Here is a 144,179-nt window from a genome sequence, read left to right as displayed (position 1 = left end):
GAACATGGGCTATAGCCCCTACCGTACGGCATACTATAGCACGCCGTTTTTCATCATTTTTGAGGATTTGAAGAAAATTCAAAATTTCAAAAAACATGGGTTATAGCCCATCGTTTTTGAATTTTTGAAAAAAGATGTTATCCTCATTTTTCATCATTTTTGAACATGGGCTATAGCCCCTACCGTACGGCATACTATAGCACGCCGTTTTTCATCATTTTTGAGGATTTGAAGAAAATTCAAAATTTCAAAAAACATGGGTTATAGCCCATCGTTTTTTGAATTTTTGAAAAAAATGTTATCCTCATTTTTCACCATTTTTGAACATGGGCTATAGCCCCTACCGTACGGCATACTATAGCACGCCGTTTTTCATCATTTTTGAGGATTTGAAGAAAATTCAAAATTTCAAAAAACATGGGTTATAGCCCATCGTTTTTTGAATTTTTGAAAAAAAAATTATCCTCATTTTTTTTCATCATTTTTGAACATGGGCTATAGCTCCTACCGTACGGCATACTATAGCACGCTGTTTTTCATCATTTTTGAGGATTTGAAGAAAATTCAAAATTTCAAAAAACATGGGTTATAGCCCATCGTTTTTTGAATTTTTGAAAAAAATGTTATCCTCATTTTTCATCATTTTTGAACATGGGCTATAGCTCCTACCGTACGGCATACTATAGCACGCCGTTTTTCATCATTTTTGAGGATTTGAAGAAAATTCAAAATTTCAAAAAACATGGGTTATAGCCCATCGTTTTTTGAATTTTTGAAAAAAATGTTATCCTCATTTTTCATCATTTTTGAACATGGACTATAGCTCCTACCGTACGGCATACTATAGCACGCCGTTTTTCATCATTTTTGAGGATTTGAAGAAAATTCAAAATTTCAAAAAACATGGGTTATAGCCCATCGTTTTTTGAATTTTTGAAAAAAATGTTATCCTCATTTTTCATCATTTTTGAACATGGGCTATAGCCCCTACCGTACGGCATACTATAGCACGCCGTTTTTCATCATTTTTGAGGATTTGAAGAAAATTCAAAATTTCAAAAAACATGGGTTATAGCCCATCGTTTTTGAATTTTTGAAAAAAATGTTATCCTCATTTTTCATCATTTTTGAACATGGGCTATAGCCCCTACCGTACGGCATACTATAGCACGCCGTTTTTCATCATTTTTGAGGATTTGAAGAAAATTCAAAATTTCAAAAAACATGGGTTATAGCCCATCCTTTTTTGAATTTTTGAAAAAAATGTTATCCTCATTTTTCATCATTTTTGAACATGGGCTATAGCTCCTACCGTACGGCATACTATAGCACGCCGTTTTTCATCATTTTTGAGGATTTGAAGAAAATTCAAAATTTCAAAAAACATGGGTTATAGCCCATCGTTTTTTGAATTTTTGAAAAAAATGTTATCCTCATTTTTTTTTCATCATTTTTGAACATGGGCTATAGCTCCTACCGTACGGCATACTATAGCACGCCGTTTTTCATCATTTTTGAGGATTTGAAGAAAATTCAAAATTTCAAAAAACATGGGTTATAGCCCATCGTTTTTTGAATTTTTGAAAAAAATGTTATCCTCATTTTTCATCATTTTTGAACATGGGCTATAGCTCCTACCGTACGGCATACTATAGCACGCCGTTTTTCATCATTTTTGAGGATTTGAAGAAAATTCAAAATTTCAAAAAACATGGGTTATAGCCCATCGTTTTTGAATTTTTGAAAAAAATGTTATCCTCATTTTTCATCATTTTTGAACATGGGCTATAGCCCCTACCGTACGGCATACTATAGCACGCCGTTTTTCATCATTTTTGAGGATTTGAAGAAAATTCAAAATTTCAAAAAACATGGGTTATAGCCCATCGTTTTTGAATTTTTGAAAAAAATGTTATCCTCATTTTTCATCATTTTTGAACATGGGCTATAGCCCCTACCGTACGGCATACTATAGCACGCCGTTTTTCATCATTTTTGAGGATTTGAAGAAAATTCAAAATTTCAAAAAACATGGGTTATAGCCCATCGTTTTTTGAATTTTTGAAAAAAATGTTATCCTCATTTTTTTTCATCATTTTTGAACATGGGCTATAGCTCCTACCGTACGACATACTATAGCACGCTGTTTTTCATCATTTTTGAGGATTTGAAGAAAATTCAAAATTTCAAAAAACATGGGTTATAGCCCATCGTTTTTTGAATTTTTGAAAAAAATGTTATCCTCATTTTTTATCATTTTTGAACATGGGCTATAGCTCCTACCGTACGGCATACTATAGCACGCCGTTTTTCATCATTTTTGAGGATTTGAAGAAAATTCAAAATTTCAAAAAACATGGGTTATAGCCCATCGTTTTTTGAATTTTTGAAAAAAATGTTATCCTCATTTTTCATCATTTTTGAACATGGACTATAGCTCCTACCGTACGGCATACTATAGCACGCCGTTTTTCATCATTTTTGAGGATTTGAAGAAAATTCAAAATTTCAAAAAACATGGGTTATAGCCCATCGTTTTTTGAAATTTTGAAAAAAATGTTATCCTCATTTTTCATCATTTTTGAACATGGGCTATAGCCCCTACCGTACGGCATACTATAGCACGCCGTTTTTCATCATTTTTGAGGATTTGAAGAAAATTCAAAATTTCAAAAAACATGGGTTATAGCCCATCGTTTTTGAATTTTTGAAAAAAAAATTATCCTCATTTTTCATCATTTTTGAACATGGGCTATAGCCCCTACCGTACGGCATACTATAGCACGCCGTTTTTCATCATTTTTGAGGATTTGAAGAAAATTCAAAATTTAAAAAAACATGGGTTATAGCCCATCCTTTTTTGAATTTTTGAAAAAAATGTTATCCTCATTTTTCATCATTTTTGAACATGGGCTATAGCTCCTACCGTACGGCATACTATAGCACGCCGTTTTTCATCATTTTTGAGGATTTGAAGAAAATTCAAAATTTCAAAAAACATGGGTTATAGCCCATCGTTTTTTTAATTTTTGAAAAAAATGTTATCCTCATTTTTTTTTCATCATTTTTGAACATGGGCTATAGCTCCTACCGTACGGCATACTATAGCACGCCGTTTTTCATCATTTTTGAGGATTTGAAGAAAATTCAAAATTTCAAAAAACATGGGTTATAGCCCATCGTTTTTTGAATTTTTGAAAAAAATGTTATCCTCATTTTTCATCATTTTTGAACATGGGCTATAGCCCCTACCGTACGGCATACTATAGCACGCCGTTTTTCATCATTTTTGAGGATTTGAAGAAAATTCAAAATTTAAAAAAACATGGGTTATAGCCCATCCTTTTTTGAATTTTTGAAAAAAATGTTATCCTCATTTTTCATCATTTTTGAACATGGGCTATAGCTCCTACCGTACGGCATACTATAGCACGCCGTTTTTCATCATTTTTGAGGATTTGAAGAAAATTCAAAATTTCAAAAAACATGGGTTATAGCCCATCGTTTTTTTAATTTTTGAAAAAAATGTTATCCTCATTTTTTTTTCATCATTTTTGAACATGGGCTATAGCTCCTACCGTACGGCATACTATAGCACGCCGTTTTTCATCATTTTTGAGGATTTGAAGAAAATTCAAAATTTCAAAAAACATGGGTTATAGCCCATCGTTTTTTGAATTTTTGAAAAAAATGTTATCCTCATTTTTCATCATTTTTGAACATGGGCTATAGCTCCTACCGTACGGCATACTATAGCACGCTGTTTTTCATCATTTTTGAGGATTTGAAGAAAATTCAAAATTTCAAAAAACATGGGTTATAGCCCATCGTTTTTGAATTTTTGAAAAAAATGTTATCCTCATTTTTCATCATTTTTGAACATGGGCTATAGCCCCTACCGTACGGCATACTATAGCACGCCGTTTTTCATCATTTTTGAGGATTTGAAGAAAATTCAAAATTTCAAAAAACATGGGTTATAGCCCATCCTTTTTTGAATTTTTGAAAAAAATGTTATCCTCATTTTTCATCATTTTTGAACATGGGCTATAGCTCCTACCGTACGGCATACTATAGCACGCCGTTTTTCATCATTTTTGAGGATTTGAAGAAAATTCAAAATTTCAAAAAACATGGGTTATAGCCCATCGTTTTTTGAATTTTTGAAAAAAATGTTATCCTCATTTTTTTTCATCATTTTTGAACATGGGCTATAGCTCCTACCGTACGGCATACTATAGCACGCCGTTTTTCATCATTTTTGAGGATTTGAAGAAAATTCAAAATTTCAAAAAACATGGGTTATAGCCCATCGTTTTTTGAATTTTTGAAAAAAATGTTATCCTCATTTTTCATCATTTTTGAACATGGGCTATAGCTCCTACCGTACGGCATACTATAGCACGCCGTTTTTCATCATTTTTGAGGATTTGAAGAAAATTCAAAATTTCAAAAAACATGGGTTATAGCCCATCGTTTTTTGAATTTTTGAAAAAAATGTTATCCTCATTTTCCTCATTTTTGAACATGGGCTATAGCTCCTACCGTACGGCATACTATAGCACGCCGTGCTATAGTACGGCGTGAGGATTTGAAGAAAATTCAAAATTTCAAAAAACATGGGTTATAGCCAACGTTTTTTGAATTTTTGAAAAAAATGTTATCCTCATTTTTCATCATTTTTGAACATGGGCTATAGCCCCTACCGTACGGCATACTATAGCACGCCGTTTTTCATCATTTTTGAGGATTTGAAGAAAATTCAAAATTTCAAAAAACATGGGTTATAGCCCATCGTTTTTTGAATTTTTGAAAAAAATGTTATCCTCATTTTTCATCATTTTTGAACATGGGCTATAGCCCCTACCGTACGGCATACTATAGCACGCCGTTTTTCATCATTTTTGAGGATTTGAAGAAAATTCTAAATTTCAAAAAACATGGGTTATAGCCCATCGTTTTTTGAATTTTTGAAAAAAATGTTATCCTCATTTTTCATCATTTTTGAACATGGGCTATAGCCCCTACCGTACGGCATACTATAGCACGCCGTTTTTCATCATTTTTGAGGATTTGAAGAAATTTCTAAATTTCTAAAAACATGGGTTATAGCCCATTGTTTTTTGAATTTTTGAAAAAAATGTTATCCTCATTTTTCATCATTTTTGAACATGGGCTATAGCCCCTACCGTACGGCATACTATAGCACGCCGTTTTTCATCATTTTTGAGGATTTGAAGAAAATTCAAATTTTCAAAAAACATGGGTTATAGCGGCTATAACCCATGTTTTTTTAAATTGAAAATTGAAAAAAAACGGCGTGCTATAGTATGCCGTACGGTAGGGGCTATAGCCCATGTTCAAAAATGATGAAAAATGAGGATAACATTTTTTTCAAAAATTCAAAAAACGATGGGCTATAACCCATGTTTTTTGAAATTTTGAATTTTCTTCAAATCCTCAAAAATGATGAAAAACGGCGTGCTATAGTATGCCGTACGGTAGGGGCTATAGCCCATGTTCAAAAATGATGAAAAATGAGGATAACATTTTTTTCAAAAATTCAAAAAACAATGGGCTATAACCCATGTTTTTTGAAATTTTGAAATTTCTTCAAATCCTCAAAAATGATGAAAAACGGCGTGCTATAGTATGCCGTACGGTAGGGGCTATAGCCCATGTTCAAAAATGATGAAAAATGAGGATAACATTTTTTTCAAAAATTCAAAAAACGATGGGCTATAACCATAGACTGTAAAAAATATGGACAAAGCGTTCCGCGGGTCTAACATGAACGTAAAATGAAGCCTGTCAGTCCTTGCAATGGAAGTCGCCATCTTTCTAGATCCGTTTGGGCCCAGCTGGCCATTGGCTGGCCCAGACAACGAGGCGGGACTTCCCCCCTTCTTCTTCGTTGGTTTTTATTTTGACTCGAGTGGGTGGGGGATCCCGTTCATAGACTGTAACGGTAGCCACGCCCCTCAGAACATGCGCGACTTTATGGTCATTTTTTTTATAAATGGGACCATAATTTTCCTAAAAGAATATTATGACATTAGAAATGAGACTTTAAACTAGTGACTGGAAGAAGAAAGTATTCATGACCATGTTTATTAAGGTAATACAGTCTAGGTGAAGTTGGGCCCAAATACATGGACTTCTATGGGGCTATGGGTTTTTTTGAGCCCAATGACAGCGCCACAACAGGCCATTATATGAACTTTCATTTCCTTAGTGGCTTCACAAAATATCTGTCTGACTGCCCCCCTGGCTATAACCCATGTTTTTTGAAATTTTGAATTTTCTTCAAATCCTCAAAAATGATGAAAAACGGCGTGCTATAGTATGCCGTACGGTAGGGGCTATAGCCCATGTTCAAAAATGATGAAAAATGAGGATAACATTTTTTTCAAAAATTCAAAAAACGATGGGCTATAACCCATGTTTTTTGAAATTTTGAATTTTCTTCAAATCCTCAAAAATGATGAAAAACGGCGTGCTATAGTATGCCGTACGGTAGGGGCTATAGCCCATGTTCAAAAATGATGAAAAATGAGGATAATTTTTTTTTCAAAAATTAAAAAAACGATGGGCTATAACCCATGTTTTTTGAAATTTTGAATTTTCTTCAAATCCTCAAAAATGATGAAAAACGGCGTGCTATAGTATGCCGTACGGTAGGGGCTATAGCCCATGTTCAAAAATGATGAAAAATGAGGATAACATTTTTTTCAAAAATTCAAAAAACGATGGGCTATAACCCATGTTTTTTGAAATTTTGAATTTTCTTCAAATCCTCAAAAATGATGAAAAACGGCGTGCTATAGTATGCCGTACGGTAGGGGCTATAGCCCATGTTCAAAAATGATGAAAAATGAGGATAACATTTTTTTTTTAAATTAAAAAAACGATGGGCTATAACCCATGTTTTTTGAAATTTTGAATTTTCTTCAAATCCTCAAAAATGATGAAAAACGGCGTGCTATAGTATGCCGTACGGTAGGGGCTATAGCCCATGTTCAAAAATGATGAAAAATGAGGATAACATTTTTTTCAAAAATTCAAAAAACGATGGGCTATAACCCATGTTTTTTGAAATTTTGAATTTTCTTCAAATCCTCAAAAATGATGAAAAACGGCGTGCTATAGTATGCCGTACGGTAGGGGCTATAGCCCATGTTCAAAAATGATGAAAAATGAGGATAACATTTTTTTCAAAATTCAAAAAACGATGGGCTATAACCCATGTTTTTTGAAATTTTGAATTTTCTTCAAATCCTCAAAAATGATGAAAAACTGCGTGCTATAGTATGCCGTACGGTAGGGGCTATAGCCCATGTTCAAAAATGATGAAAAATGAGGATAACATTTTTTTCAAAAATTCAAAAAACGATGGGCTATAACCCATGTTTTTTGAAATTTTGAATTTTCTTCAAATCCTCAAAAATGATGAAAAACGGCGTGCTATAGTATGCCGTACGGTAGGGGCTATAGCCCATGTTCAAAAATGATGAAAAATGAGGATAACATTTTTTTCAAAAATTCAAAAAACGATGGGCTATAACCCATGTTTTTGAAATTTTGAATTTTCTTCAAATCCTCAAAAATGATGAAAAACGGCATGCTATAGTATGCCGTACGGTAGGGGCTATAGCCCATGTTCAAAAATGATGAAAAATGAGGATAACATTTTTTTCAAAAATTCAAAAAACGATGGGCTATAACCCATGTTTTTTGAAATTTTGAATTTTCTTCAAATCCTCAAAAATGATGAAAAACGGCGTGCTATAGTATGCCGTACGGTAGGGGCTATAGCCCATGTTCAAAAATGATGAAAAATGAGGATAACATTTTTTTCAAAAATTCAAAAAACGATGGGCTATAACCCATGTTTTTGAAATTTTGAATTTTCTTCAAATCCTCAAAAATGATGAAAAACGGCGTGCTATAGTATGCCGTACGGTAGGGGCTATAGCCCATGTTCAAAAATGATGAAAAATGAGGATAATTTTTTTTTCAAAAATTCAAAAAACGATGGGCTATAACCCATGTTTTTTGAAATTTTGAATTTTCTTCAAATCCTCAAAAATGATGAAAAACGGCGTGCTATAGTATGGCATGAATTGAACAAAGGGCATTGTTCAATTCATCAAAACATTTAGAGACAAACAAATAGACACTTATATGTAGTTAAAGCAACAGAGTTAAGCAACAGAAACAAAAAAACAATGGATTCTACAGTGTAAAGACAACAATTTAATTATAAATGTCAATAAAGTTGAATATCTAATAATATCAATTTAAAATGTATTATCCAATACAAATTTCCTTACCATTTTTAATGTTTTAGTTTTGTATTGCTATTTTTATTTGCTAATTGTAGATTGACCTACTTTTTGTTTCTGGCATTCCGCTGCTTGTTATTTTTTATTTTATTTTCATGTGAAGTACTTTGAGTTGCATTTTATGTATGACATGTGCTATATAAATAAAGTTTAATATGTGAAGTACTTTAGTTGTCAAGGATGCAGACAGAGTTGAACCCAGGAGCAAAGTCACAACAAACTAGAGTATAATAATAAAGTATTTAATAAAGAATTACGAGATATCTTACACAGGGGAATGCAGGTAGGAATCAGGCATGAATCAGAATGACATCAAAGTCAACACATGAACAGGCAGGACATCTGTGACACAGGTTATGAACTGACAATGAGTGTTTGTACTGAGTCCAGTTTTATAGTGAGCAGGTTGATTGGAGAAGTGTTCACTGCTGGGCTGATTAGGTAGTTGACAGGTGTGTAAATGGAACTGGGTGTGCTGGAATGGGATATGGGAGGCCAGTGTGGAGACTGAGGGAGAGACAGAATGTGACAGAGTTGCATTTTATGTATGAAATGTGCTATATAAATAAAGTTTACACCACTGACTGTCCCTCCATATAAAATAAAGGCGAAAGTCACAAAAGAAAATTGATCAGTTACAATTCCAGACTATGAAGAATCATTTAATAAAGGAATACTTCCAGATTCAGTTAAAGATTAGCTACAATAATTGTGATATTAAAAGTTAAATGCTAGTCATATGACATAACAGAGAGGAATGGGCCGGACCCTGAATGCAAAGTGTCACCGTAAAGAATGGGGTGGGATTGGGCCCTTTATTTTTTTGTTTGAACCTGAGTGGGGTTTGAACCTACCATCTCCCGATCATGTGGCAGCGTTCTAACACACTGAGCCACTGGCTCCAGACAATTCACACTCCTTTTTTGTTTCTTTTGTTCTTCTGTAAACTCATAAAGTTTCTCACTCCGTGAGATCAGCCAAAGAGTCAAAGGGTTTTCTGTACCTCATTTGAACTGCCTAAATCCAGGATTGAACCAGGGACTGACCTTTAAATCTTCAGCCTAACGCTCTACAAACTGAGCTATTTCAGCTTGTACGTGCCAGATCCAGAATGTATTTTTCAATTGATTGTTATTTCCTGAACAAATAAAGTCATACAGTATTTCCCCCAGTGAGATCAGCCTGAGAGTCATAGGGTTGTCTGTACCTCATTTCAACTGCCGAAAGCCGGGATTGAACCAGGGACCTTTAGATCTTCAGTCTAACGCTCTCCCAACTGAGCTATTTCGGCTTGCAAGTGTCAAATCCAGCATTTATTTTTTACATTGACTGTTACTTGTTACTTCTTAAACAAAAAAACTCATAAAGTTTTTCACCCAGGGAGATCAGCCTAAGAGTCATAGGGTTTGCTGTACCTCATTTCAACTGGCGAAAGCCAGGATTGAACCAGGGACCTTCAGGTCTATCAGTCAAACGCTCTCCCAACTGAGCCATTTCGGCTTGCAAGTGTCAAATCCAGCATTTATTTTTACATGTTACTTGTTACTTCTTAAACAAAAAAAACTCATGTTTTTCACCCAGGGAGATCAGCCTAAGAGTCATAGGGTTTTCTGAAACTCATTTCAACTACTGAAAGCCGGGATTGAACCAGGGACCTTCAGATCTTCAGTCTAATGCTCTACCAACTGCGCTATTTCGGCTTGTAATAGAATATATTTTTCAATTGATTGTTAGTTCTTAAACAAATAAACTCATACAGTTTTCCCCCAGTGAGATCAGCCTGGGAGTCATACGGTTTTCTGTACCTCATTTGACCTGCTGAAATCCGGTTCCATTTGTACACTGTCAAAGTCACTAACTAATACTATCAACATCCATCTATTCTATATACCCTCTACAACAGTGGTTCCCAAACCCTTTCTTGTCAAGGATCCCCGAATTTACACTTTATTAGCCCGTGGAACCTAACCCTAACCCCAACCCTAACCCTAACCCGGCTATAATCCATGGTCAAAAATGATGAAGTGATTTTGTCTTTTTTACAAATCCCCGTTTTTCCAGGCCATTGGCTATAGTCCATGGTTTTGGAGTGATTTTCGTATTCTTTTCAAATCCTCAAAAATGATGAAAAATGGCATGCTAGTGTACCCTAACCCGGCTATAATCCATGGTCAAAAACGATGAAAAACGAGGATTTGAAAAAAAGACAAAATCACTTCCTGACCATGGGCTATAGTCCATGGTGTCGGAGTGATTTTCGTCATTTTTTTCAAATCCTCAAAAATGATGAAGAACGGCATGCTACAGTACCCTAACCCTTGATCGTAGGAGATAGTAATGTAGGACTCTACAGATCAAGTGCTATCCAGTCATAAAGTTTGAACACTTGAAGAAACTACTACAGAAAACTGGAAACACTGCATCCTATCTGTAGGAATGAACAATCGACAGCAGGGGACAACAGAAACAGGACGGAAGACAATGAGGGCGGACACAAGTGTGGCCTACATGGGTCACATATAATTCGCCCAGCTGGTACCCACTTAAGGCCCAATCAGATCCCAGTTCAAACCCATATAGGCAAACACAGGTGTTTCAGGGTTCTGAAATAAAATGGCCCATTTGGATACCACCTAAGACCCACTTAGAAACCTGCATAAGCCCATATGGGCTAACACGGGTGGGCCCTTTGTGAAAACTGGGTGCACGGCCCACTCGGAACCCATGCCCATAGCCCATGTCAAAACCCAAGTGGGGCCCAGATGGACATGTTAGCTGGGCACTTACCCTACCTTTTAAAGGAGAAGGAAGTCAGATCAGCCAGAAACGTGTCTAAATGCATCATGTCATGCATTCACAGATATGTCATAGAACGGTGTTTCCCCAAACACTGGGTCGGGAGTCGGAGTAGAGAGTGACATTTTGTCGGGATTCCCGTGGGTCACGTGATTCCCGCGGGAATCCTGTGGGATGGGATTCATTTTTTTATTAATCCCGTGATCGGGACGGGACGGGAATTAAAGTCAACGGGAGCGTGCAGGAGCGGGAATGCCATCTATCTAGAATCATAATGATCATTTTCAGGAAGGAAACAACGCTCGCCGCGGTGCTCAGGCTCACTGCTGGCTGCCTGCTGTAGCCAGGGGGGTGGAGCTGGGTGGACCGCAGTGTTTGTTTACAATAAAGTTTCAATAGTTGTCACTGTACAATACTTTAAAACAGTTGTCATGTTGCACACAATCAATTTGGTCATAGCAGCCGCTGAGCCGCCTGTAGCCTCTCCTCTCCAAGCAGCAGCCCACAGTGCCTGCACCGTGAGACCGCAGTGAGAACGCTATAGCATTGCAAGAAGCTAAGGCTTAGCTGCTAAGCTAACACAACACCAGCCATGGTGGTGGTGATGTTAGCTTAGCAGCGTAGCGTAGCTTGCTGCTGCTTGGCTGTTCAACTTCACTTCATCTCTGCCTATAATTTCTTATTGTTACCCTGACACCGGAGCTGCAAAAACAGACAGATCTACAAGCTCTACAATCTCAACTATCAAACTCCATCTAGTCCCACTCCTCTGAACTCCAGGCTGCATGAACAGTGCTCGAGCGCTCAGTTTTCTGCCCCCCTCAATGTCGCAAATCTTGCGCATTCACTTCAACTTCAATGGCTCTTCTGCACAGCGCAGCAATAGCTTTGCTTTGCGCTTGCGTTAGTCAAAACTAAAAGCGAGTGACAGTGAGACGAGCATGTCGACCGTAGCAATGAATGGAGACCTATTTGGAATGATTAAATCCATTATTGGCCTGGAGAAAGTTACAGCCGCTCCGCCTCCTCCTCCTCCCTGGCACGGTACAATTAGCCATGTGGTATATGACGTTTTGTTTACCCTGCGACAGGGACTGAGAGAAGGAAACAATGTCTTAAATAATAAAATAAAACATTAAATACCATGTTTGGGTTTATTCAACTAAGGTACTGACGTACTGTTACCATAGGCGTGGTGTGACCATTACATTTACCACGTTAACTGTTCCTGGTGCCACATTGTTTAATGGCATGAAACGATACTCTTTAAAAAAATAAGAACGCCATCCATTGCCTTAATGAGTAACTTACCATATTGTGCTGAATATAAGACTATTTATTTTGTTATCGGGGACGGGGACTAGACTAATTGAATTTCAATGTACTTTTTTCTCTAATTAGTCTTGGAAAATGGGGTTCATCTTATTATTGGAGTAGTCTATAATCGGCACAATGCAGTATTAAAAAAAAAAAAAAAAACAGGAGCGGGAGCGGGATGGGAGTGGGAGTCATCTCGAGTGGGAGCGGGATGGGATCAGGAGTCATTCTACAGGAGTGGGACAGGACAGGATTTTTATTTTTACCCTGGTCCAGGATTGGGACAGGACAGGATTTTTTCTGTGGGAGTGGGACAGGACAGGAGTGGAAATCCACTCCCGTGTCAGTCTCTAAGTCGGACCTTCTTCAACCAAACTGATGGTTTAGGATCGCTAAAGAAGGAAGTGCCAACCAAAAAAATAAATCAGCGATCCGGTTTTGATATCAATAATAAAGCTTATCAATCAAACTTTATTTATATAGCACATTTAAAACAACAAAAGCTGACCAAAGTGTTGTACAGGTTAAAAACAAACAGAACATCAACAGCGCCCCTCAGCGCTTATCAGACGGAACGTTACGCCAGAAGCAGTTGCCGGTTAGATTCCAACTGCAGGCGGAACCTTCCTTCAGAAGCAATACATTTGTTAAAAAGGACAATGAACAATACCTGCAATGATAAATATTTATATGAACCACAATGAAGATAGTGTAATGTCACCAGCCGAGTTGAGCTGTAGCAGGATACATATCCTTATGGAACATGCAGAACCGTGATATGTTGTCTGTTATGACCTTTGTCTGGTATGTTATGATCCCTAACTGTAAAGTACCTGATTTCTGTCCTGCCTGTGAAGTACTTTGAACTGCAACTCTGTAAGAAAGGTGCTATATAAATAAAGTTTATTATTATTATTATTATGGTGAAATAAGATGTTAATCTTTAATGAGTTGCTTTCTATCCTAGAGACTATATAGATTACAATCATTGTTCAAGTCATTGTTTGTCACCTGAACAGATCACCTCTATTCTGTTGATAGATGTACTATCCCACTTTAATATACACTCCCTCAGTGAAGCATCATGTGACTCACAAGAAGATCTGATCAACCATACAGGTTGAAGATCTCTAGAATTAATTTCTTTCTCTGAAACAAGAGAGCCACAGTTCAGCTGTCTACACACTGTGCCTGCTGTCTGCTGGTTCCACCGATAATCATCCACTGTTCTCCACTTTCCCTGGTGATGCAGCTCGAATATACCATTACAGCGACTGGTTCCCCCCACCAACCTGACATCAGTAGCTGTACAGAGAAAATTGAATAAGCGGTTAAAAAAATCATACTTTTATTGTAAACTAATAGTCCAAACCTCAAGTGTATTTTTTATGTATATTTTTTTTACCTGAGCAGGTGAGTCCAACAGTCTTGTCAGGTGAGCAGGTGTTTCTAGTTGAGTCTGAGGTTCTACAGTCCAGGAGACCAGACTCACTGCCTTCACACTGGAACTCTTTGGTCGACATTGGAGCCTTCCCTTCTCCATAGAGCGCCCCCTGGAGGACTGAAGGAGCACCACATTCAAGCTGCCTACAGACCACCTCTGCATCCTGCTGGTCAAAGTCACCTTCACACACTGGGACCCACGACTGAGTAGACTTCACCTCCACTCTGCCTGAACATGAACTAGACCCATTCACCAACCTTACAGAACCTGGAGAGAGAGAGAGAGAGAGAGAGAGAGAGAGAGAGAGAGAGAGAGAGAGAGAGAGAGATTTAGGAAGCGTTTAACTTCACAACCCCTAAGACTAACCACAAAATTCTATTCCAACCCGAATATTTTCCTAATTCTAAGCTATAAATTAACTCCCTTTCCCAGAACCTCCACAAATATTTCACTTGGGCCTGTCACAGCATCACCAGGAGGCCGATTCTTGCTATTAACATAATTATTTATTGATATTACTCAGACAGATTTTGTCCAAACGTCACGCTGATGATTGGGAAAAAATGCCTCAAATAATAGACACAGCTTCCGATTGCCGTGTACATTTGCACACATTATTCCCACTAGGCGAGTAAGTCATGCAACCCTTTTCAGTGTCATGTTATAGCGCCACTGGATGGCTGGAAATGGAAAATAAGAGTTTCCATAGGTTTATGTACATGCATCAACTTTCCTTAACGAATATATATGGTTTCAGTATTTAATTATGATGTATTTTATTTTTCTATTATTAGGTTATTGTAGCCATCAATTTGTATTGGGGTGGGGTGGGGTGGGGCGGGGGTTGCGATACATGGCCAAAGCATTTCCAGGCTGTTGTTGGTTACCTGAACAGATCACCTCTACTCTGCCGTCTTGTACTTCATCTGGCATATAGTATCCCTTACACTCCCTCAGTGAAGATTCAGATCCACCACAGGAAGATGATGACAGCCACCATACAGGTTGCTCTGGACGAGTAAACTTTTTTGTTGAAACAGGAGAGCCACAGTCCAGCTCCCTGCACAGTACAGTTGCGAACCTCATGTTCCAATAGTTCAAATCAATTGGTTTCCACTGTTCATTATTTTTCACCTCCACTGTGCCAGCACAGTGACTGGTTCCTCCCACCAACCTGACATCAGCTCCTGTAGTACAGAGACAAGAGCATAAGCAGTAGCATACACAATAAAATAAAATAAAATAAATGTTAAATTGGATGAATGTAAGATAATCCAATCACAGTTTGTCTTTTACCTGAGCAGGTGAGTCCAATGGTCTTGTCAGGTGAGCAGGTGTTTCTAGTTGAGTCTGAGGTTTTACAGTCCTGGAGATCAGATTCACTGCCTTCACACTGAAACTCTTTGGTCGACCTTGGAGCCCACCCTTCTCCATAGAGCGCCCCCTGGAGGACTGAAGGAACCCCACAGTCAAGCTGCCGACAGACAACCTCTGCATCCTGCTGGTCAAAATCACCTTCACACACTGGGACCCATGACTGATTAGACTTCACCTCCACTCTGCCTGAACACAAATTAGGCCCATGGACCAATTTTACAGACCCTGAAGAGAGATAGAGAGGGCGGGATACAATTTAGTCTATACAGAATTGAAATATTTACACTATCCACACACAAACTCATTTCCTGCCAATTTGTGTGGCTCTCGCTGCCGAAGATGACTTTTACCACTTGTTGGGGTTTTTATTCATTCAGAAAGAGATCGCTGATAGCCAACGTATATCAGCGTCCCCATCGCTAGGTAGCGCTCGGCTCGGCTTTAGTCGATTTAGCTTCCAGTTCAACGGACTACAGACTGAATCAATGCTGGCAGTACTTGTTTAAAAATCATCACAAATTATCATATTTTGACAGCGTCCACGCACTCATTAAGAACATACAGACGATCACTGTCATTTGTTGTTACCTGAACAGGTCAACTCCAGTGTGACCCGAGCAGAATTCCAAGTAAAACTTCCACAATGCCTCAGTAACGATTCAGATCCAGAACATGCCCAATTATTTACGAGCCACCATGCATCTTCATAATCAGATCCAGAAATCATTTTAGTTGAAACAGGAGTACCACAGCCCAGCTGTCTACACGCTACAGTGGATAACTTCTGCTCCCACCGACTAGGATTTAGTGGACACCACTCGTCCTCGTGTTTCACCTCCAATGTACCAGTACACTTTCTGCTTCCTCCCACCAACCTGAGATCATCAACCTCTGTACCGAGACAATACAATAGACAGCAACAAGAAAAGTATTATGTACTTTGATTAAAAACCGTTTAAGGCTACAATCTGATGTTTAGTTGTTTGAGAAGGTGTGTTTGTTCACCTGTTGTGTGGCGTGTTGGTTGAACATGGAGAGCTGAAGAGACAAAAGATTACATTAATTAGTTTCAGTGTATATGGATATATTCTCTAGCAGTACAAAGGATAGAGGATTAGTGTAAGAAAGAACGAAAGAAAGAAAGAAAGAAAGAAAGAAAGAAAGAAAGAAAGAAAGAAAGAAAGAAAATCAAGTAAAAAAGGTGTAGAAATACCGTAACATATAGAGTGTACACTGGTATTTTCTAAGGTACCGTACCGCACAGTAAAACGTAATACCATAGCCTACCATCAATACTTGTGATAGATAGGAGTAGAAGATAAAATAAGATTACTGTCATTGGTGAAGTGATTGTTTGTTACCTGAACAGACCACTTCCAGTTTGTGGTGAGTAGCAGACATATCAGGCAACAATATTCCACACTCCCTCAGTGAAGATTCAGATCCATCACAGTTCGATACCAACTTCCGTAAAGGCAAATTTCTGATTTCAGAACTCCTCCAAGTCCTTTGTGTTGAAACAGCAGAGCCACAGTTCAGCTGTCTACACACTACAATTGCTGACTCCAGTTTCCACCGATATCGATCATCCACTGGGCTCCACTCTCCCTGGTGTTTCATCTCCAGTGTACCATTACAGTTACTTGTTCCTCCCACCAACCTGATGTCTTCAGGCTCTGCACAGACAAGAGACAAACAGCACAAAAAAGTAATATGATGTTGATTCTAACATAATAAACCCAACCTAAAGTGTAGTTAGTTTTTTTTTTTTTTTACTTGAGCAGGAGAGTCCAACAGTCTTGTCAGGTGAGCAGGTGTTTCTAGTCGAGTCTGAGGTTCTACAGTCCAGGAGAGCAGACTCAATGCCTTCACACTGGAACTCTTTGGTTGACATTGGAGCCTTCACTTCTCCATAGAGCGCCCCCTGGATGACTGAAGGAGCCCCACAGCCAAGCTCCCTACAGACCACCTCTGCATCCTTCTGGTCGAAGTCACCTCCACACACTGAGACCCACGAATGAGTAGACTTCACTTCCACTCTGCCTGAACATGAACTAGACCCATTCACCAACCTTACAGACTCTGCAGGAGAGAGAGAGAGAGAGAGAGAGAGAGAGAGAGAGAGATGCAGGGAATAAGTGAACAAATTGACTTATAACACAATTAAGGCATTTAGGCAATTAGCAGACAATAAGCAAGAACAAAAACATAGCGATACATCATATACAAAAGATAGTTATCATGAATCACACCTATGCAAAGAACATAACAGTGGAATATCTATATAATTAAACTATAAATACAATACTATATAGTGCTATGTCTACATAAAATGTGACTAAGTTACGTAAGTTGGACCTTTGCATTCGCCTTGTAAGGTTGACTCGTCGGGAATATAGGGCAAGTGCTACAGCAAGTGCTACGGGCCAAGATGGAATCTGAAGAGGTGGGTTTTCAGACTACGGCGGAAGATTGGGAGTGAGTCTGCAGCTCTGATTGTAATGGGAAGTGCATTCCATAGTTTTGGAGCCAGAAGGGAGAAGAGTTCTGGATGTGTGGAGCGTTGTCCCGGCGTTTTTAATGAAGGTACTTCCAACTTCCATGGGTTGGCTGATCTGAGTGCATGGGAGGGTTTGTAGGGTTCTCGCAAATAAAGATGTCGGCACTCGGCATAATGTATAGTGGGTATAGTGGCCGCAAGATACCATTTACATATAATGGAAGCTCCTAATTGCGTAATTTACGGATAATAGTTAATGCTTGCGGGTAAGGCATGGTATACGATAGAGCCCTAAGAGTCTTTGCTAAATGTGTAAATTGTATATATAAGAGATGAAAAATATCACTGTCCTTGTTTTAGCCATTGTTCATTACCTGAACAGATCACCTCTAGTCTGTCTGTAGACCTCTCAAGCCTCTTTGTTCCACACTCGCTCAGTGAAGATTCAGAACCAACACAAGAAGGAATTATCTTCCATACAGCTTGGCTTGAACCAGAACTTGTTTCTATTGAAACAGCAGAGCCACAGTCCAGCTCTCTACACACTACAGATGCTGACTTCAAGTTCCACCACCTCATCTGCACTAGTCTCCACTCTCCCTCGTGTTTCGTCTCCACTCTACCAGCACAGCGACTGGTTCCTTCCACCAACCTGACAACAGGCTCTGTACAGAGAGAACAGAATAAGCAGTACAAAAACATAAAGTTTACATTGACTGTAAAATAACAATCCAAACCTGAAGTGTATTTCTTTCTTTTTTCTTACCTGAGCAGGTGAGTCCAACAGTCTTGTCAGGTGAGCAGGTGATTCTAGTTGAGTTGGAGGTTCTACAGTCGTGGAGAGCAGACTCATTACCTTCACACTGGAACTCTTTGGTCAACATTGGAGCCTTCCCTTCTCCATAGAGCGCCCCCTGGAGGACTGAAGGAGCCCCACAGCCAAGCTCCCTACAGATCACCTCTGCATCCTGCTGGTCAACGTCACCTTCACACACTGAGACCCACGACTGAGTAGACTTCACCTGCACTCTGCCTGAACATGAACTAGACCCATTGAACAACCTTACAGACTCTGCAGGAGAGAGAGAGAGAGAGAGAGAGAGAGGGGGGGGGGGGGGGGGGGGGTAAGTAAGGCTACTTACGTAGACACTCATTAAGAAAGATAAAGAACAAAATTGTCAAATTTACTCACTCCACACCACACACTCATGATAATCTTAAAGGAGATTATTGTCATTGTTGAAGACTAAGTCAGTTTGTTACCTGAACAGACCAGCTCCAGTCTCTCATAGGAAGTACTATGACGCTTGTCTCCTGCACACTTCCATCCCACACAATCAGAGACATAAATCGACCATAAAGGTTCAGTTTTAGCACCAGGACTCTGTTTTGCTGAAAGAACATTGCCACAGTCCAACTGTCGACACACTACAGATGATAACTTAATGTGCCATTTATAAGGATCGACTGCTCTCCACTCTCCTCCGTTTTTCAACTCCAGTTTACCAGCACAGTGACTGGTTCCTCCCACCAATCTGACATCACCATCTGTACAGAGACAATAGAATTAACAGAATATATATATATATATAGATGCATGACATAATCGGTAGCGTATCGAAATCATCCATAAAAAATGCCATATCAGTACCTTAGATTTTACATTTGTTCAGACCTCTATGGAGGCAGTGGGTGCTGCGGTCAGCACTGTGGGAAATGAAAGTTTGTATACATCTACGAGAGTCTAAATCTTTGGCTAGCCACATAGATGAATATAACATGATCATAGTAAATATACATTTACACAATCACAGAATCACCCATATAACAGAACTAGATACCACATTTCATAGTACAATCCATCACATTATAATCACAGAATCGCCCATTACAGAACTAAATGCCACATGGGGAGGAGGAGGAGGAGAGAATCTGAACACTGACATCTGAGTGAACAATGCACTGCTCTCTATACATGACAATGTGACATAACCTGCAATAAACTAACAATCTCTAAAAATACAAAAATGAAATACAAATTCATGAGCAGATCTCAGTTCCTGTCATATTTACTGGGGGCTGGGGGCTGGTGCCTAGGGTGAGTGACGGGGATTTCGAGTTAGGTGACAAAAACTCAAGGTTTCATAGTTATCTGCGACCTCCGGTCGCAAAAAGCAGTAGGGTATCGTAACTGTACAAAAATCCATATTGGTATGAATCGAACCGATCTCAAAACGATCCCCATTATTTTCACCGAACACAAAACATGTAAGGCAAACCAATCTATAATATGTTGAGTTGTTTGTTCATGTTTGCTTACCTGTTGGGCCTGTTGGTCGAACCCAGCGAGCTGAAGAGAGAAATGATAAATCAATGAGTTTCAGCGTAACTAGCACTAGTAACTAACTTTTCCTCCTTGTCCTTTTACACAAATTGTACAAATAAAGGCTTCTCCCCCAACCTTGTACCTGCATTTAGGACACAGAGGTCATGACCTCTGTATTATGTTGTGTTTCCAACAACATACAGATTAATTCAGACATTTTAATGATTCTGCTGAAACGAAACACTGGGTCAGTTTTCCATTCCTGACTTAAGGTGGCGCCATTTCTCTTTTTTGTAAAGATAGTCAGATGACTTTTACTATCCTTCGTGTGTGTGTGTGTGTGTGTGTGTGTGTGTGTGTGTGTGTGTGTGTGTGTGTGTGTGTGTGTGTGTGTGTGTGTGTGTGCGTGCGCGCGCGTGCGTGCGTGTGTGTGTGTGTGTGAGTGACAGATCAGGAGGAGTCAACTGGTTTTTATGTGAACTTTGGGCCTTATTGATTAATCCAGGACCTGAACAAGATCAATAACCTACAGTGTGTCTACAAACAAATTGTCATAGCTGGCTCTGGCAAAGATTGGGGCAGGAGACGAGGTAAATGTGTAACAAAATGGGATTGATTAATTTAGGCGTATACAAACAATAAACTAAAGGTTAAACTGAAGAGCAACAGAACAGAACGGCACGGATCCTGTGAGGTGTGGAGTCAGTAATGACTGGTGTAATGGTGGATGTGTCAAACAGTAGTATAGTGTGTGTGAGGATGGAAAGCATAGCATTAAACATAACAGGACATGGTATTGGAAGGAGTCTATTAGCCATTAGCGTAACGAGTCATAGTGTGTGTATGTGTGGGGCATAAAATACAAATTCAAGGCAACAACACATCTCCGTATCTATAGGAGATGAGGTTGATACTTCACTATCATCATAGCTGTTATAAATGAATATTCTCCAGAACAAGAGAGGTTATTAGTATACTAAGTATACTATCTAGAACCAGAAAGTGTAATGGTTCTATGTGCAGTGATGCAAAGTAACATGTAAGTAGAACATTTACTCAAGTAAGCTACTAAGTGTCCCTAAGTAGGTGTACAATTTTGACCATTACTTTTTACTTTACTTTAGTTTTCAATACTTTTATGTCTACTCCAGTACTCAATTGTACTCAGTCAATTGTACTTTTACTCCACTACAATTATCTGAAAACGTTACTAGTTGTGATTATTATTACAAAACATAAAATGCTCGCACACTGAGGGCTCCATTAATTGCGTGACAGATGCTTTAATGCACCACAACAAAAAAATAAAATAAAACTGTGCGAGGAATAGCTTTGAGGTGAAAATGTCACAGTATGTTGTGGAACAATAAAGAATCTGTCGCATTTGGAGCCCTCAGTGTGCGAGCGTTTATTATTCTCTACACTCTAAAACATGTGATCAGCGTGAGATGGTCCAGTCTCACCATGGTACCTCGGTATCAGGAGGTGAAGGATTACATCTACTTACAGTGCAGCTCCATGGTCAGGGAGGAAAGGAGGAGAGAGGTCACACTCAGCCACGTTACCATCTTCATCCTGCTGCCTGAAGACACCTTCACCCCCTGTCTGCTCCTGTGTCTGCTGAGGCTCCACAGATACCTTCACCCCCTGTCTGCTCCTGTGTCTGCTGAAGCTCCACAGATACCTTCACCCCCTGTCTGCTCCTGTGTCTGCTGAGGCTCCACAGATACCTTCACCCCCTGTCTGCTCCTGTGTCTGCTGAGGCTCCACAGATACCTTCACCCCCTGTCTGCTCCTGTGTCTGCTGAGGCTCCACAGATACCTTCACCCCCTGTCTGCTCCTGTGTCTGCTGAGGCTCCACAGATACCTTCACCCCCTGTCTGCTCCTGTGTCTGCTGAAGCTCCACAGATATGCCAGACACCCACTGTCTGGTCCACGCCCCCCCCCCCCCCCCCCCCATCCCCCCCCCCCCATAGCCTCCCCACAACCGGCGCTCGCACGTGCACATGAATGCACGCACTTTCCATGTAACAGTTCAGACTGACTGTTGACTTTGATGAGAATTGCTCAATATAATGATAGTGAAGGACGTTGACATTGGATTCATTTGAGGTTAGGTTCAAAGGGAAAACACATGATATACATTTTCAACTATTGTATACTATTGTATAGCACCTTCATGACATGCAATGCAACTCAAAGTGCTTTACAGAGCAATAGAGAATGAAAGAAAAGCAAAGGCATAAAACTGCATTAAAATAATAGCAGTGATGCAAAACAGTGAGGAGGACATGAATAACAAGGATTTCAACTAAAAGCAAGAGTATAGAGGTAGGTCTTCAGCTGTGCTTTATAAATGTCTACAGAGGCTGCCTGTCAAAGGTATAGTGGGAATTTGTTCCACTGCGTCGGCCCGCAGAAGCAGAAAGCTGCTTCACTTCAGTTGCCATTTTTTAGGCACTTCGTTTCCTGATCGGAAATCGGGGGCCGATGACCACATTTTCAAATAATCGGAATCGGATTGGGAGAAAAAAAAAAGTGATCGGGACATCCCTAGTATCAATATTATATCATGATATTAGACTGGATATTGCCTGTGATTTTGGATATTGTATCGTTTTGATTTGGCACAAATGTCATATCAAATATTGGATCAGTATTGCCAGGGACTGGTCCAATCCAGCGGTGCCTGGAAAGTGGATCGATGATGATGATGATGATAACATATACTCAAAATCAAATGATCGCTGGACCCAGAGTGAACTCAAGGACACAGGGTGAGGGAAAGCTGTTTCAGACTAGAGGCTCTCTCTGGCTCGGAGTTCCGCTGGACGGCTGGATCATTCTGTCAGGACCCGGGATGTGTTTAATTGGACCCAATTTGCTCATACTCATTTCAAAGTAGAATCAGGAAACCGAGGAGGACAGTTTAACGACAAGTTTACTTAGGTTAGGAAATAACCAACATTAATCACAACAGAAGTGCACCACACACTATACACAGTGACAGGGCGAAACTGTGAATGCACACAGGGACCCGGAAAAAAGCAACATGACGCTACAATGCTCCTGCACAGAGAGCAGTCACAGGCAGGTTTAAATAGTCTGATGGAGGCTCGTTGACAAACTAGGTACAGGTGAGTCCACTCTAGGAATCAGAGGCCCAGGAGGAGAGGAGAGGGGAGGGAGGACTTACAGGAGTAATCCACACTGGACAAAGTCAGAGGTAGCCGGGGCACCATTTCATGGGCGGGAGCGGATGATATCGTACAGGCAGGAACAACAGGCGGCAACTTCCTTTTCCCTTTTCCTCTCAATAAAAGCTACAGGCTACGAGAGCTTTTATTGAGGGAAAAGGAAGGAACCTTCCTTTTCCCTCAAAGCTGCCTGTCGACTACAAAACAATACTACAACATGACGTAACGATATCATCCGCTCCCGACAGGATCATACAGACTTTTGAAACAGATACCAGGCTTTCCTCCGACGTGGTGGAAAGCCTGGTGAGGCGAGGTTAAGTCAGAGGCAGGGCAGAGTGTGACACGTGAATAATAAAAACAGATTGGCTGAATGCTAGTGCACTAGCTCCAAGCAGGCATTCTTGAAAGCACAGGGTTTTGGATATTTGAAGCTACAGTATATACGCTTTTGCTGTCCAGCTTCATGAGGCTCTGAGGAAATGTTGCAAACACTCATTTGCATAGATACCATTCAAATGTTAAGCTAATCTTTTGCACCACACTGTCTATGTGAACAGGGCTTAACTAGCAATTTTTAAAACCTTTGTTTTTTGCTCATCGTGACTTTGATTTGCTCTCGTCTTCTGTGCCTCAATTAGCATTCTCACCTGCACTGTTTTCTGCAAGCCTGCCTGCCTCAGCCTGTTTTCCACGTCTGCGCCTCCCACCACACGTGTGTTTAAATAAAACAGGACGTTGACCTTTGTGTCATCTGCATTTCTGTCAGACTCTGCCAATTTTAACAAACCGTGACACTTGTTACAGATGTTGTTTGTGCTGTAATGTACTGACCTATCTTCCAGCCAGTACAAAAGGAAATCTTGTTTACCAAAGCAACCCTGACTGTTCTGATAAACCTGCCAGACACTTCTCTTTTAGGACTTTGGTTAGGCCTCCATAGCACACCATGGGGGCATATAGTTAAAACAACATACTTGCCAAAGAAGACCAACTGTATCCAGAAACTGAACTTCTCTGGACAATAATTTGGCACTGCTATTCAACTTGCTCATGGGCTTTCAGGGCCATAGTTTCACCTGCAGTCAAACATGCTTGCTGTGGAAGAACATTTGTTGGGGCCTGTATTTAATGTATGTAATAAAATATATGAAAATGTCCAGCTTAACATGATTTGGCTACTATAGGCCTGCTGTTCTTTAGCTGATTATAGTTTAACTTTTCTTAATAAGTTCAGAAACAATCTTTTCATTTTTGGGTCATGAGGTGTTCTTTGGTAACTTGTTGACACGACAAGGCTCCCTGCAGAAAGCTAAATATTTTACCAGATGTGCCTTTCTACATGACTGTGCTTTTGGAGGCACACACACACACACACACACACACACACACACACACACACACACACACACACACACACACACAGCATCAAGCGTAAGCAACACATTGTTATTTAACTTTGAATTAGTGTATGTATTTATTTTGTTCAAGCTATCATTTGTGGTTTTCAGGAAAGGGAATAACAACAGAGATAAAAAGAAAGAAAAAGGAAAACAGTTCAAAATATTCCTGATATGAGTTGCTAGGCAGGTTTCTGAACTATCCTTATTCCTTATAACACACCAAGAGACCAAGAGAAGACAGACATGAATCTTATAATGATCTTTATTGAGGGCCATTACAGAATGGAAGAGATACAGAATGCCAACGGCAGAGTTTAGCTGTAACAGGTTCCACATGATACCTAAGTATCTGCTATAGCCGTTGATCTTTGTGTGTTATGCTTTAGATCCTGGAGACTATACTGTAGATTTGTCATTGTTTGTCGCCTGAACAGATCACCTCTATTCTGGAGATAGATGTACTATCCCACTTTAATATACACTCCCTCAGCGAAGCATCATGTGACTCACAAGAAGATCTGATCAACCATACAGGTTGAAGATCTCCAGAATCAATTTCTTTCTCTGAAACAAGAGAGCCACAGTTCAGCTGTCTACACACTGTGCCTGCTGTCCGCTGGTTCCACTGATAATCATCCACTGTTCTCCACTTTCCCTGGTGATGCAGCTCGAATATACCATTACAGGGACTGGTTCCCCCCACCAACCTGACATCAGTAGCTGTACAGAGACAATAGAATAAGCAGTTGAAAATAATTCTTACTTTTATTGTAAAATAAGAATTCAAACCTAAAGTGTAGTTTGTAATTTACCTGAGCAGGTGAGTCCAACAGTCTTGTCAGGTGAGCAGGTGTTTCTAGTTGAGTCTGAGGTTCTACAGTCCAGGAGAGAAGACTCACTGCCTTCACACTGGAACTCTTTGGTCCACATTGGAGCCTTCCCTTCTCCATAGAGCACCCCCTGGAGGACTGAAGGAGCACCACATTCAAGCTGCCTACAGACCACCTCTGCATCCTGCTGGTCAAAGTCATCTTCACACACTGAGACCCACGACTGAGTAGACTTCACCTCCACTCTGCCTGAACACGAATTAGTACCATTCACCAACCTCACAGACTCTGGAGAGAGAGAGATAGAGACTCAGTGACCACCGCCTGCTACTTATGTAGAGTTCTTTACGAAGCATAACTTTTAACTTTACCACCCCTAAACGGTTCTTAAATAAAGATATAATTCCTCGTCCTTCTATGAGTGTGTGTGTGTGTGTGTGTGTGTGTGTGTGTGTGTGTGTGTGTGTGTGTGCGTGTGCGTGCGTGCATAGCGCCACTGCATGACGTTCCTTAACGATTATAATCTGGTTTAAGTACCGGTATTCTAATTATGATGTACTTTATTTTCTCTATTATTAAGGTTATTGTAGACTTCAATTTGTATTGGGGGGGGTTTCGCAAGACATGGCCAAAGCATTTCTGGGGGTCTCCAGCCAAAAAGGTTCAGGACCCCTGGTATAGATAATGTCATTGTTGAGGTCATTGTTGGTTACCTGAACAGATCACCTCTACTCTGCCTTCTGAGTACTGTACTTCATTTGGCCTATATGATCCCTTACACTCCCTCAGTGAAGATTCAGATCCACCACAGGAAGATGTCAGCCACCATACTGGTTGCTTTGAACTCGTAAACTTTTTTGTTGAAACAGGAGAGCCACAGTCCAGCTCGCTACACAGTACAGTTGCAAACCTCAGGTTCCAATAGTTCAAATCAATTGGTTCCCACTGTCCATTATTTTTCATCTCCACTGTGCCAGCACAGTGACTGGTTCCTCCCACCAACCTGACATCAGGGTCTGTAATACAAAGACAAGAGAATAAACATACAAAGAAGAAAGAAAAAAAGAAAAAAAAGTTTATGTTGAATGTAAAATTATTCAAAGCACAGTCTGTCTTTTACCCGAGCAGGTGAGTCCAACGGTCTTGTCAGGTGAGCAGGTGTTTCTAGTTGAGTCTGAGGTTCTACAGTCCAGGAGAGCAGACTCACTGCCTTCACATTGAAGCCATGTCGATGGCACATCAGAATGCCTTTGTGTTGAAACAGCAGAGCCACAGTTCAGCAGTCTACACAATAAATTTGCTGCCTCCGGTGTCCAGCCATAATGATCATCCTCTGGGCTCCACTCTCCCTGGTGTTTCATCTCCAGTGTACCAGTACATCTACTTGTTCCTCCCACCAACCTGATGTCTGCAGGCTCTGCACAGACAAGAGACAAACATTTGAAAAAGTAACATTACGTTGATTGTAACATAATTGCGACCGTTCGGTCACGCCTCCATATATGGTTGTCAGCCTGTTACACCTCATGACATCACGCCACCATATGGCCGTCGCCTTATATGAAGATCACAACACTGACCTCATCAAACCCTGGATAGCCATACATGGAGAAGACTGGATCATCACCTATGAATACCAGACGAGTCACCTCGGTACCAACTCGCCTCGGGTATACAGCCGGCGGAATGAACTGCGCGGCCTGGTATTCCTAAAGTAACTTAAGTAAATATTACTGACCTTAACCTCAATAAAAACCTAACCCTTTACCTAAGCCGGCTAGCAAATCTACATCTGGCCTCAAACCCTTAGATCTCTATATATAGAGCTGACCTGTTCTGACACATGTTCATCCTCCCCCACCCGTCCTTCCTCTTCGATGTCTCCCTTTTGACTGATAACTGTCCATTTAACATGCCCGGAAATTAAGGCCCAGCCCTACCTAGCCCCTCATCAGACCCTGTACAGCCAAGACACTGCCCCACCGCTGCCACCCTTAGATCTCCATATATGGAGCTGATCTGTTCTGACATCCCATATTTTGCTCTGACCTCATCACGCTCAATATATGGCTACTACAGAATTCATTCCATATTATGTTGATCTGACAGTCTGCCGTCACCCGGGCGGATGTGTGCGCACTCGTCCTCAGGGCGTCTTACCGGTAATCCAAACCTAAGGTGAAGTTTGTGTTTTACCTGAGCAGGTGAGTCCAACAGTCTTGTCAGGTGAGCAGGTGATTCTAGTTGAGTCTGAGGTTCTACAGTCCAGGAGAGCAGACTCACTGCCTTCACACTGGAACTCTTTGGTCAACATTGGAGCCTTCCCTTCTCCATAGATCGCCCCCTGGAGGACTGAAGGAGCCCCACAGCCAAGCTCCCTACAGACCACCTCGGCATCCTGCTGGTCAAAGTCACCTTCACACACTGGGACCCATGACTGAGTAGACTTCACCTCCACTCTGCCTGAACACGAACTAGACCCATTCACCAACCTTACAGACTCTGGAGAGAGAGAGAGAGAGAGAGAGAGAATGATATAATTATGTTATAGTTAGAAAACATACATAAAAATACATGCACGCCATACACATATTATTATTATTATTATTATTATTATTATTACCAACATTATTATTATTATATATTTCTATTAAACACTTGACATGTTGTTGGGAAATGTACCCAAAATACTGTGTGGTTTAATGTGGTAGACAATACATACATTTGTGCATAAACCTCATATAAAAACTGGTCATGATGATATAAGCGCATCATTGATTAAACCAGTATCTTCTTTTATTAGTAAACCAATTACCCACATTCTCAACCTATCACTGCAATCGGGGGAGGTTCCAAATGAATTAAAAATAGCCAAAGTTATTCCTTTACATAAATCTGGAGACCCAAGACTTTTTAATAATTATCGACCAATATCAGTGTTACCATGTTTTTCGAAGATTTTGGAGAAACTGGTCTACAATAGAATGTTTAACCATTTAAATGAACACAATATCTTATATGAGCATCAGTATGGTTTTAGGAAACGTCATTCCACCGATATGGCCCTTTTACAGCTGGTTGACAAAATCTATTCAGCCATTAATAACAATTAATTTGCTCTCGGCATATTCCTAGATCTTTCTAAGGCTTTTGATACTGTTGATTATACTATATTACTTGATAAACTACATAAATATGGATTTCATGATAGAACACTACAATGGCTGAATAGTTATGTTTCCAACCGTGAACAATATGTATATGCCAATGGTTGTTCTTCATCCAAAGTCAAGTTGTCTTGTGGGGTCCCTCAGGGGTCTATTCTTGGACCTTTATTATTTATTGTTTACATCAATGACCTGGCTGCTGTATCCTCATCTTTTACCCCAATTCTGTTTGCTGATGATACTAATTTGATTTTAACTCACAAGAATTTTGAATCTCTCATAAAGGAGGCCAATTCTGGCATAGCTATGCTATCCGAATGGTTTCTTGCAAATAAGTTATCCCTAAATGTAAATAAATCTAATTTTATAGTTTTTGTGAGCAAAAACAAAAAATACTGTCATCATAGAGCTAAGATCTCTATTGGTGGGATTGAAATGAGTCAAGTTTCATCCACCAAGTTCCTAGGAATCCTGGTGGATGAAAAATGGTCTTGGAAAGAACACATACATACAGTAACCAACAAAGTTTCAAGATCATTTGGTATCATCAGAAGAATTAGGGGCCTGGTTCATCAGGCTTGCCTTTTAACCCTCTATTACAGTTTGATTTATCCCTATCTCACTTATTGCAATACTGTTTGGGCAAGTACTTATCCATCCAATCTACAAAAAATATTAATTATTCAAAAGAAATTTGTAAGAATAGCTACCTCTTCTCACTATTTGGCTCCATCTGCTCCTTTGTTTAAAAATCTAAATGTACTGTCTATCTATGACATTAACATTGTACAATCCTGTTCTTTCATATATAAATGCACTTACCTTCCAAATATGCTTCCTACAACTTTCAAAGAATATTTTAAGACCAACTCTCAGGTTCATGATTATAATACTAGACAATCTGACAATATTCATCCTCCCTTCAGCCGTACCACTCTTAGCCAGTTCTCCATAAAAGTCAGAGGTTCTTTACTCTGGAATTCACACATACTTATTGCCAACTCCGCATCTTCACTCTGTAACTTTAAACATAGATTGAGGGCCAGCCTCTTGAAGTTACCCTCTCCAATTTAACATAATGTAGCGCATACACGCACGCACGCACGCACACACAGGCACACACACTTCACAAGTGTAAATAATGTATTTCTTGTTTTTGTTTTTGTTATTTTCCATACCTATGTTTGATTACTTTGTCTTAATATTTGTATATTACTTTTTGTTTAAATTGTATATTAACTTTGGTGAGAACCACTTATAAGCCCTCCTTGGGTTTCTTTTCTCACCTGCACACACTTCTTTTATTGATGTTACCTTTTTGTACTGTTTTTATTGTGACCGATGTAGAGCAGGGCTTACCATTTACTTTCACCAGAGAGAGAGAGAGACAGAGAGAGAGAGAGAGAGAGAGAGACATGTAAGGCTACAATCTATAATGTAGTTGTTTGTTCATGTTTGCTTACCTGTTGTGCTGTCTGTTGGTTGAACCTGGAGAGCTGAAGACAGAAATGATAAAATCAATCAATTTCAGTGTAACTATAGCGTCAGTACAGTAACTAACTTTTCCTCCTTGTCCTGGATTTCCAAGGAATGTGTGGCTTCTCCACATTATATTTAGCCTATAGTACATCAGAACACACACTAATAAAAATGTATGCAGGAATGAATATACAGTAAGACAATCAGTGGTTTGTCGTTGCAAGTAATCAGACTGGTTGTCATGGAGACTTATCCGTGCACACTGCAACCTTGTACAGTAGCTACATGTCATTAAGGACACAAAGGTCATGACCTCTGTATTACGTTGTGGGAGGCATTTGAATGTTTCTGCTGAAGCGAAACACTGGGTCAGTCTTCCAGTCCTGAATTAAGGTTGCGCCATTTCACTTTTTTACAAAGATAAGAAGATTACTTTTATTATAGTAAGACAGACAGACGGTGCATATAGGAGATAAAGGAACTTCTGACCCTTAATGAAAATGAAAATGAAAATAAACCTGAATTAATCATCTTTGGACAAAACTCACTCCCCATCGGCCCCCTCAGTGCCAACTTACACTTAACAGTAAGATGTGCTATTTGTTTAAAAGCCCTATGGGTTTGCCCCCATGAACATTTATAGTCCTGTATGTCCCAACCAAGGTCAGCTAACCATGCAGTTACTGTTGACTGACCTAAAAAACCAGAGGTGACCGGGCCTTTTGCAGCGGCTGGCCCCAGACTCTGGAACGGCATACCCTTCCATGTTTCCTCTACTCCCTCATTAGAGGCTTTTAAATCCCTACTAAAGACCCATTTCTTCACCGTGGCCTTCGACACTGCCTGATTACATAGCTTGTTTTAACTTAAATTATTTTAGCTCCGTCTATTTTTTTTATTTTGTTCCTTCATATAATTTGCTATGCATTTATGTTGTTTGCTTGCATTGATCTGTTTTTCTTGTGCCTGTATTGTTAACCTGTTCAGCACTTAGTAGTGAAGTTAGTCGACCATTGGTCCATTGGTCGTAATATGTGCTCTATAAGTTTGAGTTGAGTTGAGGATAAAAGCCAACTCATCATGTTTTATCATGTGAACTTTGGGCATTTACGATGAATCGAGGACCTGAACAAGATCAATTATCCGTAGTGTCTCCAAGCAAATTGTCATAGCTGGCTCTGGCTATGGCAAATTTTGGAGCAGGAGACGACGTAAAAGGGATTTATTAAATTAGGCGTATACAAACGCCTAATAAACCGAAGCGCAACAGAACAGAACGGCTCCTATGAGGTGTGGAGTCAGTAATCAGTGGTGTAATTGTGGATGTGTCAAACATAGTGTAGTGCGTGTGTGGACACAAACATTAAATCTCATTATTAACAATAAAGATAATTTAATGTTTGTATTGACACCGTTTGTTTTACCATCACCATTACATCACCTGATCAACATGAGTTAGCCTTTATATATTAGCGACCCTCACTTCACACATGTGTGATTCTTAATGTCTGTCTAGACAAGACAAACATTAAAAGCTGGTGGCAAGCTTTGCTCCCAACAACGCGTGTCTATACCTTGGACACTGGGAGGATAAACACATCCATGGCCCCTCCAAACCCCACCGGGACAATATCATCTGGTATACAGTTCCACAAGTATCTCAAGTTCTCAACACTACCAGTGACAGCATAGAACTGTCCATAGAACACAGTCAGACTGAAATCAATTTCCTGGACCTGAAAATCACAAAAACACCTTCAGGGGAGCTACACACAACCATATTCAGAAAGGACACGGATCGTAACACTATTCTACACGGCGACAGCTTTCATCCTTCTCACCTCATAAAAAATATCCCCTTCGGCCAATTTCAGCGTCTCAGACGCATATGTGATCAAGAAAATGACTCCAAAGCTGTTGACAAGAGATGGACAGAAAGAGCCTCTTGAGTTCCAAAAATAATGTTTTTTTCACATTCACGTTCAGCAAACAGTCGGCTCATATTCACAACATCATTAAGCGTAACTGGAGTCTGCTACACAGTGACCCAGGTATGAAGGAGATGTTCCCTGCACCACCCACCTTCATCAACAAGAGGGCGCCCACGCTACAGAACAAGCTAATGCGCAGTCATTTACCACCTAAATCTAGTTGGCTTCAGAAACCTGTTGGCAATTTCCCATGTGATGTGGTCACTGTACCCACTGTGACAATATTCCCAAAACAAATACATTCATTGATGTGTACACTAGTAACCATAATACAAAATCAATCATTTTGCAAATTGTAACACAACCTTCATTGTTTATCGCCTCGAATGTCCCAAAACGCAGATTCAAAGACAGGCTGGGAGAACATATAACGGCTATTCGCACAAATAACCCAAACTACCCGATGGCTGTCCACTATCACGAAAAAGGGCACGGGAGCCCCTCCTCTCTGAAAGCTACAGCAATAGAAGCTATTCAAAGCGACATCAGAGGTGGTGACAGACTCAACAAACTGCTCCAAAGAGAAACATATTGGATAGTTACTCTAAAAGCCACAACATTTCCTGTCCTTAATGATGAAGTTCATTTCCTGCCTTTCCTCTGATAGTCCTGCATTTATATATATATATTGTCATGAACGGACTTTACCATGACAAGAATGGGAGACGACACACAGGAGTAATTGCCAAAAAGTATAAGTATTTATTGTAAACTAGTCAAATAATGATAAATCATACTTAACAGGTGGAAGTGGGGTGTGAGTCATCAGTGAGATCAGTAGTGTATTGCATGTGTGGATGTCTGAAAGTGTGGTGTATGTGTAAGTGCAGCAACTTAGATCAAACCAAACATAAAGGAGCAAAAACCAGACATTGTTCCCTAGGCAGGGGAGAGAGACCAAAATGGCCATGACCAGCCTGCTTAAATAGGGTGAGCCCAAGTGGAGTCAGGTGTGCCTCCTCATCTGGGCACACCCCTGCAGGCTGGTCCCCTCCTCCTGCACATGAACAGAGAAACACCATTAACAGCAGACACAAACAGGATGGGTCATCACATCCCCCCCCATAAGAGCGGAGACCAAACAGGTACTCCGTAACTTTTAACTGTACAGTTATCCATCAATCATAGAAGATACCTGACCCATCCTTCCAATCACCACCTCTGTAAACATGATACCTGCAGAAGCATTTGTAAGAGGGGTGAATGACAGTAAATTGACATACAGGAACCAACCAGTTTTATACAGTTCAACTGTAAATAGATCCGAGCACTAACCTAGAATGCACGATAGGGCGTCAGCCATTACATTTTCATGGCCTTTTATACGCCGGATGTCCAACGGGTATGGGTGATAGGCACGATAAAAACGCTGTTTAATTGGCTTTGCATCTCCAATATCGTGCCCTATCAAAGGTGTCCGTGATCGTGTGTCTGAAAATAGCAAAGGATAGCTATTAATCATAGAGACCAACTCGTTCCTTTTTGTCTCATCCAATTGTCCAAGTACTTTGGGTAAAGCTTCAGAGTTGTTCAGGTGTACTTGTAACCCAGCCTCATCGGCCGGCCAATCTCCCCCTCGCTGAACCTCCCCCACTGAAGAACACCCAACCGTGCCTACGCACAATGAAGGCTCAACGCAAGGGACGTCACTGGAGTTTTGAGACGCCGACACCCGAGCACAGTATGGTTTCAACAGATTTCCATGACACAACCTAGAATTTCCTCTATGCCTCACAATCAAATAGTCCCGCTCAGAGACTTGCTTTTTCACTGTCAGTGGACCCATAACACGCCTCTGAAAAGGAGAACCCACCATCGGCAAAACCTCAGTTTCCCCCGGTTGGGTACTTGTGTAAGACCGTAATGGGACCTGGGTAACCACATTTGGAGATTTAGCGCCAGCCCACACTTCATCCCCAGCCAAATCATTTCCAAGGATTATATCCACCCCTTCCACTGGTAACTCAGGGCGCACTCCCACCACCACCTCCCCACTGACCAACCCACAGACAATGCTCATTCTATGTAGGGGTACTGGAATTACCTGCATACCCATACCTCGCATTAAAACGAAATCGCCTGTGTCTGAAATGGAGGAGAATGGAATTAAGTCGTGACGGACAAAAGTATGTAATGCACCCGTATCTCTCAAGATGTTAACTTTAACTGCCCTTCCACCAGGCAATGATACAAAACCCTCTGAAAGGAATGCTGTGTACTCGGCCATAGGGTCACCCCCAGTGGAACATATATCAGAAACACCTTCCATGTTAACCATTAGCTGCGGTGAATGAACTGCCGGTGCAGCCAACGCGGACGGTTTGATTGTTGCACCACTTAACATCTTCTCTTTAGCTTTAAAAGCCAAACAATTTGCTTTCCAATGTCCACTTTTATGGCAAAAATGACAAACATTAGGATCGTCCTGTTTTCCGGAACCATGTTCAGACTTGGAAGGACTTGAATCGCCCTGCCCCCAAAACCACTTTCCTGTACGAACTGAACCACCAGACTGAGGCATACAGTCACCAACTACACTTTTGTGTGTTAAACAGTATTCGTCAGCCAAAACGGCAGCTTCCTGGGGGGTTTTCACTTTCCTCTCGGTTATATACGTAGCAATATTAACTGGCACACAGTTTTTGAATTGTTCCAGAGTAACCAACTCACGAAGCCCATTCAAGGTTTTAACCTCTGATGCTACGCACCATCTGTTAAACTGGACTAACATTTCTCTCCCAAATTCCACATACGTTTGATTTTCCTCTTTCCTCCAATCCCTAAAACGTTGTCTGTAGGCTTCGGCCACCAGCTCGTATGCCCGTAATACCGCACCTTTAACAACCTCATATATTTTACTATCCAACACCGATAAAGAAGCATAGGCCTCCTGGGCCTTACCTGTGAGGACACATTGAAGGAGTAAAGTACGCTCAGCATCAGACCAACCCCTGGCTTCTGCCACACGTTCAAACAGGGAAAAGAACAAATCCGGATCTTTTTCTGAAAACTTGGGAAGTAACGTCAGGTTAGCACCAACATTAAACTGCTTTGATTCATGAATACTCCATTCCAACTTTTTCAATTCAGTTTTTTGCTTCATCCCTTCAATCTCTTTCTCATGTTCAAGTTTCATTTGAAGCAATTCCTTTTGTTGTTCAAAGGTTAATTGCCCTGAAGAAAAAGAAAAAGTTTTACCAGACCTCAATTCACCTGGGTCCTCATCCTCCGATGGGACCGCCTCCTCTGCCAATACAGCCTTTGCCACCAAACCGTCGATCAGAACTATCTTTACCCTAACCTTTGACTGTTTGGCACAAACAACGATGTTGTAGTGTTCTGCTAGTTTTAACAGCTGCTCTTTTTTGCATCTATCCAGCAGCTCCATAGACGGAGCCTGAACAAACTCTTCCACTACAGAACCCATTTTGTTTTTCCAAAAAAAAAAACCACTGTGCCAAGGCTTTAACCAAAAGTAACAAAAGACCCCAGAGCCCAACTCCCCTACCTAAACTGCCTAACCAAATCTGACTGACTGTCTCAACCCTAGACTTCAGTGGCCCTCCCGAGTCCCCCCCTCCAACAAGGGCCGCTCAGTGGTACCACCGCATTCCAGCTTTTGTGGAACACAGTCTAAACCCAGAAACAAAAAACAGTGAGCCCCATAGGGAGACCCACTGTTAAAAAGCTATCCGGGAGTTGGAACCCCAAGGACTAAAGCACTTTATACACTCAAAACCCTGCACAGAGAGAACACAAACAAACAAAAGGTTCCTACTGCTCTCTCCCTCCCCCCAAACAAAATACCAATTCCCATGTGTGTCCCCCAAACACTTTGTTCCATTTAAGAACAAACAAACAAACCAAGCCTAAGTTTATCAAACACTTGGTAGAAAAACTCCAACAGGAGGTAACAACCAATTCTACCAACAAACTAGACTAAAGTGACGAGCCCCCATCTTGTCATGAACGGACTTTACCATGACAAGAATGGGAGACGACACACAGGAGTAATTGCCAAAAAGTATAAGTATTTATTGTAAACTAGTCAAATAATGATAAATCATACTTAACAGGTGGAAGTGGGGTGTGAGTCATCAGTGAGATCAGTAGTGTATTGCATGTGTGGATGTCTGAAAGTGTGGTGTATGTGTAAGTGCAGCAACTTAGATCAAACCAAACATAAAGGAGCAAAAACCAGACATTGTTCCCTAGGCAGGGGAGAGAGACCAAAATGGCCATGACCAGCCTGCTTAAATAGGGTGAGCCCAAGTGGAGTCAGGTGTGCCTCCTCATCTGGGCACACCCCTGCAGGCTGGTCCCCTCCTCCTGCACATGAACAGAGAAACACCATTAACAGCAGACACAAACAGGATGGGTCATCACAATATATATATATATATATATAGAGAGAGAGAGATTTGGGTCACTATCTAAGTTTTTCCCATTAATTGTCTTTTTCTTTTCACTTGGTGCTGGTCACTTTGGGTGTTTTGTTATTTTTTGATGTATTGAACATCTTTTGATGTATAATCAACATGATATATATATAAACACAATAATGTAACTAAAATGAAATAATTTATATGACAATGAAATAATAACGATGTAATGATATGATTGGATCACACCCACCACCTGGCTGTATTTAAGGGTGACTAATCAGCCAAGCTGGCAGATAGACCCTGACGAAGACCTTTTTGGTCGAAACGCGCTGGTCCTGTTATTTATTTGCCTTGCTCATCTTCAAATAAACTATTTCATTTTTCACCAAAGACGGAGTGCCTTGGATTCTTTTCTTTTCCAAGTCTGCAATTCACATTTTGACAAGCAGTACTACTTGGAGGAAGGATACCTTTTGTCTATATGGTTTTACCTGTAAAAGAGCACCCATCTAAGAGCCACTAACAGATCCCTGCAGCGCTTCCATTCCTCTATTTCTATATTAAAAGCTGTATGTATGTCTACAAGCTTGTACAGTATATACAATTATACATTTTATCCATTTGCGACATGTAACCTTTTATAAATGTTCTAGATTAGAACAAGATAATTAGCTCTCTACTGTAGCCTATACAGTGTTTTTCTAAAAGTAAATGAAAAACGTGACTAAATGTACATAATATATAAACATATTGAGTTTTGATGCAAACATACTTTTGAAGCCAAAAGGCAATAATCCCTAGCCAGGCTTGGGCAGGTGCTGAGCAACGAACAGTAAGCAGAGAAAACAATCTAAATAACGCTCGCACACTGAAGGCTCCAATGTGATAGACAAAAACAGAGCTTTTTTGTGTTTGTGCAAAAAAGCATGTCACATTGGGAGCCCTCAGTGTGCGAACGTTTCTGTTTGCCCACACTCTAAAACATGCAGTGTGAGATGGTCCAGTCTCACCATGGTATCAGGAGGTGAAGGATTACATCTACTTACAGTGCAGCTCCATGGTCAGGGAGGAAAGGAGGAGAGAGGTCACACTCAGCCACGTTACCATCTTCATCCTGCTGCCTGAAGACACCTTCACCCCCTGTCTGCTCCTGTGTCTGCTGAAGCTCCACAGATACCTTCACCCCCTGTCTGCTCCTGTGTCTGCTGAGGCTCCACAGATACCTTCACCCCCTGTCTGCTCCTGTGTCTGCTGAGGCTCCACAGATACCTTCACCCCCTGTCTGCTCCCGTGTCTGCTGAGGCTCCACAGATACCTTCACCCCCTGTCTGCTCCTGTGTCTGCTGAAGCTCCACAGATATGCCAGACAGCCACCCACACACACACACACATTTTAATCATTTATTTATGTCCACATAAGAGATACAAATACAAGGACACAAATATTTACAAGGTGCCGTACAGAATGCAGTCAGCAAATCCCGAACAAATACCCACACACCCCAGGGTACAGGTAACAGCGTCTTCGCCATATTTGGCGGCTACCGATAGTGGAAGATATTGCACAGAATTTCGCAAGCCGTTTGGCTGCTTTTTTTGGCATCCCAAGTTGTTGGAAGCCTCTTACGACCAAACTGTGTACATGTCCTAGGCTGCCGAAGATAAACACATACAGATTGCACCTATAGCCTAGTTCAATGATGGTCTGGAGGAGCGGCTGGTACTTAATGACCTTAGTCATAAAGGCTTCCTCTAAGCTAGAGTCAAAGGTGCAGGCCATTTCAAGAATGAAAACTGATTTGTTCTCTTCATTGACCACAACAACATCTGGTGTGTTAGCAGAGAGATGTGCAAAAATGTCAGTATTTTCAGTACAGAGTTGAAACATGGAAGGTTTGACACAGGAATGTTTGTACATTCTCACAGACAGTGCAAAGTGTTTAGAAATGTCCTTAGTTATGAGATCAACTATTCTGTCGTGGCGTGCTATGTAAAGCCCTTTATAGGCAAAACAGCCATTCAGAATGTGTGACATGGTTTCTGTAACAAGCCCTGTGGTGTGATGCAAGCAATGAGGTGCATGGGTGGAGGGAAACCAGAGGGAAAGGTTGAGTTTGGTGGGAAGGATCTGTAGCCTGGCTTTTACTGTAAAGGTGATAATGTCCTCATTGAGAGCAGTGTTCCTTATAAATGAATGGGAAACAGAGTGGTCAGCATGGGGAAGACAAGCCAGTTTCCCCTGGAGTTTGAGTCCAGTCCAGTGTTGTTGTTGCCGATGTTGGAACATATCCAACAGGGTCCGCCGGGCACCCTTAGGTGTCAACAGGTGGGTGTGTCCGCTGTAGGTCACTGTTGCTCTAACAGAGGTGAGAAGGTCAGTTATTATGTCCTCAGAGACCTCCACAGTCTCAGAGTCAGGCCGCGCCCACTCCAGGGACACACCGGCTTGGATGCAGAGGTCGTTCAGATCCGGCCAATCTGACGAGACTCCGAAGCCTGGGGAGCGAGTGTCCAGTTTCCCACTGGGTTTCCTTTTGAACCCAAGGAAGTGGGGCTGTGGCTCCCTGGCTAAGGGGACCTTGCGTCTCCTCATATCGAGGAACAGGGAAGATCTGGCTAGCTCCCCAACATCCTTATCATCATTATTCAGCATGCTTAATAGATGAGCTATGCGCATGCTGATATAGATCCATGACACATTCGGTACACCCAGCCCGCCCCCCCACTGAGGATGGTGAATAATGTCACGGGTGCTGTGTGTGTTCAGGGAAAACCACTTACGTACTACACACACACACACACACACCATGTTCCACAGTTCAGACTGACTGTTGACTTTGATAAGAGCTCAAGGAGGCTCAATGAAGGACTTTGATTTGGATTTATTTGAGGTTAGGTAAAAAGTTCTTAATGGCGAGGGGGCACATCTAATTTTTACATAGTAAAACAATATGTACATAAAACTTAAACTGAGGGGGCACAATTTGCAACTGAGGGTGCCAGGCCCCTCTGGAGAGGATTCACTGACGTTTCATCAGCCTCTTTAAGGGCCACTTAACCCCTTTTTCAACCAAATCTTATTTTAATGACGTTTGGGAGACAAGAAACCCTGAAATCAAACATGATTCAAAATAAGATCTGGTTGCAAAAGGGGTTATAAGTGGCCCTTTAAGGTGAATGCTATTAACACATTTCCCCCCTGAATTTGCTGATAATCATGTTCAGTATGATTTTTATATTATAGAAATCACACAAGTAAACATTTAAAACGCTTACTCAATTGCAATTGCAATCAATAGATATCTCCCACAGTATTGTGCAGCAGTCTTACTAGACACAGTAGACAGCACCACTTCAGGGGATGGAATAAAGCATCATATATTATAGTCCCATTGAGGCAATTTTCTTTCCTCACTTCTGGAACTGCTTTGGTTGGGGAATGGAATGGGGATAGACAGAAAATCTCAAAAATGCTGCTTGGAGAACTGTCCGAGCTTCTGATGCAAAGATTGCAGATTATGCAGAGTTGTCTTGCAAAGGCCCTCATGAACCCTAGTCTCAGTGGATACTAATATTTTGGCAATGATGAGTCAGGGGGTTAGACTTACAGTGTACAGTGACAGTGAGTGATTAAGTTCACGTCAGCCAAATCCTCAAAGACACATGGCCAGTTTACAGGAATGCATGTGGCCACTTTAAACATGCATTTTGGATTCAGAAACACCATGTTAAATGCATTTAAGACTATAGCCAGTCTCAGAGAATATTGCTCTTAATGTCAAGCTACCCAAACACTTTTAAATGCCTTCTACAACAGCACCAATGAACTTAAGTACCCCTGCTGAATTAATTATTGACCAAGCATTTGCAGCACTCCTAATATTGCCGTCTACAAGGTTACTAATACTGACCAAACTACCATTTCCACCTACAATCACATAGTTTGAGTCAGCCACAAGATGTCATATTCCTGACCACCCATCTACCGGTAAATTGATTTGTACACAACTCATCAAATTGATTTGACAAAATGAGCAAAACAGTCTTTGTAAGTTTCTTATTTTTAATCAAGAGGTGTACTGCAGGATTACATCAAACCAGCACAAAAGGACAGGGGCTTCAAGCAGTCTCTTCCTTGACCAATCGGTCCTTCTTGAGTGGTCCCTGTAGAAAGAAAAGTCACAGTCAGTCCATGCACACACATAATATTTGCAATCGACCGAGTCGGTCAAGAGGTGTGTTCCCAGAGAGTGAACAGGGAGCTAGCACAAAAGGGCACTGCTCCCCTGCCTCACTGGAGCTCAATCTGGCACTGGAATGGAACCAAAGTTCATAATGGGATGTGAACCAGGTTACGTACAGTGCAGGGGTTGCCCATGTATATCAGAAATATACTAGAGGTATAACCCGTTTGCACTAATGTAACATTTCAATTGTGCTATACATCAATGCCAAAATACCCAGGATAAAGTTACATTTGAAATATCCTTATTATGTACAGGCACTAGCAGTGGTTTTTCACTGCATGGTATAGGCCCAAGAACTCACTGCATAATACCACGCCTCAACGTGGTAGTCACAGCGACATTCAACCCTCTGTGTAGGAGTTGCTAAAGAACAACTTTTATGGAAACCATTTCCATTACACCTATCCAGTCAAATAAAATGTTTCCCATAAAATGGATAGGCCATGGCATTTATAAACAGTTAAGGTAGAGTAAGTGATTTCACTCAAAAAACCTTAGGTTTCGTTTTTGGCTGTGGGACCTAAGCCTTTGTCCAATCAGGATAGAGAGTCAAAAACGAAACCTAAGGTTTTTTTGACCCCCAGGGGTTAACTGGGGTCAGGGAGGAACTCCTTATATAGTCAGCACACTCTATAGTAGAGAGGATTATCACAACAAAACAAAAAAATAAGTGATATTTGAATTAAGTGAAATCACTTACTCTACCTTTAAGCAGACAGTTGAAGCCAGTGACGAAAAGTAGTGTGCAGACCTTTTAGCACCACCTTAGCTCACCAATGGAACCTCTGAGCCTGAGGCAATAAGTACGAGGCACACTCCACGACAGAAAACCCCCAGAAATATGAAGTTGAGCTATAGTACTATGCGGTGGAAACGAGGCAGAGGTCTTGAAAGCTGCTGTGGTGCAATGAGACATTTGTCTTACCATAAACGCCTTCTTCTCCACTGCAGTTTGGAAGCGACCATGTCCACATTTGGAAGTGGCATCGATGAACTTTAGGTGGATCTTCTCCAGGGCACGACAGCTCGTCTGCACCAGCAGAGGCTGAAAGGATAAAGGATAAAGGCTTGTCTGCACCAGCAGAGACTGAAAGGAAAAAGGATACAGGATAAAGGATAAAGGCTTGTCTGCACCAGCAGAGACTGAAAGGGGACAAAACATTTTATAATGCATTTACCCAGCAGAAGTAGTTCAAGCCAAAGGGTAGTTAACTTAGATCCTCTGGGTTTCTGCACCAAGAGTTTGTTCCCAGAGAATGAACAGGGAGCTATAGCACAAAAGGACACTGCTGTCTCACTGGAGTTCAATCTGGCACTGGAATGGAACTCAAGTTCATAATGGGGTGTGAACCAGGTTACATACAGTGCAGGGGTTGAATGTATCCGACATATGATACTAGATAATTAAAATAGAACAGTACTGGCTATATGCCATGATTGTATGAAACAATTTTACATGGATGGACTGCTGGCACATTTCAGTGCATGTTAGGTGGCTAGCCAGAATTGTCCACTGAAAATGTGCTTGCATCTGACCTCACCTTGCGCAGAGTGAGCACCCTCTTTTTGGTCCCGATCACACAGCCCTTCAGCATGATGAAGTCGTTGGTCACCTCTCCATAATGGACAAAGCCTCCCTGAGAAAATAAACAACATTACACAAGTCGAAACAGGAATGCTTAATACTTGCCGACACTAATGCACACTCACCAAGGGGTTGATGCTCTTATTGGACAGATCATACTCTGTAGAGGCATTGTTCTTCACAACCTTTCCATCCTTGGTGTGGTAGCCCTGGCCGATCTTGTAGATCTACAAAGAAGAAGTGGTTAACGCCTTACAACTCTCATACGTCAAGTGCAATTTAGAATCTCAAACACGAACGGCCTTACCCAACTTCTTGTTGATTTCTGTGCGGTGGTGGTAGACCTTCTGACCAGCACAGACTACAGAGTAGGCCACACGAGCAGGATGCCAGGCACCGATACAGGCAAACCTTGCGCAGACCACGACAAGTCTTGCGAGGAAGCCTTTTCGTGTGCCAACGGCTGGCAACACCTACACACAGCAGAGGTAAAAGGAAACGTTAAGTCTTCACAAACATAGAACCTCGAGTCATACATGCATCCTCAAATGCTAAGATAGACTGCACTCAGTACTCGACATTCAGCAAGGGCTATAAACCCATTCAGTCCGCCCGTCGAGAAGCCTCATCACAGACAGACCACCATGTTATAGAAGGCATAACTTCAGCTACCTCTCAGGTATTCACACTCCCATTTACTGCATCATGTTTACGTAAATGGCCATCGAGAATGCAATAAGGGATCATGATTCCTATATTGTCAAAGAAAATGTGAGATGCAGCCCTAGGGAGGCACGAGTGCTGCCAACCACCTTGTTAAACAAAGCCTTGTACCCTTGTATCCGTGACCCTTTGTGACTCCAATGACAATCATCTCGTCCTGTGTGAAGGCTGTTGATCGGCACGGCCTGTTCCAGCTTCTCACGAGCCCAATCAACCTTGTCAGCGATGGAGCCTCCGTTGAGCTGCACCTCCATGAGGTGAGACTTCTTCTGCATTGATCAAAACAGTCAATAGTCAGTCAATAACAGTCAATGCATAAAAATGTCACCGCTCTGTAAATGCAAATACTTGTGGTGTCAGAAGGAAGGCAGTAGAAAGTGTCCTCATGCGGTTCGGGCGCCATGCCTGACGCAGTTTCCATGGTCTCATCACATACAGACAAATATATGAAGTTGAGCTATAGTACTATGCAGTGGAAATGAGGCAGAGGTCTTGAAAGCTGCTGTGGTGCAATGAGACATTTGTCTTACCATAAACGCCTTCTTCTCCTTGTTCACATTTGGAAGTGGTATCGATGAACTTTAGGTGGATCTTCTCCAGGGCACCACGACTCGTCTGCACCAGCAGAGACTGAAAGGATACAGGATAAAGGCTCGTCTGCACCAGCAGAGACTGAAAGGATACAGGATAAAGGCTCGTCTGCACCAGCAGAGACTGAAAGGATAAAGGCTCGTCTGCACCAGCAGAGACCGAAAGGGGACAAATCATTGTATAATGCATTTACCCAGCAGAAGTAGTTCAAGCCAAAGGGTAGTTAACTTAGATCCTCTGGGTTTCTGCACCAAGAGTTTGTTCCCAGAGAATGAACAGGGAGCTATAGCACAAAAGGACACTGCTGTCTCACTGGAGTTCAATCTGGCACTGGAATGGAACCCAAGTTCATAATGGGGTGTGAACCAGGTTACGTACAGTGCAGGGGTTGAATGTATCCGACATATGATACTAGATAAATAAAATACTGGCTATATGCCATGATTTTATGAAACAATTTTACATGGATGGACTGCTGGCACATTTCAGTGCATGTTAGGTGGCTAGCCAGATGTCCAAGTTAAAATTGTCCACTGAAAATGTGCTTGCATCTGACCTCACCTTGCGCAGAGTGAGCACCCTCTTTTTGGTCCAGATCACACAGCCCTTCAGCATGATGAAGTCGTTGGTCACCTCTCCATAATGGACAAAGCCTCCCTGAGAAAAACAAACATTACATACATTATACAAGTCGAAACAGGAATGCTTCATACTTGCCGACACTAATGCACACTCACCATGGGGTTGATGCTCTTATTGGACAGATCATAGCCTACTCTGTAGAGGCATTGTTCCTCTTCACAACCTTGGTGTGGTAGCCCTGGCCGATCTACAAAGAAGAAGAGGTGGTTAACGCCTCACAACTCACATAAGTCAAGTGCAATTTAGAATCTCAAAAACGAATGGCCTTACCCACCTTCTTGTTGATTTCTGTGCGGTGGTGGTAGCCCTTCTGACCAGCACGGGCCACAGACTACAGAGTAGGCCACACGAGCAGGATGCCAGGCACAGATACAGGCAACCTTGCGCAGACCACGACAAGTCTTGCGAGGAAGCCTTTTCGTGTGCCAACGGCTGGCAACACCTACACACAGCAGAGGTAAAAGGAAACGTTAAGTCTTCACAAACATAGAACCTCGAGTCATACATGCATCCTCAAATGCTAAGATAGACTGCACTCAGTACTCGACATTCAGCAAGGGCTATAAACCCATTCAGTCCGCCCGTCGAGAAGCCTCATCACAGACAGACCACCATGTTATAGAAGGCATAACTTCAGCTACCTCTCAGGTATTCACACTCCCATTTACTGCATCATGTTTAAGTAAATGGCCATCGAGAATGCAATAAGAGATCATGATTACTATATTGTCAAAGAAAATGTGAGATGCAGCCCTAGGGAGGCACGAGTGCTGCCAACCACCTTGTTAAACAAAGCCTTGTACCCTTGTATCCGTGACCCTTTGTGACTCCAATGACAATCATCTCGTCCTGTGTGAAGACTGTTGATCGGCACGGCCTGTTCCAGCTTCTCATGAGCCCAATCAACCTTGTCAGCGATGGAGCCTCCGCTGAGCTGCACCTCCATGAGGTGAGACTTCTTCTGCATTGATCAAAACACAGTCAATAGTCAACAGTTAGTCAATAACATATAGTCAATGCATAAAAATGTCACCGCTCTGTAAATGCAAATACTTGTGGTGTCAGAAGGAAGGCAGTAGAAAGTGTCCTCATGCGGTTCGGGCGCCATGCCTGACGCAGTTTCCATGGTCTCATCACATACACACAAATATAATTATGAAGTTGAGCTATAGTACTATGCGGTGGAAACGAGTCAGAGGTCTTGAAAGCTGCTGTGGTGCAATGAGACATTTGTCTTACCATAAACGCCTTCTTCTCCTCTGCAGTTTGGAAGCGACCATGTTCACATTTCGAAGTGGCATCGATGAACTTTAGGTGGATCTTATCCAGGGCACGACGGCTCGTCTGCACCAGCAGAGACTGAAAGGATAAAGGCTCGTCTGCACCAGCAGAGACTGAAAGGATAAAGGATACAGGATAAAGGATAAAGGCTCGTCTGCACCAGCAGAGACTGAAAGGGGACAAATCATTGTATAATGCATTTACCCAGCAGAAGTAGTTCAAGCCAAAGGGTAGTTAACTTAGATCCTCTGGGTTTCTGCACCAAGAGTTTGTTCCCAGAGAATGAACAGGGAGCTATAGCACAAAAGGTCACTGCTGTCTCACTGGAGTTCAATCTGGCACTGGAATGGAACCCAAGTTCATAATGGGGTGTGAACCAGGTTACATACAGTGCAGGGGTTGAATGTATCCGACATATGATACTAGATAAATAAAATAGAACAGTACTGGCTATATGCCATGATTGTATGAAACAATTTTACATGGATGGACTGCTGGCACATTTCAGTGCATGTTAGGTGACTAGCCAGATGTCCAGTTAAAATTGTCCACTGAAAATGTGCTTTCATCTGATCTCACCTTGCCAGCCTTGTAGCCAAGTAAGGCGGTCAGGTGGACGGGCTTGCTGGCGTCATCTTTGGGGAAGCTCTTGACCTTGCCACGGTGACACTTGCACACGTGGCGGTGCCTTTAACAAGCCAATGCCCCACACATCCATTATGACATTCGTCAACTTTACCATTCAGTCAACAGTTAAAAACAGTTCTTGTTGTCACTACTGCATTGTCAAATATCAGCAGCGCAGCCTCATGTAGAGAATATAGAAATCATTCAGCCTGACGTTAGCATTAGCAAGCCTACTATGCCATGACTTTGATTTTCAAACAATGTTACATCTCTTGTGACTAGCTGTAGATAACGGTCAATGAATTAAACAGACAAGTAGTGGCCTACTCCCAGTCCAGCAGCCATTTTAAACCTCTGAATAGCCGGTATGGCTAGACCAGAGTAGGGCTAGACATGCATTAATAGGAACATAATTATGTAACTTAAAATGTTCATGGCATCAATATCTACAATACACAGGCATGTTTAGCTCCTAAGCATGAATACTTTAAAATTGTAAGCATGAATACATAGCGGATGGTTTAGATAACAAGATGGCTATCTATGACATGCATGCTCACCATTTTGTCTCCAAGCCGAATGGAAAGTGCATATATGGACGCAAACATTGCAGGATCTGGTGTGAGTGACATGACTGTGCAGCCCATTGAGTACATCACTTTATATCTGTTAGATGTCGCCGTCTGTCTGATTGTTCGAATTAAAGGCTATATTCAGAGCCAGAGGCATGCTCTGGCTATACATCTAATTTCAAAGAAAGAATAATGTTACTGTAGTTAGAAAACAAGCTCGAAGGGCACACAAATGAAAGAATAGGTCACACAATGTATTAATGATTAAAAACCCATGTTAGGTTTCTACCTAACAAAAGAGGTCTTCTTCAGGGATCGACAACATCAAGCAGAGTGAACCTCACTTATATAGGGAGGAACACAGGTGAGTTCCATTTGGAGAGGTGTGTCCTCAAATCAGAGTATACCCTAAGGAGGTGCAACCAATTATCCAATGTTGTAGACAGTTGTTTTTTTTTGTAAATGTATTATGGATATTACAATAGGCTACATTCTCAAAGACCATAATTATGCCCAACACTTTCAGCTTCTTGAGCACTTTACAGTCATCATGTATGATAAAACAAGTGATTTGGAATCTGTCAATGAAGCACGGTGCAGAGAATTGTTCTGCGAGAAGAACAAAACGATGGAACACATTCCACCAACACAAGATGCACTGCTGCAGCACGTGAAGCAAGTTGTCTACCAGTCTGGGATCTGGGCCATGTCTGAACTGGCCCAGAAGCCAACACCCAGTCCAGAAGGATGCGGATGGACATTGGATGTCGACACACAGAAGTTCATTGCAGGTTTTTGACGCCATCTGGGTGCCGCACGGGCACACAGATTATATGGAATGCTCTACCGGTGCATGTAAGGTTAGCACCATCTGTACCTGGGGTTAAGTCACTTTTAAAAACTCACCTTTACACAGAATGTTTTTTACCCTTAGTTTCTATAGGAGATTGTTCATTTTTAACTGCTGCTATTTTGTCTTCTTTTCTTTTTGTGTTTCTCGTTTTTAAACTGCCCTTGATTGTGATTTGCTATTATGTTGTTTGTGTTTTTTAACCTTGTACTGTACAGCACTTTGGAACCTTGTTCAGAAAGGTGCTATATAAATAAAGTTCATTATCATTATCATAGATAAAGTGCCGTTGTAAAAGTGGTTGTGGTGCAAGGTGCGCATGTAAGAAGGCACACTGGAATTGCACAGATGGACAACTTACTGCATCAAACTTATTTAAATAAAGTTAAATAAGTTTGATGCAGTAAGTTGTCCGTCTCTGTTCCCTGGAGTGTGCAGTCCCTTCCTTGGAAGGTTTTTCTCTTTTTCGATGTCAAGAAGAGTCACGTTTATATCAGTTAAAAGTCAAGATACTGATTAAAGAAGATGCAGCCAATGAGGTATAATGTTACATTGACTTGTGATGTTCATCATTATTGTTCTCTATGAGAATGTTTGTAGGCTACTGAATGTATGTTATGTTTATGCTTTTAGTTCTCACAGCATTTGGGGCATGTGGCGTTTACGCTAATAAATGTCTGTACAACAAAGAACGCTGTGTGATCGTATCTATCACAGAGGGTCTGTCTGTCTGTCTGCCTGCCTGCCTGTCTGTCTGCCTAAAGGCATATTCATAGTCTGGATTTTTGGTGGTGAGGTGACCACCGCTCCAGTGGTGAGCTGACCACCGGAGTTGAAATAACGTTGATCGGTGGTGAGTAAAAACAGAGAGAAGGGCTGGAGCGGTGGCGGTGGTTTGCTCTTCACCGCGGCTCATGACGTCATGTTGTAGTTCGGTGGTCACCCCACCACCGTAAATCCAGACCTTAAGCCTGTTTTCCATGTCTCCACCACCTCCTGTCCCCTTTAAAATAAAACAGGACTTTGTTTTATCTGCATTTCTATAGAGCTTCGCAGTCCTGCCCCCTACCAGGGCCCAGGAAATGATTCCCCGTTCATTTCCCTCATCGACATTTCAAAAAGTATTTATTTAAAGACATTTTAAGCCTCGTACAAAGCCAACTCGAGTTGTGACAAATCATGACAATTTATTTTTCGGGCAGAAAAAAATATTAGAAAGAAGAAGAAAACGGCAGGTTACAACACTTTATTTGTTGTTTTTCTTCTTTGTTTTTTGTTTGGTTAAATATTGTGTTTGTTGTCATGATTTGTCACAACTCCAGTTGGCTTTGTACGACGCTTATAAGGTCTTTAAATAAATACGTTTTGAAATGTCTATGGGAAAAATGCATTGGGAATCATTTCCTAGGCCTGGCGTCGTCATGAAAGGGGGCGGGACTGCGACGCTCTATTGGACTTTTAACAAACCGTGACAGATGTTATGTTTGTATAGCTGTATTTGTACTGAGCTAGCTTCCAGAGGGAGTCGGTACAAATGGAAAGCTTGTTTACCAACATGGCTAGCCCCAAAGCAACCCTGACTGTTCTGATGAACCTGCCAGACACTTCTCTTTTAGGACTTTGGTTAGGCCTCCATAGCACACGTGGGGGCAGATAGTCAAAACAACATACTTGCAAAACGAAGACCAATTAACTGTATCCAGAAACTGTTAACTTCTCTGGACAATAATTTGGTCCAGCTGTTCACCTTGATCATGGGCATTTAAACTGCTAACCCTGCTTAAGATGATTCATGGCTTCTATTCTGTGTTTTTAACATGCTGTTTATTATTTGTATTTTTTAATTTGTAGTATTCTATTCACCTTGCTCATGATCAATCAATCAAAACAGCAAAGACAATTAGGAGAGCCATTTCAGCTTAATTGTTTAAGCTGTATCCTGACTGAGTTCTCTATCCTGGTTGGATAAAACTGCTATCCCGACCTGGAAATGCAAGAGCTGGAGAGACATGGAGACTCCTTTTACTGACAACACTTTACAGCAACGAGTACTATAACAATATAGAGCTTTTTAACAGTTATTTTAACCAGAAAATCACTTACACTTCATTTAATGTTAAAAAAGTACAAGACATGTGAAAAAAATAAAAACATTAGTGGGAGATGCATGGCTTAGTTTGCAAGAAATGTACCGCTGATCTGTACACACACACACACACACACACACACACACACACACACACACACACACACACACACAGTTCTGAGTCTGAGTCATGCCACAAAGAGAACTCAGTGAAAACATCACTGTGGTTCAATCAAATTATTTATTTTCCAAAGCTTTCGGAAGAGGAGGAACATCACATTTTCAGATATACTTTAGAATATAATGAGTCAACCATTGGCTTCCTCAAATCTGACAGTTGGAATGCCTCATATCATACATCATGTAATATTATAAAGGACAATGAGCAATGAAGAAGAAAAGCTTATATGGACCACAAGCTGAAGATATACTGTAATGCCAATGGCAGAGTTTAGCTGTAACAGATTCCATATAATACCTAAGTATCTGCTATACCTCTCCCCATGCACGCACGCACAAAGGATGGTGCAATAAGCCGTTGATCTTTGTGTTTTATGCTTTAGATCCTGGAGACTATACTGTAGATTTGTCATTGTTTGTCGCCTGAACAGATCACCTCTATTCTGGAGATAGATGTACTATCCCACTTTAATATACACTCCCTCAGCGAAGCATCATGTGACTCACAAGAAGATCTGATCAACCATACAGGTTGAAGATCTCCAGAATTAATTTCTTTCTCTGAAACAAGAGAGCCACAGTTCAGATGTCTACACACTGTGCCTGCTGTCCGCTGGTTCCACTGATAATCATCCACTGTTCTCCACTTTCCCTGGTGATGCAGCTCGAATATACCATTACAGCGACTGGTTCCCCCCACCAACCTGACATCAGTAGCTGTACAGAGACAATAGAATAAGCAGTTAAAAATATTTCTTACTTTTATTGTAAAATAATAATCCAAACCTAAAGTGTAGTTTGTCATTTACCTGAGCAGGTGAGTCCAACAGTCTTGTCAGGTGAGCAGGTGTTTCTAGTTGAGTCTGAGGTTCTACAGTCCAGGAGACCAGACTCACTGCCTTCACACTGGAACTCTTTGGTCGACATTGGAGCCTTCCCTTCTCCATAGAGCGCCCCCTGGAGGACTGAAGGAGCCCCACAGTCCAGCTGCCTACAGACCACCTCTGCATCCTGCTGGTCAAAGTCACCTTCACACACTGGGACCCACGACTGAGTAGACTTCACCTCCACTCTGCCTGAACATGAACTAGACCCATTCACCAACCTTACAGAACCTGGAGAGAGAGAGAGAGAGAGAGAGAGAGAGAGGAAGCGTTTAACTTCACAACCCCTAAGACTAACCACAAAATTCTATTCCAACCCGAATATTTTCCTAATTTTAAGCTATAAATTAACTCCCTGTCCCAGAACCTCCACAAATATTTCACTTGGGCCTGTCACAGCATCACCAGGAGGCCGATTCTTTCTATTTACATAATTATTTATTGACAGATTTTGTCCAAACGTCACGCTGATGATTGGAACAAAATGCCTCAAATAATAGACACAGCTTCCGATTGCCGTGTACATTTGCACACATTATTCCCACTAGGCGAGTAAGTCATGCAACCCTTTTCAGTGTCATGTTATAGCGCCACTGGATGGCTGGAAATGGAAAATAAGAGTTTCCATAGCTTTATGTACATGCATCAACTTTCCTTAACGAATATATATGGTTTCAGTATTTAATTATGATGTATTTTATTTTTTTATTATTAGGTTATTGTAGCCATCAATTTGTATTGGGGTGGGGTGGGGCGGGGGTTGCGATACATGGCCAAAGCATTTCCAGGCTGTTGTTGGTTACCTGAACAGATCACCTCTACTCTGCCGTCTTGTACTTCATTTGGCCTATATGATCCCTTACACTCCCTCAGTGAAGATTCAGATCCACCACAGGAAGATGTCAGCCACCATACTGGTTGCTCTGAACTCGTAAACTTTTTTGTTGAAACAGGAGAGCCACAGTCCAGCTCCCTACACAGTACAGTTGCGAACCTCAGGTTCCAATAGTTCAAATCAATTGGTTTCCACTGTCCATTATTTTTCATCTCCACTGTGCCAGCACAGTGACTGGTTCCTCCCACCAACCTGACATCAGGGTCTGTAATACAAAGACAAGAGACAAGAGCATAAACATACAAAGAAGAAAGAAAAAAAAGTTTAGGTTGAATGTAAAATTATCCAAAGCACAGTCTGTCTTTTACCCGAGCAGGTGAGTCCAACGGTCTTGTCAGGTGAGCAGGTGTTTCTAGTTGAGTCTGAGGTTCTACAGTCCAGGAGAGCAGACTCACTGCCTTCACATTGGAACTCTTTGGTCGACCTTGGAGCCCACCCTTCTCCATAGAGTGCCCCCTGGAGGACTGAAGGAACCCCACAGTCAAGCTGCCTACAGACCACCTCTGCATCCTGCTGGTCAAAGTCACCTTCACACACTGGGACCCACGACTGATTAGATTTCACCTCCACTCTGCCTGAACATGAATTAGGCCCATGCACCAATTTTACAGACCCTGAAGAGAGATAGAGAAACATCTGGCTTCAGCTAGTGGCAGGGAATTAGGGACGGACTACAGACTGATTCAATGCTGGCAGCAAATGGGTTTTAAAATCAGCACAAATTATCATATTTCGACAGCCTCATTAAGAACATACAGACGATCACTGTCATTTTGTTGTTACCTGAACAGGTCAACTCCAGTGTGTTGTCAGCAGTATTATAATTCCAACTTCCACACTTCCTCAGTAACGATTCAGATCCAGAACATTCACTTCTTCCGAGCCACCATGCCGGTGCACTGTAAGATCCTTCAATCATTTTAGTTGAAACAGGAGTACCACAGCCCAGCTGTCTACACACTACAGTTGATAACTTCTGCTCCCACCAACTAGGATTTACTGGATACCACTCGTCCTCGTATATCACCTCCAATGTACCAGTACAGGGTCTGCTTCCTCCCACCAACCTGAGATCATCAGACTCTGTACAGAGACAATAGAATAGATAGCAAAAAGAAAAGGAATATGTACTTAAAAAAAGTAAAAACGTTTTAAGGCTACAATCTTGATGTTTAGCTGTTTGAGTAAGATTGTAAGATCACCTGTTGTGTGGCGTGTTGGTTGAACATGGACAGCTGAAGAGACAAAATATGAAATAAATTAGTTTCAGTCTAACAGAGTGCATGGATCCTCTCTAGCAGTACAGCAGATTGTTTTTTTTCTGTTGAAATACGACGAGATGGAATTGTGTTTCTCCAGTTTGCAGCTATGTATTTTATTTGACATTCAATGTTTGGAAAATGAGTAACTGTATGATTTTATAAATGTAGAGGATTAGCATAAAGTAGAAATCGACATTAACATGCATATTCAATGCACTAGTGTGTGTGTGTGTGTGTGTGTGTGTGTGTGTGTGCGCGCGGGCGTGTGCGTGTATCAAAATATAAAATTATTAAGGTTCACTGAAGCTTTGCAGTTATTTCTGCTTCAGTAGGCCTATTAACAAACCTGCTGCTGCAGAAAACTCACTTATCTAACATTTACTTAATCATTACTTTCAAAATAATGAGAGAGAAAATGTCTCTCTCATTTGTCTCAAGCTCTTCTGAGTGCGAGGCAAACAAACAACACTGGCACCATTCACAGCGCAGAATGCACAATAATTAAACCTAAAGTTTGGAAGCTGTGAGTGATGAGGAACCATGTGAATACGTTCCACAGCCACAACTCTGCAAGGTCTAATATATGAGCATTTGCGCCTGTCGTAGACATGCGCAGAGCAAGTTCAGTCAGGGAACCTCAGTCAGCGCGCCGGCCGTTAATTGGGCCACCGCAGCATCAGGCTCTCATCCACATGATTCACCCAGCCAATCACACGCTCACCCAATCTCATACCGGCTACTTTAACCGAAGGTTTTGCATTCATCCTCCTGCTTGCTTGCTTGCTGCTGCTTTATTGTATACTGTGCGCTGCTGTATACAAAGTGCTCACCCACCTCCACCCCAGCTACCACCCGTCGTTTTGGATCTACTGTTTTAGGTACGGGGGATTCGGAGTCCCTATGGTCGGGACTGATGCACTTGACCTGAGTACCTAAAAAGCAGATCCAATAAATCGCCAAACCATAATAAATATATTGCATTGATTATCTTATATTCAATAAAAATATATATTACATCCTCCTTGAATTGTCTGACTGAACTGATGTTATGTTATGTTGCAATGGTTGCATGCCGATATCGCACACTGAGGTAGCCTACTGCATAGAAGCTGTCACGATTGCGTGTTTGCTCCGTTGAATCCCTTTGTCCAGCGCAAAGTAACAAATAGATAGATAGATAGATAGATAGATAGATAGATAGATAGATAGAGACTGTTACTGTCATTGGTGAAGTAATTGTTACCTGAACAGACCACTTCCAGTTTGTGGCGACTCTTAGACAAACTGGAAGACTTAGACAACGTCGTTCCACACTCCCTCAGTGAAGATTCAGATCCATCACAGTTCGATATCATCTTCCATTTAGGCAACCATGTCCACGGCACATCAGAATGCCTTTGTGTTGAAACAGCAGAGCCACAGTTCAGCTGTCTACACACTACAATTGCTGCCTCCAGTTTCCAGCCATAATGATCATCCACTGGGCTCCACTCTCCCTGGTGTTTCATCTCCAGTGTACCAGTACATCTACTTGTTCCTCCCACCAACCTGATGTCTGCAGGCTCTGCACAGACAAGAGACAAACATTTGAAAAAGTAACATTACGTTGATTGTAACATAATTGCGACCGTTCGGTCACGCCTCCATTGATGGTTGTCAGCCCGTTACACCTCATGACATCACGCCACCATATGGCCGTCGCCGTATATGAAGATCACAACACTGACCTCATCAAACCCTGGATAGCCATACATGGAGAAGACTGGATCATCACCTATGAATACCAGACGAGTCACCTCGGTACCAACTCGCCTCGGGTATACAGCCGGCGGAATTAACTGCACGGCCTGGTATTCCTAAAGTAACTTAAGTAAATATTACTGACCTTAACCTCAATAAAAACCTAACCCTTTACCTAAGCCGTCTAGCAACTCTACATCTGGCCTCAAACCCTTAGATCTCTATATATAGAGCTGACCTGTTCTGACACATGTTGATCCTCCCCCACCCGTCCTTCCTCTTCGATGAATCCCTTTTGACTGATAACTGTCCATTTAACATGCCCGGAAATTAAGGCCCAGCCCTACCTAGCCCCTCATCAGACCCTGTACAGCCAAGACACTGCCCCACCGCTGCCACCCTTAGATCTCCATATATGAAGCTGATCTGTTCTGACATCCCATATTTCGCTCTGACCTCATCACGCTCAATATATGGCTACTACAGAATTCCATATTATGTTGATCTGACAGTCTGCCGTCACCCGGGCGGATGTGTGCGCACTCGTCCTCAGGGCGTCTTACCGGTAATCCAAACCTAAGGTGAAGTTTGTGTTTTACCTGAGCAGGTGAGTCCAACAGTTTTGCCAGGTGAGCAGGTGATTCTAGTTGAGTCTGAGGTTCTACAGTCCAGGAGAGCAGACTCACTGCCTTCACACTGGAACTCTTTGGTCAACATTGGAGCCTTCCCTTCTCCATAGAGCGCCCCCTGGAGGACTGAAGGAGCACCACAGCCAAGCTCCCTACAGACCACCTCGGCATCCAGACCATCCTCGGCACACACTGGGACCCATGACTGAGTAGGCTTCACCTCCACTCTGCCTGAACACGAACTAGACCCATTCACCAACCTTACAGACTCTGGAGAGAGAGAGCGAGAGAGAGAGAGAATGATATAATTATGTTATAGTTAGAAAACATACATAAAAATACATGCACGCCATACACATATTATTATTATTATTATTATTACCATTATTATTATTATATATTTCTAAACACTTGACATGTTGTTGGGAAATGTACCCAAAATACTGTGTGGTTTAATGTGGTAGACATACATTTATTGTGCATAAACCTCATATAAAAAAACACTCATATCATTCATGTCACTCCCGGCCATAATCTGAAGACTCACCAATTCAGACTCAAGTTTAGCCCGTAGCACTTGCCCTAATTTGACAACCTTGCAGGCTTATTCAAATGTTAAAGTGTAAAGATAGCATGTTATGTAGACGGATGTCAGATTCATTTTTAGACCTGGCCTCCTATAGTGTGTATAGTTTCAATGTACATATGATCTATTTCTGATATTATACAGTTTAGACTGACGATTTATTCTTGGTTTACCTATGAACCTAGATGACTATTTCTATGCATTTGCTGTATTACCTTGTGTTTTAACGTGCTTACTGTAAATTGCTCTTGATTAAGAGTTTGCTAAATGTCTACAGTCTCTAAATTGTACATAATATGAGATGAAAAAAGATGACTGTCCTTGTTTTAGTAATAGTTTGTTACCTGAACAGATCACCTCCAGTCTGTCGCTAGATTGCTTATCCTTCTTTTTTCCACAATCCCCCAGTGAAGATTCAGATCCAACACAAGAAGGACTTATCTTCCATGTAGCTTGCCATGAACCAGAACTTATTTCTGTTGAAACAGCAGAGCCACAGTCCAGCTCTCTACAAACTACAGATGCTGACTTCAAGTTCCACCAGCTCATCTGCATTAGTCTCCAGTCTCCCTCATGTTTTGTCTCCACTCTACCAGCACAGCGACTGGCTCCTCCCACCAACCTGACAACAGCATCTGTACAGAGAGAAGAGAATACGCAGTAGAAAAAAGAACGTTTACATTGACTGTAAAATAACAATGAAAACGTGAAGTGTTTTTTTTTTACCTGAGCAGGTGAGTCCAACAGTCTTGTCAGGTGAGCAGGTGTTTCCAGTTGAGTCTGAGGTTCTACAGTCCAGGAGAGCAGACTCATTACCTTCACACTGGAACTCTTTGGTTGACAATGGAGCCTTCCCTTCCCCATAGAGCGCCCCCTGGAGGACTGAAGGAACCCCACAGCCAAGCTGCCTACAGACCACCTCTGCATCCTGCTGGTCAAAGTCACCTTCACACACTGAGACCCACGAATGAGAAGACTTCACCTCCACTCTGCCTGAACACGAACTAGACCCATTCACCAACCTTACAGACTCTGGAGAGAGAGAGAGAGAGAGAGAGAGAGAGAGAGAGAGAGAGAGAGAGAGAGAGAGAGAGATATGTCCACTCGACACACTCATAAACATCATACAGGAGGTTACTGTCATTGTTGAAGTCAGTTTGTTACCTGAACAGACCAGCTCCACTCTGTTGTCTGCAGTATCGCCGTGCTTTAATCCACACACCCTCAGTGAAGATTCGGTTCCATCACATTCAGATGACTTGATCGACCATGGAGGTTGCGATCTAGGTCCAGGTCTCCATTTTGTTGAAACAACAGTTCCACAGTCCAACTGTCTACACACTACATTTGACAATTGAACGTCCCAGCCATAAGTGCCCACTTGTCTCCACTCTCCTTTGTTTTTCAACTCCACTGTACCAGCACAGTGACTGGTTCCTCCCACCAACCTGACATACCCATCTTTACAGAGAGAAGAGAATAAGCATTACAAACAATAAAGTTTACATTGACTGTAAAATAACAATCAACACCTGAAGTGTTTTTTGTTTTGTTTGTTTGTTTTTTTACCTGAGCAGATTAGTCCAACAGTCTTGTCAGGTGAGCAGGTGATTCTAGTTGAGTCTGAGCTTCTACAGTCCTGGAGAGCAGACTCATTACCTTCACACTGGAACTCTTTGGTTGACATTGGAGATTTTACTTCTCCATAGAGCGCCCCCTGGAGGACTGAAGGAGCCTCACAGCCAAACTCCCTACAGACCACCTCTGCATCCTGCTGGTCAAAGTCACCTTCACACACTGAGACCCACGACTGATTAGACTTCACCTCCACTCTGCCTGAACACGAACTATACCCATTCACCAACCTTACAGACTCTGGAGAGAGAGCGAGAGAGAGAGAGAACATGATGTTATAGTTAGAAAACGTGCATGATAATACATGCACACCATACACATATTATTATTATTATTATTATTATTATATATTTTTATTTAACACTTTGTTGTTGGAAAATGTACCCGAAATACGGATGTGTGGTTTAATGTGGTAAACATACATTTATTGTGCATTAAAAAACTCATATCATTCATGTCACTCCCACTCTTAGACTCACGATTCAGACCAGGGGGGCAGTCAGACAGTTAACCGTCATAAACGTCATAACGATTGGAACCGAGAGGTGCCTTCGACGTGTGTGGCCGTCCTAGCGCACCCTCAAAGATACGGGGCGAGATAAGAATATTCAGAATTCTTCCTATTTTATTTTTTGGCATTTCGCTTTTCGCTTGCCGTATGCTAACGCTCTGTGCAATTATTAGCTTGTCATTGACTCCCATGTTAGCGCAGCGGAAAGAATGTCTCGTATCTCCTAAGCCAGGGCGCTCTCTGTGGTGATGAAAGGATCGATATGCTGGCGCTTCATTTCTGCTCCTCATCCGTCTCTCCCGCAAAATATGAACGCTTTTTGGAGCGTATATAAATTAAGATGATCGGGGATTGTGAGGTTACTTTGTAAAGTCAACTTTTTTAAGAAAGTGTTTCCGGTTCATGGCTTTCAGAGTAAAAGTGATCAGACAACTCTGGCACCCCAGAGCTTCTATTTTGATGCACTTCCGGCACTGATTGTGAGTTTGCTAAATGTCTACAGTCTCTAAATTGTACATAATATGAGATGAAAAAACATTACTGTCATTGTTTGTTACCTGAACAGATCACATCCAGTCTTCCTCCAGAGTACCCAGTTTTCTTTTTTCCACAATCCCCCAGTGAAGATTCAGAACCAACACAAGAAGGACTTATCTCCCATATCTTATGCCATGAACCAGAAATTGTTTCTATTGAAAAAGCAGAGCCACAGTCCAGCTCTCTACACACTACAGATGCTGACTTCGAGTTCCAGCGGGTATTACCCACTAGTCTCCATTCTCCCTCGTATTGCATCTCCACTGTACCAGCACAGTGACTGGTTCCTCCCACCAATCTGACATCACCATCTGTACAGAGAAATGAGAATACACCCTATACATTTATATTTTATATATTGGAGATGCGCGATATAATCGGTAGCATATCAAAATCGGTCATAAAAATCGAGATCGGTTTCGAACCGATCTCAAAATAATCCCCATTATTTTGACCAATGTGGAGCAGGGCTTACCATTTACTTTCACCTGAGAGAGAGAGAGAGAGAGTGAGAGAGAGAGAGAGAGACATGTAAGGCTACAAATAATGTAGTTCTTTGTTCATGTTTGCTTACCTGTTGTGCTGTCTGTTGGTTGAACCTGGAGAGCTGAAGACAGAAATGATAAAATCAATCAATTTCAGTGTAACTATAGCGTCAGTACAGTAACTAACTTTTCCTCCTTGTCCTGGATTTCCAAGGATTGTGTGGCTTCTCCACATTAGATTTAGCCTATAGTACATCAGAACACACACTAATAAAAATGTATGCAGGAATGAACATACAGTAAGATAATCAGTGGTTTGTCGTGAATGTGAATGTTTTTTTCACATCCACGTTCAGCAAACAGTCGGCTCATATTCACAACATCATTAAGCGTAACTGGAGTCTGCTACACAGTGACCCAGGTATGAAGGAGATCTTCTCTGCAGCACCCACCTTCATCAACAAGAGGGCGCCCACGCTACAGAACAACCTAATGCTTACCACCTAAATCTAGTTGGCTTCAGAAACCTGTCAGCAATTTTCCATGTGGTCACTGTACCCACTGTGACAATATTCCCAAAACAAATACATGCATCGATGTGTACACTAACCATATATACAAAATCAATCATTTTGCAAATTGTAACACAACCTTCATTGTTTATCGCCTCGAATGTCCCTGTGGTCGTTTTTATATAGGCAGAACCAAACGCAGATTCAACTAGAACTGCACTCTGTCAAGTGCATACTTGCTTGTTGCACACTAGTAGGCACACAAGATAATTAGCTCTCTACTGTAGCCTATACAGTGTTTTTCTAAAAGTAAATGAAAAACGTGACTAAATGTATTGCATAATATATAAACATATTGAGTTTTGATGCAATAATCCCTAGCCAGGCTTGGGCAGGTGCTGAGCAACGACCAGTAAGCAGAGAAAACAATCTAAATAACGCTCGCACACTGAAGGCTCCAATGTGACAGACAAAAACAGAGCTTTTTTGTGTCTTTTGTGGTGCAAAAAAGCATGTCACATTGGGAGCCCTCAGTGTGCGAACGTTTATGTTTGCCCACACTCTAAAACATGCAGTGTGAGATGGTCCAGTCTCACCATGGTATCAGGAGGTGAAGGATTACATCTACTTACAGTGCAGCTCCATGGTCAGGGAGGAAAGGAGGAGAGAGGTCACACTCAGCCATGTTACCATCTTCATCCTGCTGCCTGAAGACACATTCACCCCCTGTCTGCTCCTGTGTCTGCTGAAGCTCCACAGATATACCTTCACCCCCTGTCTGCTCCTGTGTCTGCTGAAGCTCCACAGATATACCTTCACCCCCTGTCTGCTCCTGTGTCTGCTGAAGCTCCACAGATATACCTTCACCCCCTGTCTGCTCCTGTGTCTGCTGAAGCTCCACAGATATACCTTCACCCCCTGTCTGCTCCTGTGTCTGCTGAAGCTCCACAGATATGCCAGACACCCACTGTCTGGTCCACCCCTCCTCCATAACCTCCCCACAACTGACACACACACACACACACACACACACACACACACACACACACACACACACACACACACACACACACACACGTTTCCATGTTCAGACTGACTGTTGACTTTGATAAGAAGAGATCAATATAATGCAGGACTTTGACATTGGATTTATTTTGAGGTTAGGTTCAAAGGGAAAACACATGCATGACTAACTAAAAGCAAGAATAGAGCAAGGTCTTCAGCTGTGCTTTAAAAATGTCTACAGAGGCTGCCTGTCAAAGTGGGAATTTGCCGGCCCGTAGAAGCAGAAAGCTGCTTCACTGTGTTTTTTAGTTACACTTTTTTAGGCACATTGAGCATCATCGTGACTTTTATTTGCTCTCGTCGTCTGTGCCTCAATAGCATTCTCACCTGCACTGTTATCTGCAGGCCTGCCTGCCTCAGCCTGTTTTCCATGTCTGCTCCCACCACACGTGTGTTTATATAAAACAGGACTTTGACTTTTGTGTCATCTGCATTTCTGTCGGATTTTAACAACTTTACCGTGACACTTGTTACAGATGTTATGTTTGTATAGCTGTAATTGTACTGACCTAGCTTCCAGAGGGAGCCAGTACAAATGGAAAGCTTGTTTACCAACATGGCTAGCCCCAAAGTAACCCTGACCAGACTGTTCTGATAAACCTGCCAGACACTTATCTTTTAGGACTTTGGTTAGGCCTCCATACCACACCGTGGGGGCATATTGTCAAAACAACATACCGGTACTTGCCAAAGAAGACCAAGTGTAGGCTATCAAGAAATTTAATTTCTCGTTCTCTGGACAAAAATGTGGTTCTGCTGTTCACCTTTTGGGCCTTTTATAGTGCCATAGTCCCAGTATGCAGTATCTCAGGATGCAGTCTGACACGCAGCTAAGGTTGCTTGATGTAGAATGTATCTAAATTAGGGCCGGGACTTTAACACGTTAATTGAGATTAATTAACTACAGAAAAGGATCCATATATGACCAAAAGGATCCATATATGACCAATGTTAGCTTCCATGTTAGTGCTAGCTGCTTCAGTTTCACATGTCTCACAGGACACCGGAGACGCGCGGTGATTTCACCACAGCACGAAGCTGTCAAGCTGTCCTCGATGCGAAACATACTGAAGTAGCAAGCGTGGGAATTCCGTGGTCAGACAATGGTCTGCCCCAACCTCATGTGAAATGTTTCCCCCCTAATAATGTTGTTTTTATTTGTTTTCTCATGCCCCGCCATGTAAAGCACATTTGAGTATTCATATAGGCTACACACTGAAGACACTTAATATAGGCACTTGCTGCACTTGTTTATCTGTTGGGATAAAAAAATGTGTATTGCTTAAAGGGGAATACCACTCATTTTCAGTTGTGTGCACTGGAAATAATAAAAAAGTCCCCCCATTCTGTGTTGCCTAGAACTGGAGGTCTAAAAAAACAGTAACATTATGAAGTACATTTTTGTGATGTCACTGAGATAACTTCATAATGTTACTGATTGTTTTCAGACCACAGAATGGGGGTGGACTTTCTTATTATATTATCCACAGTTTCCACACAACAACTCTAAGATATATTAATGACAGTAAAATGTTGAAAATGAGTGGGATACTGGGATACCAAAAAACATTTAAAAAAAAAGGTTTCTCACTGTTCTCGGGTTGAATATTGATATGCGATTAGAATGCGATTAATCGAGATTAATTAATTACAAAGCTTCTAATTAATTAGATTACAAATTGTAATCGAGTCCCTGCAGCCCTAATCTAAATGTTTGGTCCTGCTTTTAATTTATTTAATAAAATATTGAAAATGTCCATGCATAGGCCTACTGATTTGTGGTTTTTAACTTTCGATAGTATGTATGTTCTTTGTTTTTTAACATTCTGAATTATTATTATTTATTTTTTTAATTTGTACTGTTCTCAATAAATTGAGAAACAATCTTTTCATTTTGGGTCATAAGATGAAACGTGTTATTTGGTGACTTATCTCCAGGCCCCGTTGACATGACAAGGCTCCCTGCTACGCTCCCTGCAGAAAGATAAATATTTTACCAGATGTGCCTTTTTACACGGCAACTGTTGTTTTTGCTGGGTTATACACACACACACACACACACACACACACACACACACACACACACACCCTCTTCTCGTCTCTGAGGAGCCATGCCGCAAAGAAAACTCAGTGCAAACGTAGCTGTAGTTAAATCAAACGATTTATTTTCCAAACATTTCAGAGGAAGAGTAACAACGCATGCTCCCACACACACACACACACACACACACACACACAACACATTCTCCCTCTTCTCCTAAAGATTGATTTAACATTGCATGTTCCGGTATACTTATATCTTTTAGAATATAATGAGTCAGAGACAGATTGGACCGTTCAGCTCAGCTGTCCTACATGTGCAGATATCAAATCTGTCAATTGGAATGCCTCATATGGTCAGTGGAGAGTGATATCTGCTCTAAAAAGGTGGTAATATTAGAAAGGTAATGAACAATACCACATTAATGGAGGAGGAAGAAGTTGCCACTGATAATCAGCCATTTGCAGCGACTGGTTCCTCCCACCAACATCATGACATCAGAAACTGTACAGACAATATAATAAGCCGTAAAATAAAAAAAGTGTTGCTTGATTGTAAAAAAATATATAATGCAAACCTAAAGTGTAGTTTGGCATTTATACCTGAGCAGGTGAGTCCAACAGTCTTGTCAGGTGAACAGGTGTGTCTAGTTGAGTCTGAGCTTCTACAGTGCAGGAGAGCAGTCGACTCACGGCCTTCACACTGGAACTCTTTGGTCCACGTTGTGGATCTTACGTCTCCATAGAGCGCCCCCTGGAGGACTGAAGGAGCCCCACAGCCAAGCTGCCTACAGACCACCTCTGCATCCTGCTGGTCAAAGTCACCTTCACACACTGAGACCCACTGTTACATTCCCCTTTTCAGGTCTAGGGGTATAAGGAGCCGATGCAACACGGCTGGCGTGATAATTGTTATTTATTCACGTTATCAAGATAAGGTATCATAATAATAACAAACAATAAAGAGGGACAACTGGAAATACAAACGAAAAGACAGGCTATATGGGGCAACTCAAAGAAACCATCAAAACTATCTAGCCCTATTCTAAAGTATCGCACAACACTCTTACCTAACTCTAATCAATGAATGAAATGAAATATACACAAAGTCAATCTACCTAAACTGTCTACGCTAACTACTGCCTAACAAAGATTTACAAAAAGTACGCACCCATACGCCGTAAATATATATATTATATATTATATATCTCTATATATATATATAATTATAATCAGTTGTATCTTTTTAGCTCTGAACCACCGATGACTGAAATAAAGCTCAGGGGACCACACACAGGTTTAGCCCCTGGCCTATACTTATTAAACAGATTTTGAGCGTCTTAGTTAGCTCCTACACCATGGACAAAGTACTGCTCAGTATGAGGTGACTGAGAGACAATGCCAATGAGTGCATGACACAGGTGCAGCTAAGTAGTCTTCACAGTTAGTCCTCTGAGCGCGGATTGGCTCCTGGTGACTAGGAGGTGGGCAGACAGCAAGGAGGTTGATGGTTCGTCTCCGCCTCCACGCCCCACAGCAGACCAGACCTGTGACTGAAAGTGTTGATCAGCACTCTGTACAATGCAACCCATTCATGATATATTATATATACCTATATATACACATATAAATATAAACCGTTATCATATGATATATATATATATATATAAATATAATCATTACTTTATCATCTCATAACTATAAACATACTCCCCGAGTATGTAACACCCCCACCCCCAAATCAAACACAGTTTGACCCTCTCTCTACCAGACTCTAGACAGGGCATCTGCCATTACATTATCTGACCCCTTTTTGTGTCGAATCTCCAAATTATAGTCCTGAATGAGAATTGCCCATCTCATGAGACGCTGGTTGTGATTGCGCATGCGCTGCAGGAATACCAAGGGGTTGTGGTCGGTGTAACAGACCACCGGTAACGGACTCGACCCCACGTACACTTCAAAGAACTGCAGCGCAAACAACACAGCCAAGGCCTCTTTCTCCACAGTTGCATACTTCACCTGGTACTTTTTCCGGGAGAAGTAGCAAACGGGATGGACAAGTCCACTCGCATCCTCCTGTTGTAGGACAGCCCCAGCGCCCACAGCACTCGCGTCCACCTCCAGGGAGAACGGGCGACTGAATTCGGGAGCAGCTAGGACCGGCGCGCTACACAGGAGAGATTTGACAGTTTCAAATGCATATCGACATTCAAGAGACCATATAAAGGGGTTCGAAGGGCTCAATAAACTGGTGAGGGGATAGGCAACCGTAGAGAAGTTTTTGCAAAACCCTCTGTAGTATCCAGCCATACCAAGAAACCGGCGCAACTCTCGCACCGTAGTAGGAGCGGGGTAGGCAGTGATGGCAGCGACTTTAGCCTCAATAGGCCGCACCTGTCCCTCACCTACTTGCCGTCCCAAGTACGTTACGGTAGCTTTGCCGAACTCGCACTTGGCCAGGTTCAATGTCAGCGCAGCCTTAGCTAACCGGGTGAACACTGTATGTAGGCGTTCAATATGATCGTGCCAATTCCCAGAATAAACGATTAAATCGTCCAAGTATGCATTACAATTTGGCACCCCCTCCAACACAATATTAACCATTCGCTGAAAGGTAGCGGGTTCATTACACATGCCGAATGCCATCACATTATACTGGAGAAAATGATCCGGTGTGACAAACGCAGAAATCTGAGAGGCACGGCGCGTTAAGGGAACCTGCCAGTACCCTTTTAATAAATCCAATTTAGTGACAAAAGCAGCAGACCCTATATTATCCACGCAGTCTTCCATCCTCGGCAAAGGGAACGCGTCTTGGACCGTTACCGCATTTACCCTCCTATAATCCGTACAGAATCTAGGACTGCCATCGCTGTTAAGCTGCAATAAACAAGGACTACTCCATGGACTTGAACTTGTCCGTGCCAGGTTATTCGCAAGGAGATATTCTGCCTCCTTTCTCAACAATGCACGCTTAGTTGGGTTTACGCGATAAGCGTGCTGTTTAATAGGCCGTGCATCCTGCACATCAATATCATGCTCATGTGGCAGGATGGACGTGCAATGACACGGCCCATCTCCCATCCTTGTTGGTGGATGGATCAGAGTCACAGCCATTCTCCGCCCACTTATTAGTGGGCTGATTGGTAACATTATAAAGGCAGTGCGGTTCCTTTGCTAGTCAGCTGGTTGTCTCTGCTGCTGGTTTGTGGCTGCCACACCTTGCTGGTTGAGCTGGTGTGTCCACACAGTTGATACCTAACTTGCTGGCCCGTCGGGCTACAGCGTGGGGTTGTGCATATTGGTGCAGGTATGTTTATCTTGTTGTTTAACTGATATCTGGCATTTGATTGTTTGACCATGAACTTGACTATGACCGCTTGTCTCTTTAGCTTTGGGCTACGCTCTGCAGGCACTCACTCCTATTGGAGTCTTGTGCTGGGTGTGCGGTGTAGCTTCACCACGCCACCCAGGTACGTGGTTTATCCTCCTCTGCAGTATTTCATTTGGTGTATTTCATTTGGTGTATTTGACGCCACGGGAATGTAAACATGGGCTGTTGTTGTTGTTATTCCAGTGGTTTCCCTACCAGCTTCCGCTGCGTGAGGCACTACGTCGGTGCGCATTGTCCCTCATTAACGTGGTAGGTTTAATTGAGCTCTCACTGTTCTTGCCTCTGCAAATTGTAGTTTTAAGTGTTAGTTTAACATGGCCGTTTGTGCTTTTAGGGCCAGCACCACACCTGCTGCTTTGCTGGGGATTATTTATGGGGCATATCCACAAGCTTCCCCGTTCCACACAGTCCCTCCCCACTCCTTCCACAACGGCCCGGTCGGGAATCGACCACACAACCACTGGCTGTATAGGCCACCAGGGGGTCGCCAGTATTGCCTGATTTATATTATTATTATTATTAATTAGTTGTTGTGTTTATGATGTATTGGAAGGCTCATCAGGCATATAAACCGACACTCTAGTATCACTACCGGGGAGTGATATGATTTTAATATATTCCACTATGAAGTGTGGACTGGAATACAAGTATTACATCTGAACCTCATTGTTGTCACAATCCTACCTTTTATCCATTCTTAATATTATTGCTGAAATGTGTAATGAATTAATTGCTAATTAAACCATTTTTGTACCTTTGTAACCACGTTTCTGCCTGCCCTTTATCCATTGTATACTGAACCTGTGTTTGGGAGTCATTACGTGCTCCGGGTGTCCAGTATTGCATTTAGTAAATATCTCCTGGGGCGCAATTCCCCAGGTGGCGTAGTTGGCTACCTTAAGCAATACCACCTTACCACACTCACACACGGTGGTGCGAGTGGGGACATCCCCGAATAACATAGGGAATTCCCTCACTAACCTCATGACGTCACGTTGGTGCTCACTGCGTAGGTGAGCGAGAGTGTCAGGCAACTTGATCAGCATGTCCGAGTTACAGAGGCGACCCTCGGGTGCAGGTGATGCTCGCAACACCAACCCATCGTCCTCTGCAGCCTGCAAATCCACAGAATTAACCTGGCCATCCTCACTCTCTGCAGGGGGAAAACGTGGCGCTACCACCGTTAACCCTACTCCCCTCACATGGAATTCCTTCAACATGTTGACGTGACAGACCCGGCTCTTACGCCTCCTGTCGGGAGTTCCAATCACATAGTTAGTGTCGCTGATTTTCTCCAGAATCACGAAAGGACCTGAAAACCGGGCTGATAGAGCAGAGCCCTGAACAGGCAATAAGGCTAGTACTTGATCGCCTGCCTTAAAGATGCGCTTAACCGCAACTTTGTCATGACGCCTCTTCATCTCTGTCTGAGAAGCCCTCAGCCTCTCTTTAGCCAGAGAACACGCTTTCTCGAGCCGACTTCTAAGTTTTGTAACAAAATCTAACACATTGGTATCGGGACTCACGCCAGCGGCCATCAGCTGGTCCTTCAGGACCTTAAGGGGGCCGCGGACCGTATGTCCGAACACCAATTCATTAGGAGCAAACCCTAGGGATTCCTGCACTGCATCACGAGCAGCAAACAACACGAATGGAATCCCGTCATCCCAACTCCGTTTAGCCTCAAAGCAGTATTTACGCAACATGGATTTCAGTGTCTGATGCCACCGTTCGAGCGCCCCCTGAGACTCCGGGTGATATGCGCTCGAGATGACGTGGTGTACAGACAGAGTTTCCATTACTTGCTTAAATACTTTCGATAGGAAATTAGTACCTTGATCCGTTTGGATCACTTTACAAAATCCCCACGTAGTAAAGAACCTAGCTTTCAACACTGAGGTGGCAGTTATGTTGCGCAGAGGAATAGCCTCTGGAAATCTAGTCGCAGCACACATGATGGTCAACAGGTACTGATTTCCAGCCTTGGTACGAGGCAAAGGCCCCACACAATCCACAATAACTCTCTCAAATGGTTCCCCAACAGCAGGAATTGGGCAGAGCGGCGCAGCAGGAATAGTTTGATTAGGTTTTCCCGTTAGCTGACAAATAGCACAAGTGCGACAATATTGGGACACAGCTTGTTTCAGCCCCGGCCAAAAGAAGTGTTTTAGGATTCGGGAATACGTTTTTGTAATACCCAAATGCCCCGCCCAATCATGGTCGTGTGCTAACGAGAGGACCTGCTGCCTATATACAGATGGAACCACAATCTGGACCACTGCGCTCCATTCCGATTCCTGTGCTCCGTTTGGACACCACTTGCGCATTAACAACCCTTGGTCGCTAAAGTAGCCCATGCACTTTGTTTTGATTTCCTCTTGGCTCACCACAGCAGCTAGACATTTCTTTAGTGTGGGATCCTCACCTTGTGCTTGGATAAGGCTTTCCCTGGTTACAGGCAGAATCAAATTATTTTTCCCACCCCCAGTTACCCCCCCCCCCCTGGCATTAACACTCTGCAGTTGTGTCAACACTTTAGGAGCGGCAGACAACGTTTTGTCACTCGCAAGAGCGCGCATGACAATGGAGTCGGACAAATCAGAATCATCCCCTGTTTTGCATGACTGTGCACGGGTGATCACACAGGCTGGAAAAGCCTCAGGGTATCTCATAGCCAGGGTGTCGTTTTCAATAGCACATTCCACCACAGGACGTTCTACCACTTCCAACACAGGATACACTTTCCCACCTGCGATATCATTCCCCATGACAAATGAAATCCCCTCAATGGGTAATTCATCACGCACCGCTACATTAAAGTACCCAGAGACCAGGGCCGACTGTATATACAGCGTGTGCAAAGGTGCAGAAATATAGCCCATTTCCACCCCTCGTATAACTGCACTGGACCCGCAGGCCGTGTCGCCATTCAAAGGCAGTACCCCCGCTAGTACTACACTTTGTTGGGCCCCGGTATCTCTCAGCATACGTACCGCAGTACGCTCAACAGAATGCTGTGACACAGAAATCTCGCCATCAAACACAAATGGATCAAAACTGGAATCTGGACCAGGACGTGCACACACAAAAGCAGTTCCCACACTTTTCTCCGCTCTGATCAATCCCATACTTTTAGTATTAGTACCATTTTGTTCTTGCCGTTGTCTTGTTCTGCACTGGCCAATGAAATGGCCCACCTTTTTGCAGTAGTGACAAGTGCGCTCCTCCCTCGGTTTATCACCACCCTGCTCAGACGAACGCTGAGTCTGTGCGTAATTACGCGCATCACCAGATTTGTTTGTTTTCTTACTACTTGACTCTGAAGCATAAAACACATTTTTATGCGTCAACACATACTCGTCAGCGAAGATAGCTGCTTCCCCCACTGCTACCACTCTCTGTTCATTTAAGTGCATGCATATGCTATCTGGCAAGCCCCTCTTAAATTCCTCCATCAATAGTAGTGCGCGCAGTGATTGCAAATCGGTCACTTTGCTTGCCGCGCACCACCTATCGAACAGAGCCTCCTTTTCCCGAGCGAACTCGACAAAAGTTTGGCTAGCGTTCTTGGACAGCTGCCTAAACTTCTGCCGGTACGCTTCAGGCACCTTTTCATATGCCCGCAAAATGGTTGCCTTCACAATTACATAATCCATGCTATCCTGAACAGAGAGCGTAGCCATCACCTCCTGTGCTTTACCCAGCAGTTTGCACTGGAGCAGTATGGACCAAACGTCCTTAGGCCAAGCGAGGGCAGTAGCCACACGCTCAAAGGCGCTAAAATAGGAATCCACTTCAGATTCACGAAAAATGGGGACCAGACCAATATGCCGTGCTATATCAAATCTTGACATACCTGGTGTGTCGCCGAGACTGGGACCGGACCGTGACTGGGGTGCCTGCTGCCCTGTAGATTCCGCTGCCAACCTTGCCTTTTTTTCCTCCCATTCCAACTCCATTTGCCGTATGCGGATCTCCTTCTCATTTTGCATTTTGGTGATTGCCAGCTGGAACTCTCTTTCTTGTTCCTTCTCTCTCTCTTGCTCTCTCTGCTTAATGCGCGCTATGCGCACTTTTAATTGAGAGCCCTGTAGGACAGACTTATTGTCGGACCCAGCTGAACCCGAGGAGGATCCCGAACCCAGGCGCGGTCGTGGGGGTTCAGTGAATTCCTTAGGCCTCACCACCGGAGGCTGTGCCACCGGCTGTGCCGCGCCCTCGTCCTCCACCTTTCCCTCACTACCTCTCATGGCCCCGTCGGTCCCCCCTACAGATGCAGCTGTAAGCCCATCTGCCCTAAGCGGAACAACAGTAGGCGACTGAGGCAAACTATCCAGTAAGTCCGTTACTTTTGCTGCTGCGGACAGCACCTCAGCGATCACAGGAACTACCAGGACACCCATCTCTACCAGTCTCGTGAACACCATGTCTTTAATTCTACTTTTTGCGTCCCCAGTCTTCACCGTGACTCTATAGTGGTCCGCTAGTTTTAACAAGTCCTCCTTACGGCATTTGTCAAACTCACCTATGGAGGGATCGGCCACGAACACATTGAGGTCAAAGGATGCCATCTTCGCCACCTTATCACAATACCGCTAATAAAACAACAACTCCAGCCAGCACTTTCCCAAACCCGGTACCTTCTGTGCTTTGGACGAGCCCCCAACTGTTACATTCCCCTTTTCAGGTCTAGGGGTATAAGGAGCCGATGCAACACGGCTGGCGTGATAATTGTTATTTATTCACGTTATCAAGATAAGGTATCATAATAATAACAAACAATAAAGAGGGACAACTGGAAATACAAACGAAAAGACAGGCTATATGGGGCAACTCAAAGAAACCATCAAAACTATCTAGCCCTATTCTAAAGTATCGCACAACACTCTTACCTAACTCTAATCAATGAATGAAATGAAATATACACAAAGTCAATCTACCTAAACTGTCTACGCTAACTACTGCCTAACAAAGATTTACAAAAAGTACGCACCCATACGCCGTAAATATATATATTATATATTATATATCTCTATATATATATATAATTATAATCAGTTGTATCTTTTTAGCTCTGAACCACCGATGACTGAAATAAAGCTCAGGGGACCACACACAGGTTTAGCCCCTGGCCTATACTTATTAAACAGATTTTGAGCGTCTTAGTTAGCTCCTACACCATGGACAAAGTACTGCTCAGTATGAGGTGACTGAGAGACAATGCCAATGAGTGCATGACACAGGTGCAGCTAAGTAGTCTTCACAGTTAGTCCTCTGAGCGCGGATTGGCTCCTGGTGACTAGGAGGTGGGCAGACAGCAAGGAGGTTGATGGTTCGTCTCCGCCTCCACGCCCCACAGCAGACCAGACCTGTGACTGAAAGTGTTGATCAGCACTCTGTACAATGCAACCCATTCATGATATATTATATATACCTATATATACACATATAAATATAAACCATTATCATATGATATATATATATATATATATAAATATAATCATTACTTTATCATCTCATAACTATAAACATACTCCCCGAGTATGTAACACCCACGACTGAGTAGACTTCACCTCCACTCTGCCTGAACACGAATTAGGACCATGCACCAATTTCACAGACCCTGAAGAGAGATAGAGAGGTGGGGGGAGGTACAATTTAAACTGTCTAGATACAGCATTATGATATTTACACCTTCAACATTCATTAAAAACACAGCGCACATTTTAGAACCCCCAACCCATTTAGGCCTGAGACCGATTCTAAAAACGCTTCTAAATCCTGTACATATATGCACATGTACATATATGTACATAAATAATACAATACAATATAATAATAATAATAATAATACAATTATAAATAATACAATAATAATAATAATAATAATATAATAGCAACAATTTTATTTACACATACACAGAAATTGTGTATGTGGTTTGGGAACCAGTGATGTAGCCTATTATATGTAAATGACATAATCTATATCTTTATCTTTCTGAATAAAAAAATATCCAAATATGTATATATACCAGTAAGACGCGCAAACGCGGGAAGCGAACGCAGCTGAGACCCTGCAGATCATGTCTGTCTGTCTGTCTGTGTGTCTGTCCCGCTGTTACTGTATATGTGGACCTGGCCCCTTTTGTGCCCATATATGGAGCTGAGTGGACCTGGCCCCTTTTGTGCCCATATATGGAGCTGAGTGGACCTGGCCCCTTTTGTGCCCATATATGGAGCTGAGTGGACCTGGCCCCTTTTGTGCCCATATATGGAGCTGAGTGATTGCTGATGCAACACACTCCATATTTGGATAGCGGGACAGACACACACACACACACACAGACAGACAGACAGACAGACAGACAGACAGACAGACAGACAGACAGGATCTGCTAGGTCTCATAGTAAACTGCCCCCTGGGCTTGGTATGGATTTGATAGTGAGACAGTAGAGTTTCATTACAGATGCTCTTTATTTTTGGTGTGGCACCGTGAAAACTAGAAAAAGCATAAAACACAAAGAATATGCATCACCATCAACATAAAATAATAAGCCAATATAAGCAAAACAACTTCACAATAAGCAAAGATATACTTATTAAAACAATGCAAGTAAGCTTAGCTATGTGAGGACCAAACACTAAACAGCATAGACAAATTAAAATCAGCCTTTGAAAACGAAAAAGTCTTTCAGGTATAGCCATGTGTTGCAGTCACATGACAATAGTGTTTACATTGATTAGGGCAATAAAAAACGCTCTTCTTTTAACTAAACAAACACACAACTCTTGGCACTATGAAATGTTCTTATACAGACCTCATTCCGCCTTCCAAGCGGTGTTAAAAAGGGAAATAAAGCATATTTATTTGTGACAAACGTCTAGCTGTTTGGACTGCTAACGCCATCTTGGATTTTTAGAACTCCCGCGAGATTCCCACAATGATACGAATACTGGAGAACTCGGGTCGCCGACTCTTCTTCATCTTTGCCGAGATTTCTTCCCCTTTCGCCGACTCTTCGTCACTTTCCGGTCCGAGTTCTGTCTGAGAACTCGGACGGACTTCTCAAGACAAGTCGGCAAACCGTGGAGAATATTCGGCAGAATCTGAAGAAGAGTCGTCGCGCGGCGAATCTTCTTCACATTCTGCCGAATATTCTCCACGTTTCGGGGAGAATATTCGGGGTTTCTGAATGTTAGCTAATGTGCTAACGATGCTAAAGCAACACAACCAAAACATACGCTAACACTGAGGAGCTAAAGTAAACAAACAGACGCTAACACTGCTGAGGAGCTAAAGTAAACGTGACGTTGTTGTGATACTGTATAAAACAGTGCAGTGGCAGATAAATGTAATGTAAATGTCTAGCCTACTACAACAGTACAGAATAGGCTAACTAACGAGATGCAAATATGCAAAATTATATAGCCCGCAGCCTCGAATGCAATTGATCATCACTTGGTATGCTAAGTCGAGTGATCTACCACACAGAGTTCATGTTGTTGTTGTAGTAACGAGATGCAAATATGCAAAATTATATAGCCCGCAGCCTCGAATGCAATTGATCATCACTTGGTATGCTAAGTCGAGTGATCTACCACACAGAGTTCATGTTGTTGTTGTAGTTCTGTTGTAGTTCTGAAAATGCAAATGATCAATCACTGTTCTAATAGACCTACTCTACTTCCTGACTGAATTACATCTGAATAGCAACGATGATGATGATGATGGCTACACATATTTGTTCTAATAGACAGACCTCTCTATAAACGCCAACCCCAAAACGTTCTAAGCGCATAACCAACGGGACGTCCATACAACGTCCATACGACGTCAAACAGACCTCTCTGTAAAGTGTAAACCCAACCCCAAAACGTACGTCCAGGTCGACGTCCCAGCCAGACGTCCATACGACGTCCGTACAACGTCGTCGAGACGACCTGACAGTCAAACTCAGGAGACGACATGCAGACTCAGTCCGTTGCAAAAAAGACGTCCATGTGACGTCCATACAACGTTGACAGGACCTGCTGCATTGGGATAGCTAAACGGAAACGCTTTCCCGTTCATTCTCTACGGTAGTGTGCTGAACCACTAACGTCAACTACTGTCATCTTTATTACATCAGCTAATGGAAAGTAAAAAGAAACATTAAGCCTACTTCAGGAAGAATACTGTTTTTCAAAACTTGTGTATTAGGCTACCTTCACTTGTAACGAGTTAGATCCTAGATGTCCCCTCCCCAGACCTTCCTGGTATACTTTCCCTCCAGTTAAAATTATTTATATTATTTATTACACTCAAACTACCAGCAAAAACATTCTCTGGGCCTTCGACTGTCAGACAAAAACACACATTGATGCAAACTTAATACTAAAGTGTTACGTGAACATACTGCAATGCAACAATAATAATCAAATCCTGTATGTGTCCACTGTAGGCTATTAGACAGCCCATCCAATAGCCAATAACTCAAGTACTATGCAGGGTTTAAATTGGTAAACTTTTATTTCTTGTGCAAGCAGAGAGCGCAAGTACTGTGGTCGCGCTTGTACGAATGTGCGTATGCTCGGAGGTATAGGCTGAGATTTGAACGTTTGTAGCGGTCGACAGTACTTGCGCACAAGTAGGCACTCGACAGAGTACTACTGTTTAAGATTTTATTCGTTTTCTCTGAACATGGAGTGTAAATGTTTGGGTTGTGTATAGAATTGTGATAATTAAGAGTAAATGCTTCATCATACTCTTTTTCGAACATTGTTGTGTTTTGCTAGTTGTTTTCCTGTTTTGTATATTATGTGTTTTTAATTTATGTTAGAAATAACCAAATGCATTCATTATTCATTCAATATTCCACATTTGTATTGCACAGGGCCCTAAAGTCTTGACTTATGAACATGAAAATAAATGTCATTGTCACTCAGATTTAGTGGAGGAAGTTGCCCCAGAGAGGAAGTGTTCTTTGTACCTCTATTTAGTCACCTGTTTATTACTTTAGTGAGATTGTCAAAGAACTGTTGTTTTTGTTATTAAGACCTGTTTATTTGTTATTAAGACCTGTTTATGATCTTTGGCATAGTCATTAAACTATACATGATGTGCAGCTTTTACTTGCTATAGTTCCATCATAATATGCATAGAAAGTGCTTCTGTCAAAAATCAAAGGGGGGTGCATTTCCCAGTAGGTCAATTTTTTCCATGGAGGTACAGCTGCCTGTGTCATTTCCTCATGTAATGGCAAGTACGTTGTTTCAGTTGTTGATACAGATAGACACAAACAACAAACGAGTAGCTCCGGATACGGGAAGAATGGGCACCTGAATGGTAAACTGGCCATTTCTTTTGCAAAAAAAAGAAGGAAAAATAGGTTACATGAATTGAATATGCACCGTACATCATTATCAGACCCTAATTCACCCTTTTTTATAGCAATTTGAAACAATTGTAAAAAATATTAGGCCCTAAATGACACTTTTTCAGGCATGCTCAGACACGTATGATGTAAATTCTCCATTCATTGTTTGTGTTAGGACAAAAATCTACACTATAGTTGAATAGTGCGAAAACTCTACTTCCTGACTGAATTACATCTGAATAGCAACGATGATGATGATGATGGCTACACATATTTGCATGTGAGAAGCTCACTACAGGCCAATGCCATTTGTGATGGACAAGCAGTGTTGCAATGTCTGCTTATATATATATATAATAAATTAGGCCTATGCTATGTAAATGTCCCAGATGAGTACAAATTATTATATGTAATTGCTCAACAGTTGTACCTGATTCATTATAGAGAATAATAGTTTTTACTATTTACATCAATATAATTTAGAATAATCAATTGTTGATCATCATCATTGTTGCCAAATATGCCAAATATGTCATTAGCAGTAGCCATCATCATCAAATCAGACATCACTACTCTACTTCCTGACTGAATTACATCTGAATAGCAACGCTAACAATGATGATGCCTTTATGTCTTCCGTCGTTCAGCCACTAGATGGTGTATTGGGTCAAAAGTTGGGACCAATATGCTCCGCTGTCAGTTTACAAGTTGTCAATGCAGAGAGCAGACGTTTCGATCCTTGTGATCACCACAGGATCATTGCTTGTGATTTATGCTTTCCTTTTCTGGCCGAACGAGGCGATCATGTTTGGACATCTATGGACAGCTATTTTGGACAGCTATTTTTCGTGGCACATTATGTTTCATCACAACAACGTGACATTCGTCACGTTTACTTTAGCTCCTCAGTGTTAGCGTCTAAGCATTAACATTTCAATGGCCGAGGGTCGTTAGAGTCTATTGTTCCGTGTTGTTGTTATCGCACGTCTAATGGTTAGACGGTTAGACATGTGACAACGCAACAATAGGAAGCCTGCAGCCCAGTAGGATTTTGACAGAAAGTAACACTAACTTAGTGTTAGGCTACTTTCTGACAAATCAGGCGGCACACCTGGACATATCAAAACACTGGGCTAGCTATTCATTGAAAAATGCGAGGCCCTGTGCTTTATAATTTGTTAATCCACAACTATACAAAAATCATCACATTTCTATCTAGGACAAAGAGCAAAAATTGCTCTTTTGCAATGTGAAAGAAATGCCACCGAATTCTTAATTATTTTCCTTCTCTATATGGGCACACTTGTGAAAGCTGAATGCTTTTGCATGCTATTATTGATCTGCTGTCTGATCAGCGTGCATGATCATTAGTCAGTAGCTAGATGCGCGCTCCAGTGCCGAGATTTCTTCCCGTTTCGGCGACTCTTCGTCACTTTCCGTCCGAGTTCTCAGACAGAACTCGGACCGGAAAGTGACGAAGAGTCGGCGAAAGGGGAAGAAATCTCGGCAGAATCTGAAGAAGAGTCGTCGCGCGGCGAATCTTCTTCACATTCTGCCGAATATTCTCCACGGTTTGCCGACTTGTCTTGAGAAGTCGGCAAAAAGGGTAAATCCGCCGAGTGCTTAACTTTAATTAATCGGCTCATAATATCGGCTATCGGCTTTTTGATTGTCCACTAATCGGTGATCGGATATATCGGCCAAAAACCATATACGGTCGATCACTATAATCTGTTAGTGTACTGTGTACACAAACCTATTGTTGACGATTGTTGGCCTTTAACCAAAAAGATGGTATATGGAATGAATAGATTTAAAAAAGGTTTTCTCAACAAATGTCACTTTAATTAGTATTGGCGACGTGACAGCACTCATCAGCAGAGGTTATTTAGTGATATTAACTCAAGCAAATTAACTAAAAGCATGATATGGTGCAAATACTATAGCACACATACATACATACATACATACATACATAGCATATGAAACGAAACACAACAAATATAACTGGGTATTGAAAACCTCTAGGGATGCGACAGTGACGTGTATAGGCCTACCGTGCAACCCCTTTAACTTGATATTTACAATGCTAGCACCTTGCTAGCACAAAACACACCAGAAACACAAAAACAATCGCTACAGCCTCAGTAATGAACCATTGAAATTAGGGTATTTTATGATGCCTCTCATATAGGGATTGCATTGGCAGCTGCATGCAGTACACCGTTGAAATGGACCAGAAGTGGGGTCGCTGTCTCATTTATTTGGGGGCGTGAATCTTTTTTAGGAACTGAAAAAGAGGGCAGTTTTGTCATGGTCAAGCCAGGATTCCGTGAGTGTGTAGACCAAAAGGTGAAGAGGCCTATGAGGCCGATTTCAAATAAATATATCGGGAGCCTATATCTGGGAGTGTATATACTGTGCATATACTGTATTAAGGTTTCACGGCGGATGCATCTGTCTGTCCATCTCTGAACAGAGATGAGCTGTTCAGAGATGGACGGACAGATAGATGCATCCATCCGCGCGTCTTCAATGTGGATCTCTGCCGTCATGGTGATGTCATAGTATTGGTTGATGTCATAGTCATGACGATGTCAAAAATGCTCAAAAATGGACGACCTGCACAAGTCTGCATTTCCAGCCTTGCACTGCAACAGTTTGTTGTTATTGTGCTGTGTGTGATGTCAGACCTAGCTCCCGGTCAGCCTATATATACATAAAGTGCGAAGTGAGAAGTATAGGTGTTCATCCCGAAGGACGCGGCCCAGGTGAGTGACTACTGTCCAGCCCCAACAGAAGAACCCAGCACTCTCGTCCCCATCACAGTCCATTTATAGCCGTGTATCTGATGATGGAAGGAAGGAGTGAGCCCCAATATTCCCAGACTCGGGTCTCCTGTGCTGAGCATCCACATGCCGGCGCCTCCACCTTCCTCCATGGACCCGTGAAAAAGAGGAGCCTCAACGACCTATACCGCGAAACACTGAGGAATGGACAGATCCCTTCAGCAGCCTGTCAGCGAATCAACTGCTCTGTAACCAGCCTGAGACAAAGAGACACAGATGAACCTAAATCTAACAGTCATCAACAGTTTACCAAGAATGTAGCTCTCACGGGAGAACTAAAGACAAATCAGCCGAGTTACACAAGAAAGAAAACCCACATCTGTAAACACTGTGGCAAGAGTTTCAGTAGGTTACATAATCTGCAGACACATCAGCGTATCCACACTGGAGAAAAACCATACCACTGTAAACACTGTGGCAAGAGTTTCACTGGTTCAGGTGATCTGAAGAAACACCAGCGTACCCACACTGGAGAAAAACCATACCACTGTAAACAGTGTGACAAGAGTTTCAGTACGTTACCTAGTCTGCAGAGACATCAGCGTATCCACACTGGAGAAGAACCATACCACTGTAAACAGTGTGGAAAGAGTTTCAGTAGGTTAGATCATCTGCAGACACATCAGCGTATCCACACTGGAGAAAAACCATACCACTGTAAAAACTGTGGCAAGAGTTTCACTGAGGTAGGTAAACTGAAGACACATCAGCGTATCCACACTGGAGAAAAACCATACCACTGTAAAGAGTGTGGCAAGAGTTTCACTGAGGTAGGTAACCTGAAGATGCACCTCCGTCTCCACACTGGAGAAAAACCATACCACTGTAAACAGTGTGACAAGAGTTTCAGTAGGTTACCTTATCTGCAGATACATCAGCGTATCCACACTGGAGAAAAACCATACCACTGTGAACACTGTGGCAAGAGTTTCACTGGTTCATGTGATCTGAAGAAACACCAGCGTATCCACACTGGAGAAAAACCATACCACTGTAAACACTGTGGCAAGAGTTTCACTGCTTCATGTGATCTGAAGAAACACCAGCGTATCCACACTGGAGAAAAACCATACCACTGTAAAAACTGTGGCAAGACTTTCACTGAGGTAGGTAAACTGAAGATGCACCACCGTCTCCACACTGGAGAAAAACCATACCACTGTAAAGAGTGTGGCAAGAGTTTCACTGAGGTAGGTAACCTGAAGATGCACCTCCGTCTCCACACTGGAGAAAAACCATACCACTGTAAACAGTGTGACAAGAGTTTCAGTAGGTTACCTAATCTGCAGATACATCAGCGTATCCACACTGGAGAAAAACCATACCACTGTGAACACTGTGGCAAGAGTTTCACTGGTTCATGTGATCTGAAGAAACACCAGCGTATCCACACTGGAGAAAAACCATACCACTGTAAACACTGTGGCAAGAGTTTCACTGCTTCATGTGATCTGAAGAAACACCAGCGTATCCACACTGGAGAAAAACCATACCACTGTAAACACTGTGGCAAGAGTTTCAGGCAGTCAGGTCACCTGAAGGTACACAAGTGTACTATTTTATCTGATATTTTAGTGTAGTACTGCTCTTAACACGATTAATGCCAAGAAGGAAGACGTTTTTGAGGTGCGCTATAGCCCCCCTACAGTATATTCAGATATAGCCTATAGTGTTGATTTTTGTCCTAACACAAAAATGTAATGCCATTTACAACGAATGGATAATTTACATCATATGTAGACGAGCAAATTGGTATTTTTGTTAAATTCCCATAGACAATGAATGGAGAATTTACGTCATATGTGTCTGTGAGCAAATCGACATGTTACGTCATGATGATGTGCGATGATAAGGGCGCCCCTAATTTGCATTTATTTATTTCAACAAAGATGTAAATACCAGGCGTCTATGGGGGAGGATGTGGTTATCTCCTGTCATATGGGGAGAAAAATGTATTGGCAGTTGAATATAGATTGTTTTCACCAAAAACGCAATCTGGAAAAATAAATCATAGGTGAAATAAACATATTTGTATTAATCCTATAACATTAGACCGGACGGGCTGGTATTTTTGAGGGCCCTCCTATATACAGCTTTAATGTTTGTCTTTCAACGATGCTTGTTTAAGAAAACACCATAGACAATAAATAGATAGATAATAGTTTGTTTTGAGGACTAAAACAAACATTAGCACCCGTTTAAACAAATATCATGGCCTGGGCCGTGGCTCAGCGGTCCAGGCACCTTGGCTGGTAATCCAGTCTGGCAGTGTGCCGCGGGTTCGACTCCCAATCCCTACGGCCTTTACTGCATGTCACCATCTCTCTCCCCACTTCCTGTCAGCCTACAATCTATCCCTCCATAGAAAAATAATAGTAAAATTAAAGCGAAAGCCACAAAAAAACATAAAAAAATAAAATAAAATAAACATTGTAACATAAACACGTTGTAATTGATGTAGTTGATGATAAGAGCACCCATCACTTCATACAGGTGTGATTTTTACTTTTATTTTTTGAGGGGCGCTAGCCCCTCCTTAATGTTTTTCTTTAGTTCAATGTCTGTTTTTTAAACTTGACAATGAAGGGAAACTTTACGTCATAATATAACTCATTACGTCATAGTGTTAACTCATTACGTCATATTGTCACTTTGAGTCTTTATTGTTAATGGCGTTAAATGTTTGTTTTGACACTGTTTGTTTTACATCACCATTACATCACCTAATCAACATCAGTTAGACTTTAATATATTAGCGCCCCTCACTTCACACGGGTGTGATTTTTAACATTCCGATTACAATACAGGGGAAACTGTTGCGCCTTTCTTTGCCCTTTGTTCCAGTTTAACTGCAGGTGCAGTGTTCTCAAAAAGGGAAAACTGGCAGAAATGGTCCCTCGCTCCCCGCATTAAACATAAGGTTAGACTGAGACATAGGACAATAGAATTACTTTTATTTTTAAATGCTCATAATAAAGTAGGCCTACTCTGTGCTTATAGTGAGTTACAATTAGCAAGCAAACGTTTCGGTCCTGGGACCTTTCGTCAGTGCTATAAGATAATTGTTGTAACAATCTTTTAATTTTGGGTCATGAGATAAAACGTGTTCTTTGGTGACTTGTCTCCAGGCCCCGTTGACCCGACAAGGCTCCCTGCTACGCTCTGCAGAAAGATAAATATTTCACCAGATGTGCCTTTTTACACGACGACACACACACACACACACACACACACACACACACACACACACACACACACACGCACACACACACACACACACACACACACACACACACACACACAAACAACACACACACACTTGATTATGATTGATTGATTGTAAGGCAGGTTTGTGAAATGTCCGGGTTGGACAATCAGGAAGACAGTTTTCCGGCCATGGAAAACCGCTGATTCTACCAAATTCCCACTATAGGCACTGCACACCTACGACTCATCGGGCACCCACCCCTCTAGTATATAACCAGTAAGACGCGCAAACGCGGGAAGCGAACACAGCTCGTACATATTTGGGTTTTGGACGTATAGCTGCTTTGGGGACTCCTTATATGGTTATTGCTGAGTCATGGTGACGTAATCACTCAGCTCCATATATGGGCACAAAAGCGGGACAGACAGACAGACACACAGACAGACAGACACACAGACATGATCTGCTAGGTCTCATAGTAAGTGCTCACTGCATTCGCAATAATGGCTGCCAGTTCCCGGCCTGCACCTGATGTTGTGTGCATGGGAGTTGTGACAGCATCCTCTGTCCCCCTCGTGGCCCGATAGGCGAACAGGAAAGGGTCCAGCTGTGACCTGACAGTTGGCAGAATGATGTTCAGAAGTCTTCGGTCAATAATAAACTTTTGGAGCAGATGAGTGTGCGGATTCTCTTCTCTTTTTTTCTGATGTCACTTTTCAACCCAGCACCTCCACTAAGTGATTATTTTACTATAGTTTCAGTCTTTCCAGGCATTTCATCATTACTGAGGTTAATGCAACGGGTCTATAGCGGTTAGGTTCTGAGGGGGGGGGGGGGTTTCTTGGGTACCGGTGGTGGATGTTTTCCATGAGGGTGGGTATGGCTGCTGTCCTGTAGGACAACTGAATGGCTGGAAAATGGAAATTAAGTTTACATTATAGTACACCTTCCCTAATGATTATATCTGGTTTCATTAATCTGGTCTTTATTTATGCTGTATCATCTCTATTATTAAGGTTATTGTAGCAGTCAATTTATATTGGGGGTCGGTAGGGGGTGGGGCGGGGGTCCCGAGACATTGCCAAAGCATTTCCGGGGGTCCCCGGCCAAAAACGCTGAGAACCCGCCCTGCTGTAGGACTCCCAGAAGATGGAGTGAAGTGCACAACACGCCACATTGAGTTGCCTTGTAAGTAATAGACTTGGGAACCAATGGCTCCCGAGACGTTCCGCCCATAGGTCAGTGCCTACATCTCCTGTTCCCGTAGGCAACACAAACAACAAAGGTTTAAGTTTGAAGCTTTTTCCACAAGTTGTACGAAAAAAGGGCTTCCCCAAAAGGGTTTAAGTTTAAAGCGTTTCCACAAATCCTACATTAGATGTGGCAAACCTTTGCTACAAACTTTGTAACTGTTTTATTTTTATTTTTTACACATGACATATACACATAGTACCTGAGATGAGACATATACAGACATATATAAAGGTGCTATCATGGGTCAAGTGCAAAGAGTCAGTGTGTGTCAGCCGCATAATCCAAGAGAAAGAAAAAGTCAAGTGCTTTGTCCCTGATATAGTCCACAGTTCAGTTCAGGAAGAGCAAAGGTCTAAGCCAAGGCCAGCCTATAACGGCATCGCCTGTCATGGGTGAATATATCCTGCACGAGGGAATGTTAATGCACTTTCTCCATTTTGACAGAAGAGGGCACTCTTAAATCACGGTTCACACACAGTCAGGTCTAGAATTTTGGAGCGTGCAATGTGGTTGCATTAACAGAGAATGTTTTTTATTTACCCATGTGTCGTGGGTGTGTACCCATGTCACATGTTGCTTCTTCTTAATTCCTAAATCAAATCTATTATTTTTTCACACGCACGCACACTCTTTCAAGAATGTGACAATTGAGCTTGTAAGCCTCTATTTTCCACTTTCTATGTATTTTTATTTCTTCTTTTTTTGTGAAAGGATGATGTCACGGGGCAACCCGTGCCCTATATACAAAGACACATGAAACTGCTTTCTATAACATGCAAGGACTAATGTTTTAAACTTTTGTAGGGAAAACTGTGTTCACTGATTCTTTGCTTTGTCTCTCCTGCACTGCTGGTGGCATTTCCCTTGATTTAGGAAGGGGCCAAGTGCTATGCAGGAGAGGGGTGTTTCTATGGTCTGAGTTTACATGCTGATTTATACTTGTCTAATTGTAACACATTATTGAGAATGTTTAGGTTACTGTTTATTCAAGGTCTTGTTGATGGAATGATTTATATTAGTGTAGTGTAAGTATTGGAGAAGAAATGTGCTAATTGAGTCTGTGCCCAGTGGTAGGATCCACTCCTATTTGAAGGAGGCTGCAGAGACAGGCTAGTTAGTTAGATGTGGGCAATGACACAGGTAACATCCCTGACGGACAGCTACAGGGCCTTGTGTGATCAAGGTACAGCCTGAAGAGATCGGAGGGTTACACTCTCTGTAACCCAGGTTCTCTGAGTGGAGAGACTGGCTCTCCACTACATATTTTCAATATGTACGGGAACTGACCCGACGGGGCAGTGTTCATGGATATCTCTTTAAGACACATCCTCTATGGTGGCCCTGCGCAGATGCCAATCAGCGGGCTATTTAAGCCCCATCTGTGCAGTGCCACTTCGATTAATTCTTGATTGACACGCATTTCGGAGCGGCTCTTTTGTGGAGAGCCAGTCTCTCCACTCAGAGAACCTGGGTTACAGAGAGTGTAACCCTCCGTTCTCTATCGTGTTCGAGACTGGCTCTCCACTACATATTTTCAATATGTACGGGAACTCTCTAAGACACACCGCGAGGAAATAAGCAGACCAGCTGCCCCTGCGGCAGCCCGAGGCAGTTTAACCTGAATTCCATCCGAGCCTATAAGTGGTGAGCGCCGTGAGTCACAGGCGCTTGCCAAAACGCTCCAAAACTTCAGTATTCATACCAAGTAAGTAATACTCGTGGCCTAGGCGCAAGACGCCACCTAGGCTCAGCTGGCCCAGCATGATGCTAGGCCAGTGACCACCGGGGTGAAGGGCTGCTCGAGCCTGACCGGTCAAGGTGCTGGTGACCCTACCGCTGAGTAGCACGCAGGAGCGACTCCCACAGGGGGAGCGGATGCCACCACGTTCCATCGGTAGGACAAGGTGAATGTAGACAGAGTCGCCCATGTCACTGCTGTGTAGATCTCTGTCAGAGATACACCATTCTACAGCAACCAGGGGGCTGTTGTCCCATGGGCAGAGTGTGCCCGCCTTCCAGGCGACCCTGGCACTCCTGCCTGCTTGTCCCTGTTGGATCACCCCTGTGATCCGGTGGGACAGTCCACCCTTCGACCATGGTCTACCCGAGCACTCTCTGATCAGGCCGTATGGTATAGAGTGCAGGGATTGGTGCCAGCACCACCTAACCATTGCCATGTAGGAAGCGGCAGCCTCCTTCATGCACTGATAGGGACATTCTTGTGGCTGACACTGCTAACAACAAAATGCTGTCCTGCGAGAAGCCACCCAAGTGTCCACGCTTAATTGGCTCATGCCACAAGGCAGACAGTACCACCTCCCGTGGGGGGGCTGCCGACCTAATGTGCGAGCACCCGGTACACCGTGGTCTCCCTCAGCCCTAAGGGGCGGAGGCACCCGCTGGCTCACTGCCAAGAGATGCCAGCCAGCAAACTAGTGCTGTGGGATCCAACAAACGGGCACCGGTCACGAGGACGTCCCACGCCAACATCCGTGGATGTACTCAAGAACGACGCAGGAGCGCAAAGTACCAACAAACTGGCCAGATGGAGATCCAGGATCACCGGAAGCGACAATGGAGGGCTCGTCTGAGGACGACCTCGAGAGAGCTACAACCCATGACATGGTGGAACCTACTCAGGGGTCCACCTGAATTGACCGCCACTGTCTCGAGAGACAGCATGTGGGGGCTGGGTATCCTGAACTGTCAGGACTGAGGAGTGGGCTCGGTGTGCTGAGCACCTCTAGCCACACCCCGCCGGTTGGCCCTGGAATTGTTTGTTTACGCTCTCTGCCGTGTGGTCTGGCCGGACCGCGGCGGCAACGATCAGCGACCGTAGATGGCCTCAGAGTACGCCGACTAGGTCAGCTCCTCTGGGTTCTACCCCGCTACCCGCCGCAACGGTTTACAGCCGCGATGATCAACCAGGAGGTTCACCGACGAGGTCGGTTTCGCTCGGGGTCTCACAGCGCTTCTGCCGCCAGGGAACCCAGGCTCCACCAACGAGGTCGGCTTCGCACTTGGGACCCTTTGGCCGCACCGAGCGCCGTCTCAAGGTTTCCCCCGACGAGCAGGTTTCACCAGGGAGCGGACGCACGGACCGAACGCCGTCTCAAGGTTTCCCCCGACGAGCAGGTTTCACCAGGGAGCGGACGCACGGACAAGACTGAGGCTTCCTCCGCGAGGCAGATTCGGCACTCAGTCTTGTTGCTGTTGTTGTTGGCTAGCTGCGCCTAGATAGCCATGACTTCGTGACTTCTCTGGATGAGAAGAGCTTTCTCTGTGGTTTCAGACCGGTAACCGGATTCTACGCCGCAGAGTCACACCTAGGTGCGTAAACGGCTCGCCGTGACACACTGTACACTGTATCGTGTGCTCTGCCCGACAGCCACAGCACGCTCTGCTGTGTCACTGAGCCCGGCTCCACCGTGAAACTACACCACGGACGCATGAGCTGACCTCGTCAGCAATACGCCCTATAGTGTGATAATGGCTGAGGTTCAGGCATACTTCCTGGCAGACCCAGCATGTCATGTCTATGTTACCAAACGTCGGACAGACACAGCATGTCCTGTCTGTGACAGAACTACACCACTGTCGCGTGAGCTGACACCCCGCCAGAAATACGACAGTATAGTGCGCTATGATGACTGCCCAACATAAAGGGAAACCTTCGACTGACCCAGCACGTTCTGTTTGTGTCACTGAACCCAGATCCACAATACCGAACTACATCACCGGGGTGTAAGCTGGCGCAACACCCACAATACATGTATTCATGTACTCTTTGTATGTCTATTTCATATGGACCCCAGGGAGATTAGCTGTCGCTTTGGCATCAGCTAATGGGGATCCATTCAGTAAACCATACCCTGTATAGTGTGCTCTAATGGCCGTCTGACCCCAAGGAATTGTGTTAGTCTCACCTACAAACGAGACAACAGCTAACCCGAGAGGGCGAGTCAACGCTCGCTCCCTAAACTGCACACTGTAGTGCATTAATAGGCTGCTGACACTCGTAAGTAGTCTCGCCGAAAACTTTCACTAAATCCTTCTTTACAGACCTGTCCATACCAGGCAGGGCAGGAAAGAGGTGGAGCTATAGCCTGAGCTTAGCTCGCCCAGCTCTGCCCACCTGGGACAAGGTTCAAGGTAGTCTTTATTTGTCTCTCTTGAGAAAACATTGTCTTGGAGACAGAGTCACAGCTGTATACAAATAGCATCTACCCGTTCACATAAAAAATACATTTTTATGGGTCTGTCAGTGGAAACGACTGGTCTTTTGCCTCTAAAACAGGCATGGCCCCTCCAGCTTCAGCTGGAAGGAAGAGACCATTCATACAGGAGGTCCTCATACCAGGGCCCCCGCAGGGCACACACTGGTCATGGCCATCCTCTGTGGGCGTGTGAGCTCCACATGCAGCCTGGGAAACCCCTGCTATTTCCATCTCCTCTTGTCTCTATATAGATATATTCATATGTATACCTATATATTATTTATTATATGTGTACCTATATATACATATATGTATACATCTTGTATTGTACACCATATTTTAACTGTTCGGAATGTGCTCCACAGGGAGTGGGCCCATAGTAATTGCTTGAACGTGAGGGGTCATAATCTACCCTTTGCAGCTCACAATGCTGCATAAACGAATCAAGGCAACATGGCACCCTAAGACATCCCCCTGACACGGATTCTCCGTGTGCTCTCTCTTTGTTAGGACAGAGTCCATACCAAATCAATGTCCACAATTTGTTTTGTGTCACCAGCAGAGTTATGGACCTCTGGAAGAGGTTGTACATAAACTGCTCAGCCGCTCTGAGGCGCTCTAGCCCAAAACAATCTGACATTAAGCACACTGGAGGCTTCCAAACCTTAGTATATATCATTCCAGTCGGCCTACAAGTCCACATGCATATAGTGTGTTGTTGTAGCCTTTATCATACTTATAAGCATATAAGTATATATTAACCAGAACCAATTGTGACAGAGTAGTAAGCAATTTAATTGCAGCGCCTAACACGGTGGGTCATCAGGAGTTTTTGTCTCCTGATCTTTGAGCCACACCGCCCTCTTGTGACCCATAAGGCACAGTGCAGACTGGGCAGCCGTCCCTGACGGACATACCTCCATACACTATGACGCTCATGTCAACCTGTCAATGAGGAAGTTGGAACACGCTGGAATTGTTTGTTTACACTCTCTGCCGTGTGGTCTGACCGGGCCGCGGTGCAACGAACAACGGCCGTAGATGGCCTCAGAGTACGCCGACTGGGTCAGCTCCTCTGGGTTCTACCCCGCCGATCGCCGCCGCGGTGTACAGCCGCGATGATAGACCCGGAGGTCTCACCGCTTCTGCAGCCAGGGAACCAGGGCTCCGCCAACGTGGTCGGCTTCGCACTTGGCTTTGGCCACACCGAACGCCGTCTCCTAGTTTCCCCCAACGTGGTCGGGTTTCACTAGGGAACGGACGCACGGACCGAACGCCGTCTCAAGGTTTCCCCCAACGTGGTCGGGTTTCACCAGGGAACGGACGCACGGACAAGCTGAGGCTTCCTCCACTGTCTAGCGGATTAGGCCTGCAGCTTGTTGCTGTTGTTGTTTTTTTGTGGAGCTACGCGGCGCCCCGAGAGGAGTCGTCGAGACGACCAGCTCTCTTCTTACCTAGGTAAGTGGACTGTGTGCCACGCAGCTTCATGTTCTAAATATATATATTTATATATATATATGTTGTTTAATAGTGTCAAAACTGCTGAGATACACGAAACGTCTGCTCTCGTGGAAATCAAAAAATCGAAGTGGCACTGCACAGATGGGGCTTAAATAGCCCGCTGATTGGCATCTGCGCAGGGCCACCATAGAGGATGTGTCTTAAAGAGATATCCATGAACACTGCCCCGTCGGGTCAGTTCCCGTACATATTGAAAATATGTAGTGGAGAGCCAGTCTCGAACACGATAGAGAACAGCTCTTATCCAGTTGGGTTTTGTTCGTAGTGTTTGCTCAAGTGTTCATTTCATTTCTTAGTATTATTATTTTATTATTATTATTATTGTTATTTTCCTGGTTTCACACTGTTGAATCTGTACTGGACTTTGGTGGAGGAGTTTGGGGAAAATAAACGCAAAAACTGATAACACACATTTTAGAGGCTGTTTTGCACACATATGATTTAGGCCTATAGTATTCATGCTCCAGTTTTAGGAGCAGGGATACCACAGTGGTTGGGGAAACTGCATGACTGCCGTGCTAAGCAACTCAGCGCTCACCCAAACCCATTGCTCTGTTTTGACGGTGGTCACCTTATCACCTACAACTGGATTATGAATAGGCCTTGATTTAGCCTACAGTATCGAGACTTTGACGTGCCCTTTGACGGCCTTCGTTCGGTACAGACACCTTTAAAACCACTGCGATACAGTACGTTATTGAGGGTCATTCATATAAGCAAAACTCAAACGACAGAAAGAAGAACTAGTGTCACTGTGGGTTTTTATTGGGGGAATCAAGCTTATACACACAATGTAGTACAGTCAGTACACATCAGGCTCCCAGTGGGGCCTGCACAATGTCAGACACATCACTCGTCGTCGATGACCACGGTGTTGGACTTGGTCGATCGTTCGCTGGAGAGCACGTTTCCATACTCGTCCACCTCCTGTATGATGGTCACCACCTTGGTGGTCTTGATGGTCTTTGTACTGCAGAGAGAGAGAGAGAGAGAGAGAGAGAGAGAGACCAAATGGAACAAAGGGTGGTTACAAGACATGCCAGGGCTTCCCAAACATTCCCTATATAAATTGAACAAATTAACTTGAACAAATCATCTGCCGATATATAACCTGAAATCGTTCCAAGCTCACAAACGACAGCATTTGTTTGTAGAGGCTATAATATATAAATGATTGTGTACGTACTTGTCGAGGTCTCCGTCCAGCAGCCTCCTGTACTCGGCGATCTCCATCTCCAGCCTGGTCTTCATGTGCAGCAGCCTCTGGTACTCCTGCGCCTGGCCCTCCGTGTCGGCTCTGAGCAGGCTCAGCTGCTCCTCCAGGATGCCCACCTGTCTCTGGAAGCCGGCCAGCAGGTTGGCGTACCCGTACTGGGTCTCGTCCAGGACGCCCTCCAGAGACACTTTCTGCTCCACAAACATGGAAGAGAGAGAGAGGGGGGTGGATTAGTGGAATGTAACGATTTATCTGTACAGGATCTTTGTAAGATAATTGATGAAGAAATAGTTTTCAGTCATTTGTCTATAGAAGCACTTATCCCGAGGCTGTGCGCCTCGTGAATGCCGACGCTCTTTTCACTCGCACTTTACAGCGTGAAAGCTGCTTTGTAAGAAGACGAACTGCGATGAATTGCCATTTATTCAACATGAATTGTAACGTTTTTCTTCTTATTTATTGGTCCCTCTCGTGTGATGTCTGAATATGTGATGTGAATATTTTTGTATGTCTGTTTTTAGAGCACTGAAACAAATTCCAATCAACCCTGTTGGCAATAAAGTATTGAATCTTGAGCCTAGAAAATCATTTTGTGGTTATTAAATCGCAAAAAATCGTATTGTGAGTTGGGTGGAGTTACTGTATAAGAGCCCCTTTTCTTTTGCAATTGGACCAGAACATTTGCTCTAGAAAATGTACCAATAAAGGGTGCAGTTCTGAGATCTCGTACACTTTTGGTACCACTACCTCGCAAGGCCTTTTAAATACTTCAAAACGAATCATAGAATGGATTGTAGAACATTACTGGGAAGCGCGGGAACAGGAGCAGACCATCTATGATAACGTCAGTCTGCTTTTCTCGTCATCACTGCAACACTAAGCGTTTCCCCTGAAGTCAGCGGAAACGAAAACCATAACAAGCCGTTATTCTCCCCTATAACCGGTTCTTACCCTGCTGATCTCGGCCTGGAGCTCGATCTCCAGACTGTTTAGGATCCGTCTGACTTCGATGATCTCACTCCGGGACGAGTCGAGGATCACGGTCCTTTGAGTGAGGTTCAGTTCGGCGGTCTGTGGACACGGAAACCCAACGTCAATGGAATTTCTTAGGTTTGTTAGTTTGTTTTTAAATGTAGTATATTCATTGTAAAAAATTAAAATAAATCAAATATATATTTTTTAAATCTATAGGAAAAGAACCCTACCTTGGTCTGGAACCAGGTCTCCAGCTCCAGGCTGTTCTGGGCCGTCAGCCTCTCGTAGTGCTCCCTCATGGACTCCATGACCGTGGCCAGGGACTCCTGAGGGGCGGCGTCGATCTCCACGTTCACCTGGCATCCCACCTTGGAGCGCAGCATCAGCATGTCCTGGAGAACCATGACACAAGATTGGCATTATTGTGTATACGTGGTGGGTCAAGATGAATCGACTTCATTGGTTATTTAGGATTATTGGTATACCGTCCGTCCGGATAGGCTGTACGCCACAGTACCCCTCCGAAATGCCAAAAAAGGAAAAGAAAGGCCTGCACGTCAATGTGCCCTCTTAAGCCCCATATACAGTACTATGACAAATAGTGAAAAGTGTAACACGCAAGCCCTATTTCTTTCTTTTGTATCACCATTATAATTTCTTTCAATATCTTCAAATCAACTTGGATATTTCCTTTTTTATTTTTATCTTATAATTAATAAGGGGACACCAAATCCCTATAATATTAATAACATTGTGTACAATGGGTCAAAAGAGACAGAGAACATGCAGGGCCCCGGGGCCACGGCATAGACAAGAAGGACACCCATTATAGAACTACAGACAGAACTACAACTACCAACCTCCTCGTGGTTCATCCTCAGCCTCATCAGCTCCTCCCTCAGGTCCTCCAGGTGCTGCTCCACGCTGGATCTGCTCATGGTCAGCTCGTCCAGAACCCTCCTCAGGCCAGCGATGTCTGCCTCCACACACTGGCGCATGGACAGCTCGCTCTCATACCTGCAGGGAGGGGGGGAAGGGTACAGTATACGTCAGTGGTTGTATCAAAGTGGGGTCTGTCTGCGGACGGATGTGTTTATAGAGAACAAAGCAGTATTTTTGTTCGTTTGTCTGTTTGACGCCTGTTTCCGTACTTACTTGATTTTGAAGTCATCTGAAGCCAGCTTTGCATTGTCAATCGCCAGGTAGATTGCAGCGTTGCCATGGACCGCGCTGGTGATCTATAGAGTGAGGAAGCAGTATAGACGTGTCAACGGCTGAACAGCTATAGATTCATGTCAAAGGAGCCCCAAATGTATTTGGTCCGAGACCCCCGTCTGAAAAGATGGTGTGCCAGCAGGTACACCATGAGAGGCAATTAAGCTCACGCGCTGTGAGCTTGCAGATCGGTTATTTTCGAATAGCCAATATAAAAAACAGGGCTAAAGTGGGACTGGCTTTTTTGTTAATTTTGCCGGGGACCCCCTTCTATACCACCTCTGGTTATATGCATTATATAACCAGTATCCTGTTAGTGGGACTGCTTTGGCTTTTTGGCTCCCATTAAGTCCTTTGTTCTTTGAGGGGGGGGGGGGGCGGGGAGTATCTGTAATGGTGACGCCTAACCTGTTGAGCAAGCATTTAATGTAACATTCCAAAAGTTTTCTAAATAGTCTACTCATTACATTTTCTGGACAGCAATGTCAGCAATTTAATAATACAACATAAAGAATTGCATTGTCAATTTTATATGAATGAATACAGACACACAGTTCTGTTGCTTCCAATATTTACTTTATACCTCTATACTTTGTCATGACTATAGCGAACAGTAGATCTACAAGCTGATGCTATGGGTTTTTGTGAGCATACATTGAGCTTGTAAATCTGCTATTTTCAGGATTTTTGAAAATGACAATTATTATAACCCATTTAGACTGGGAAAGGATCTGTCATTTAAAATGTTAGCATTGGCTATTCAAAAATAGCAGATATATACAAGCTCACTAGTGCGCCACTTTGTGCCGCACTGCGAGCTTGTACAACCTTCTTAAAAGTGTGAGAAGTACTGATTTAGAAGGTAGCTTGCAAGAAATGACAAAACAGCGAAGCCATGTTGAAAGCAAATAAACCAAGTGTGACCAAGAAGCTCCGGAAAAATGAACATGCAGTTCATGAGATCGATATACCGTTGGCTACAGCACCTATAAAAAGCTCTCGTAATGTCTCACCTGCTCCTGAACTTGGCGGATCTGGATCTTGAAGGCGCTGCAGTCGTGCGTCTCCGGCACGATCTGCTCCAGGAATCGCCTAATCTTTAGCTCCAGCTCGGCGTTGGCCTTCTCCATGGAGCTCACCTGGTCCAGGTAGATGGCCAGGCGGTCGTTGAGGTTCTGCATGGTGGCCTTCTTGTTCTCGTGGATGTCGACGCAGGGGCCGGTGTACACGTCCATGCAGCTGCTGCTGCTGCGGACCATGGAGGAGGAGGTCATGGAGGCCTGGGAGATGCGGACGCCGGAGCCTCCGGCTCCGCCGTACATGCTGCCGGCCCGCAGACCACGTGTGTAGGTGGGAGCAGCGTCGACGCTAAATCCGCAGGTGGGCATATAAGACGTCATGGGAGGCTCGGCGTATCGCTGACTGAAGGAGGAGGTCACAGAGGAAGAAGACATGGCTGACTGAGGTTTTCCGGCTGGTCGGCTGGCGGCGGCAGGTTTAAGCTCTGGATGGAGAGGAGGAGGTTATCGGGCTGGTCGGCAGGTTGAACGCTCTGGATGGAGAGAGGCTGTGAGTGAAGTGAAGCATTATTTTTGACACCTGCACCTTTTATAGTGCGAACGTGAGGGAGGGGCGGCCAGGCCGGCCCGGCCATGGGGTGTCGGACACATTTCGAATACCGGATAACTGGTTTTGTGGCTATTCGGCAGCATCAGGTCCGGCAGGTTGGAATGTCCTGCGACCGTGTGTCGCCAATTCGCCATCAGATGAGGAGGTCCATTAGAGATAAGCCATAGTGGTCGTCATAGGCCTATGAACGGTAGTTCTCACGTGCCTTTTAGTATTCTATATGCTGCCTTTTAGGAGAATCCTCTTGACCAGATATACAGGTTGTAAATAATAAGAATATCCTCATTCAACTATCCATGCACGCACGCACACACACACACACACACACACACACACACACACACACGTTTGCCCGTGTTAATTTTGACAGCAAATTCTGATATAGTCTTTATAGTCTTTTGAATAACACACCATTTAGTTTTAATCATAAATTGTTTAGTCTTAGGCGACTAATTGATATGAAAATATTACTTTTAGTTCTAGTCAACAAAATTAACATTGTTTTTTGCAGTGTGGTTCTGACACCCTGTATAATTATATTGTCAACTATGTATGGCTAATTATTAGTATCATTGGTAATCTGGTATATGTATTCCAAGTCTAATCAGGCAAATTAAAAATGTATAATCAGGCGTGCCAACTATTGTTTTTTGTGGAGGCCTCTTTTGGCCCATTTACACTGGCAGTCTGAAACAGACCTGTGCCACATCCAGATTTGAATCTGATTTGTTTAAGCACAAACAAAAAGTCACATGAAATCAGATTTTTTACAAATGCGACTTGAGAGTTGAGACACATTCAGAGTTGGGTTCAAATCTGAGTCACATCTGATTTCTGAAGGTCCGTCTCAGTCTGAACGCAGTAGTAGCCTGATCTAAAAAAAACGAATAAAATAAAATCATTCCATGTGACTCGTTTGTGTTAAGACCTATTTAAACAGCTCTGATTCCAATCTGGATGTGACACAGCTCTAATTCAAGCTGGATTTGTCTGCCAGGTAAATGGGGCCATACTTTATGAGGCTTTTCTTTGCCTCCTTCTGGCACTTTTCCCTCCTATATTTGGTGTATTGTTTTTTTTTTATGTGTGTTACACATAAATCTAAATCTTAACGGTGCAGTCAAAAAGTGAAAATAGTGTGACCTGTTAAACTCACACTCTTTGCCAAACAACACACACACACACACACACACACACACACACACACACACACACACACACACACACACACCATTTGAATACAAGTGAGAGTCTACAGTAATTGTTCCAAATGTCAATAGACTTCTATGCCTCCTCCAGGCACTTTTCCCTCCTATATTTGGTGTATTGTCTTTTTTAAATGTGTGTTTAATTACATGCATCTAAATCTAAATCTTAACGGTGCAGTCACCCCCCCACCACACCATTTGAATACAAGTGAGAGTCTATTGTTCCAAATAAAATGTCACCCATCCAGAGTTCCAGACGCCACCCTTCAGTCATCAACACTGGCCTGAGCAGCATTCCAGTCTCATGCTGCATTGCTCAGGTCAGGTTAGGTCAGATTAGCGGTATCTTCATTCCACTTCGTTCCTAAATGCCTCTTTTGTACACTATAGTGTGTTTATTCAACCTGGTACTCAACAGCAGTGGTTAAAAGTAAAGTAGTAAGTATATACATTTACTCAAGAAACGGTGAATTTCACTTTAAAAAAAAACCTCCAAAAAAACCTTTGGTCATTTTATCGTCTATACTCAGGCTTTTAGTTTTTGCTCGATTCAGTGTTAAGATATTTGGACTTTATTTTGAATGGATCCTTATTCTTATTCATTTTCAAAAACAATTATTAAAAAAATCATGAAAATTGATTGAGAGAAAAAAACACAGGCACATACATGTATAGTATTAGAAGGACAATATCAGTCACCAGAAACAAGGACAGGTGTTTTCGATGAATCTAACGTGGTTAAAATGGAGTTATTTACAGTTACAATGGGTTTGTATAGGAAGGGGGCAGGGCAGCTAAGATGAATATCAAATATCAAAATATTGAATCAGGGAATATAAAAACTGTCTGGGGTGTTCACATAAGCCAGAGGATAAAATTATATGATGGTATGTTTTTTACTTAACTCCCAATTATTTTACTTACTACACTATATACAGTGTACTGTATAATATAAGTTTGATGTAACGGTGCCCTTAAGTTATGCCCAACACACACACACACACACACACACACACACACACACACACACACGACGGACGGACGGACGGACAGACAGACACGCAGTAGTTACGCACACACGCACACACGCACACACACATGCACACGCATGCACGCACCAGGGGGGGGGGGGGGTCAGACGGGACAAAAACTGTAATCTACTAAAACCTGCAAATGGGGATCTTTTATCTTTGACTTATTATAGGACTGTCTCCAGTAGCCTTGATAATGCAGGAGGATGGTAGGCATACCATTTGCATTCTAGGCTACATTCCAGGCCATTATGAATGAAGACAATTAATTTAAATGCTAAAATGGGCCATCTTCCCTGAATGTTTTTCCAGCATCAGTTCAAATGTTTTGGTAGGATATAAGGCTGTGTGGGAAACTGCAAATCTGCAATAATTATTGTATTGTAAGTTTATTTAACTGTATGAGTATTCACTTTTTTCATAGAAGTGTGTATTTTCTGTATCATGTCTTCAAATCTTGTCTTCAAGTCTCTGTGCTTTTCTGGTGTTATCCTCATAGCAGTTTTTTTAATTGACTTGTGCTTTCGTTTGAAATGCATACCCATTGTATTTGTTGAGATTACAGAAGACATAATACAAGTGCAGGCTAATAATATCGAAATAAGATCACCAGGATAAAACATGCATTGTGAAAACATGTATTAATGTTAAATCAAATTCTTCCTCCAGACAGAGCTACAATTATCATCTAACAACACAATAAAGTGCTCATACTGTAGGTAGCCTAACTAAAGTCTGAGAGTCTGATCACATTATACTTAGTTTGTAGTAGTAGGCTACTCTGGACACGGACTGCGAAGGTCCTGACGTCAACACCCGACCACGCCCCCATTGCGTCACCATATAGCCACGCCCCAAAAGTCCCGCCCGCCCCAAAAAAGTTTCTCCCCACTCTGAACCCCCCTCCGGCGCCCCTGCCACGCACGCACGCGGAGGTATGATAGTGGGGTGTTGTGGTTCAGCAGGTTTCCATGCTCCAATTGTAATTCCGCGGACTGGCCGTGAGCTATAGAAATGCCAGTCCATCAGCCCTGCCTTTCTCTTTTGTCTTGTCCTTGTGTGTTACAAACACTAATGGGCCTGGAAAGGACAGACAACTATTTGGTTCATGTGTTTTGATTCAAGAGCATATGCGGCAACCAGCTGCAGATGCAGAAGCTTTGTGGGAGGACAGGACCTTTCTCTTTGGAATGGGTTACCTGCAAGTTTGGGGTGTAACAATGTCATTCTCTGTGTTCAAGGTGCGGGTTTGTCCATTATGTGTTCAAATTCAAATACAATGTCACTGGGGGATTGACATTTTAGTCGACAAAATCAATACTGTTTGACCAAAGGCAACAGCAGCGAAGCATGCATTTTTGGTCCATTTGTAATCCTTTTGGTTCCAAAGTTTTGGGTCAAAAAGGTTAAAGATTATCTTTGGCCAGCCCTGCTCCACAGCAGGGCTACATTATGAAATGACTACGCCGCCCTCACAGATAGTACTAGGCTGTACACCTCATGCTGGGGCGGCCTTAAGGCTCGGGAGTCCCCGTTCATGACATCATTTTAATTATTATTATTATTTCAGTGTGTATTATCGGACTTCAAAGCATGAACAGCATACAGCAAAGCCAAGTAGAAACATACACAAAAGCAGCTTGATTAAACAATTTTACTTCGTCTTGAAATGACTGTAAGTGTAAGGTATAACTGATGATGCAATGATGCAATGGCCAACTCTCAGCGCTGCTAGTGCAGTGAGTGCACACACTGGGAAGTGGGAACAATTACAACCAAACAACACAGGTCAACGTGACATGACAGTGATTATTAGCTGCTACCAACTAGTGGTAAGTGCACGTACAGGATGAGGCCGAATAATTGTGGAAGGCTGCGATGCAATGCAATATTACTACTACTACTACTACTATTTTTTTTGACCAAACGCCCCTGGAGGCTCGAGGCCAGTTTTAATTGAAACGATTGAAACATAAGGCCGCCACTGACTGTATATATATATATACCGGTATATTATATATATATATATATATATATATAGACTTCCACAATTATATAATTTTTTCATTTTTATATACTAGAGGGGTGGGTGCCCGATGAGTCGTAGGTGTGCAGTGCCTATAGTGGAAATTTGGTAGAATCAGCGGTTTTCCATGGCCGGAAAACTGTCTTCCTGATTGTCCAACCCGGACATTTCACAAACCTGCCTTACAATCAATCAATCATAATCAAGTGTGTGTGTGTTGTTTGTGTGTGTGTGTGTGTGCGTGTGTGTGTGTGTGTGTGTGTGTGTGTGTGTGTGTGTGTGTGTGTGTGCGTGTGTGTGTGCGCGTGTGTGTGTGTCGTCGTGTAAAAAGGCACATCTGGTGAAATATTTATCTTTCTGCAGAGCGTAGCAGGGAGCCTTGTCGGGTCAACGGGGCCTGGAGATAAGTCACCAAAGAACACGTTTTATCTCATGACCCAAAATTAAAAGATTGTTACAACAATTATCTTATAGCACTGACGAAAGGTCCCAGGACCGAAACGTTTGCTTGCTAATTGTAACTCACTATGAGCACAGAGTAGGCCTACTTTATTATGAGCATTTAAAAATAAAAGTAATTCTATTGTCCTATGTCTCAGTCTAACCTTATGTTTAATGCGGGGAGCGAGGGACCATTTCTGCCAGTTTTCCCTTTTTGAGAACACTGCACCTGCAGTTAAACTGGAACAAAGGGCAAAGAAAGGCGCAACAGTTTCCCCTGTATTGTAATCGGAATGTTAAAAATCACACCCGTGTGAAGTGAGGGGCGCTAATATATTAAAGTCTAACTGATGTTGATTAGGTGATGTAATGGTGATGTAAAACAAACGGTGTCAAAATAAACATTTAACGCCATTAACAATAAAGACTCAAAGTGACAATATGACGTAATGAGTTAACACTATGACGTAATGAGTTATATTATGGCGTAAAGTTTCCCTTCATTGTCAAGTTTAAAAAACAGACATTGAACTAAAGACAAACATTAAGGAGGGGCTAGCGCCCCTCAAAAAATAAAAGTAAAAATCACACCTGTATGAAGTGATGGGTGCTCTTATCATCTTACAACATCAATTACAACGTGTTTATGTTACAATGTTTTTTTGTTTTTTTTTTGGCTTATTTCGCTTTTATTTTACTTTTATTTTTCTATGGAGGGACAGATTGTAGGCTGACAGGAAGTGGGGCGAGAGATGGGGGGATGACATGCAGTAAAGGCCGTTGGGATCGGGAGTCGAACCCGCGGCACACTGCCAGACTGGATTTCCAGCCAAGGTGCCTGGACCGCTGAGCCACGGCCCAGGCCATGATGTTTGTTTAAACGGGTGCTAATGTTTGTTTTAGTCCTCAAAACAAACTATTATCTATCTTTTTATTGTCTATGGTGTTTTCTTAAACAAGCATCGTTGAAAGACAAACATCAAAGCTGTATATAGGAGGCCCCTCAAAAATACCAGCCCGTCCGGTCTAATGTTATAGGATTAATAAAAAATATGTTTATTTCACCTCTGATTTATTTTTCCAGATTGCGTTTTTGGTGAAAACAATCTATATTCAACTGCCAATACATTTTTCTCCCCAGATGACAGGAGATAACCACATCCTCCCCCATAGACGCCTGGTAATTTACATCTTTGTTGAAATAAATAAATGCAAATTAGGGGCGCCCTTATCATCGCACATCATCATGACGTAACATGTCGATTTGCTCACAGACACATATGATGTAAATTCTCCATTCATTGTCTATGGAAATTTAACAAAAATACCAATTTGCTCGTCTACATATGATGTAAATTATCCATTCGTTGTAAATGGCATTACATTTTTGTGTTAGGACAAAAGTCGACACTATAGGCTATATCTGAATATACTGTAGGGGGGCTATAGCGCACCTCAAAAACGTCTTCCTTCTTGGCATTAATCGTGTTAAGAGCAGGACTACACTAAAATATCAGATAAAATAGTACACTTGTGTACCTTCAGGTTACCTGACTGACTGAAACTCTTGCCACAGTGTTTACAGTGGTATGGTTTTTCTCCAGTGTGGATACGCTGGTGTTTCTTCAGACCACATGAACCAGTGAAACTCTTGCCACACTCTTTACAGTGGTATGGTTTTTCTCCAGTGTGGATACGCTGATGTGTCTGCCAATGAGGTAACCTACTGAAACTCTTGCCACACTGTTTACAGTGGTATGGTTTTTCTCCAGTGTGGAGACGGTGGTGCATCTTCAGTTTACCTACCTCAGTGAAACTCTTGCCACAGTTTTTACAGTGGTATGGTTTTTCCCTAGTGTGGATACGCTGATGTGTCTGCAGATGATCTAACCTACTGAAACTTTTGCCACACTGTTTACAGTGGTATGGTTTTTCTATTTCTACAAAATGCCTTCTAAATCAGTACTTCTCACACTTTTAAGAAGGTTGTACAAGCTCGCAGTGCTGCACAAAGTGGCGCACTAGGTATAGTGGTATAAAGTAAACATTGGAAGCAACAGAACTGTGTGTCTGTATTCATTCATATAAAATTGACAATGCAATTCTTTATGTTGTATTATTAAATTGCTGACATTGCTGTCCAGACAATTTAATGAGTAGACTATTTTGAAACCTTTTGGAATGTTAGATTAAATGCTTGCTCAACAGGTTAGGCGTCACCATTACAGATACTCCCGACACCCGGCCTGGCCGCCGCCCCTCCCTCACGTTCGCACTATAAAAGGTGCCGTTCTCAAAAATAATGCTTCACTTCACTCACAGCCTCTCTCCGTCCAGAGCGTTCAACCTGCCGACCAGCCGACCAGCCCGAAAACCTCCTCCTCTCCATCCAGAGCTTAAACCTGCCGCCGCCAGCCGACCAGCCGGAAAACCTCAGTCCAGCCATGTCTTCTTCCTCTGTGACCTCCTCCTTCAGTCAGCGATACGCCGAGCCTCCCATGACGTCTTATATGCCCACCTGCGGATTTAGCGTTGACGCTGCTGCTCCCACCTACACACGTTGTCTGCGGGCCGGCAGCATGTACGGCGGAGCCGGAGGTTCCGGCGTCCGCATCTCCCAGGCCTCCATGACCTCCTCCTCCATGTTCCGCAGCAGCAGCTGCATGGACGTTTCCGGCCCCTGCATCGACATACACGAGAACAAGAAGGCCACCATGCAGAACCTCAACGACCGCCTGGCCATCTACCTGGACCAGGTGAGCTCCATGGAGAAGGCCAACGCCGAGCTGGAGCTAAAGATTAGGCGGTTCCTGGAGCAGATCGTGCCGGAGACGCACGACTGCAGCGCCTTCAAGATCCAGATCCGCCAAGTTCAGGACCAGGTGAGACATTATGAGAGAACGGTATATCGATCTCATGAACTGCATGTTCATTTTTCCGGAGCTTCTTGGTCACACTTGGTTTATTTGCTTTCAACATGGCTTCGCTGTTTTGTCATTTCTTGCAAACGTTTCCCATCATTTTCATTTCATTGTCAACACTTTCTACATTCTACAAAATGCCTTCTAAATCAGTACTTCTCACACTTTCAAGAAGGTTGTACAAGCTTGCAGTGCGGCACAAAGTGGCGCACTAGTGAGCTTGTATATATCTGCTATTTCTGAATAGGCAATGCTAACATTTTAAATGACAGATCCTTTCCCAGTCTAAATGGGTTAAAATAATTGTCATTTTCAAAAATCCTGAAAATAGCAGATTTACAAGCTCGATGTATACGCTCACAAAAACCCATAGCATCAGCTTGTAGATCTACTGTTCGCTAGTCGTGACAAAGTATAGAGGTATAAAGTAAATATTGGAAGCAACAGAACTGTGTGTCTGTATTCATTCATATAAAATTGACAATGCAATTCTTTATGTTGTATTATTAAATTGCTGACATTGCTGTCCAGACAATTTAATGAGTAGACTATTTTGAAACCTTTTGGAATGTTGGATTAAATGCCTGCTCAACAGGTTAGGCGTCACCAGTACAGATACTCCCCGGGCCTAGCCTAAAGATAGAACAAATAAGGACTTAATGGGAGCCAAAAAGCCAAAGCGGTCCCACTAACAGGATACTGGTTATATATGCATATATCCAGAGGTGGTATAGAAGGGGGTCCCCGGCAAAATTAGCTAAAAGCCAGTCTAACCACTTTAGCCCTGTTTTTTATATTGGCTATTCGAAAATAGCCGATTAATTGCCTCTCATGGTGTACCTGCTGGCACACAATCTTTTCAGACGGGGGTCTCGGACCAAATACATTTGGGGCTCCTTTGACATGAATCTATAGCTGTTCAGCCGTTGACACATCTATACTGCTTCCTCACTCTATAGATCACCAGCGCGGTCCATGGCAACGCTGCAATCTACCTGGCGATTGACAATGCAAAGCTGGCTTCAGATGACTTCAAAATCAAGTAAGTATACGGAAACAGGCGTCAAAACAGACAAACGAACAAAAATACTGCTTTGTTCTCTATAAACACATTTTAAGCTGAGAGACACGTACATGTCTTATGGTTTGGGTTGTACTTCCATCGGGTGAATGACAGCGTAATAGGAACAGAGACAGAGAACAAGTTAAGCGGGATAGTATGTTTGAGGCTGCATTGAGGCCTATTTTTGATTCTAGCTATAAGCTTAATAGATAGAAATAGAGTGTTCATTCACAAATAAAAATGCTTAAAGATAGACTAACTTATTCAGGGAGTATAGCAACGAGCACATTTTCATCTAGTCCAATATTGTGCAATATTGTACAACCTCTGACGTATACTGTACCCTTACCCCCCCTCCCTGCAGGTATGAGAGCGAGCTGTCCATGCGCCAGTGTGTGGAGGCAGACATCGCTGGCCTGAGGAGGGTTCTGGACGAGCTGACCATGAGCAGATCCAGCGTGGAGCAGCACCTGGAGGACCTGAGGGAGGAGCTGATGAGACTGACGATGAACCACGAGGAGGTTGGTAGTTGTAGTTCTGTTGTAGTTCTATAATGGGTGTCCTTTCTTGTCTATGCCGTGGCCCCGGGGCCCTGCATGTTCTCTGTCTCTTTTGACCCATTGTACACAATGTTATTAATATTATAGGGATTGGTGTCCCTTATTAATTATAAGAATAAAAAAGGAAATATCCAAGTTGATTTGAAGATATTGAAAGAAATTATAATGGTGATACAAAAGAAAGAAATAGGGCTTGCCTGTTACACTTTTCACTATTTGTCATTTAATGACAAAGTACTGTATATGGGGCTTAAGAGGGCACATTGACGTGCAGGCCTTTCTTTTCCTTTTTTGGCATTTCGGGGGGGGGGGGGGGGGGGGGGTACTGTGGCGTACAGCCTATCCGGACGGACGGTATACCAATAATCCTAAATAACCAATGAAGTCGATTCATCTTGACCCACCACGTATACACAATAATGCCAATCTTGTGTCATGGTTCTCCAGGACATGCTGATGCTGCGCTCCAAGGTGGGATGCCAGGTGAACGTGGAGATCGACGCCGCCCCTCAGGAGTCCCTGGAAACGGTCATGGAGTCCATGAGGGAGCACTACGAGAGGGTGACGGCCCAGAACAGCCTGGAGCTGGAGACCTGGTTCCAGACCAAGGTAGGGTTATTTTCCTATAGATTTAAAAATATATATATTTGATTTATTTTTATTTTTAGAATGAATATCCTATACATTTTAAAACAAACTAACAAACCTAAGAAATTCCATTAACGTTGGTTTCCGTGTCCACAGACCGCCGAGCTGAACCTCACTCAAAGGACCGTGATCCTCGACTCGTCCCGGAGTGAGATCATCGAGGTCAGACGACGCCGACTCTGGAATCACCCAGCAACTCATCATCTGCACCAGGTCAGGATCGAGCTCAGGGAGCAGGTAAGAACCGGTTATAGGGGAGATTATTGGCTTGTTATGGTTTTCGTTTCTGCTGACTTCAGGGGAAACGCTTAGCGTTGCAGTGATGACGAGAAAAGCAGACTGACGTTATCATAGATGGTCTGCTCCTGTTCCCGAAAGTGAAAAGAGCGTCGGCATTCACGAGGCGCACAGCCTCGGAAGAAGTGCTTCTATAGACAAAATCTGGATCTTTGTAAGATAATTGATGAACAAATAGTTTTCAGTCATTTAATGACTGAAAACTATTTGTTCATCAATTATCTTACAAAGATCCTGTACAGATAAATCGTTACATTCCACTAATCCACCCCCCTCTCTCTCTTCCATGTGTGTGGAGCAGAAAGTGTCTCTGGAGGGCGTCCTGGACGAGACCCAGTACGGGTACGCCAACCTGCTGGCCGGCTTCCAGAGACAGGTGGGCATCCTGGAGGAGCAGCTGAGCCTGCTCAGAGCCGACACGGAGGGCCAGGCTCAGGAGTACCAGAGGCTGCTGCACATGAAGACCAGGCTGGAGATGGAGATCGCCGAGTACAGGAGGCTGCTGGACGGAGACCTCGACAAGTACGTACACAATCATTTATATATTATAGCCTCTACAAACAAATGCTGTCGTTTGTGAGCTTGGAACGATTTCAGGTTATATATCTGCAGATGATTTGTTCAAGTTAATTTGTTCAATTTATATAGGGAATGTTTGGGAAGCCCTGGCGTGTCTTGTAACCACCCTTTGTTCCATTTGGTCTCTCTCTCTCTCTCTCTCTCTCTCTCTCTCTCTCTCTCTGCAGTACCAAGACCATCAAGACCACCAAGGTGGTGACCATCATACAGGAGGTGGACGAGTATGGAAACGTGCTCTCCAGCGAACAATCGACCAAGTCCAACACCGTGGTCATCGACGACGAGTGATGTGTCTGACATTGTGCAGGCCCCACTGGGAGCCTGATGTATACTGACTGTACTACATTGTGTGTATAAGCCTGATTCCCCCAATAAAAACCCACAGTGACACTAGTTCTTCTTTCTGTCGTTTGAGTTTTGCTTATATGAATGACCCTCAATAACGTACTGTATCGCAGTGGTTTTAAAGGTGTCTGTGCCGAACGAAGGCCGTCAAAGGGCACGTCAAAGTCTCGATACTGTAGGCTAAATCAAGGCCTATTCATAATCCAGTTGTAGGTATGATAAGGTGACCATTTGTCAAAACAGAGCAATGGGTTTGGGTGAGCGTGGAGTCGCTCATCACGGCAGCCATGCAGTTTCCCCAACCACTGTGGTATCCCTGCTCCTAAAACTGGAGCATGAATACTGTAGGCCTAAATCATATGTGTGCAAAACAGCCTCTAAAATGTGTGTTATCACTTTTTGCACGTGAATTAATGGAAATTATTAAGCCCTATTTTATCTGTGAAGTTGCCCGAACGGCCAAGGCTCCAAGAACAGTCAGAAATTGTAGTTAAGGGCGTTTATTTTCCACAAACTCCTCCACCAAAGTCCAGTACAGATTCAACAGTGTGAAACCAGGAAAATAACAATAATAATACTGAGAAATGAAATGAACACTTGAGCAAACACTACGAACAAAACCCAACTGGATAAGAGCTGCTCTCTTCAGGCTGTACCCTGATCACACAAGGCCCTGTAGCTCTCCCTCAGGGATGTTACCTGTGTCATTGCCAACTTCTAACTAACTAGCCTGTCTCTGCAGCCTCCTTCAAATAGTAGTGGATCCTACCACTGGGCACAGACTCAATTAGCACATTTCTTCTCCAATACTTCACTAATATAAATCCTTCCATCAACAACACCTTGAATAAACAGTAACCTAAACATTCTCAATAATGTGTTACAATTAGACAAGTATAAATCAGCATGTAAACTCAGACCATAGAAACACCCCTCTCCTGCACAGCACTTGGCCCCTTCCTAAATCAAGGGAAATGCCACCAGCAGTGCAGGAGAGACAAAGCAAAGAATCAGCGAACACAGTTTTCCCTACAAAAGTTTAAAACATTAGTCCTTGCATGTTATAGAAAGCAGTTTAATGTGTCTTTGTATATAGGGCACGGGTTGCCCCGTGACCCGTTTTTCACAAAAAAAGATGAATGAAAAATACATAGAAAGTGGAAAATAGAGGCTTACAAGCTCAATTGTCACATTCTTGAAAGTGTGTGCGTGCGTGTGAAAAATAATAGATTTGATTTAGGAATTAAGAAGAAGTACACATGGGTACACACCCACGACACATGGGTAAATAAAAAACATTCTCTGTTAATGCAACCACATTGCACGCTCCAAAATTCTAGACCTGACTGTATGTGAACCGTGATTTAAGAGTGCCCTCTTCTGTCAAAATGGAGAAAGTGCATTAACATTCCCTCGTGCAGTATGTGTTCACCCATGACAGGCGATGCCGTTATAGGCTGTCCTTAGACCTTTGCTCTTCCTGAACTGAACTGTGGACTATATCAGGGACAAAGTACTTGACTTTTTCTTTCTCTTGGATTATTCGGCTGACACTCACTGACTCTTCGCACTTGACCCATGATAGCACCTTTATATATGTCTGTATATGTCTCATCTCAGGTACTATGTGTAAATATGTTATGTGTAAAACATTTAAATAAAACAGTTACAAAGTTTGTAGCAAAGGTTTGCCACATCTAATGTAGGATTTGTGGAAACGCTTTACACTTAAACCCTTTTGGGGAAGCCCTTTTTTTGTACGACTTGTGGAAAAAGCTTCAAACTTAAACCTTTGTTGTTTGTGTTGCCTACGGGAACAGGAGATGTAGGCACTGACCTATGGGCGGAACGTCTCAGGAGCCTAATCTGCCGTCTGGAATTGCGTGATAGCGAAAATGACGTTGGTGAATTTACCTCCATTTCATATACCTTGATATAGACTGGCCAACACCTTGGCTTTACCGTGACGTCATCAATTATAGAAATGGAATGCATAGAAAATAAATGGCTCTTACAGATAGATAAAAGTGAAGAATGACAGGAAAGAGGGAGACGGGGGAGACATGCAGTGAAGGTCGTCATGAATGGGACTCGAACAGAGCCTATACTGTATGTGGCATGCACCTGGACCACTAGGCCATGCAGGGGGCGCCCTGCTTCATGAAACAAATCTGCACTTGCCTAACGAGTCCACTTGGTTCAATTTACACACAGTCAGAGTTCAATTGTACCAATAAGTAGTAGCACACAGAATGCGATTGCATCCAACATTCTGCTATACAGCGTAATTTAATTCACTTCAATCCAAAGTGTAACCTGGTGTAAAATGTATACCGGCTATTTTCGCCCTTTGCGAGGACGCACACGCGGCTTCTCGTAATTTTGCGGCGGAGCCTCGGAGAAGATTGTTATTATGAGGGTCGGCTTTGCCATTTTTTGCCACATTTTATTGCCCCCCCTGGGCGTGTTGCCCTGCGGTGGTGACTATTTCCATGGGAGCTGGAATGGTCTATGGACATTTAATCCAGAGACCTTCTCAGGGGTAAACCACTCTGGTCTGGGATACGCTGTTTCTTCTTTTTTTGTGAAAGGATGATGTCACGGGGCAACCCGTGCCCTATATACAAAGACACATTAAACTGCTTTCTATAACATGCAAGGACTAATGTTTTAAACTTTTGTAGGGAAAACTGTGTTCACTGATTCTTTACTTTGTCTCTCCTGCACTGCTGGTGGCATTTCCCTTGATTTAGGAAGGGGCCAAGTGCTGTGCAGGAGAGGGGTGTTTCTTATCTGTCTTATTATTGTCTGAGTTTACATGCTGATTTATACTTCAAGGTGTTGTTGATGGAAGGATTTTTATTAGTGAAGTATTGGAGAAGAAATGTGCTAATTGAGTCTGTGCCCAGTGGTAGGATCCACTCCTATTTGAAGGAGGCTGCAGAGACAGGCTAGTTAGTTAGAAGTGGGCAATGACACAGGTAACATCCCTGAGGGAGAGCTACAGGGCCTTGTGTGATCAGGGTACAGCCTGAAGAGAGCTCTTATCCAGTTGGGTTTTGTTCGTAGTGTTTGCTCAAGTGTTCATTTCATTTCTCAGTATTATTATTATTGTTATTATTTTCCTGGTTTCACACTGTTGAATCTGTACTGGACTTTGGTGGAGGAGTTTGGGGAAAATAAACGCCCTTAACTACAATTTCTGACTGTTCTTGGAGCCTTGGCCGTTCGGGGAACTTCACAGATGAAATAGGGCTTAATCATTTCCATTAATTAATGTGCAAAAAGTGATAACACACATTTTAGAGGCTGTTTTGCACACACATGATTTAGGCCTATAGTGTTCATGCTCCAGTTTTAGGAGCAGGGACACCACAGTGGTTGGGGAAACTGCAACATGACTGCTGTGATAAGCGACTCAGCGCTCACCCAAACCCATTGCTCTGTTTTGACTAACCACCGTTTCGGTGGTCACCTTATCACCTACAACTGGATTATGAATAGGCCTTGATTTAGCCTACAATATCGAGATTCTGACATGCCCTTTGACGGCCTTCGTTCGGCACAGACACCTTTAAAACCACTACGTTAACCAGTACGTTATTGAGGGTCATTCATATAAGCAAACTCAAACGACAGAAAGAAGAACTAGTATCACTGGGTTTTTATTGAGGGAATCAGGCTTATACACACAATGTAGTACAGTCAGTATACATCAGGCTCCCAGTGGGGCCTGCACAATGTCAGACACATCACTCGTCGTCGATGACCACGGTGTTGGACTTGGACGATTGTTCGCTGGAGAGCACGTTTCCATACTCGTCCACCTCCTGTATGATGGTCACCACCTTGGTGGTCTTGATGGTCTTGGTACTGCAGAGAGAGAGAGAGAGAGAGAGAGAGAGAGAGAGAGAGAGAGAGAGAGAGAGAGAGAGAGAGAGAGAGCGAGAGAGAGAGTGAGAGAGAGAGAGAGAGAGAGAGAGACCAAATGGAACAAAGGGTGGTTACAAGACACGCCAGGGCTTCCCAAACATTCCCTATATAAATTGAACAAATTAACTTGAACAAATCATCTGCAGATATATAACTTGAAATCGTTCCAAGCTCACAAACGACAGCATTTGTTTGTAGAGGCTATAATATATAAATGATTGTGTATGTACTTGTCGAGGTCTCCGTCCAGCAGCCTCCTGTACTCGGCGATCTCCATCTCCAGCCTGGTCTTCATGTGCAGCAGCCTCTGGTACTCCTGCGCCTGGCTCTCCGTGTCGGCTCTGAGCAGGCTCAGCTGCTCCTCCAGGATGCCCACCTGTCTCTGGAAGCCGGCCAGCAGGTTGGCGTACCCGTACTGGGTCTCGTCCAGGACGCCCTCCAGAGACACTTTCTGCTCCACACACATGGAAGAGAGAGAGGGGGGTGGATTAGTGGAATGTAACGATTTATCTGTACAGGATCTTTGTAAGATAATTGATGAACAAATAGCTTTCAGTCATTTGTCTATAGAAGCACTTATCCCGAGGCTGTGCGCCTCGTGAATGCCGACGCTCTTTTCACTCGCACTTTACAGCGTGAAAGCTGCTTTGTAAGAACGATGAACTGCGATGAATTGCTATTTATTCAACATGAATTGTAACATTTTGCATTGTTCTTATTTATTGGTCCCTGTCATATGATGTCTGAATATGTGAGCACTGAAACAAATTCCAATCAACCCTGTTGACATGGCAATAAAGTACTGAATCTTGAACTTAGAAAATCATGTTGTGGTTATTAAATTGTGAAAAATCGTATTGTGAGTTGGGTGGAGTTACTGTATAAGAGCCTCTTTCCATTGCATTTGGACCAGAACATTTGCTCTAGAAAACTTCCAATGTACCAATAAAGGGTCCAGCTAGTTCTGAGTTCTCGTACACTTTTGGTAGTGGTACCTTTGAGGCTCACGGTTCTGCCTCGCAAGGCCTTTTAAATACTTAAAAACGAATCATAGAATGGATTGTAGAACATTACTGAGAGGCGCGGGAACAGGAGCAGACCATCTATGATAACGTCAGTCTGCTTTTCTCGTCATCACTGCAACGCTAAGCGTTTCCCCTGAAGTCAGCGGAAACTAAAACCATAACAAGCCAATAATCTCCCCTATAACCGGTTCTTACCCTGCTGATCTCGGCCTGGAGCTCGATCTCCAGACTGTGCATGGTCCGTCTGACCTCGATGATCTCACTCCGGGACGAGTCGAGGATCACGGTCCTTTGAGTGACTTCCTGGTTCAGCTCGGCGGTCTGTGGACACGGAAACCAACGTTAATGGGAATTTCTTAGGTTTGTTAGTTTGTTTTAAAATGTATAGGATATTCATTCTAAAAATTAAAATAATAATCAATAATATATATATTTTTAAATCAATAGGAAAAGAACCCTACCTTGGTCTGGAACCAGGTCTCCAGCTCCAGGCTGTTCTGGGCCGTCACCCTCTCGTAGTGCTCCCTCATGGACTCCATGACCGTGGCCAGGGACTCCTGAGGGGCGGCGTCGATCTCCACGTTCACCTGGCATCCCACCTTGGAGCGCAGCATCAGCATGTCCTGGAGAACCATGATACAAGATTGGCATTATTGTGTATACGTGGTGGGTCAAGATGAATCGACTTCATTGGTTATTTAGGATTATTGGTATACCGTCCGTCCGGATAGGCTGTACGCCATACAGTACCCCCCCGAAATGCCAAAAAAGGAAAAGAAAGGCCTGCACGTCAATGTGCCCTCTTAAGCCCCATATACAGTACTATGACAAATAGTGAAAAGTGTAACACGCAAGCAAGCCCTATTTCTTTCTGTTGTATCACCATTATATTTTCTTTCAATATCTTCAAATCAACTTGGATATTTCCTTTTTTATTTTTATCTTATAATTAATAAGGGGACACCAAATCCCTATAATATTAATAACATTGTGTACAATGGGTCAAAAGAGACAGAGAACATGCAGGGCCCCGGGGCCACGGCATAGACAAGAAGGACACCCATTATAGAACTACAACAGAACTACAACTACCAACCTCCTCGTGGTTCATCCTCAGCCTCATCAGCTCCTCCCTCAGGCCCTCCAGGTGCTGCTCCACGCTGGATCTGCTCATGGTCAGCTCGTCCAGAACCCTCCTCAGGCCAGCGATATCTGCCTCCACACACTGGCGCATGGACAGCTCGCTCTCATACCTGCAGGGAGGGGGGGTAAGGGTACAGTATACGTCAGTGGTTGTATCAAAGTGGGGTCTGTCTGCGGACGGACCCCCGGGGTTCCTTGAGGGGGTTCCAGGCGATATATTATATCTCTATATGGGTCCAGGTTATCCCCAGCTAAATTATGTATTCTAGCCTGAAAGCCACGTTTTTACCACACTTTCAGTTATTCGGAAAATGTGACCCAGGTTAGCCTAACCCAAGTCAGTCCAGGTGCTGATATCCAGGTCAATCTTTCAGTTCCCATGTTGTCTTGTGTTGTCTTGTATGCCATGTCTGTTTTGTTTTGATAGTTATATCACCGCTGCACAATTGGACTAGATGAAAATGTGCTCGTTGCTATACTCCCTGAATAAGTTAGTCTATCTTTAAGCATTTTTATTTGTGAATGCACACTCTATTTCTATCTATTAATATAGCTTATAGCTAGAATCAAAAATAGGCCTCAATGCAGCCTCAAACATACTATCCCGCTTAACTTGTTCTCTGTCTCTGTTCCTATTACGCTGTCATTCACCCGATGGAAGTACAACCCAAACCACAAGACATGTACGTGTCTCTCAGCTTAAAACGTGTTTAGAGAACAAAGCAGTATTTTTGTTCGTTTGTCTGTTTTGACGCCTGTTTCCGTTCTTACTTGATTTTGAAGTCATCTGAAGCCAGCTTTCCATTGTCAATCGCCAGGTAGATTGCAGCGTTGCCATGGACCGCGCTGGTGATCTATAGAGTGAGGAAGCAGTATAGACGTGTCAACGGCTGAACAGCTATAGATTCGTGTCAAAGGAGCCCCAAATGTATTTGGTCCGAGACCCCCGTCTGAAAAGATGGTGTGCCAGCAGGTACACCATGAGTGGCAATTAATCGGCTATTTTCGAATAGCCAATATAAAAAACAGGGCTAAAGTGGTTAGACTGGCTTTTTTGCTAATTTTGCCGGGGACCCCCTTCTATACCACCTCTGGTTATATAACCAGTATCCTGTTAGTGGGACCGCTTTGGCTTTTTGGCTCCCATTAAGTCCTTTGTTCTTTGAGGGGGGGGGGGGGGGGGGGGGTATCTTTAGGCTAGGCCCGGGGGGGCGGGGAGTATCTGTAATGGTGATGCCTAACCTGTTGAGCAAGAATTTAATCTAACATTCCAAAAGGTTTCAAAATAGTCTACTCATTAAATTGTCTGGACAGCAATGTCAGCAATTTAATAATACAACATAAATAATTGCATTGTCAATTCATGAATGAATACAGTTCTGTTGCTTCCAATGTTTACTTTATACCTCTATACTTTGTCATGACTAGCGAACAGTAGATCTACAAGCTGTTTTTTGTGAGCGTATACATTGAGCTTGTAAATCTGCTATTTTCAGGATTTTTGAAAATGAAAATTATTTTAACCCATTTAGACGGGGAAAGGATAATCAGGTTATTTAAAATGTTAGCATTGGCTATTCAAAAATAGCAGATATATACAAGCTCACTAGTGCGCCACTTTGTGCCGCACTGAAGAGCTTGTACAACATTCTTGAAAGTGTGAGAAGTACTGATTTAGAAGGCATTTTCCGGAAAAATGAACATGCAGTTCATGAGATCGATATACCGTTGGCTACAGCACCTATAAAAAGCTCTCATAATGTCTCACCTGCTCCTGAACTTGGTGGATCTGGATCTTGAAGGCGCTGCAGTCGTGCGTCTCCGGCACGGCCCTCTGCTCCAGGAACCGCCTGATCTTCAGCTCCAGCTCGCCGTTGGCCTCCTCCAGGTTGCGCACCTGGTCCAGGTAGGTGGCTAGGCGGTCGTTGAGGTTCTGCATGGTGGCCTTCTTGTTCTCGTGGATGTCGACGCAGGGGCCGGTGTACACGTCCACGCAGCTGCTGCTGCTGCTGCGGACCATGGAGGAGGTGGTCATGGAGGCCTGGGAGATGCGGACGCCGGAACCTCCGGCTCCGCCGTACATGCTGCCGGCCCGCAGACCACGTGTGTAGGTGGGAGCAGCGTCGACGCTAAATCCGCAGGTGGGCATATAAGACGTCATGGGAGGCTCAACGTATCGCTGACTGAAGGAGGAGGTCACAGAGGAAGAAGACATGGCTGACTGAGGTTTTCCGGGCTGGTCAGCTGGCGGCGGCAGGTTTAAGCTCTGGATGGAGAGGAGGAGGTTTTCGGGCTGGTCGGCAGGTTGAACGCTCTGGACGGAGAGAGGCTGTGAGTGAAGTGAAGCATTATTTTTGACACCGGCACCTTTTATAGTGTGAACGTGAGGGAGGGGCGGCGGCCAGGCCGGCCCGGCCATGGGGTGTCGGACACATTTCGAATAACGGATAACTGGTTTTGTGGCTATTCGGCAGCACAGGTCCGGCAGGTTGGAATGTCCTGCGACCGCGTGTCGCCATCAGATGACGAGGTCCATTAGAGATAAGCCATAGTGGTCGTCATATGCCTATGAACGGTAGTTCTCACGTGCCTTTTAGTATTCTATATGCTGCCTTTTAGGAGAATCCTCTTGACCAGATATACAGGTTGTAAATAATAAGTATATCCTCATTCAACTATCCATGTGATCCAATTCACCTAATGCCACATACGTACACTTACAATCCTAGTCCGCACGAACGCATGCACGCACGCACGCACACACACAAACACACACACACACACACACACACAATTTACAATTTAGGCATTTAGCAGACGCTCTTAATCCAGAGCGACTTACATTAAGCAAGAACAAAAGCATGGGAATACATCACATAAAAACATTCATCATGAAACATGCGTAAGCTAAGAAAGTAACAGTGGAATATCTATATAATGAAATTTATACGTATAAACTTTACATATATACTACTATGCTATACATATGTACTATGGCGTGCTATGACTATATACAATGCAATTCTAGTGCTGTCTACATAACATGCTATAAGTCTGTTTCAAATGCTATCTAAGTCTACAGAAGTGCTATCTAGGGTAGAGTAAGTGCTATGGGCCATGATGGAGTCTGAAAAGGTGGGTTTTCAGACTACGGCGGAAGATTGGGAGTGATGCTGCAGTTCTGACTGCCATGGGAAGTGCATTCCACAGTTTTGGAGCCAGAAGGGAGAAGAGTTTGGGACGTGTGGAGCGTTGTCCCGGCGTTTTTAGTGAGGGTACTTCCAGCTTCCCTGCGTTAGCTGATCTGAGTGCGCGGGAGGGTTTGTAGGGTTCAATCATACTTGCAAGATATGGGGGAGCCATACCACACACACACACACATACACTGTGTGTGTTGTTTGGCAAAGAGTGTGAGTTTAACAGGTCACACTATTTTCACTTTTTGACTGCAAGATTTAGATGTATGTGTAACACACATTAAAAAAAAACAATACACCAAATATAGGAGGGGAAAGTGCCAGGAGGAGGCAAAGAAAAGCCTCATAAAGTACTGGACTGGGCAAAACTCACTGAGGAGGACCTACAACAGTACAAATCACTGACTGATGGTTACTTAAACAATATTACTATACCTGTTGAAGGTACTACATGTGGAAACATTAACTGTAAGGATGTAAGCCATTGTAGCGCCCTGTGTAATATGTATGACTCTATCGTCAAGTGTTTAATTAATGGAAGCAATCCTTTTAAAAGAAAAAAAGTAAACATCATAACATGAGACCCGGATGGAATGTCCATGTCCATGATCTACATGTAGAGGCTAAAAGAGCTCTTAAATGCTGGGTCTTAGCTGGTAAACCTAGGCATGGCCCTGAGTGTGACCACAAGAAGCAGGCTAATGCTAGATTTAAATAATTATGCTATACGCTATATTAAAAGAAATGAACAGGCCATGAGGGCAAATGCAATGGCTGAAAAGCTACAGAAAAATAATGTGTATGAGTTCTGGAAGGAAGTTAAGGTGGTAAATAACAGATGCCAATGCCTTCTAGCATTGATGGTACTAACTACAGGTTCAGAAAATATTGCTGAGCTGTGGAGAAGACATTATGAATGTATCTTTAATTGTATCAAGAGCAATGTTTTTAATATTGGTGAGGTTACACACACTGATGGGGTGACTGTCACATATGACGAGGTGAACTATGCTATAGAAAAATTAGTTCTTAATAAAGCATGTGGCAATGATCAGATTTTTCAGGGTTGTTGCTGCATGGCATACTGCCTGATTCCATGTTATCTGTCCTGTTAGTGCCAGTAGTCAAAAATAAAACTGGAAAGTTAACATCCATAGACAACTATAGGCCAATCGCACTGGCGAGCATAATGTCTAAGGTGCTAGAAGTCATCCTCCTGGACAGGCTCAAGGAATATATAGCATCCACCGACAACCAATTCGGTTTTAAGAAAAAGCATGGCACTGATCTATGTATCTATGCACTTAAGGAAATTGTAAGTCAGTATAGTAGATGCAACAGTACAGTATTTATGTGTTTCCTGGATGCGTCGCAAGCCTTTGACCGTATCCATCATGGTAAACTTTTTCTAAAGCTACAAGAGCGAGGTGTCCCCTTATATCTGATAAGGATCCTGCAGTTTTGGTACTCACACCAAACCATGCAAGCTAGGTGGGGAACTAGTATATCCACACCCTTTCTAGTGTCCAATGGCGTGCGCCAGGGGGGACTTTTATCGCCTATATTATTTAATTTGTATTTGGATGACTTATCAAAACAGTTAAAAGAGTGTAAAACTGGCTGCATGGTGGGGGATCACCTTATTAATCACATGATTTATGCAGACGATTTGGTTGTACTCTCACCTTACAGTGCTGGCTTACAGCAGCTACTTAGGGTCTGTTCAAAATATGGCTTTTTGTATGATATTAAGTTCAACTCTAAAAAGAGTGTAGATCAAAGGGCGACCAAAAGCTCACCTTTCCCTCCTTCTATCTGGCAGGTGAAGTCTTAGAGGTGGTAACAAAGTTTAAATACTTGGGGCACATAATCAGAGAAGATCTATGTGATGATGATGATGTGCAGCGCCAGTGCTGTAAACTTTATGGTCAAGCCAACATGCTGGCACGAAAGTTTCATATGTGTACAGACAATGTCAAAATAGCACTTTTTAAAACCTACTGCACTCCACTATATACAGCTCACTTGTGGTGCCGATACAGCAAAGCGAAAATGAAAAAACTTCAGGTGGCATATAATGATGCTTTTCGAATATTCCTGAGACTCCCAAGATGGACCAGTGCTAGTGAAATGTTTGTGACCAGTAATGTACCCACATTTCATGCTGTACTGAGACATTTTATGTTTAGATTCATGTGTAGACTGAGGGAATCAAATAATGTACTAATTATGGCCTTAACAGGGATCACACAGAGTGACACAGTCTTCTCCTCATGTTTCTGGAAACACTGGAGGCAATGTTTATACCGGTATGTTTTTATTTTTTAATTGACAAGGACTGCCTGGAGGGAAAACAGCCTGTTGCATATAGGCCATCTCTGTGTTGTTGTTTTTGTATTTACTGTTGTGTTTTTACATGTTGTTTGTATATGGACCCATTGTGTCTGAAATAAAGTTTTCAATCAATCAAATATGGCCCCATTTACCTGGCGGACAAATCCAGCTTGAATTAGAGCTGTGTCACATCCAGATTGGAATCAGAGCTGTTTAAATAGGTCTTAACACAAACGAGTCACATGGAATCATTTTATTTTATTTTATTTTTTAGATCAGGCTACTACTGCGTTCAGACTGAGACGGACCTTCAGAAATCAGATGTGACTCAGATTTGAACCCAACTCTGAATGTGTCTCAACTCTCAAGTCGCATTTGTAAAAAAAATCTGATTTCATGTGACTTTTTGTTTGTGTTTAAACAAATCAGATTCCAATCTGGATGTGGCACAGGTCTGATTCAGACTGCCAGTGTAAATGGGCCAAAAGAGGCCTCCACAAAAAACAATAGTTGGCACGCCTGATTATACATTTTTAATTTGCCTGATTAGACTTGGAATACATGATTATACCAGATTACCAATGATACTAATAATTAGCCATACATAGTTGACAATATAATTATACAGGGTGTCAGAACCACACTGCAAACAACAATGTTAATTTTGTTGACTAGAACTAAAAGTAATATTTTCATATCAATTAGTCGCCTAATACTAAACAATTTATGATTAAAACTAAATGGTGTGTTATTCAAAAGACTATAAAGACTATATCAGAATTTGCTGTCAAAATTAACACGGGCAAACGTGTGTGTGTGTGTGTGTGTGTGTGTGTGTGTGTGTGTGTGTGTGTGTGTGCGTGTGTGTGTGTGTGTGTGTGTGTGTGTGTGTGTGTGTGTGTGTGTGTGCGTGCGTGCATGGATAGTTGAATGAGGATATTCTTATTATTTACAACCTGTATATCTGGTCAAGAGGATTCTCCTAAAAGGCAGCATATAGAATACTAAAAGGCACGTGAGAACTACCGTTCATAGGCCTATGACGACCACTATGGCTTATCTCTAATGGACCTCGTCATCTGATGGCGACACGCGGTCGCAGGACATTCCAACCTGCCGGACCTGATGCTGCCGAATAGCCACAAAACCAGTTATCCGGTATTCAAAATGTTTCCGACACCCCATGGCCGGGCCGGCCTGGCCGCCGCCCCTCCCTCACGTTCGCACTATAAAAGGTGCAGGTGTCAAAAATAATGCTTCAATTCACTCACAGCCTCTCTCCGTCCAGAGCGTTCAACCTGCCGACCAGCCCGATAACCTCCTCCTCTCCATCCAGAGCTTAAACCTGCCGCCGCCAGCCGACCAGCCGGAAAACCTCAGTCAGCCATGTCTTCTTCCTCTGTGACCTCCTCCTTCAGTCAGCGATACGCCGAGCCTCCCATGACGACTTATATGCCCACCTGCGGATTTAGCGTCGACGCTGCTCCCACCTACACCTCCCACCTACACATGCCGGCCCGTCTGCGGGCCGGCAGCATGTACGGCGGAGCCGGAGGCTCCGGCGTCCGCATCTCCCAGGCCTCCATGACCTCCTCCTCCATGGTCCGCAGCAGCAGCAGCTGCATGGACGTGTACACCGGCCCCTGCGTCGACATCCACGAGAACAAGAAGGCCACCATGCAGAACCTCAACGACCGCCTGGCCATCTACCTGGACCAGGTGACCTCCATGGAGAAGGCCAACGCCGAGCTGGAGCTAAAGATTAGGCGGTTCCTGGAGCAGATCGTGCCGGAGACGCACGACTGCAGCGCCTTCAAGATCCAGATCCGCCAAGTTCAGGACCAGGTGAGATATTATGAGAGCTTTTTATAGGTGCTGTAGCCAACGGTATATCGATCTCATGAACTGCATGTTCATTTTTCCGGAGCTTCTTGGTCACACTTGGTTTATTTGCTTTCAACATGGCTTCGCTGTTTTGTCATTTCTTGCAAACTACCTTCTAAATCAGTACTTCTCACACTTTTAAGAAGGTTGTACAAGCTCGCAGTGCGGCACAAAGTGGCGCACTAGTGAGCTTATCTGCATATGTCTGACATTGCTGTCCAGACAATTCAATGAGTAGACTATTTTGAAACCTTTTGGAATGTTAGATTAAATGCTTGCTTAACAGGTTAGGCATCACCATTACAGATACTCCCCGGCCCCCCGGGCCTAGCCTAAAGATACCCCCCCCCCCCCCAAAGAACAAAGGACTTAATGGGAGCCAAAAAGCCAAAGCGGTCCCACTAACAGGATACTGGTTATATGCATATAACCAGAGGTGGTATAGAAGGGGGTCCCCGGCAAAATTAGCAAAAAAGCCAGTCTAACCACTTTAGCCCTGTTTTTTATATTGGCTATTCGAAAATAGCCGATCTGCTTAATTGCCTCTCATGGTGTACCTGCAGGCACACCATCTTTTCAGACGGGGGTCTCGGACCAAATACATCTGGGGCTCCTTTGACATGAATCTATAGCTGTTCAGCCGTTGACACGTCTATACTGCTTCCTCACTCTATAGATCACCAGCGCGGTCCATGGCAACGCTGCAATCTACCTGGCGATTGACAATGGAAAGCTGGCTTCAGATGACTTCAAAATCAAGTAAGTATACGGAAACAGGCGTCAAAACAGACAAACGAACAAAAATACTGCTTTGTTCTCTATAAACACATTTTAAGCTGAGAGACACGTACATGTCTTGTGGTTTGGGTTGTACTTCCATCGTGTGAATGACAGCATAATAGGAACAGAGACAGAGAACAAGTTAAGCGGGAGAGTATGTTTGAGGCTGCATTTAGGCCTATTTTTGATTATAGCTATAAGCTTAATAGATAGAAATAGAGTGTGCATTCACAAATAAAAATGCTTAAAGATAGACTAACTTATTCAGGGTCAGGGAGTATAACAACGAGCACATTTTCATCTAGTCCAATTGTGCAGCGGTGATATAACTATCAAAACAAAACAGACATGGCATACAAGACAACATGGGAACTGAAAGATTGACCTGGATATCAGCACCTGGACTGACTTGGGTTAGGCTAACCCAGGTCACATTTTCCGAAGAACTGAAAGTGTGGTAAAAACGTGGCTTTCAGGCTAGAATACATAATTTCGCTGGGGATAACCTGGACCCATATAGAGATATAATATATCGCCTGGAACCCCCCCCCAAGGACCCCCGGGGGTCCGTCCGCAGACAGACCCCACTTTGATACAACCACTGACGTATACTGTACCCTTCCCCCCCTCCCTGCAGGTATGAGAGCGAGCTGTCCATGCGCCAGTGTGTGGAGGCAGACATCGCTGGCCTGAGGAGGGTTCTGGACGAGCTGACCATGAGCAGATCCAGCGTGGAGCAGCACCTGGAGGGCCTGAGGGAGGAGCTGATGAGGCTGACGATGAATCACGAGGAGGTTGGTAGTTGTAGTTCTGTTGTAGTTCTATAATGGGTGTCCTTCTTGTCTATGCCGTGGCCCCGGGGCCCTGCATGTTCTCTGTCTCTTTTGACCCATTGTACACAATGTTATTAATATTATAGGGATTTGGTGTCCCCTTATTAATTATAAGGAAATATCCAAGTTGATTTGAAGATATTGAAAGAAATTATAATGGTGATACAAAAGAAAGAAATAGGGCTTGCCTGTTACACTTTTCACTCTTTGTCATAATTATGACTGTGATTGTATATGGGGCTTAAGAGGGCACATTGACCGTGCAGGCCCTTTTCCTTTTTTGCCATTTCGGGGGGGGGGGGGGGGGGGGGGGTACTGTGGCGTATAGCCTAGCCGGACGGACGGTATACCAATAATCCTAAATAACCAATGAAGTCGATTCATCTTGACCCACCACGTATACACAATAATGCCAATCTTGTGTCATGGTTCTCCAGGACATGCTGATGCTGCGCTCCAAGGTGGGATGCCAGGTGAACGTGGAGATCGACGCCGCCCCTCAGGAGTCCCTGGAAACGGTCATGGAGTCCATGAGGGAGCACTATGAGAGGCTGACGGCCCAGAACAGCCTGGAGCTGGAGACCTGGTTCCAGACCAAGGTAGGGTTCTTTTCCTATAGATTTAAAAATATATATATTTTATTTATTTTTATTTTTAGAATGAATATCCTATACATTTTAAAACAAACTAACAAACCTAAGAAATTCCATTAACGTTGGTTTCCGTGTCCACAGACCGCCGAGCTGAACCTCACTCAAAGGACCGTGATCCTCGACTCGTCCCGGAGTGAGATCATCGAGGTCAGACGGATCCTGCACAGTCTGGAGATCGAGCTCCAGGCCGAGATCAGCAGGGTAAGAACCGGTTATAGGGGAGATTATTGGCTTGTTATGGTTTTCGTTTCCGCTGACTTCAGGGGAAACGCTTAGCGTTGCAGTGATGACGAGAAAAGCAGACTGACGTTATCATAGATGGTCTGCTCCTGTTCCCGAAAGTGAAAAGAGCGTCGGCATTCACGAGGCGCACAGCCTCGCTATAAGTGCTTCTATAGTCAAAATCTGGATCTTTGTAAGATAATTGATGAACAAATAGTTTTCAGTCATTTAATGACTGAAAACTATTTGTTCATCAATTATCTTACAAAGATCCTGTACAGATAAATCGTTACATTCCACTAATCCACCCCCCTCTCTCTCTTCCATGTGTGTGGAGCAGAAAGTGTCTCTGGAGGGCGTCCTGGACGAGACCCAGTACGGGTACGCCAACCTGCTGGCCGGCTTCCAGAGACAGGTGGGCATCCTGGAGGAGCAGCTGAGCCTGCTCAGAGCCGACACGGAGGGCCAGGCTCAGGAGTACCAGAGGCTGCTGCACATGAAGACCAGGCTGGAGATGGAGATCGCCGAGTACAGGAGGCTGCTGGACGGAGACCTTGACAAGTACATACACAATCATTTATATATTATAGCCTCTACAAACAACTGCTGTCGTTTGTGAGCTTGGAACGATTTCAAGTTATATATCTGCAGATGATTTGTTCAAGTTAATTTGTTCAATTTATATAGGGAATGTTTGGGAAGCCCTGGCGTGTCTTGTAACCACCCTTTGTTCCATTTGGTCTCTCTCTCTCTCTCTCTCTCTCTCTCTCTCTCTCTCTCTCTCTCTCTCTGCAGTACCAAGACCATCAAGACCACCAAGGTGGTGACCATCATACAGGAGGTGGACGAGTATGGAAACGTGCTCTCCAGCGAACAATCAACCAAGTCCAACACCGTGGTCATCGATGACGAGTGATGTGTCTGACATTGTGCAGGCCCCACTGGGAGCCTGATGTATACTGACTGTACTACATTGTGTGTATAAGCTTGATTCCCCCAATAAAAACCCACAGTGACACTAGTTCTTCTTTCTGTCGTTTGAGTTTTGCATATATCAATGACCCTCAATAACGTACTGGTTAACGTAGTGGTTTTAAAGGTGTCTGTGCCGAACGAAGGCCGTCAAAGGGCACGTCAGAATCTCGATACTGTAGGCTAAATCAAGGCCTATTCATAATCCAGTTGTAGGTGATAAGGTGACCGTTAGTCAAAACAGAGCAATGGGTTTGGGTGAGCGCTGAGTGGCTTATCACAGCAGTCATGTTGCAGTTTCCCCAACCACTGTGGTATCCCTGCTCCTAAAACTGGAGCATGAATACTATAGGCCTACAGTAATATGTGTGCAAAACAGCCTCTAAAATGTGTGTTATCACTTTTTGCACGTGAATTAATGGAAATTATTAAGCCCCATTTCATCTGTGAAATTAATACTGAGAAATGAAATGAACACAAACACTACGAACAAAACCCAACTGGATAAGAGCTCTCTTCAGGCTGTACCCTGATCACACAAGGCCCTGTAGCTCTCCCTCAGGGATGTTACCTGTGTCATTGCCCACTTCTAACTAACTAGCCTGTCTCTGCAGCCTCCTTCAAATAGGAGTGGATCCTACCACTGGGCACAGACTCAATTAGCACATTTCTTCTCCAATACTTCACTAATATAAATCCTTCCATCAACAACACCTTTAATAAACAGTAACCTAAACATTCTCAATAATGTGTTACAATTAGACAAGTATAAATCAGCATGTAAACTCAGACAATAATAAGACAGATAAGAAACACCCCTCTCCTGCACAGCACTTGGCCCCTTCCTAAATCAAGGGAAATGCCTCCAGCAGTGCAGGAGAGACAAAGCAAAGAATCAGTGAACACAATTTTCCCTACAAAAGTTTAAAACATTAGTCCTTGCAATGCATGTTATAGAAAGCAGTTTAATGTGTCTTTGTGACTTTGTATATAGGGCACGGGTTGCCCCGTGACCCGTTTTTCACAAAAAAAGAAGAAAGAAAAATACATAGAAAGTGGAAAATAGAGGCTTACAAGCTCAATTGTCACATTCTTGAAAGTGTGTGCGTGCGTGTGAAAAATAATAGATTTGATTTAGGAATTAAGAAGAAGTACACATGGGTACACACCCACGACACATTGGTAAATAAAAAACATTCTCTGTTAATGCAACCACATTGCACGCTCCAAAATTCTAGACCTGACTGTATGTGAACCGTGATTTAAGAGTGCCCTCTTCTGTCAAAATGGAGAAAGTGCATTAACATTCCCTCGTGCAGTATATATGTTCACCCATGACAGGCGATGCCGTTATAGGCTGGCCTTAGACCTTTGCTCTTCCTGAACTGAACTGTGGACTATATCAGGGACAAAGCACTTGACTTTTTCTTTCTCTTGGATTATGCGGCTGACACCTTTATATATGTCTGTATATGTCTCATCTCAGGTACTATGTGTAAATATGTTATGTGTAAAAAATAAAAAATAAAACAGTTACAAAGTTTGTAGCAAAGGTTTGCCACATCTAATGTAGGATTTGTGGAAACGCTTTACACTTAAACCCTTTTGGGGAAGGCCTTTTTTCGTACGACTTGTGGAAAAAGCTTCAAACTTAAACTTTTGTTGTTTGTGTTGCCTACGGGAACAGGAGATGTAGGCACTGACCTATGAGCGGAACGTCTCGGGAGCCATTGGTTCCCAAGTCTCAACGTTTTTGGCCGGGGAACCCCGGAAATGCTTTGGCAATGTCTCGGGACCCCCGCCCCACCGACCCCCAATTTAAATTGACTGCTACAATAACCTTAATAACCATAAATAAAGACCAGATTAATTAAACCAGATATAATCATTAGGGAAGGTGTACTATAATGTAAACTTAATTTCCATTTTCCAGCCATTCAGTTGTCCTACAGGACAGCAGCCATACCCACCCTGGCCAGGGGGAGGCAGTTTAGTGACCAGGATTACTGCATGTTTTTTGTGAGGGTACCTACCCTAGGGGACACGGGGAGAACATGCAAACTCCACACGGAAAGAATATAATAATAAAATAAAAATAATAAAAATGACATTTTAACAAATACTGTACACTTTTTTGAGGTATTATAATAATAATAATAATACCTGATGATCATGTTTTCAGCAACAAAATGTGCCAAAAAATGGCGAAGCCGACCCTCATAATAACAATTATTAACATAATAACGAAATTACGAGCAGCCGTGTGTGCATCCTCGCAAACGGCAAAAATAGCCGGTATACATTTTACACCAGTTCATGACTTTCATGACGACCTTCACTGCATGTCTCCCTCTTTCCTGTCATTCTTCACTTGTATCTATCTGTAAGAGCCATTTATTTTCTATGCATTTCATTTCTATAATTGATGACGTCACGGTCAAGGCCAAGGTGTTGGCCAGTCTATATCAAGGTATATGAAATGGAGGTAAATTCACCAACGTCATTTTCGCTATCACGCAATTCCAGACGGCAGATTCGTCGCACCATGGGAGCCAAACTGCACCTGGAAGTTTGACAGAATGCACTGGAGTCAATGAGAGCTCAGTGACCGCAGCTCATGAACATAAGCTATACACAAACAATATTTCTGAATGACTGAGATCTTTTGTAAAGTAAATAACAAATAACAGAAGTATCGCGAGACTGTCCACCGTTTCCTGTCTGGCAGCCAAATCTCGAGATACCCCCGGAGGAACAGAAACGATTCCTGCTGCCGTTTAAATCCTCAAATAAAATGATGTACTGTGCCCTCTGTGCACATGCATGGAAAAGCAAGTGATTAGAAAACAAACTGTGATAGGTCTTATTTTATATGCCTGAACCGATTATATGACACGGGTCTCAATGGTTCATAAATAATGTTTGTTATGAGCTGGTCAAGCTTGCTCCATTTACTGCTTTGTATTCATGTAACTTCCGGTGCGAGATTTAGCTCCCATGAAAGTGCCATGGCACAGCACATGGCACGGACCATGGCACAGTCGTGACTGCATGTCACTTCCTTCTCTAATCTTCCTTGGTCTATATGACGAAGTGGGAAACAATGCTGAGGTTAAAGAGGCAAACAGTTTGTTGACTGTATTGTGAGACATATAGGCTGGTGCGGTTTTGCTTTTTTGCTTTATTTAATAAAGGTTACAGTGAATAAATATCAATTTTGAACTTGAAGTCAACGTTTGGACATCAGTCTTTTTATCACACGTCTAAACTAGATCCTCTGCGTCGGGCAATCAGTAGCCCAAAGTAATAGGACTTTGACCTTACACTATCAATAAAGCCAGGGGGAAAAAAAGATTTGTTTCGAGCAACCTTCATGCTCTTTCATTTCATCAGCCTGTAGTGTTTGCCCGATAAGCAGCTGGAAATGAGCACAGAGTCAGGATGTAAAAGGCAGCCACACCATGGTTTATTCCCAAAAGAAGTTGTACAGCATGGGAAATGGCATATGATACACGCAGCAAACAAATGGGGCATGTTGGTGTGCAGCTCCACCATGCCCTCTCACTGAATCCAACACTGAGTGGGTGTGTGCTCCCTGGCAGCCTTTTATAGGCAGCTGAACCAATCAGTGCAGACTCTACCATATTACCGGTTAAACATGCAACACTTCTGAACCCCACATAACCCACATCACATGAGCCTATAAATCTATCTCACTACACCAGTAAGTAAATATCAATTATGCCCACTATTGCAAGATAAACCACATATCCCATTATCATTAGCAGCTCCAATACATAACTCAAACACCCCCTGGCCATTTCACTGTGGTCCAGTCCAGACCAATATGGTGCTCTGGTAGCTTGGGGACTCTTTTGCCCGAACACACTGGAACAGACAGAACAGAAGCAGTCAGTATTCAAGTACCCATAACACAGTCTCATTTATGTTCATGTTCACAATACTCTCAATAAACCAGTTCAACTCATGACTCTTCCTTTGTGTGCAAATATAAATACTTAAATGTGCCAAATATCAGTAACGGAGGACCACTTTGTTACACAGCCATTCATTATTACAGCCATACTCAGGGGTGCCCAAAAGGTAGATCGTGATCTACCAGTAGATCACACAGACTGTGCAGGTAGATCGCATGACACACCCCTAAACAATATATAATTTAAATAAATAACTATTCGTGACATCTGCCAGTTGAATTTAGGTGACTTAATTCACTTGATGGATTGACGTCAAAAAGGTCAAACCCACAATGCAATACTTTGTTTTCAAGAAACAAAGTAAGTCAAACGTCAGTCAGTCAAATGTCAGTCAAACGTCAGTCAGTCAAACGTCGTCAGTACAAAGTAAAAATTACAAAGTAAAAAAAAAACCCTACCAATTCCATTTACCTCTATTTCCCATTCCAAATGCGTTTGCCTAATATGTAACTATTTTCAGCAATGGGATAATACATATTTGGTTGATCTGGTTAAGCTGGGCATTTTGAGCCCAGTAGCTCTCAAGTCTAAAAAGTGTATGCACCTCTGTGTAGCTGGTATGATTAATATGTGTATATATAGGCCTAATAATAATAATAATAGTATACAAATACTGTACACATTATGCTTAGAAACATGTGCAAAATTGGTTTAACTTTAATGTGCAAATATGCTCTCCTCTTTGTTTATCGTATGTTTACATTGTGCACCTTGGTGAAAGTCCCCAAGCTGAGGTTGGATGCAGGGAACGTGGCTTTTCAGTGAAACCACCCGCTGTCATGCAGCCAAACCCCCCGAGGGTTAGAAACTGCTTTGTATGAACGCAGCTCTGTCTGTGTGCCGCGGACAGACGCCTTTCTCTTTTCACTCTTTCAAAAATGCGTCGTGAACCATGCAGCCAACATTAAGATTAGTCAACAGCTTGATCTGAGAACTCAAACTTACTTTCACTAGTAAAAAAGGCTGCCACACCTCTACTGGGGGAAATGATTTATTGTTGTATGTGTACAGTATGGAATGTGCAGGTGAGGTGTGGTGATGAGGACACATGGAAGGACGGGAATTATAAGCCTGATTTCTACTTCACGGTATATACGGCTTCATAATGCATATCTAGGCATATCATGTATTCATGGCGATAGATGGATATTGATCTGTCGCAATAGAACTATAAGCTCTCTGGGCTTTCTTGTGTTTTCATCCTCAGTGATCATCATCATCATCATCATCATCATCATCATCATAACCTTTATTTAAGCTCGGAGGACAATTGAGGGGCAGGCCCTCATTTTCAATGTAGCCCGAAATACAAAGCACCACATCAACAATCAACGATATACATTAAATACAGCAATATCAAATATACGAATTGGAAAACAGAAAGTATTCAAAACTAAAAGAGCTATAACGGATAGATGATAATTCATTAAAGCAGTTACATTGTTGGACAAAAAGTGCTAGAAATCATGTCCCTGAATCGACCTATAGGGAAGGCATGCAGTGATCTGATTTTTAGGGACTTCTGGAGTTTGTTGCTTTGACTTTCAACAAAGTATAGATTTACGGTTATTTAAAAGAGACGTGTCACGCAACACGAATTTGACAAATTCACATATGAGCATGCATGCACGGACGTCTAAGAGCAGACTGCACGCAAGACTATAGAGTGTGCAGGTTAGACGGTCAAGGACACATGGGAGACCGCCAAGGATGGAGGTTCGAGGGAGGGACGTAAACGTGGATCTAGGAGGAGATCACGACAGGAAAAAAGTTAAAGTTTGAGCTCTTTTACCACAAAAAGGGTTTTCTTCTGTAGCCTATGTGTCTTAGACATTTACAAGCTTTTGCCACAAACGGTACAACGAAAAGGTATCTTAGCTTCTATTTACAAACTGTACAACCAAACGTCTCAAAAAAACAAAAAAAACATATTTACACAGAGATAATAAGGTGTGTGAGCATATAGCAGCCACTGTGTACTGCAGCATTACCCTTAAGGACATTATTCAAGGTGCTAGAAGAGGGATTATAAGGTGCATGTCCTTGACATTTTCAAGACCCCATCTAGTATCGTGGAGAGGATAAAAGAATGGCGTTACAAAATAAACGCAGTGCTGCACGCTGAACACGTCGGCACAACTGAATTTCCCCCCCAGGGATCAATACATGTTGATTGCATTCATGATCACGTGATCAAGTGATTTAGTAGCCGAGGCTATATACGTGCATCATCATTCATATCGGCTAAGTACATTCATCTTCACCCGATGCGTGTGGGCCTGTTTGCACTATTCACGAGGTGAGCGCTGTTGTGTTGTGCAGCATATTATAAAGGTTGCCGGTTTAACCCTAATGCGAGGAACCGATATTTGCATGCTCTGAGACTGCGGTTGCGATTGTGTCACGTCTTCGTGTTGGGACAGAGGTGGCTTAACCCATTCTGACCTGAGATCAGATTCATACGAGGTTTCCACTGGACACACACTGGTCTGATTAACCCCATTCTGACCTGAGATCAGATTCTAAAAATGTCAGTCGTTCTTCGATTTTTCAAAAAATAGCAGACCTACAAGCTCGTAGCGCGCCACTCGGTGGCGCGCTATGAGCTTGTAGATCTGCTATTTTTCAATAGCTAAAGCATAACATGATGCTAACACCAAAATGGGTTCCCGTTCAGAATGGGTTAAAAGGTTACGGAGGCTTGTGGCAAGACGATAATCACTTTCTTTAACACCCCATAGTTTATCTATAACTGCCATTTAGCCTGAAGGTCACACAGATCAGTGATATACCCAACTAGACATGTTTTTCTTTTCTTTTTTTGTATCTTGAGCAACACACTGAACTTCAGCCCGCTGAAACAAAGCCACACAATAAAGTGGGCACTGCTCCAACACAATACTGTTACAGACTAGTAGCGCTGTAAACGGAGCAGCCCATGCAGAGCCCTGAATGTTGCATTCACATGCCGACAGTGAATCACTTTGAGTGATGACGGGACGCGCACTGAAGCATTTCATGACATAATGGAACAAATGCAAGCACTGCTTGATCAAGTTGTTTTGTCCCCTGCAGCCAGCAGCAGTGAACACAAATGTGTTTTGTCAGGGAAGGCTGAATACGATTATTTTTTTGTTTTGTTTTGTTTTTACATCATCACATTGCTTCGGTTCCCACACCCATTCACACCTGGAATGTACAGTAGCCTACTATGAACTGCAAGTGGATTGGCTGTATACTGTAGGCCTGTAGCTTAGTTGGTTAGTATTAGTAGAAATCTGATCATCTGAAGGTTGCAGGTTGCAGAGACCCGAGGCTATCTTCACCCTCCCAATGACTTATCGTGGGGGTTAGCAGAGATAGAGTAGCCTACTATTCTATAGTAGAGAGGCTGGGGAATTGGGAATTGGCTTTACTAAATTGGGACTTGAAGGAGAGTTTTTTTTTTTTTGGGGGGGGGGCATGTGTTGCTCAGCAACATTTTTCATTATTTGTCCGCCCAGATAGATTAAAAAAATGCAATAAACAGATTTTGAAAAGAAAAGAAGGTCAGTTAAATCCTCAATCTGTCCAGTTTACCTGTGGTCCAGGGACCACCAGTGATCCTTGAGGGGGTTCCAAGTGATCCCCAGCGAAATGACGGAGAGTTGGTAACTAAAATGGACCCATATAAATCTGTAACTCTTGAGAAGATAAAATGAAACCATAAGGGTCTAATGGTAAGGGTCCATTTGGTTTCATTTTACGCTCTCAAGAGGTAAATTATTTGCCTGTGTTATGTACCTGGCCTAGGGGGTGCCAAGATACACAACAAAAAACAGGGGAGACGCAGTTGACCAAAGAAATAGAATTTATTAACTAAACAAAAATAGTAAATGTAAGGAATAAATGATTGAACAGATGAAGTGTGGAGATCGGTATAGTCAGTGGCGTAGTGCGTGTATGCACGAGTGAAATGTATGTGTGTGCGTGTTGTATGGATTAACAGAAATGTTGAGAAGTGTGCATGGTGGAGTGCAGGAGGCAAATGAAAGGAACAGATCTCCCGGGCCCAGGTGCGAGCCACTTAGGCTGATCATCATGATTAGCTCTGCTCCCCAATCCTATTGGATACAAAGAACAGAGGTTACTATACGGCAAACAGTAAACACAACATATACCTAAACCAGACAACCTAAGAGTAATATATATATAACACACAATATAGGGAACCGTCACACCTGTTATCTCTGTACACATCAATACAGCATGGAATTGTGGACAAAGTCCAACGATAACAAAATACGTTTTTTGGGTCTGAGAGTCTATAAAGCCAAAACCTGCACGCATGGTGGCGCATGTCGACGCAAGGCAACCCAGGTGATTCAATTGGCTCAATTCAATGGTTGCTTGCAACCGTGCATGGGTCTACTCGCAGCCGTTTGGTCACCCAGCCATTGGTGTGATTTAAGGGCTTTAGTCTCGTCAAATGGTGGTTCGTGGCTCAAATTGCTGAATAAATAATGGACCTTTGATACGAAAGGGGTTGAAAACCATGCACTGCAGTATGTGGTGTGTCCCTGAGCAAGACTATAACTCCTATAACAACTGCCCAATTTAGGCCATGTAACGTCAGTCACAATTTATTGTTACCGTACTGACAAATTGTGAAAAATGTAGAGGGTTCTTATTCAATGACTGTCGTCCATACCGCTGTCCACATTGGGAGAACGGGCGTCGCGTCTCGTTTTCAGGTGGTGAAATTCGGGTTTTGTGGGTTAATTCAAGCCTTCCTTCCTGTCGACCGGCTCACCTGACGTGTATACCTTCCCGTAATTCATCGATGCACCTGACACCTTTAGTTCCTTTAGTGCAGCATGTGACCCACATCTGGTTCACTGAAGGACGCACAGGGCCTGTACAGCCTTAGGTGACAGTCAGACATCTGTGTGCGTGTGTGTGTGTGTGTTTGAACGCGCGAGCGTGCGTGTGTGTGGTTCAGAGTGCTATATGCCTAATAGCGGTGTCATTCACCTCAGCATTGGCAACACCAGGCTGGCAGCAGAGGACTGCATGCAGGATGAACTATGAGATCATTATGGAAATTAATGTACGAACGACCAAATTAATATGCAGTATATTAAGTTCATCTATCAACGTAATATTGTACTTAGTAGTGTTGCAGAGAGTAGTGTGAGAGAGTATATGAAACTATCCTACTGTCATGGGGAAATAAAACAGTCTGTACATGGTACAGGTTTCAATTAATTGTCAAGAAGTGCCTGTAGGATAGTTCTCTCTCTCTCTCTCTCTCTCTCTGCAACTCTCCTGTCATGGGGAAATAAAACAGTCATATATCATACAAAATATAGATATACATATTTCAATCAATTGTCAAGAAGTGCCTGTAGGATAGTTCTCTCTCTCTATAGGTAAGCAAACATGAACAACTAACTATATAGTGTGGCATGTTTTGCTCTCTCTCTCTCTCTCTCTCTCTCTCTCTCTCTCTCTCTCTCTCTCCTGTCATGGGGAAATGAAACAGACGCGCATATATCATGTTTATGAAGCGTCAGGGTGTGTGAACAGGTTTGCACATTTGTTTTTAGTTTTTCCCTTTTTTGCATCTCAATGCTCATACTGAGTCAAATGGAATTTCCTCCTCTGTTCTCATGTTTCGTTACTTTTAATTTCCTTCCAACACAAAGCAATCGTTTAGATTGAAAGTGAGATGTGGATAGTCTGCAGTTCTGTCAAGGGTGTGGACGGGTGTATGAAAATATCATGATGAGTGATTTGATGCAGTAACCGGGGTGTGGTGTGTGTGTATGTGTGTGTGTGTGTGTGTGTGTGTGTGTGTGTGTGTGTGTGTCTGTTGTTTGGCAAAGAGTGGAGTGTGAGTTTAACAGGTCACACTATTTTCACTTTTTCTTCGAGTATTCCCATTATGTGAATATAATAAAAATCCATGTTCCTGCACCTGGAACATGCACTATAGGGTGTGTGATTACACACACAACATAATTTGCACACATACAAAATATAAGGACCGCAATGGAAATACAGTAAGCAGCTATAGCTATTTTGCATCCATCCCTGTATGTAATGTTACATAATTTTTGTTTTGTTACCAATAAAGTTGTCAAATTCAACTAGTTCCTTTTTATAATAAAATTTAGATGAATAAATAATAGAAAACATGAACTGATAACTGTAGCCTTTCCAGCAGCACATCAAGTACTTACTGTAAAACCAGCCCCACCTTTACCAGCGGCAACATTGTGATGAATACATGAACGCATTACAAATTGCATTCCAATGGTATGATCGTATAATATGGGCCTTTCTGCATAATGAGCACTTTTACATTTGGTACTGCAGAAACACAAGTGGAAATGGCTCATTTACAGTAGAAGTCTGCACAAGAGCCTTAATTATTTATACATGATGGAGGACTTCTTCCATCGTGTTAAAGAATGTTTACATATTTTCTACATAACATCGTGGACAGGTTGGGAGGGAGCTTGTAGGGCTACTAATCCATCTATTTTAAATGTCCCTGTATGTCACTGTAGCATGCTAGCTATGGTCTCTCTCTCGCTCTCTGTCTGGGCTATGGTCTCTCTCTCGCTCTCTGTCTGGGCTATGGTCTCTCTCTCGCTCTCTGTCCGGGCAATGGTCTCTCTCTCGCTCTCTGTCTGGGCTATGGTCTCTCTCTCTCGCTCTCTGTCTGGGCTATGGTCTCTCTCTCTCGCTCTCTGTCTGGGCTATGGTCTCTCTATCACTCTCTGTCTGGGCTATGGTCTCTCTATCACTCTCTGTCTGGGCTATGGTCTCTCTATCACTCTCTGTCTGGGCTATGGTCTCTCTATCACTCTCTGTCTGGGCTATGGTCTCTCTATCACTCTCTGTCTGGGCTATGGGGCCACAAGAAAAGCGAAGAAACCGCTCCTCACTCATGTATGTATGCCCAATAATAATAATAAAGCTGTAAAGGACCACTTCACCACTTTTCAACTTCTCTTTAATTGGCCCTCACTAATGTTCATGATAAAATACCACATTCATTTCCTACTGAGTCTGTGTCTCATATAGGAGGGCTGTGGGCAGTTCAGAAACCAGTGACATCATCGTTATAGGCAGTTGGATGTGGATAGGTCACGTGTGCATATACAGTAATGGACCCAAGTGCCATCCCAAGGGTAGCCATGAGACGGACACCTCCAGGGAAGAGAAAAAGAGGCCGACCCAAAGAGACCTGGAGAAGATCTGTGGAGAAAGAGATGAAAGAACTCGGATGGACCTGCATGGGGCCGAGTGCAGCTCTGGGCAGTAGACAGTCCGCATTGGCTTTCATTGGTGAAGACCTTATGTGCTATCCAGCATGAAGAGCATTAAGTAAGTAAGTATATGGCTGAAAAGTGGTGAAGTGGTCCTTTAAATGTATTCATTAATTTCAAAACAGAGTTCTGTGCTTAACAGCGAATCACAGACAGAACACGCGGCACGAGTACGTGTTCGTGATTTATTCTCATGAAAAGATCGACGAGGAGCACTGGAAATGAGCACTATAGGCCTATTACTGGGAGCACTAGCACATAAATAACCACAATTGTTGTACTCAAATGCATGCAAGTGTTTTTGTAAAGTCTCCTGTGGACAGGTGTTGAGAACTAGGCTAGCACTCATTGCTATAATACACTGAAAGCAACGCATCTACAAATTGTATCGTGCAATGTGATTGTGATGTCCATAATAAATAAACATAACGACGACTACTATTTACAATCTGGCTGAGAAATGGCACAGGGGAGTTTGGGAACACAGCATTTTCAAACTGTTTGATCCACACCGCAGGGTTCACATGCGGTTCACACCACCCCACACAAACCGGACTCAAAGGTGTAAGCGGACCACGGTCCTGTTCTGGTGTGAAAGCAGCCTATATATAGTATTCTCGGTACCAGCCTCATCTGAGAAGAGAATAGCCTATAGTCACTCACAATATAAGGCAGATACGTAGCCGGAGCCCGGAAGTGTCGGTCCGGAATATCCGTCAGATGTATATCCCCCGGATACGATATTGTTTGACCAATCACAACACTCACGGAGAATGTAAACAGATTTGTAAAGGGTCAACGTCATTTCCTTGAGCGGTACCAAAATCCTGCTATACTTCCGGCTAATTTCAGCAATGCACTCTACAGCGTATAGGACTAAGTCTTGCCCATGAAGTGTGCCTATATACTATAGGCACAATTAGGACTAACAGGACAGAGGTGAATTCAGCAGACAAATCAACACACTGATAGCCAGGATACAACAAAAAGGACACACGTGGAAAAACATTGACCAATCGCAGGATTGGTGAGACAAGACCAGGGACGGATTGCACCGGGGAACTCCCACGAGGGCCCCTGGGCCGGTAATATTTGCAGGGCACCCCCCCCCCCCAAAGCGCGTGCGTGCAACATTTCTGTGTTTCTCCGTGTTTTTATCATCGTTTTAACCTAAATGTAACTATCAACAGCCAATGAAGGGCCCTTTTCAGGGCGTCAAACTCTAGTACCTCACGGTCCAATTTCCCCGAAGGGCCCCTGAGAGCCAAGGGCCCGTGGGCCACGGCCCCACTGGACAAGACAGGTAACTGCAGCAACAGAGGAAACCAGGAGACACCAGAGCATTACTACAAAATAACGTGTAAACCTAAAACTATATAAGAAATGAGCCATATTATCTATCCTTACACTAGCAGGGCTAAAAAGAGCTAACATCACTATATCCCATGCAACATATAATGAATGTACTAGAATCATACTTGCAAGAGACCTTTAGCTTATTATTTGTATTCTGTGCATATACTGTAGTACTACTGCAGCTACCGTATCATGGTAGTTAGTATTAGACACATGTTGAAAGGACTGTGCCATGAAGTTGGAAAATGGTCATGGACAGAGTGTGTCACATGGTAAAAAGCATGTACGTGTGCACTTACCTATTCACACACAACACACGATCCCTGCCATCTTAACCCCCCCTTACTTAGTGACACTAAATAAGCCTGAGAACAACGTATTGTCTCATGCGGACTGTCTTGTGTCAGGTGGATATAAGACTGAAATTGACCCGAAAAATGTCCACCTGATCTGACTGGCTGGCATCCTTAACCTCATAGCATTTAGGATACAAAAAGCACACAAAAGGAAAAAGGTTTGAAAAAAAAGGTACTCAAGGTAAACACGAGGTCAATAAATCAAATGCGTAGGAAAAGGTGACGTAGAATCATAGGACCATCATCTATTATTACAGTAGGTCGTAAAGTGACCGTGTGATACCACACCTAGCAGGATTATAAATCGTAATTGATGCTATCTGCTCTTCTCATTCAGCATTCAGAAGAAGAATGCTTGGACCCGTGCCTAAAGCACCAGTGTGGTATTTTGACTGTGACGTGATGATTGACGACTGTGTTTCACTTAAAAAGGGATGTCCAGGGCGGCTGCTCTTCACTTTCTCTCGTCACCCGCGGGGCAGAGACACACAGATAAGCAAGCGGCGGCATCCCGATCGACCGACAATGTACTCCGCAGGCTCCATGAGAAGTCCAAAGGTCGGCGCCTCCTCCTACCTCTCTGCGGTCAGAGGGTCAGGCAGCGTCCACGGAGGAGCGGGAGGCGTGGGGACGCGCATCTCCACGGCCGTGACATCGTTCTCCTCCACGAGCCGCGGCGGTTGGGGCGGCGGCGGCGGCGGTGGCTACGGGGGCATGGCGGACGACGGCGGCGGCGTCATCGGCAACGAGAAGTGCACCATGCAGAACCTCAACGACCGCCTGGGCACCTACCTGGGGAAGGTGCGCTCCCTGGAGAAGGCCAACGCCGCGCTGGAGCTGAAGATCAGGCAGTTCCTGGAGAGCAAGGCAGGGCCGGCCGCCAGAGACTACAGTGCCTTCTACGCTACCGTCACCGACCTGCAGGCAAAGGTAAGGAGGAAAACCCACCGGGAGGCTATCCATCAGTCAACTCCCATAACCCATTAACCCATTCTGACCTGAGATCAGATTCATACGAGGTTTCCACTGGACACACACTGGTCTGATTAACCCATTCTGACCTGAGATCAGATTCTAAAAATGTCAGTCGTTCTTTGATTTTTCAAAAATAGCAGACCTACAAGCTCGTAGCGCGCCACTCGGTGGCGCGCTATGAGCTTGTAGATCTGCTATTTTTCAATAGCTAAAGCATAACATGATGCTAACACCAAAATGGGTTCCCGTTCAGAATGGGTTAAGACCTGAGGCCGATTCTATATACGAACGCCTTCTAAAGCAGAAGTATAGCAGATGTACAAGCTCACAGCGTGGCGCAAAGACGTGAGCTTGTATATCTGCAATGTTTGAATAGCCAACGCAAACATCTAAAATGACACAGATGCTTTCCCGGTGCTGTTGTGTTGAACGGTTGCTAACGTGTGACATTCTATACGCTCACACCCTCTGTGTGTGCGTGTGTGTGTGTGTGTGTGTGTGTGTGTGTGTGTGTCGAGGTGGCAGCACGGAGGTGAAGCACCGCACAGCACCAATGTTGTTTTTATGAAATATTAACAACCACACCCGTCGTAACTGCCGTCGTTAATGTAGTTATGTGCAAGATGACTTTGTGGAGAGCAGTCAGACACAATGTGTCTGGTTTCTGCAGTCAGAGTTGCGTACAAACAAGCACTCCAGAGTGGAAGAGTGTACCGGCAAAAGTGGCTACCCCACGACCCAACGCCGAGTCCCCCGCTGGGTGTGGAGTACGGAGTTCTGTGAGCTGGTGAACCCCCTGTCTGAGCAGCGGTGGCTGGCCTTTCAGGTATCAGAGAGGGCCTTCAGGAGCAGTTTGGTGAGCGAGCAGAAAGTGAAACAACACTACGCTTCATCAGCAGACCCTGGGAGCTGGATCCGTCTGATAAAACTCCTGATCGGAATATTTTTCAACAACGGAGTATTCACAACTGAGAGCCGCGGCGGCGGAAAGCCCTTTGGCCTCCCCCTTCTGAAGTACGTAGCGCGGGTGCTAAAAAAGCTACCAACGAAGCAGCCGCTCCCGGAGGCCGTGACACCGGCTCTGGCTACTGGCTGGATCGAGGAGCAGTTACGTTTTCTCCGGGACACAGTGCAGCCCTCGCTGACGTCTACGAGGCAACAGCAGCAGAGGAAGGTGAGCAGAGACAAGCTGTCATATCTATGGCAGCACAAACAATCTGACGCAATCAAAATCATTCTGAACAACAGCGAATTCCCCGAGCCCCCTCCCTGTCCTGATAATTGTGAGCATGTGCAATTACATTATCAGAATAAATGTCGTGGGCAAACGTCAATTACTGACCCACTTCCACCACCGCCCTGGCGCTCGGACATACCATCCTCGGAGCCGGTAAATCCCCCCGACGTTACGCGTTTTACGCAGGCTGAGGTGGAGACTGTATTACGCACGCTACCCAATAACAGTGCGTGCGGCATGGACAGTGTCTCATACGAGCATCTCAGGGCTACGCAGCCAGATATTTTAACGTCTATCTTTAATATCTGCTTGGTGAACAGGAGTGTCCCTGAATCATGGAAGGGTGCTCTCATCTATAGGATCCCCAAAAAAGGCAATATACCGGACGATCCATCAACCTGGAGAGACATTTCCCTCTTACCCACCATCTACAAGGTGTTTATGAAGTGCATTCTTGGCCGAATTCTCCCGTGGCTTGTGGATGAGAACATACTATCTCCCAAGCAAAAGGCTTACATCGATCGGCAAGGCATGAATGAACATGTGTTTTGCCTCAAAACAGGTATTGATGATTTTAAGCATGGGTCTAGTGAATTCTTTGCAGTATTTCTGGACTTCCGTGATGCATTTGGAACCCTAGCACATAACGTGATGATAGCTGCTCTTGAGGAAATCCATCTACCCAAGGTTTATGTTGATATTGTCAAAAATGTGTACTGTGCTTCATTTATACAGGTCATCTGTGGTAAACAGCTCACAGACCCCATCCCTCTCAGAGTAGGTGTTAAGACTGGCTGCCCGTGGAGTGCTGTTAATTTTGTGCTAGCACTAAACCAGTGGTTGAAGTGGCTCTGTATGTGTGCCCCCGCCAACACCATTTCCCCTAACCCTGTACAGGGGTATGCTGACGATGTTCAGGTTGCATCCTATCATGCGGCTGAAATAAACAGCATGCTCTCCAGAACCGACTCCTTTTTGGAGTGGTCAGGACTAGAGGTCAAAGACTCAAAATGTGCAGTTCTCTATGAGAGGCGGAGCGGGGGAAACCGCTGGTATCACTCCAATACAGATACAATACCTGCATTCACAATTGGCAATAAACCCCTAACAGTCTATTCGCGTCACCAGACATACACATACCTGGGTCACAAGTTTAATGTGGCAGGTGAGTGGAAAGATCAGGTCGAGGAGATCATTTCTGAATACTCCAGCAGACTTGATTCAATCCATGCATCGCCCCTACCACTAATCATGAAGCTGGAGGCAGTCAGAGTAATTGCATTAGCCAAAGTACAACACCTATTCTCCAATGTACATGTTCCACGAAAGTCACTACGTGAGTTGACTGACAAAACTGTACAGTTAGTGAGACAATGGACTGGCCTAAACACACACACAACACGTGACATTATATTCCACAGTAAAGGTGAGGGTGGTCTGGGGGTCCCCAATTTTGAATGGGTTTATATTGCTTCGCGTGTCTCCCATCTGTTGAATATGCTGAACAGTGATGACCAGTATGTGAGAAGGCTTGCTCGTTCTTCTCTTTTCTTGGACCTAAAAAGACGCAAGGTCCCCCTAGCGAATGGTTCGGACTCTAGCTTCCTGGGCTTCAAGAGGAAACCCAATGGAAAGCTGGACAGTCGCTCTCCTGGCTTTGGTGTGTGGTCGGACTGGCCAGACCTAAATGACATGTGCTGCTGGGCTGACGTTACCCTGGAGTGGGTAGGGTCTAACTCTGAGGTGGTGGCTGCCTCAGAGAATGTTATATCTGACCCCAGTATCTCTGTCAGAGCGACTATGACTGTGTGTGGAACGGAGCATCAACTTCCACTGACTAATGCCAGATGTCGCCTCCTATGGGCGCAACAACAAAGACAGCGACAACATTGGACTGAGTTGAGATTACAAGGAAAGACTGCATGTCTTCCTGCTGCGGACCATTCTGTCTCTCACTCTGTGTTCAAAAATGTTGCCATTGATGAGTGCATTGTTGTTTTTACTTTGAAAGCGAGATTACAGGTTCTACCTTCTAAACTTAATCTCTCCATCTGGTTTCCAGGCAATCATGCTCCTCACTGTATCCATCATGGCCATGAACAAATAGCTGAAACCATGTCCCACATCTTAAATGGTTGCCATGTTTACAGGGGCCTTTACATATGTAGGCATGACAGAATAGTGGATTTGATATCGAAAGACATCTCTTCCATTTTCAGGTCCTCCATTATGCTTTATAAGCATTCTACTGTGAAGCCGAGGATGTTTAACCTGTGTAATGATGATTCTGTGTTCTCTAACATTTCAGCTAACACCCCTGATGTCATTGTTGTAAATGAAAACCATAGAGAGGTGTTCATTCTCGAGGTCGGCTGTACCTTTGACTATAGCCTGGAAGAAGCCTTTCTAACCAAAGTGCTGAAGTATCAGCAGCTAATGCAGACCATCTCACAGCTAGGCTACAGATGTAAACTTTTAGTTTTTATCTTTGGCAGCCTAGGGCATGTGCATAAGTTGGTTGTGAGGGGCTTACAAATGGCCGGCCTTTCCAAAAGGAGAGCCAAGCAGTTAGCGAGGTATTGCTCAGTTTCAGCCATTATAGGAAGCCGCTCAATTTGGAGGAGGCGTTGTTTCCTTTATCCATGATTTATGTCTGCTGCCCTGTGTCCGACATGTCAGCTGTACTGTATGTAACGATGCTTTGCCGTCCATGCACGTTGTAACTGGCTGCTCTCCCACTGTCAAACTGCACTGGCAGTGTTTATGTCCTTTGTACAGTAACAAGGTATTCCTGTACTTCTCATTATGTGGACATAAATAAACATTTCAAATGTGTGTGTGTGTGTGTGTGTGTGCGTGTGTGTGTGCGCGCATGTGCGTGCGTGCGTGCTTGCGTGCATGCGTGCATACAGATTCAGAGTGCGATTCTTACCAAAGGGTCCATTCACCTCAGCATTGACAACGCCAGGCTAGCAGCAGAGGACTTCAGGATGAAGTGAGAGTTCATAATGAAATGCCTATAGATGTTTATGGTTATGATGAATGTGTGAATGATTAGATTGAAGTGTCACCTTTACAATCACACAACCAGTTAGTTTTTAACTTTTAATATAATCTTTCACTTTTGTACAATCACAATTCCACATGAATGGAAAATGACGTATAGGCACCGGAAACATATATATAGCATGTGTATATAAGAAGCAGGTATATGCACATGATAGGTTAGATATGCAGATGTGTAAGAGCCAAAGATTAAGAGATATAGATATTCTTAAGGTCTCTCTCTCTCTCTCTCTCTCTCTCGCTGTGTCTCCAGGTATGAGAATGAGCTGGCCATGCGTCAGTCAGTGGAGGCAGACACCTCCGGGTTGAAGAGGGTTCTGGAGGAGCTCGGCATGGCTAAGTCTGACTGGGACATGCAGTTAGAAGGACTGAAGGAGGAGCTGCTCTACCTGAAGAGGAACCACGAGGAGGTTGGTGCCTGCACCAGGCTGCTACAGCCTATACCACTCCTGGCATTTTATACTTTTACGATCCGAGACATTATAACTCGATATCGTAATACAGTACTAGCCTATCCACACTTTTCCTGGGCTGTGTGTGCTCCAGTTCCTGTCGATTTGATCCAATGAAAGCCAATGAAACTGGTCAGATGACCGCAATGATATCCAATGAAATCAACAGGAACTGTTGCAGCACACACAGCCCAAGAAAAGTGTGGATACACTCCGGATCAAAACCACCTCTATTGCATGAGGTTACAGGTTACTTATTTCTCTGAGTCATGTCCATAGAGGGCAGCATTCGGTCATAACAAAGTGACTGCCTGCAAGTGTAAAATAAATCTTAAATCTCTTTTTCAGAAAAGGATTTAAATTCCTGTAAATTGAACAAATCAGTGTACAGCTTCAGCAATAAAAGTGAGATATAAGACAAGGTATACTGAACAGAAGTTAAAATTCCTCATGTGCGTGCGTGCGTGCATGCGTGCGTGTTCTAGGAGCTCCGGGCCATGCGTGCCCAGATGGGCGGTCAGGTACACGTGGAGGTGGACGCTGGTCCTCAGGAGGACCTCAGCAAGGTCATGGCCGAGATCAGAGAGCACTACGAGGAGGTCGCCACCAAGAACCGCAAGGACCTGGAGAGCTGGTACACACAGCAGGTACAGTAGAACTACAAACATGGAGGCCTGGTACACACAGCAGGTACATTAGAACTACAAACATGGAGGCCTGGTACACACAGCAGGTACATTAGAACTACAAACACGGAGGCCTGGTACACACAGCAGGTACAGTAGAACTACAAACATGGAGGCCTGGTACACACAGCAGGTACAGTAGAACTACAAACATGGAGGCCTGGTACACACAGCAGGTAGGCTACATTAGAACTACAAACATGGAGGCCTGGTACACACAGCATGTACATTAGAACTACAAACATGGAGGCCTGGTACACACAGCAGGTACATTAGAACTACAAACATGGAGGCCTGGTACACACAGCAGGTACTGTAGAACTACAAACATGGAGGCCTGGTACACACAGCATGGTACATAGAACTACAAACATGGAGGCCTGGTACACAGGATTGTCAGGGTGCCGGGGTCCCCAGTTCAAATATGATGATTTTGGGGGGTCACTGCCTGAAAAGGTTGAGAAACACTGGGCTATATAGGGTGTCATCATCATTATGAGAAATGTAAATGTCACGTGACTTACTGTGTGTGTGTGTGTGTGTGTGTGTGTGTGTGTGTGTGTGTGTGCGTGTGTGTGCGTGTGTGTCCTGAGTAGACAGAGACCGTGCACAAAGAGGTGGTCTCCCATTCGCAGTCTCTCCAGTCGTCCAGGTCAGAGGTCACAGAGGTCAAACGGACATTGCAGTCCCTGCAGATAGAGCTACAGTCCATGCTCAGTATGGTGAGTATTAGTAGTAGTATTAGTATTATTGGTAGTCATAGTAATAGTAGTAGGCTAGTAGTAGTAGCAGCAGCAGCAGCAGTAGCAGTAGTAGTAGTAGTAGCAGTAGCAGTAGCAGTAGTAAGTTAGCAGTAGCAGTACAAGTTGTGACATTGTGAATGTAACAGGCAGTCACCATTGATAATGTACACGTAAACATTTCACATGCTAAGGTCTACTAATGGACATTGTTGCAGTAAAATCCTCTGAGAATGTACAAATGTAACCATATGGACACTTGCAGGTCCGACATGGTAACAAATGACTTAAATTAACGCTGACGATTCCACTCTGTATACAAATGAATGTGTGTGTGTGTGTGTGTGTGTGTGTGTGTGTGTGTGTGTGTGTGTGTGTGTGTGTGTGTGTGTGTGTGTGTGTGTGTGTGTGCGTGCGTGCGTGCGTGCGTGTGTGCGTGTGTGTGCGTAGAAAGCGGCCTTGGAGGGGACCCTGGAAGACACACAGAGCCGCTACTCTATGCAGCTGATTGGCTACCAGACGCAGGTGAGGGTCTGGCCGACAACAACACCATCATTTATGCTGTCTCGGTTTGTCCCTGGCAGTCCTACTTTCGGGCTTGGGCATGTTATCTCTGTAGACAGAAGATCTTTCTAAAGTTTTTGTTTTGTTTTGATTTGTTTATTTTTTTGTTCAATAGAGAGCACCGAAGTCTGACGTCACTTTGAGTAGAGGTACCACAGGTCCATGTTCATTTTTAAATTTGCATTGAAATCCCCATAGGGGGATTTTAGGTCGCTTCATACAGTATAAGAACTGTGTCAGGGGGGGGGGGTGGCTGTGCGTCGTTAATGATACAGCCTGTTTCTGGAGAAAATGGAATTAATGTGGCCGCAAAAGCCTTGAAACTTACAAGGGTATGAAAGCAATGTCGCTGCTAATATATGTCACGCCCAGCTGTCAACACGCGTACCTGAGATTCCTCGTTGACGTAAGCTCAGCTGGCAGTGACTCGACTCGTAGTAGTAACACGAAACATTAAATATCAATAAAGAAACTACAAAAAACGTAATTAACATGTCCGTTTCTGTTGTGCGACGGGCAGCTGCAGCAACCCTGACTACCCGGAAATGGGTTGTTTGACTCGTTTCTAGCGCTTATTGTGTTACTCTTTGGGTATATTTGTATACATTTCCACCTTCAGTCGATGCGTCGATGAGTGAAAAGGCCGGGATGATAGGTGCTCTGTAGACGAAAGTATTAGAGCTGAAGTGATGAATCGGCTTAATTTCAATACTTTTTCATCAGATCAAATGTTTCGGTGATGGTCATGCCTTTCTTCTTCTTCTTCTTCTTCTTCACCAGGTGACGGGCCTGGAGGACCAGCTGGGTCATCTCCGGTCTGACCTGGAGTGCCAGAGCCAGGAGTACCAGACGCTGCTGGACATGAAGACCAGACTGGAGATGGAGATCGCCGAGTACAGGAGACTGCTGGACGGAGAGGACAGCAGCAGCAGGTATACGTTACGTACCACTCACAACGCACATTTAAGTCTATTACGCATGACTGTCGCATCCATTTAAAGGTAGAGTCAGTGATTTCACTTAATTCAAATATCACTTATTTTTTTGTTTTGTTGCGATAATCCTCTCTACTATAGAGTGTGCTGACCATATAAGGAGTTCCTCCCTGTCCCCAGTTAACCCCTGGGGGGGGGTCAAAAAACCTTAGGTTTCGTTTTTGACTCTCTATCCTGATTGGACGAAGGCTTATAGGTCCCACAGCCAAAAACGAAACCTAAGGTTTTTTTGAGTGAAATCACTTACTCTACCTTTAAAGCAGCAATCCGGGGACTTATTTAGATAAATGAAACGCTATTTTAACGTGTATATATAGTCTGACTCGACTGACTGGTGTTTTTCCGATTGGTCGACAGCGTGTCCACTTCCTCGTCGTCCAGCACCACGGTCAGGAAGGTGGTGACGGTGGTTGAGACGGTGGTCGACGGGAAGGTGGTCTCCTCAGAGACGTCGTCCTACTGAGACCACGGCCCTGCAGGAAGCTACGAGAAACACACACACAACTCATGTCTCTTCCAAGCAATAAAACTAACGCGTGTGGAATGATATGCGTTTGGTCAATTTGTATAATGATACACTGACTGACTGAGTGCACATTGTATTGTCCTTGTCCTGAAAGAGTTGATTAAGCCATGTTCATGAACCGATCAGCATGATTGGAACATAAGACTATAAACTATAGGCTATATAAACATATTGCTCCTAAAATTACTGTCACCATCATTAATCAGTTAGTATCAGCACAAAAAAAATACCGTATTAAAAGGAACATCAAGT

The 144,179-nt window shown here is 43.3% G+C and overlaps 5 protein-coding genes, 2 long non-coding RNA genes and 1 pseudogene across 8 annotated transcripts; 3 read left to right on the top strand and 5 right to left on the bottom strand.

Annotated features, from left to right (window-relative positions):
* Positions 1-40,619: 40,619 nt before the first annotated feature.
* LOC308323450 (large ribosomal subunit protein uL3-like) lies at positions 40,620-43,389 on the bottom strand (annotated as a pseudogene). Its single transcript, XR_013966223.1, has 6 exons — positions 43,226-43,389; positions 42,705-42,864; positions 42,517-42,620; positions 42,348-42,443; positions 41,732-41,851; positions 40,620-40,723 (listed from the first exon to the last, which is right to left on the bottom strand). The product of XR_013966223.1 is annotated as a large ribosomal subunit protein uL3-like (transcript).
* Positions 43,390-43,699: 310 nt separating this feature from the next.
* On the bottom strand, positions 43,700-44,475 carry LOC308324510. The gene is made up of 3 exons (XR_013964922.1): positions 44,443-44,475; positions 44,267-44,362; positions 43,700-43,744 (listed from the first exon to the last, which is right to left on the bottom strand). It is a non-coding gene; the product is annotated as an uncharacterized lncRNA (long non-coding RNA).
* Positions 44,476-52,725: 8,250 nt separating this feature from the next.
* LOC308324512 lies at positions 52,726-54,265 on the bottom strand. Its single transcript, XR_013964924.1, has 3 exons — positions 54,228-54,265; positions 52,925-52,957; positions 52,726-52,805 (listed from the first exon to the last, which is right to left on the bottom strand). It is a non-coding gene; the product is annotated as an uncharacterized lncRNA (long non-coding RNA).
* A 35,111-nt stretch (positions 54,266-89,376) lies between these two features.
* Positions 89,377-93,387, bottom strand: LOC308323449 (keratin, type I cytoskeletal 50 kDa-like; the record flags this gene model as incomplete). The annotated part of the gene is made up of 7 exons (XM_080775180.1): positions 89,377-89,497; positions 89,714-89,934; positions 90,695-90,814; positions 90,949-91,110; positions 91,579-91,735; positions 91,874-91,956; positions 92,947-93,387. 7 exons carry the CDS (start codon positions 93,385-93,387, stop codon positions 89,377-89,379), a joined length of 1,305 nt encoding a protein of 434 aa, XP_080631306.1.
* A 3,634-nt stretch (positions 93,388-97,021) lies between these two features.
* LOC308323448 (keratin, type I cytoskeletal 50 kDa-like) lies at positions 97,022-104,624 on the top strand (the record flags this gene model as incomplete). The annotated part of the gene is made up of 9 exons (XM_080775179.1): positions 97,022-97,048; positions 99,957-99,986; positions 100,662-101,150; positions 102,149-102,231; positions 102,617-102,773; positions 103,260-103,421; positions 103,557-103,697; positions 104,059-104,279; positions 104,504-104,624. 9 exons carry the CDS (start codon positions 97,022-97,024, stop codon positions 104,622-104,624), a joined length of 1,431 nt encoding a protein of 476 aa, XP_080631305.1.
* A 3,809-nt stretch (positions 104,625-108,433) lies between these two features.
* On the bottom strand, positions 108,434-113,201 carry LOC308323447 (keratin, type I cytoskeletal 19-like; the record flags this gene model as incomplete). Its single annotated transcript, XM_080775178.1, has 7 exons — positions 108,434-108,554; positions 108,845-109,065; positions 109,835-109,960; positions 110,101-110,262; positions 110,736-110,892; positions 111,554-111,636; positions 112,551-113,201. 7 exons carry the CDS (start codon positions 113,199-113,201, stop codon positions 108,434-108,436), a joined length of 1,521 nt encoding a protein of 506 aa, XP_080631304.1.
* Positions 113,202-117,699: 4,498 nt separating this feature from the next.
* Positions 117,700-121,601, top strand: LOC308323445 (keratin, type I cytoskeletal 50 kDa-like; the record flags this gene model as incomplete). The annotated part of the gene is made up of 7 exons (XM_080775176.1): positions 117,700-118,158; positions 118,874-118,956; positions 119,615-119,771; positions 120,248-120,409; positions 120,545-120,664; positions 121,026-121,246; positions 121,481-121,601. The coding sequence occupies 7 exons, from the start codon at positions 117,700-117,702 to the stop codon at positions 121,599-121,601; spliced, it is 1,323 nt and encodes a 440-aa protein (XP_080631302.1).
* Positions 121,602-135,178: 13,577 nt separating this feature from the next.
* LOC308324502 (keratin, type I cytoskeletal 50 kDa-like) lies at positions 135,179-143,905 on the top strand. The gene is made up of 8 exons (XM_080776549.1): positions 135,179-135,616; positions 139,811-139,893; positions 140,218-140,374; positions 140,902-141,063; positions 141,699-141,824; positions 142,293-142,367; positions 143,187-143,338; positions 143,759-143,905. The coding sequence occupies exons 1-8, from the start codon at positions 135,212-135,214 to the stop codon at positions 143,862-143,864; spliced, it is 1,266 nt and encodes a 421-aa protein (XP_080632675.1). The 5' UTR covers positions 135,179-135,211; the 3' UTR covers positions 143,865-143,905.
* Positions 143,906-144,179: the final 274 nt, after the last annotated feature.

This window comes from Protomyctophum bolini (genome assembly GCF_963924005.1).
Source record: "Protomyctophum bolini genome assembly, chromosome: 11".
Taxonomy (NCBI): domain Eukaryota; kingdom Metazoa; phylum Chordata; class Actinopteri; order Myctophiformes; family Myctophidae; genus Protomyctophum; species Protomyctophum bolini.
The sequence above is the reverse complement of the archived record's forward strand: the minus strand, read 5'-3'. Positions and strand labels throughout refer to the sequence as shown.

Coding starts and splice junctions, on each gene's coding strand:
- LOC308324502 (XM_080776549.1), top strand. CDS start 135,212: ATGTACTCCGCAGGCTCCATGAGAAGTCCAAAGGTCGGCGCCTCCTCC. Junction 139,894..140,217: donor GCAGAGGACTTCAGGATGAA/GTGAGAGTTCAT, acceptor CTGTGTCTCCAG/GTATGAGAATGAGCTGGCCA. Junction 143,339..143,758: donor GGAGAGGACAGCAGCAGCAG/GTATACGTTACG, acceptor ATTGGTCGACAG/CGTGTCCACTTCCTCGTCGT.